The 137,059-nt window shown below is 38.9% G+C and overlaps 2 protein-coding genes across 7 annotated transcripts in view; both read right to left on the bottom strand.

Moving 5' to 3' along the window:
- The window catches only part of LOC123498083 (galactose-3-O-sulfotransferase 4-like), a 36,339-nt gene extending 28,444 nt beyond the window's left edge, over window positions 1–7,895 (bottom strand). For both annotated transcript variants that reach the window (XM_045245187.1, XM_045245188.1), the window contains exon 1: window positions 7,735–7,895. In XM_045245187.1, the coding sequence (XP_045101122.1) occupies window positions 7,735–7,821 (87 nt within the window). In that variant the 5' untranslated portion in view covers window positions 7,822–7,895. The remainder of the gene's footprint in view (window positions 1–7,734) is intronic.
- A 15,095-nt stretch (window positions 7,896–22,990) lies between these two features.
- LOC123498081 (1-phosphatidylinositol 4,5-bisphosphate phosphodiesterase gamma plc-3-like) lies at window positions 22,991–132,448 on the bottom strand. Of its 5 annotated transcripts, none has more exons than XM_045245180.1 (12): window positions 132,335–132,448; window positions 131,472–131,590; window positions 101,639–101,724; window positions 101,191–101,299; window positions 100,121–100,318; window positions 99,685–99,799; window positions 69,184–69,329; window positions 68,696–68,813; window positions 33,887–34,026; window positions 33,337–33,441; window positions 25,426–25,597; window positions 22,991–23,290 (listed from the first exon to the last, which is right to left on the bottom strand). In XM_045245180.1, the coding sequence occupies exons 2-11, from the start codon at window positions 131,529–131,531 to the stop codon at window positions 25,475–25,477; spliced, it is 1,200 nt and encodes a 399-aa protein (XP_045101115.1). In that variant the 5' UTR covers window positions 131,532–131,590; window positions 132,335–132,448; the 3' UTR covers window positions 22,991–23,290; window positions 25,426–25,474. The 5 variants fall into 5 exon arrangements, with proteins under 5 accessions (XP_045101115.1, XP_045101117.1, XP_045101116.1 ...); XM_045245182.1 differs by lacking the exons at window positions 131,472–131,590; window positions 132,335–132,448 and adding exons at window positions 102,892–103,062; window positions 103,479–105,856 and having other exon boundaries at window positions 101,639–101,772; XM_045245181.1 differs by lacking the exons at window positions 131,472–131,590; window positions 132,335–132,448 and adding an exon at window positions 102,892–103,415 and having other exon boundaries at window positions 101,639–101,772.
- Window positions 132,449–137,059: the final 4,611 nt, after the last annotated feature.

Raw genomic sequence — 137,059 nt, 5'->3', positions numbered from 1 at the left:
ATGGGAAGCGCTGTTCAGCTTTCGCCCATTAGTGGCGCAAGCAATTTTATTTATAGTGGTACCCATATTAGGGCCCATATCACCGCCCAAGCTCATCTTGAGTGTAACCACCTAGAACCTGGGTATCATGGTGATATGTAGGTAACTTTAAACCACTCGACAAATGGCAAAGTGTTTTAAGGCTGTACGTGGTGGGATTCGAACCTACGCGTGGACGTCTGCCCGATCCCACGCTCACCACCTTATCCACTATGTCTCTGGCACGCTATTACCGCCATCGTCGTCACTAAAATCTAAAAAGAAAAAAATAGTAAATAAAAAAATTAGTAAATACCCAGTACCTCTTAGAAAGAAAGTATGTAAAAATATTAGGTAATAGCAGTGTTGTGTTTAGTACACTAAATTAAAAATGCGCGGTGTCCACAAAAGTCAGGATTTCCAACAATAGTTAGCACAAGAACGCTCACTTTTCACATTGAACAGTTTGTTTATTCATGAGAAAACATTTTTTCTCTCTCTATTAATTTTGAAATGCCAAATTTAACAGCTTAAGAAGTTGCAAATTTTGGAGGGAAGAAAGAATCTTACTGCGACTTGTGGCGTGAGATGAAAGATTGGTGAAAGAAAAGACTACATTTTCCATTTCCTTCCCAGTTCAAAGATTGGTTGTTATTAGTTTTGTGCTTGTGCAATCTGTACAAGTTTGCCCTACTGCATTAAAGCCAGTACACAGGAGGACCTCCAGCATTACAGTCTTTTCGGCCATGCAACAGAAAAATAAAATACTGGCTGTTCTCTCTTTCTTTTTATGTAAGGCAAAGGCCCAAGGGCAACAAAACAATCAAACAAAAAGACCCACTGAGATGCTAGTCCTCTAATAGGGCCAGGAGAGTTAGCCAAAAGAATGGGATAAATGTCTTAAAACATCTCTCTTAAATGAGTTCAAGTCATAGGTGTATGGAAATACAGAAGAAACTGATGGTTAGTTAACTGACAATGGAAAAATTTCTTTTCTTCATATAAAGCTTACTCATATGACACGTCTAAAATGTAAAAGGAATTCCTTTAATTGAAATAACATATAACGAAGCACTAGTGAGCATAGTAGAGATCTTAAATGATTAATCAACTTCCATCTCGTTTCTGAATCACGTTTTAAACAGACAGACGAACATACATAAATCATATAATCATATTAACAATACGTGGATCGATAGGACTATCTATGCTAAGCAGACGAGAGTGAGTGAGGCAAGAATGGCTCCTGAAGGTCTTGTGGTTCCCTTAAAGCTTAGAGCGAGAGGAAATATGGAGGTGGGCAGCAATTCAGAGCAGCAAGGTGTTTTTGGCGAAATCTTCGTAAGATTCACCGCGGGTATAATGCCACTCCGGGACGTGGATCATGCTCGTCTCCTCAATTAGGATGCGTTCTGCGATGCCTGGAAAATTATTTATTTAGTTTTTTTTTTTTTTTTTTTTTTCTTTTTGGTGTGTGTGTTCTCAAGTCTGAGCCTCAGGAAGTGACTCACAGTATACACGATCATTAAGTCAATAAAGTCTGAAGGAAATGTATTTCGAGAGATTGGGAATACAAAAACCTCAAGATTACACCTCTTATTTACTACCTCTACCACTGTTGTCATCATGATCTTATCCAGCTGCATTTCAGTCATTTCTTATTTATTTCCTTTTATCTATTTATTTGCTTTTTTTCCTTTATTGTTTTACTTGACTGGTTCAAGCTCTTGAAATTCAGTCTTTTTAAAACCAAATCACTATGCTACGGCACTTGCTTTTGATCTAAGTACGTGCCTGTATTTCATTGGCACACACTATACATCTTACGACGATGTTCCTCAGTGATATTACTGTTGTTTTAAAAACTGTTTCTGAACGTTCTCATCTCCCCTATCTCGTTATAATTATGTATTTTCTTGCACTGTTCTTATAACGTTGGTGTGTGTGTGTGTGTGTGTGTGTGTGTGTGTGTGTGTGTGTGTGTGTGTGTGTGTGTGTGTGTGTGTGTGTGTTACTTACTTTTGATTCTGTTCGTCTTGTTACCATACGCAAGGTCACACTGGTAAAGAAGGCCGAAGAACATGGGCACGAGCGGATAGAGGACCACGCTGGCTCTGGCGGTGCGGTAGCCAGCCACCAAGAAGGCTACGGAAGATGCGACCATCGGGAAAATCCAAGTGAGGCGTTCTCTGCTGGACGCCACCTGGATAGCCACCTGCCGCTCAGCCATCTTTCTTACACCTTCACTCTGACGCCAAGCCTTCATAACGAAAACTGGATTACTGGACTGAACTGGACGATATATGTTTGCCTAACAACACACAATATATATATATATATATATATATATATATATATATATATATATATATATATATATATTTTTTTTTTTTTTTTTACGGTAAGGTCTATAGCGCCCGTAGGCACACTTGAAGAGTGTATGGGAAGCGCTGTTCAGCTTCCACCTATTAGTGGCACAGGCAATTTTATTTATAGTGGTACCCATATTAGGGCCCATATCACCGCCCAAGCTCATCTTGAGTGTAACCACCTAGAACCTGGGTATCATGGTGATATGTAGGTAACTTAAATCCACTCGACAAATGGCAAGTGCTCTAAGGCGGTACGTGATGGGATTCGAACCTACGCGTGGACTTCTGCCCGATCCCACGCTCACCACCTTATCCACTATGCCACCGCCTCCTCTCTCTCTCTCTCTCTCTCTCTCTCTCTCTCTCTCTCTCTCTCTCTCTCTCTATATATATATATATATATATATATATATATATATATATATATATATATATATATATATATATATATATATATATATATATATATATATATATATATATATATATATATATATATATATATATATATATATATATATATATATATATATATATATATATATATATATATATATATATATATATATATATATATATATATATATATATATATATATATATATATATAGTAGGTACAGGATGTAAATCGAGGAGTTGTGACCTTGTTGTCCCGGTGTGTGGTGTGTGCCTGGTCTCAAGCCTATCCGAAGATCGGAAATAATGAGCTCTGAGCTCGTTCCGTAGGGTAACGTCTGGCTGTCTCGTCAGAGACTGCAGCAGATCAAACAGTGAAACACACACACACACACACACACACCACTACACTACGCGGTGTGTAGTGGTTAGCACGCTCGACTCACAATCGAGAGGCCCGGGTTCGAGTCCCGGTAAGCGGCGAGGCAAATGGGCAAGCCTCTTAATGTGTGGCCCCTGTTCACCTAGTAGTAAATAGGTACGGGATGTAACTCGAGGGGTTGTGGTCTCGCTTTTCCGGTGTGTGTTGTGTGTTGATGTGGTCTCAGTCCTACCCGAAGATCGGTCTATGAGCTCTGAGCTCGCTCCGTAATGGGGAAGACTGGCTGGGTGACCAGCAGGCGACTGAGGTGAATTGCACACACACATATGCACACACACACACACGCACACTCGTGTGTGTGTGTGTATGTGTGTGTGTGTAATTCACCTCAGTCGTCTGCTGGTCACCCAGCTAGTCTTCCTCATTACGGAGCGAGCTCAGAGCTCATAGACCGATCTTCGGGTAGGACTGAGACCACATCAACACACAACACACCGGGAAAGCAAGGCCACAACCCCTCGAGTTACATCCCGTACATATTTACTACTAAGTGATCAGGGCCCACACATTAAGAGGCTTGCCCATTTGCCTCGTCGCTTACCGGGACTCGAACCCGGCCCTCTCGATTATGAGTTGAGCGTGCTAACCACTACACTACGCGGTGTGTATATGTGTTTCACTGTTTGATCTGCTGCAGTCTCTGACGAGACAGCCAGACGTTACCCTACGGAACGAGCTCAGAGCTCATTATTTCCGATCTTCGGATAGGCCTGAGATCAGGCACACACCACACACCGGGACAACAAGGTCACAACTCCTCGATTTACATCCCGTACCTACTCATTGCTAGGTGAACAGGGGCTACACGTGAAAGGAGACACACCCAAATATCTCCACCCGGCCGGGGAATCGAACCCCGGTCCTCTGGCTTGTGAAGCCAGCGCTCTAACCACTGAGCTACCGGGCGTGTGTGTGTGTTTGTGTGTTAATGTAGGAAATCCAAGGGCAAAAAAATAAAAATAAAATAAATAAAATAAATAAATAAACAAATAAAAAAAATGCCCACTTGAGTGCTGGTTCTCTACAAAGAAGAAAAGCGTTAGCCAAAATTAACAAGGAAATGCCTCGATACCTCCCTCTTAAAAGAAGACAAGTCTTAGGATGATGGAGATACAGAAGCAGGCAGGGAGTTCCAGACTTTACCAGTTAAAAGTATGAATAACTGAGAGTACTGGTTAACTCTTGCGTTAGAGAGTTGAACAGAATAGGGATGAAAGGAAGAAGGAAGCCTTGTCCAGTAAGGCTGCAGGAGGAAGAGAGGCATGCAGCTAGCAAGATCAATAGAGCAGTTAGCATGAAAATAGTGATAAAAGATAGAAAGAGATGCAATATTTTGTCGGTGAGAAAGAGGCTGAAGACAGTTAGTCAGAGGAGGGGAGTTGATGAGACGAAAAGCTTATGATTCCATCTTGTCTAGTGAAACTGCCTGACTGGGACCCCCCAAACATGAGAAGAGTACTGCATACAGGGATGGATAAGGCCCTTGTACAAAGTTAGCAGTTTGAGGAGCAAGAAAAACTGGCGGAGACGCCTGAGAACATCTAACTTCATGGAAGCTGTTTTAGCATGAGACGAGATGTGAAGTTTCCAGTTAAGATTATGAGTAAAGGACAGACCAAGGTTATTCAGTGTGGAAGAGGGAGACAGTTGAGTGTCATTGAAGAAGAGGGGATAGTTGTCTGGAAGGTTGTGTCGAGTTGATAGATGAAGGAAGTCAAGGAAGTGAGTTTTTTGAGGCATTGAAATCTACTAGATTTTCTCTGCCCCAATCGGAAATCTTAGAAAAATCAGAAGTCAGGCGTTTTGTGGCGTCCCTGCGTGATCTGTTGACTTCCTGAAGGGTTGATCATCTCTGAAAGAACGTGGAAAGATGTAGTATGGTATCATCAGCGTGGGAGTGGAAAGTACAAGAAGTTTGTTTAAGAAGGTCATTAATGAATAATAGAAAGAGAATGGGTGACAGGACAGAATCCTGAGGAACACCACTGTTTTTCTTTTTTTTATTTTTTTATTTAGACCATGTGGGCTTTTCACGGGAATTTATGGGCAAAAGGGGATACTTTTGGGCCGTCTACCACAGCAGCAATAGCAACAGTCGGAAAGGAAACTTGAGATAAAGTTGCATAGAGAAGGATAGAAGCCGCAGGAGAATAGTTTTGAGATCAAAGCTTTATGCTAGACTCTAACAAAAGCTTTTGATATGTCTAATACGCTACAGCAAAAGTTTCACCGAAATCTCTAAAAGAGGATAACCAAAACTTAGAAAGGAAACCCAGAAGATCACCAGGAACCTTGATGGAAGCCATACTGGTGATCAGATAGAAGACTGTGAAGTGACAGATGTTTAAGAATCTTCCTATTAACGACAGATTAAAAAACTTTAGACAAGCAAGAGATTAAAGCTATAGGATGGTAGTATGAGAGATTAGAACGGTCACCCTTTTTAGGAACAGGCTAAATGTAGGCAAGCTTCCAGCAAAAAGGAAAGGTAGAAGTCGATAGACAAAGATGGAAGAGTTTGGCCAGGCAAGGTGCAAGTACGGAAGTACAGCTTTTGAGAACAATAGGAGGGACCCCATCAGAACCATAAGTCTTCCGAGGGTTTAGGCCAGTGATGGCATGGAAAACATCATTACAATGAATCTTAATTGTAGACATGAAATAGTCAGAGGGAAAAGGAGAGGGAGGGACATCCCAAAATCGTCCAAGGTGGAGCTGTGAGCAAAGGTTTGAGAGAAAAGTTCAGCTTTAGAGATAGAAGAGATGGCAGTGTTACCATCAGGATGAAATAAAGGAGGGAAAAATAAAAAAAAGTGAAGTTATTGGAGATGTTTTTGGCTAGATATCAGAAGTCTTGAGGGGAGTTTGAGTTTGAAAGAGTGTGACATTTTCTATTTATGACGGAGTATTTGGCAAGTTGAAGAACAGACTTGGCATGATTTCGGGCAGAAATATAAAGTGCGTGAGATTCATGAGATGGAAAGCTTAAGTACCTATAGTGGGCAACCTCTCTATCATGTATAGCACGAGAACAGGCTGTGTTAAACCAAGGTTTAGAAGGTTTAGGTTGAGAAAAAGAATGAGGAATGTACGCCTCCATGCCAGACACTATCACCTCTGCTATGCATTCAGAACAAAGAACACGGAAGCAGTAATCATTCCAGGGAAAATCAGCATAATACCTTCTCAGGTCCCCCAAACTGGCAGAGGCAAAACGCCAGAGGCACCTCCGCTTTGGGGGATCCTGAGGGGGGATTGGAGAAATAGGACAAGATACAGAAATGAGATTGTGATCGGAGGAGCCCAACGGAGATGAAAGGGTGACAGCATAAGCAGAAGGATTAGAGGTGAGGAACAGATCAAGAATGTTGGGCGTGTCTCCAATTAAGACATCAGAAATACGAGTAGGGTGTTGCACTAATTGCTCTAGGTTATGGAGGATAGCAAAGTTGAAGGATAGTTCATCAGGATCGTCAATGAAGGGAGAGGAAAGCCAACGCTGGTGGTGAACATTGAAATCTTCAATGAATGGAAACCTCTGCGAAAGGATAGAGGGACAGAATGTTCTCTACTTTGGAAGTTAAATAGTCGAAGAATTTACTATAGTTAGAAGAGTTAGGGGAGAGATAGGTAGCACAGATTAATTTAGTTAAAGAGTGAATGTTGGGTCGAAGCCAGATGTTCGGAAAATTCAAAAGCATGGGCACGAGAGCAAGTTAAGTCGTTGCGTACATAGACGCAACATTCAGTGTGTGTGTGTGTGTGTGTGTGTGCGCTATCGTTAGCTTGTTAAAAATTGTTAAAGATTAGATACCTGTCCTATGCTGTATTTCTTATCTTCATTATCACTCATTATGTTTTGGTGGTCTCCCTGCTACTTGCCTTTGGATAGAAAATTGTTTCTTTTATCAAGCTTTAGTAGATTTTTTTCTGATTCCAACGGCAATTATTAATGCAGTAATCAGGATTCAGGATTGAGTATGATGAATAATGTGAGAAAAAGAAAACCTGACTAATCTCTTTGTCCTTTGGAAATAGTCCTAATGAGCCCAAAGGTGTTTCTTAATACAGGACCAGTATTAACAAACCCCTCTCGTGTTATAACACGATGCAAGAATGTTTACACAACGGTAGTATTATAACAGTATAGAAACTAAAAAGGTAAGTCATCACTCATGATAATTTATTCACTCAATAACGCTATATCCTCATCACAAACAGCTCATATGTCTAGCATGAGATTATTTCACTGCGCTTTTCATTTCGTCAACAGTAACTAGTGAAACTTTACTTTTGCTGTCTCATATCTCTTATCAGGCTCTAATGGAAAACTTTTAAAGATTTTTAAGGATATGTCTTCCGATTTTAGTGTTAAAGTGGCAATAATTCTGCAGAGAGAGAGAGAGAGAGAGAGAGAGAGAGAGAGAGAGAGAGAAGAGTTTCAGAGGGACAACATACCCATCCAAAAATGCATGTCATTACTGTAATATTTACCACACAACTTACCAACTCGTCCTTTACAGATTGAAGGATCTGCTGACTGCTCCTAGCATCTCTCCTTCCTAAAGCTGCCACTGCCGCCTCTGAGAACATCTCCGCACTTGAGCCTTGTTCTCACCACACTAGCTGTGTCTGTCAGTTTTTCGCCATTCGGCGACTGACAGCCTGATAAGAAAAGGCCTTTACGTAAGTATTGCATCAGATCGCTGAGGGGGATGTAATCATCACCGGATTGATTATGTCACTACCATATGAATACCGCCATCCGAAAGGCGGTGTCGGTTGGGTTGTCAGGATAGGCAAACCCTTTACAATATGGCACGAATCTGTTGTATCTTATTCGGTCAAAACTTGTAGATAACAAGATCGAGAAAGCCATGACAATACTATGTTGCACTACATACAAATTACATCTAGTGGACAGTGGTCTCCGATTGAACATCATTATTTGGTAGAGCATGGGGGGAGGAGGCCCCTCTTAAAGGGGTGCTCTGAATCTCCCTCAAATACCTAGCTCCAAACAATATGACTGCTGTCGTGCTTACCACTATATTTAACCCTAAGATCCTTTACATGCCAAATATTATATACATAGTAATATTCAACACAAATTAATTCCAAATATTCACAATACAAAGTATCTTCACCACACATATATTGCGGGTCCTGTAAGTGATAAGTGAACTCGAACGCTCATGTGGCGCGCGCGTGTTACTTATGTACTTGTTACTTGGGCTGGGTTTGAGACGGCGCACCGGCATGTGCGTGTGTTTGTTCAAGGCTCCGCTCCACTGCGAGGCAGGGCTCAGCAGAGCCTCCCTCAGAAGCAACTAGCATCTATAATTGTCTTTAATTTCCATGCCGTTAAAATCATAAACTTGCTTGAACAAATATGTCTTCAATTTCTTTTTGAAGATATGGATCCTGGCACAACCTTTGATATCACTCGGCAGTTTATTGTGAATCCTTGGTGCGCATCTTTCAAATGCTCGACATCCCATGTCAAGGTTATATCTTGACTCATGTACGTACAGTAGTCTGTATGGGCCTGCATCGTGTCTCAGCTCCATCGTAGTGTCATGGTGGAATGTTTCCAGTAAGTTCCTCAAGTACTCAGGTTTTCCAGACTGTAATGCCTGATGAGTCATAACACTAATCTTGTACTCAATTCGTGCTTTAATTGGCAACCAATGAAGATCTATCAATACAGGTGTTATCCTCTCACGAGAAGAGACGCCTGTAATCAGTCTGGCAGCTCTATTCATGACAAGCTGTAAGTCTTTTAAGAGATACTTAGGCAGTCCATAATACAGAGAATTGCAGTAATCCGGTTTGCTTATCACATGATTATGAACCAGCATCTTCGTAGTTTTCTCATCTAAGTATTTTCTGACAAAACTTATATTTTTCAGATGGTATCTTGCCGTCTTAACCACCTGCCGTATTTGATCTTTCATAGATAAATGACAGTCCAATAATACTCCCAGATCCTTCACTGTATTACGAAAACCCAAACTGTTACCATCAATATATAATGTGGACATATCAATTCTCTTTAAGTCCTTATTCTTACCCACTATCAAGCATTCAGTCTTGTTTTGATTAAATTTCAACTGCTTGGATTCCATCCATCTACCAACATCATCCATAATAAGTTGTAGCTTTCCTTCAACATTATCTACATTGTTCAGTCATGTAAAACTGCGTGTCATCAGCAAACAGTTTTAAGTCAATGTTATGTTTTATTAGTATGTGTGATAGTTCAATAGTATATATATACAGAACAGAATAGGACCTAAAACACTGCCTTGGGGTACTCCTCTTTCTAAAATCTTCTTGTCTGAGAAAGATTTACCAACTTGAACACAGTATTGCCTGTTTGCAAGATAACTTTCTAAATATGTCAGTGCATCTCCATCAATACCGACAGACCTGCTATCTAAAAGAAGCAATCTGTGAACAACTGTGTCAAATGCTGCACTTAAGTCCAGTAAAATTAGCAAATCACATTTTCCTTCATCCATCAGGATTATCAGATCATTGATAACTGAGCATAAAGCTGTCTCAGTCGAATAAAGTTTTCTATAAGCCGGTTGATTATCCGGTAAAGCCTTCACTACTTTCAAATGGTCGAGTAATTGGTTTAATACAGCACTTTCAATAATCGATAAAAAGGTCAAATTAGATACAGGTCTAAAGGAACTCAAGCACTGCGTATCCATTTTACCCTTTACAATGGACTTTATCAATGACATTTTTTCAGAGACAGGAAATAGTCTGGTGGCAGAATGAGGATTTTTTGCCTGGGTGTGTTTTGGCGTACATACAATGTTTTATTGGTGATTCTGGTAAAACAAACCATACAGAACCCAAATCCGCGTGATGCCACTCTGTCATCCTTGAGCAATTTTTTTTACTGCCAAAATTCAAAATGGCCGCCGCCGAGATCACCGAAATTCGATTTTCGCCTATACCTTCGCCAAAAATGGACATAGAAATCTGATTTTGGTGTCTAAACATATGTTTTAAGGGTCTGGTAATCCATTAGAACACACAAATAAACTCTATCTCCCTCTGATGATTTGTTTTACCGCACAATACAGTCATTGGCATAGAACGCATAGTAGTTCTTATGGGCATGGTCTCTGTTGCTTTCAAAATATTTCCTACACAATGCACCTCTGACCGCTGGCGTATATTAATCATGCTAATATTGCTTCTACTATTGCAGAAACCTAATAACATAACTCTTTAAACTCGCTTTCTATCATATATTCCTTTGGTGATGGTGTATCCTCATTTTCAGGCTGTCAAACAAGATGGATTCTTCATCACAGCCCAACACCGCTTGCCTTTTGGAAAGTTGCATGACCTGTAGTGATGGTGAAGCACCTCTAACAGTTGCGGGACCCGACAGACTCAATTCCATTGTAGCTGCTAGTAAACGTAGGGGTGATGGGCTGCATGCTTCATTGACATCCACATTACAAGATACATCTAGATCATTGTTCGTGCATAGAAACTGTGCTTCAACATACACATCAAAGACTCACATAAAACGCTTCTTACAAAAACAGAGGAAATTGTCAGAAGAACCAGATGTGAAACGATCTCGGCGTTCGACTATCACACCCTTCAAATTCAAAGAGCATTGTTTAATATGTGGTGAACAGTGTTCTTCAGAACCAGATTCGAAAACCCTGAACGATGGCGCCGTGTCGTTCAATGCCGAACTGCTGATCGCGGACATAACCAAGACACCTTGAAGGATGTTATCCTGAAAGCATGTGATGCGCGAAATGATGAGTGGGCACAACAAGTACGCATCAGGGTGGAAGGTGCTGTCAGCGACTTACATGCTGCTGATGCTCAGTACCACAAAGACTGTATGTCAACTTTTCGTGGTCCTCGCAACATCCATTTTGCTTCTCATAAGCCTGTACAAGTTGAAGATGAAGCTTTCAACGGAGTCATACATGATCTAAATGAAGACCGTACACGCATCTGGAACTCCATAGAACTGCATGAACAATACATTGCTCACGGAGGAGAGTCCCTGACGCGCCGCAATCTGATGTCGAAACTATCACAACATTTTGGACATGATATTCTGGTCCTGTCCGGTGCGGGTGTAGCGAGTATTCTCTCGTTCAGGAGTAAATCGTCTAGCATTCTGAAGCTCGTGGCAAATGATGAAGACGATGACGATGCAGCAGTATCGAAGGTGGCAAAGCTCATTGTCGCTGAAACTAAGACACTCAAACATGACAAGTCCAAATACCAAACTAAAGTCAGCTTAGAAAACTCACTGGATGATGCAAGCCAAACCCTGCTGCACCTGCTGTCCCTGCTCTCCACTAAATTAGACTCCACATTACCCGCAGCTATGATAGGAAACATCGTAACTAGTATCGTTACAAACAGACACACAACTTTGCAGGTCTCGCTTGGCGTTACAGTCAGAGAGAAGTCCCTCATTGAATGTCTACATAACTTCCGAGTCACGGCGTCGTATGATGAAATACTGCGATTCAAGGCCTCTGTAGCCCATGCTGCTGCCCAGAGCCAAGAACTCACAGGTCTGAAAGAATGCAGCTCTGGGCTAGTTCAGACAATAGCTGATAACTTTGACGCTAACATTTCGTCACAGAACGGATGTCACGGTGCAGAAAACTGCGGCAACGATCAAACTAAATCATCTGTCCTGGCAAATGAGGATTCGGATGAAGACTAATGATGACATTTTGGGATTGTCACAAGATTTGTGTGGTTATGTTGGCAAATTAGCATATAATTTCCGTCTTGCATACAACGGATCTCTGCTTGGTTCATTTGACTGTTTCCGTTCTTGACTGCTGTTTGTTTCTTTCATCCCTATGACTTGTTAATCACGTTAACTGTAGCGTGTGAATATATATGTTTTCAGCTTAACTGTGGGATATAAGTGTGAATAAAACATTTTGCTAAACCCATATTTGTCTAAACCCTATGCAGCCATCACTGGCATCACACTTTGAGCACTTTTATCGTCGAAATGTGAAAATCCATATTCACAGAAGGCAAATCGAGCTTATTTGTGTGTTCTAATGGATTCCCAGACCCTTAAAACATATGTTTTGACATCAAAACCAGATCTCTATGTCCATTTTTGGCGAAGGTATAGGCGAAAATCGAATTTCGGTGATCTCGACGGCGGCCATTTTGAATTTTGGCAGTAAAAAAAATTGCTCAAGGATGACAGAGTGGCATCACGCGGATTTGGGTTCTGTATGGTTTGTTTTACCAGAATCACCAATAAAACATTGTATGTACGCCAAAACACACCTACACCCCTCTGCCACCAGACTAAAAGGTATTGTTCATGAAGCTACTGTTTATAATCAGTTTAAAAATTTCCAGAATTTCACAGAACTTCTCACTCTGAATAATATCACTTATAGGTAATGGGTCATTATCGCAGTAGGTTATATTAACTTTATGTACAATCTCCTTTACTTCATCCACACTTACTTGCTTAAAGGAGAGTAGCTTAGCACGAGGCGTTGGCATACTCACGGGTATTTCAAGCTCCTCATTTCTAAAACTCTCCACAGTCGACTTTATCTTTTGATCAAAGAAGTCAAGGAACATATTTGCCAGCAGAGTGTCATTAAATCCCACAGGCAACTTATTTATTCTCCTGTTACCTGTCAAATTATCTTACGAGTATATAATCCACTAATGTTAGACCGTGACTCTAATGACTTCTGTCTATCCGTCCAACTGCTGAAACTCATGCCCTATATATTTCTGCCCGTAATCATGCCAAATCTATTCTCCAACTTACTAAAAACTCTTTCATCAATAGAAAATGTCAAAGTCTTTCCAATTCTAACTCCTCTCGAGATTTCTGGCATCTAGCCAATAATATCTCTAACAACTTTACTTCTTCGTCTTTCCCTCCTTTACTTCATCCAGATGGCTCTACAGCTGTCTCTTCTTTTCTAAAGCTGAACTCTTCGCTCAAACCTTTGCTACCAACTCAACTTTGGATGATTCTGGGCATATTCCTCCTACTCCTCCACCCTCTGACTACTTCATCCCTAAAATTAAAATTCTTTATAAAGACGTTTTCCTGGCCCTCTCTGGCCTTGATTCTCGGAAGGCTTACGGTCCGGATGGAGTCCCTCCTGTTGTTCTCAAAACTGTGCTTCCGAACTCGCTCACTGCCTGGTCAAACTCTTTCATCTGTGTCTCTACTTCTATTTATCCTTCTTGCTGGAAGTTTGCTCACATTCAACCTGTCCCTAAAAAGGTGACCACTCCAATCCTTCTAACTACCGCCCTATAGCTTTGATTTCCTGCCTTTCTAAAGCCTTTGAGTCTATCCTTAATAGGAAGATAATGAGGCATCTATCAGCTCACAACCTTCTCTCTGATTGCCAGTATGGTTTCCGTAAAGGCAGATCTACTGGTGATCTTCTTACTTTCCTAACTGAATCTTGGTCATCCTCTTTAGGGACTTCGGTGAAACCTTTGCTGTCGGCCTTGACATATCGAAAGCCTTCGATAGAGTCTGGCACAAATCTTTAATTTCTAAACTACCCTCCTACGGATTCTATCCTTCTCTCTGTACCTTCATCTCCAGTTTCCTTTCCGATCGTTCTATTGCTGCTGTAGTAGACGGTCACTGTTCTTCCCTAAAACTATCAACAGTGGTGTTCCACAGGGTTCTGTCCTATCACCCACTCTCTTTCTATTATTCATCAATGATCTCCTAAATCTGACTCAATGCCCTATCCACTCCTATGCTGATGATACCACCTTGCATTATTCAACAGCGTTCAACAGACGCCCAACCCAACAACAATTAAATGACTCAAGGCGAGATGCTATAGGACGCCTAACTTCTGATCTTTCACTTGTTTCTGATTGGGGCAGAGAAAACCTGGTTTTGTTCAATGCCTCAAAACTCAATTTCTACAACTATCTACTCGACATAACCTTCCAGACAACTATCCTCTCTTCTTCAATAACACTCAACTTCCCTCTCCTCTACATTAAACACACTCGGTCTATCCTTCACTAAAAATCTAAACTGGAAATTTCACATCTCTACTCTTGCTAAATCAGCTTCCAAGAAGTTAGGTGTCCTGTGGCGTCTTCGTCCATTTTTCTCTCCCTCCCAGCTGCTTGCTATGTACAGGGGCCTCATCCGCCCGTGTATGGAGTATGGCTCTCATGTCTGGGGATCCACACACAGCTTTACTAAACAAGGTGGAATCTAAAGCTTTTCGTCTTATCAACTCTTCTCCTCTAACTGACTGTCTTGATTCTTTAAGTCACCGCCGCAATGTTGCATCTTTATCTGTCTTCTACCGCTGTTTTCATGCTGTCTGCTCTTCTGAACTTGCTAACTGCTTGCCTTCCCCCCTCCTGCGGCCTCGCTGCACAAGACTCTCTACTTCTTCTCATCCCTATTCTGTCCATCTTCCTAATGCAAGAGTTAACCAGTATCTTCACTCCTTCATTCCCTACACTGGTAAACTCTGGAACTCTCTACCTGTGTCTGTATTTCCACCTGCCTATGACTTAAACTCTTTCAAAAGAGGAGTGTCAAGACACCTCTTACGTTAACTGGACCCTCCTTTTAGATTTTTTTGTTTTTTCTCTTTCTCCTACTTTCCTCTCAACAGGGCCTGGCAACCAGCGGGATTTTTTTTTTCCAACACTTTGTTTTCCCTTGGCCAGTGCCCTTGTAATGTAAAAAAAAAAAAAAAAAAAAAAAAAAAAAAAACTGACACTTTCTTTCTCCTCTGTACAAGTTTGTTTAGCCTGTTTCTCATGTCCATATATTCCCTTCTTGCCTCTTCTGTTCGTAGTCAACGCCACCTTTTTTCTTTCTTAGCTATGGAAATTTCAGTATTAAACCAAGATGCATGATCTCTTATCTTAATATCCTTTTCATGAAGTGGACACATTTCATTGTATTCTTTTTTCATGTTGCCATTATATAATTCAGACAAACAATATTCACATTTCTCAACTGCTTCTCTTCCATGAGTACACACATCATCCTTTCTTAAATGAATGGCCTGTGACACTTCAGCTATCAGCCGCTCAGGGTCAAAACTATTTTTCCTACGAAACACTAATCGCTTAGTGTACGTAGTTTCTTTTTTACAAGATATCTGAAAAGTAACCATCCTGTGCACCAGTGAAATCCTGCAGATTTCATCAACATTTACTTCTCGAACAAGATTATGATCTGAGTCACAGAAGACCAAGTCAATTACATGTCCACCAGATGTTGCTTTTTCTACTTTATTGTCTAAATTAAAGGATTTCATCACATCTTGAAACTCCCTCACTATATAGTTTTCTTGTTCATCCAATCTTATATTAAAATCTCCACAAATAAAATATTAACGCTCACCATATCCAGCAGTTCCAAGTATTTCCTGAAGTCGTCAATAAACGACCGGGCACTTAGGATTGGAGGTCTATAGACCACTATAAACATAGATTTTCTACCACCAAGCTCACAGCTAACTTGCATATGTTCAAAGCTCTCCCATTTTTCTGACTTATCCACCTTAATTTTATTGTATGTTCTAGAAAGTAAAAGACCAACACCACCACCTCTTCCTTCTTTCCTTGGTGTGTACAAATGTATGAGTGTCAGGGTCATTTCTTTAATTTTCGCAGTGTATTCACTCAGCTATGTTTCAGTCAAAGCAAGAATATCCAGACTTTCATCATTAATTAAAGTTCTGATTTCTATTGTCTTGTTTCCAACTGACTGAACATTTAATAAACCACATTTCAACATAGAGCTCACAGCATTAGTAGCCATGATCTGTAATATTTCTGATCCTGTCAATCTCACTTTCCAACACAATACAGCAACTATTATTCGCCGAGTGGTCAGTATTCTGTTTCTTAAACCTCACACAGTTTATGCATTTCTTCTCTGTAGATGTGCAATCCTTGGACTTGTGGTTGCCTGCACATTTAAAGCAAACGGGATGTTCACCATTTTTCTTGGCATTGCAGTTCGTCTTTGTATGACCATACCTTTGACAATGGTAACAGATAAGTGCATGATACCTGTCGCGAACCTGGTAAACTCCCCACTCAAGCTTAATCCTGTCCTGATGCTGATGTAACAGCTGTCTTATCATTGGATCACATTTCATGATGAACTGTGCCCCCTGCTGCTGGTTTGCAAAAAATATTCTCAATCTTTGACTTGATATCAAGAAATGTTTGAAGGTATTCATTTCTCGCAATTATTGTATCAATGATACTCTCCTTAGTCTCTTCCTTATGGACATTACATAGCATTATCTTGGGGTTTATTTTCTGAACTGATTTAGTTGTCAACTTTTCAACATTCTCCAGTTTCTGGGCTGCCTCATTTCTCAGACTCTCATTGGCAAAATTCATCACTTTATTTTTGCCATCATAAGCAAACTTTGTATCATTAATTTGCATTCCATCCAAAGCATGAGAAACTTCATTCTTCAGATTTGCTTCAGAATCCTGAGTTACCCCTACAGCAAGCAGGTTCTTTTTCATCCTCTTCTTCCTCTTCACATCCTGCCAAGGTGTGGAATGTTCCGAGTCAGCAGAATTCAGCGACTCAGCAATTCCCGCCATTGCCTCATCGACCTTGATACTTCTCTCCTCCATTCTTGCCATCTTATTATCAACTATTTCCATCATCTTGTCAGCTTTAGCAGTAATGCTCTTCAAATCAGACTTAAAATCCTCAACATCATTGATGAATTTCTTCAGACATCATCTCAATGAAGCGAACATCGCACAGATACCTCACGTTGCGGATATTTTCAGATTTAATCCCTGCCAAATTCACACATTTCGTGTACCTAACTGCTTTGCAGGACGTCTGTGGATGACGATGTTACTAGTTACTCCTATCATACACTGTTCTCTTCTGTCCCTCTCCTCTTTTCTGAGGGTGTCAGGATGCCCGAGTGCCGCGGACGCGTAGTAGACAGGATAACCTGCTGACCCGTCGTATAGGGGACACAAAGCTCAGCGATTTTCACTGTAAACATCCTCGCATCTTTACTTTGCCCTACCATAAATCAGTTAGTCTCTACCCTTATTTGTTATTTCACTTTACTCTAGAGGCGTATTAACTGCATTTTTGGCTCTTAGCAAAAGTCAAGTATAGGACCTTTCTAATCATTAAAACTAACATGCAAGATGATAAAGTACTACCATACATGTCTGTGATGTTTTTAATGTGGGGACGGGTTTTGTAAGGCTAATAAAGTAATTGAATGAATATTCCGGTGCCTGCAGAATCTTAAGTCCACAATGATTTGGTTGGTTGTTCCAGTGTCGTACAATAAACTCCAGATTTGTTCTTACTATTTACAAAATTTTCGGTTAGTACACTACCTGCTGCAAATGAATAATAACTCCGTAATAGGTCTGGGAATGTGCGGTGTTCGGCGAGTTTTTTCCAAGTCCAGCAAGCTGCGGCGAGCCACTCTCCAGCCAGTGATTTCTAATTTGGCGGCAGACAGGTGTTAGGTTAGGTTAGAAAATTTTCCTAATTTTTCGTTAAAAAACGGCTGTTTTTGTCCTTAGATTTTATTTTCGGATCGCCATATTTCGCCTCATTTGGCTCCCCCTCTTAAAACCACCGATTCCCCACATACCCCTAAGCTTGCTAGAGCAGGTGGGGGGGGGGATGGAGGAAAAGGAGGAAGTCCTATTCTTAAACATTTAATTAACATATGTTTTACTTATGGTAGTTTTCGTGTTTCTTATCTTCACGCTGACCCTTTTGCATGTGGCGAAAATAGTATTGTCAATTAAGAGTTTGATGGCGTGATATGTTTGAATTTCACATTTTTGTGTACAAAGTGTGAGCCTTTGACGACGGAATGCAAGATGGTAATGTGAAATATAACCAAATAATGGAAGGGATACCAGAGCTGGGCACTTCCGTACCTTGATCCGCACCTCTGCTCCTCCGTACCTGCGGACCACCAAACAAGGTGCGGAGGTCTGAAGTGCGGAAAAATTTTCAAAAGTGTGGAAGTAACAGCTACGGAAAGGCGAAATTTTAAGTCCGTACCTCCACACCTGAGACAGGTGCAGAAAAGCGAAATTTTGAATCCGTAATTCCGCACCTGAAATTTTCAAGGAAAAAATATATAAAAACGAGTCCGCACTCCGTAGCATTACTTTGAACCGTTTTTGGCGGTCTGTGCTATCAGGTATATTTTCCCACCATTATTATTATTATTATAATCATCATCATCATCATCATCAGAGAGAGAGAGAGAGAGAGAGAGAGAGAGAGAGAGAGAGAGAGAGAGAGAGAGAGAGAGAGAGAGAGAGAGAGAGAGAGAGAGAGAGAAGCATGCTTAGACCTTAATGAGTGACGTTACTCAAATGGCGGGAAAATATGCCTGGTAGCACAGACTGCCAAAAACAGTCGAAATTAGTAATGCTACTGAGTGCAGATTGTCTTTATTTATTTTTTTTTTTCCTTGAAAATTTCAGGTGCGGAAGTATGGATTCAAAATTTTGCTTTTCTGCACATGTCTCAGGTGCGGAGGTACAGACTTAAAATTTCGTCTTTACCCACATGGCTCAGGTGCGGAGGTATGGACATAAAATGTCGCTTTTCCATAGCTGTTACTTCCACACTTTTGAAAGTTTTTCCGCACTTCGGACATCTGTACCTCGTTTGGTGGTCTGCAGGTACGGAGGAGCGAAGGTGCGGACCGAGGTACGGAAGTGCCCAGCTCTGGTTACTAGCATAATAAAATTATTCCACGACAGCTCTCACAATTCATACCCGGGAAGGGACAAAATATACAAACAAGCACTACTCAAGTATTTTTGGTCTTGTATGAGAAAGACAATCTACGCACATGTAGATAATTGTTTAACATGTGCCGGAACTAAAGGAAGCATGCATGCACAAGCACCAATGCTGACTTACCCAGTACCTCAGAAACCTTGGGAAAGAGTTCACATAGATACTCTTGAGTTACCCATGTTACAAAATGGATATAAGTATCTCTTTGTAGCTATAAATTATCATTCCAGATTTTGTATCTTGCAATCTATGACAAATAAGAAGGCAGAAACAGTTGCTTCTGTAATCTTTGATCAAATAATCTGTAACTTCACACCACCACAAACCATAATTTCTGATAATGGTCTTGAGTTCAATAACCAGATTCTAGATGAATTGTGTAAATTATTCAGTATCAAAAAGGTCATTGTACAGGCTTACAGACCACAGAGTAATGGTGTTGTTGAAAGACCTAACAGAAAAGTCATTACCTGTTTGAGAAGTTTAATAGATCCCTACTACATCACTTGGGACACTTGGATCATGCATGTTAAATGTGCTCTGAATACACAAATTAAGCCACTGGAGAGACACCACATTTCATAATTTTTGGAGAAAATAAAATGCTACCATATGTGCTCCTAGACTCGCAGCCCACACCAGTTTACAATCATGATGATATCATGACCACCAGAGTGAATAAATTCCAAAGTATTCACCAGAGAATGAGGGAACACATGAAACAATACTTGACAGAGTTACAACAGCAACAGCACAAAACAGTACGAGATGTAGATCTAATTACAGGGGATATAGTTACGGCAAAACTTCATATTCCAATTGCAAGCAGCAATAAACTTTCTCCTAAATACACAGGTCCTTATAAGGTCATTGAAAATGCAGGAAGAAATAAATAAAAAATTCAATTCTTAGAAACAGGAGAATTAACTATTAGACATGCAGACGATCTTAAGAAAACAAACATATCTTGTGAGGAAGAATTAGGTGACATAGAAAATGAGGAAACAACACCAGGCACAATAGAAATACATTCAGACATAGTTGATGATACAGATAAGACACATGAATACAGGAAGAAATTGAGAAGCCATTATAAAGACTTGAACAAGAATTCACAGAGTATATAGTATTTCAGAAAAGGTCCTATTGCTTTGTAACATAACTGAATTCCTTTTGCAAAATTAATTTGATAAACATGTCAAAGATTTGCAAAGTGAACTGGGAGTTGACTGACTCTTTCTACAGATAAATATGAGATTGGTGACATGTATGCTGATAGCTACACTAGCACATGTGTGGGACCCTGTGAAGCCTGGTGCCTTAGTATAAAGAGCTGGAGACATGATCATAGTCAGTCAGTCAGTTAGAATATTGCTGAACCTTGAAAACGTGACACAGATCCGAGACACTCTAGCTACTATAAAGGAAGAAGTAAAGAATGTGAAAAATAGACTTCAAGATGCAGAAGAACCCAACATAAGACTTAGGAAGAGAACCATCGAGATCATAACAAGATTAACCAAGTTAAAACAAAATTTTCTAGGAAAATCAAATAGAACAAAAAGAGTAGCAATAGCAGCAGTCATAGGTGGTCTAGCAGGTTTAGGAATCACAAACTTAAGATTATATGCTGATTTAAGAAATACTGTAAACATACTTCAACAGTCTCTACCAAGACTAGATGATTGCTGAAATTAATGATAAAATAGAATACCTAAGTGAAAGACATTGCAACTTAAAAGAATCATTGGACATATTCCTGCTGCTGGATGAAATGAATATGAAACTATTGGAGCTAGATTACAGAACAGAAACCATAGTACAAGACCTAGTTCTATCGAATTCTGGACATGTTACTTCCATATTGTTGAAAATACCACAACTCATCAATATAATACACACAGCTAAACTTGACTGGAATTTTAAGCCATTCTTGAACAATAATAATGTTGCATTATATTACCCTCATAACTTCATATCTAAACATGACATTCATAGTGATTGACATCCTGTTTACTTGAACTGCAATATAACATTTACAAAATTATACCATCCCCAATGAAGATGAATAATACAGTCTTGTAAACTGACACTCAAATTATTGATCCAATGAATTATGTACTCTCAAGAGATGGTTTAAAGGAAAGCCTAATATCGAATGATGATCTTCAACAGTAACAAAACCCAAATGAATTTTCATCTTTGTTCAGCTAAATTTTTCACACCTCATCAAGCTCTCACAGACTCTTGTTCAGCATCCTTAAAAAGAATGTCTTCAAATTCCAAGATAGTCAATTCATGAACATTATCAATCCTACATCCAGACATAAAACTGTCCATGATTCCCATTACCTCTATTTTCCAAACAGAACATTGTATCCATTGTATGCCCAAATCTTAGATGGTTTACACAGTGTCCCTGACCAATGTCATATGCATTCAGATCATTTTGCAACTATTGCATACAGGAGAAAGGCAATGGAAATAAAACAACACAGAAGAAAGAAGAAAGAAGAGAGAAAACGTCACCTATGAGGATCACTAAATCGCGTACTTTCAACAATTAGTCCGCTTTATAAGAGAATAACCCCACATGTACTTAATTTTAGTTTTATCCATTGTCACATCACTTACAATAGGATTACCAGGATTGTTATTACTGTATAAACATGTAAAGATGAACAAGTCTCCCCATGCTCCAACCATGCCTCAAGATAATCAGCTGATGGAGCCACTGAGTCCTGACACTTACACATATGTATTTTGCATGTGCTGCAGCCCCTGTAATAGATATGTAGTATTTCCCACCATAGCAAAATAAGGAATCAATTGAGACTGTATGTATATATATTTCACCTTACATTTTATTCTAAATTGTGTCCATCAAATGAATATAACATTGCTTTGTATAATTATAACATAATATGCATTTGTATAGTATTATGGTTTCTGATTGGGGCACAGAAAATTTGGTAGTTTACAATACCTCAAAGATTCAATTCCTCCATCTATCAGTTTGACATAACCTTCCAGATAACTATCCCCTCTTCTTCAGTGACACTGAACTGTCTCCCTCTTTCACATTAAATATCCAAGTCTGTCCTTTACTCATAATTTTAACTGAAAACCTCACATCTCATCTTTTGCTAAAACAGCTTCTATGAGGTTAGGCGTTCTGTGTTGTCTCCGCCAGTTTTTCTTGCCTCTCCAACTGTTAACTCTGTAGAAGGGACTTATCTGTCTTTGTATGGAGTACTCTTCACATGTTTGGGGGGTTCCACTTATACAGCTTTATTACATAGGGTGGAATCAAAAGCTTTTTGTCTTATCAACTCACCTCCTCTTACTGACTGTCTTTAGCCTCTTTCTTACTGCTGATATGTTGCATCTCTTTCTATCTTTTATCACCATTTCCATGCTAACTGTTTTACTGATCTTGCTAACTGCATACCTCCCCTCCTTCTGCAGCCTCACTGCATGTCTTTCTTCTTCCTCTCATCCCTATTCTGTCCAAACCCCTAATACAAGAGTTAACCAGTTTTCTCAGTCATTCATACCTTTCACTGGTAAACCCTGGAACTCCATACCTGCTTCTATATTTCCATCTTCCTAAGGCTTAACTTCTTTTAAGAGAGAGGTGTCAAGACATTTGTCCCAGGCTTTTGACTGATTCTTTCAATCTTTTCTGGAGACTGCAATTCCAGTGGGCCTTTTTTTTCTAATTAATTTATTTTGCTTTTAGCAGTTCTCCCTATTACATAAAAGAAAATCTGTCTGAAAAGCACTCTCTCATACCTTATGTTAACTTAAGGCAAGAAATAGGTTTCCAAAGCTACCAGAACTAAATGTAGGGAATCAAGAGGGTCTGGAAGAGTACTAAATATCTCTTGTACCTCTGGGCCTGCAACATGAAGCAAAAGAGCTCTCTTCTGGGCTGCATTTGTTATACCTGTGACTTCCAGGTAAAATGTGAAGATCTGATCCATTTCTTCCACTTGCTGGCTACTGAGGATGGCTCCTGGGTCTGCGAGAAGGGTGGAGGTTGTATTCTGTCCAATGGCATCCTTCCTAGGGGCATTGTCCTTCATCTGAGGTGCTTGGTGCTAGGTAGGGGTGCTGTGGGTCGTCACTACTACCGTCATCAGTTTTTGTTGTGTTTGTGCCAGCTTGTTATGGTGTATGTCATTCCACTGTTATCTCAGACTAATGTACCTGTAATATTTTATACATATGAAGCGTCAATATCCCATCCACGTTGCCAGTTTTAGTTGTGTTCGTGCCAGCTTGTTATGGTGTATGTCATTGCACAGTTATCTCAGACTAACGTATCTGTAATAATATATACATATGTAGCTTCAATATCCCAGCCTTGTCGGAACAAAATCTTGAAGATGTATGGAATCATCTTGATCTCTTGTTTATTATATAGAGACTTGACAGACTGACTTCTATCTTGTACGGTAATCCTTTTGTGTCTAGACTAGAAAAAATACTATATATAAAAGCTATGACTATAAACATAGGAACAAAATAGTATTGAATATGTACAATTATTAGGCTCTGAACCTCTTCTTACAATATTAGAATCTCCTTATAGTATAGTGAGGAAAACAGGTTATGTGATATGTTATAGAAAACTCAAGTTATAAGGGTAACTTACATGTATTGTGATATAGATATACCACAGACTACGACTTTTCCTTCTTGCAGGAAGTTTGCCAACATTCAGCCCGTTCCTAAAAAGGCTGAATGTTCTAATCCCTCAAACTACCGTCCTATAACATTAATCTCTCGTTTGTCTAAAGTTTTTTTTAATCTATTCTCAATAGGAAGATTCTCAAACATCTGTCACTTCACAATCTTTTATCTGATGGTCAGTGTGTGGTGTAACTCTTGCATAGAAGTGTCCCCCCTTTGTGACTGTCCACCCTGTGCCATGGGTGACACCAATAAACGATGTAATCCGCAAAGGCATCTCCAGTGTGTCTGTTCCCTCCTCCCTTATGCATTACCCCAGCTGTGGTTGCAAGAGGAGGCCAACCAAGGTTTGCTATATCATGCTCTTGCCATTCCTGCGGGTTGCTCCTGATGCCTTCTTACCTGCTGCAGGCATGAGGCTACGCTGGTGTGAGAGGTTGCAGGGGGGAGCATATATATATATATATATATATATATATATATATATATATATATATATATATATATATATATATATATATATATATAATAGGGAGGTGGTGGTGTAGTGCATAAGGTGGTAAGCATGGGATCAGGCAGATGTTCACATATAGGTTCGAATCCCATCACATACTGCTTTGAAGTTATGCCATTTGTTGAGTGGTTTAAAGTTACTTACATGTCACCTGATACCCAGGTTTTAGATGGTTGCACCAAAGATATGCTTGGGTGGTGATATGGGCCTTAATATGGGTACCACTATAAAATAAAATTGCCTGCTCCGCTAATGGGTGGAAGCCGAGGATTCTAGAAGGATATATGGGTTCAATGGGCAGGCTGGAGGAATTGATTATGGAGTGGAGCTAGCAACAGATGGCACATGGGTCACAGGTAGTAAAGGGGGAGAGGGATGGGGGTGTCCATCAGCGGGGAAGGATGAGCGCTGTTACAAGATTCAAACAATCAGTCAGTCAAGGGAAGGGATGCAAGCCACAGCAACCATCACCCGCCTCCGCCTGGGCCACACCATACTCAGTGCTCACTTTCACTGCCTCCTGACCCCTTCTGCTTATGGTATAGGATGACCCCTGAGACCATCGAACATTTCCTGCTTCAATGTCCACATTTTCACTCCCACCACACTGCTCTACGCTCCTGGTTCTCCGTCCTGACCACCACAATACTTGACCTCCTGGTGGCCTCAGGCATCCACCCCTCCCAGCAACCTGCTGTCCTTCACCTTACTTGTGCCTTCTTGAGGAAGACCGCCCATCTACCATGCCTGTGATACCCACACAGGACTACCCCAAGGCTCATAAGGATCCAACAGTTAAGACCACGAAGATCTATGGATCCAGGGCTATTTTTGTAAATCCACTGTACCAAGTCTGTATGTACACTATGACTTATACCCTCAGATATGTGGCCGTCACTCTCTTATTGGTAAGTGATCAGGTACTCAAACTTCTGCAGAGTTATTGCAGTACATGGGACTGGATGGATCAGGTGGACTGGTCACCAGATTGAGGTGAGTGGGGGGCTAATGGTATGCCATGGACTGGAGGATACTAACCCAAAACTCTGGAGAAAAGACATACATTATCAGATATACATATATCAGTAAATGTTCTTGGAAGATAATGATCAACCTCCTCCTTTGGTCTACTGACCTAACTGGTGATGAAGTAGGGGTCAAGAGTACTGCTGCTGCCTCATGCCTCATTTTCTCCTTTCATAATCGCTTCGCAGATGCATGACACGCTCCTTATCGTTATTTTTCTCGGCTTCCTCAATCATCTTCAGAAGTTCATATTTGAGTTTATCCTTTATCACCGTTTCATTCTGTGATATATTTCATGTTAAAGATCCAGAGAAACCAGAGCCAAGAGTATAATGCATCTTAAAAAGCTAAATAAATATATCAAGCACAAAAAAAATTATTCCATTATACTTAAGAACACACACACACAGCCGTGCCACCGCTGAGTGAGGGAGTCCTGAAAACAGCTCGTCTTCAACTGAGGGCAAGGGAAAAGGAGCAATTGCCTATAGTGTTTGCAGGGCCCGGGTATCTCTATAGGGTGTAATTAGTGTCCTGTCAGTGTCCTACTCTGAAAAAGTGCAGTAAATAGGCCATTTTCAAATGAAAATGGAAAATAGACCCTAACTGGAGAGTGTTGGCAATGTTTTGTTTTGGCTGAAACAGCTGGCGGTAACATGACGTCCACCCCTAGAAGCGCGAGAGATTTCGAGGGATTTGTGACCAATCCAAGTGGATTAAACAAATTGGACATGGATTCAAGAATTCAGGCCTTAGAGAGTAAGTTTCTAAATATTAGATCTATAGAAGAGAAGTTAGATAGAGTTATAGCGGAGAATGATATCTTCAAAAAAGAAATCTACATGCTAACGAGGGAGAACAAGGAATTACTGAAAAAGAAAGTGGAAATGGAAAAAGAAAATCAGCATCTAAGGAAAAAAATGTGACAAAATGAAGGCTAAACTACTTGAAATGGAAAAGAAAATATCCGAATGTGACTTAGGGAAAGAGGAGTGTCTCAACCTAATTGATGCTAAAATGAAGGAAGTGAAACATAAAAACGAAGAAGCACAGAAGTCCTTCAAAGAGATAATGAAAAAGCAAGAAAAAGAAAATAAAGTGATTACATAGAATGAAATGGTTAAGGCTTTGATGGAAAATGAGTATGTGGTGAGAGATACTGCTGAAAAGAAAAAATGCGTGATCATAACAGGTTTGAGAGAGGAAACTAACAGGAATTGGCAAGATAGGAAGGATAAGGAAAATGACATGATAAAGTTTTTACTGAATAAGATCTCCGAGGAGGACGAATGCCTATATGCTGAGGTAGAGGAAAGTGTGAGACTAGGAGCTTATGAAGAAGGCAAGAGTAGACCATTAAAATTGAAATTAAAGTCTCAGGTGGCAGCCGAGGCCTTGCTGAGGAGGGCCTGGAAACTTAAAGACTATGAGGAAACCAAAACAATTTACATAAGAAGAAATATGACACAGGAGGAAAGAATGAAAATGAGAGAGCTTGTAACTGAAGTGAGAGAGAAGAATGAGGAAAGAACCGAGGAGGAAAAGACCAAGTTTTTTTTGAGGATGAGAAATGGAAGGCTGAAGAAGTGGTGGATAAAACAGACGGAATAGACAGTACACAGACTGAAACATGGAAGAAAGAGATTAGGAATGGAATTCAAGTGACATACACAAATATAGATGGATTTCTGTTTAAAAGGCTAGAATGTATGGATTACCTAAGAAACAGTGAACCGTACATAATGTGTGTGGTGGAAACAAAGTTAAGGCCCGAAATAAAGCTAAATTGATTTGATGTAAAACACTACAAAGTATGGAGAAATGATAGAAAGAATAAAGGAGGTGGTGGTATAATGGTTTTTACTAAAAAGATTTGATAGTGAAGGAGGTGAACTTTAGTAAGGGAAATGAGGAAGTGATAAGTATGCTTATAACAGATGGTAAGAGGGACATTAATATTATAACAGTATACATATCACCCAGAACCAGTGCTTGGAATTATGAATAGTATCAAGAGGTGATGAGAAATACTCTAGACAGAATAAAACAGGAACTCACCAGAAAGGATAGAATGATGATAGTCGGGGACTTTAACTGTAAGGAAATAGTGTGGGAAGACTATGAAGTGGTGAATGGTGGTGAGTGGGCAGAGGAATTGTTAAACGTAGCAACAAATAACTTGATGACACAGTGGGTGAGATCACCAACAAGGTGCAGGGGACAGGATGCTGCAGCGAGGTTGGATTTGGTATTCACCAGGGGCATCTCCCTAAAACAGGAAATTGAACATGAATGTCCCTTGGGGAAAAGCGACCATGATATCCTAAGATTTGAGCTGGATACGGAATTAAGCATGGAAAAGAGTGTGGAGAACAAGGAAAAATTAAATTGTCAGGGCAAATTACAACCATATAAGAGAGTTCTTTAATGAAATTGATTGGTCTGTGGTGTACCAGGAAGTGGATATTCAATTGACATTAGAGATGTACCGATACCAAAATTTTGGCCGATTCCGATACCACCTAATTGGGCTGATACCGATACTACTACTTATAGTGATTACTGCACTGGACACCAGGATGAGTTGGTGGACAGTGAGCGTTATCAGTTGGGAGGCTTTGTTTTGGGGGATGCTGTAAGTCCTTCTGAGAACGTTTGTGAAATAGGAGCAATTCTAGAAGTTTTTTGAAGCCATTTGCAAAGGTAAATTACTCAGTAAGTGGAATGAATATCTTCTCAGTCTTCTGATTCTTGTCAGTTATTTTAAATTCTTACTTCTTACTCCTTTAGCGACCATTTGGTCTTGAGCATTTTCATTATTAATTTTATTGACAATATTTTGGCGATCAAAAATATTTTCAAAATTATTAAAATTGTAAAACAGACACAAAATATTAGCAAAAGAAACTCATTTTGTTGTGTATGTTTCTCTTTAATTAAATCTGATATCCTTTGATATTAATTCATTAGACATTAGTAGACCAATTCAGAAAAATGAGCTTTCACCTAATCTTTTCAATTAAATAGAAAAAGTTTTGTTTATTCTAAATTTCTAGTGTATTGCTATGATCTTAAATAATCAATATGCAACAAATTATACACAATGCACATGCTAGCCTTTTCCAAGAGAGAAAGGCTAGCACTAGCACTGTTAATTATAAATCAAATAAGAATATGCTGTTATTTACAATAATGCAAACAGTTGCGGATTTACATTGAGGGTAATGAGGCTGCAGCCTCAGGCCCCGGGTACTGAGGGGGCCCCTGATGAGGTGATGATTAGAAAATAAATCAATAAAATTGGCAATAGTACATTCACGAGACTGTGTATGCGTTCACGTCAGCTGGGCGCAGCCTTGAGGTGTGCTGTATATAGTATGATGCATGGTGTAAGATGTTAGTCGTAAGTAGAGTTGTGGTGTACCATGTGTACATGGTAGCCTACACCACAACAGGCGTAGGAGGCGGGTTTGGGTGGCTGCTGAAATTCAGGTAAATGCCAAATGGATTGTCATGGCCGCATCCATGACTGTGCACAGGGCCCCACATCAAGGGGGCCCCCACCAAAAAAGTTCGGGTGTTTGGAAAGAGTAAATTTAATACAAAAAATGAATAAAAATAAAAATAGAAAAACAAATAAAATAAAATAAAAAAGAATAAATAATCCTATCCATATATGGCAACACTCTTGACGCTTCACGCTGTGTTGCTAATAGACATGGTAGGCCGGCCAGCCTTCTGCTTTTGTTTACATGAGTGCAGCTGTGTTTTCCCACAAATAAGGTGAGGTTGGGATATTCTTCTTCAGTTTTCTGTAGTAATTACACAATATCTAGACTTATTTTATGACGGATTAATGATTGAAGTGTTGTTGATAGACCATAGACATTTATGTGTAGTATGGATAGATGTTTGTTTTTGCCTCTAAATGGTAAGGGAGGTTCTGTGAGGATTTTGTTTTGTTCTGCAGCCCTGCAAATGCAATGTTCATTATTCAAGAAAGTGTGGTGGTCATGTTCTCTCTCACTCTCTCTCTCTCTGTTATTGTTAAGTATTTTTCTTAATTAAAGTAAGTGATTGCAAACAATGTCATCTGCAGGAACTTTATGATCTGTTCCAAGTTTTCTATCGTGTTTTTAAGTTTCTAAGAATTATTGATCAGTGCTTCAGCTTATGAGGATATCAGCTCAAAATTTGGTTTCTTGTCTAAAGTGATGACAATGGACAGGAATTCACTTAAACATCACTGTGATTTGTTAGTTAATCATTATCCTTCTGACATTGAGACCAGCTTCAGTGATGAAATGATTCACTTTGCATCCTATGCTGCAGCAAATATCAATGATTTCCGTAACAGAAATGAAAACCAAGAGTGTAGCACTGAATTAATTATATATCGAATACTCTTGCAACACGAGTTGAAAGAAGTCTTTCTGAATGTTGAAATAGCATATCACCTGTATTTGTGTCTCATGATGTCAAATTGTACTGGAGAGCGGAGCTTTTCAAAGCTTAAGCTGATAAAGAATGAAACACGAGCAAAAATGGAGGAACAGCGTCTAAACATGCTGTCACTTATGTGCATAGAGACAAGTATTTTGCGAAAGTTAAACTTTCAAGATGTAGTGAGACTTCACAAACCAAAAACCTAGAGAAAGTGAAGTTCCTTAAGTAGGCATTAACTTGCATATGGAAAATTTATTTTTATTTCTTTAGACTGTTCACAATTTTATTTGTTCGTATTAAAGGAAAATTCAATACCTACAATTTAATTATAACATTTTTTCATGTTGAATTTATGGAAATATATACAATGCATATTAGTATCTTCATGGAAACATGAGACCAAGACCAGAGTTCATAAAATGTTACAATAAATGTATCTGATGTGATTCATTTTCTGTAACTATTTACCTACAACATCTGATTAGGTAATACTTGTCTCATATGTGAATTATACACTCAAATATATGAATTGTTCAATTTAATATTTTCAGTGTTTTTCTGTTGCTAGTTTGCAATGGAGTTTTCTTTTTTTTAATACAGCATAATAGATCAATTGTTTCAATATAAATCAAATGGAGAACCTATTGATAGTACACTAAGTCACTAACTGCTATTGTTCACATTGAAACATGTACTAAAATGTAACTAAAACAAAATATGATAAATGTGTACATGTCTGTTAAAAGGGCCCCTAATCTGAAGTAGCCTCAGGCCCCAAGTACTCTTAATCTGCCCCTGAATGCAAAATGCCTAACTATATATATATATATATATATATATATATATATATATATATATATATATATATATATATATATATATATATATATATATATATATATATATACACCAAATCATTTTGTTGGATTCTCAATATCTGAAGTTTGACATTCTTAGATTTTAGTTCAAAAACATAAGCTTTTCACCTGTGTGAACTTTGTGTGGGTGGAGGAGCAGCGTCTGACTGACTGAGAGACAGTGAGAATGCGTGGTGACTCATGACTGACCGTGTGACAGGATGCCGGAGTTCAGCCTATATGTGTTTCATACACGTCCAATTTAGAGGTTGTGTCTTATTACCACAGAAAACAGTATTCTATGACATACGGTAATCACCACAGAAACTTAATAAGCCGTATTATATTAATTTGGTATCATCAGTATATTATATCGAATGAATATATCACTAAGTAGTAAATTCCTTTTAGGCATCGGAAGTATCAGCTTAAAATAAGCCGATACCGATATCAATACCCAAAAAATGGGCCGATACCAATACCGATGCATCGGTACATCTTTAATTGAAATATGATAAATTTATGGATTTATATAACTGTGCTGTGAAGAAGTTTGTGCCATATCACAGAATGAGGACTTTAAATAATAAGCAGTGGTTTAATGGAAATTGTGAAGAAGCAAAAAAAAAAAAACAAAGAAAAGGCATGGAAGAAACTTAAGAAAAACAGTGAAGTATTATCAAGAGAAGTTTACAAAACAGCAAGGAATAGATATGTTGAAGTAAGGAGAACAGCACAAAAGGAATATGAACAGAGAGTGGTAGAAAACTGTGATAGTGACCCTAAAATGTTTTACAAATTCATAAATGGAAAATTTAATAAAAAGGAGGCAATAGAAGAAGTAAATATTGGGGAAGAAGTATATGAGGATGCTAGAGATATAGCTGAAATATTGAACAACAACTTTTGCAGTGTTTACAAAGGAGGAGCATTTTACAGGAGAAAGGCCTACGGAAATAAAGCAAATGCACGACATCATGGTTACTAAAGAAGATATAAGGAAAATTATAAGTAACTTGGATATCAATAAATCAATGGGGCCTGATGGCATATCTGGGAGGTTGCTGAAAGAATGTAAAGATCAATTGTTGAACCCCATATTTGATTTTGTGGAAACCTCCATACGAACAGGAATAGTCCCGAAAGAATGGAAAAGACCTGACATTGTGCCTATATATAAGAATGGAAGTAGAATGGAACCATTAAATTACAGACTAGTATCATTGACTAGTATATTGTGCAAGGTATGTGAAGAAGTAATTAAAGCAAAGTGGAGTGAGTATCTAGAAAGTGAAAACATCCTGAGTGAAAGGCAGTTTGGTTTCAGAAAAGGAAGATCGGGCATATCCAATTTATTATGTTTTTATTCAAGAGTGACTGACATACTACAACATAGAGGGGGATGGGTGGATGCTATTTACCTGGACTTGAGAAAGGCCTTTGATAAAGTGCCACACAATAGACTGATGTGGAAACTAAAGATGATTGGAGGAGTAAGTGATAAACTAGCAAAATGGATGGAAAATTATTTAGTGGGAAGAGAAATGCGAACAGTGGTGAAGGAAGGAAGTCCGAGTGGAAGAAGGTAACCAGTGGAGTTCCACAAGGGTCAGTGCTTGGTCCCATCATGTTTTTGATTTATGTTAATGATATACCAGTAGGAATAGACAGTTACATGAATGTGTTCACGGACGATACTAAAATTATGAGGAGAGTAAAGAATGTGGAAGATTGTAACAAGTTACAGGAAGATCTTGATAAAATATATGAGTGGAGTAAAGAGTGGCAGATGGAATTCAATATAAACGAGAGCCATGTTATGAAAATGGGAAGAAGTAGATACAGACCAAACAAGGATTACAGGCTGGGAGATGAGAAAATTGAAGAGACCAATGAGGAGAAAGACAGGAGTAGCCGTGCAAAACACTCTGTCACCAGAGAAACACTTAAACAAGATGTTTTGGAAAACATATAATATGCTTCAAAATATTGGTCTTGCCTTCTACTACCTAGATGAAGGAATGATGAAGAAGATACTATGCACTTTAATAAGACCCCAGTTAGAATATGCAGCTTGCGTCTGGACACCACACATGAAGAAAAATGTGAAAAAGGTGGAAAGGGTACAGAGGCTGGCAACAAGGATGGTACCAGGATTCAAGGAGTTAGACTATGAGGAAAGACTGAGGGAGCTGGGGCTGACCACATTTGATGAGAGAAGAACAAGGGTGACATGATAACTATGTATAAATTGGTGAACAAGATTGACATATTGTTACAATCTTCCACATTCTTTACTCTCCTCATAAAGGTGACCGCAAGTAATCATCTCCGAGGACATGGAAAAAAACTAATAAAAGACATCTGTTTAAATGACGTGAGAAAGTACAGTTTCCAGCATCGTAGCATTGATAAGTGGAATAAACTGAGCAGTGATGTTGATGCGGTGTGCGTCAATCAGATGAAAGAGAGATATGACAGGAGTAGACAAGGAGACAGGACAAAGAGAGCTTAGCTCGGGCCCTTTAATACACAAATAGGTAAAGAGGTAAATACTCACAAAAAAATAAATAAATAAATAAATTAAAAAAAAAATAATAATAATAAAATAAACAAAATAAAAAATAAATAAAAAAAAAAAAAAATTTTTTTTTTTTAAATAGATAAATTTCTCTTCCTTTTTATAAATCAAATGACAAGTTTGCAGAAACACTTACAATTTTTTCAATTTTTAGGTGGATGAGTAATGATGCCAATTCAATTTCTTCAGAATAATGATTTTTGAGAGGCACACTACGGAAGCCTTCCCGCAGACACAACACCTGTCAGGGCCAAAATGTCTGTTAGTCGTCAATACTATAAAACATTCATCTTAATGGTTAATTTATGATACTGAACATGTGAGGTTCTCAATGGTAGAATGGAAAGCATGTCATGCAAACAAAATGTGGTCATCTTAGATGGTGCTATTTCTCACTGGGTCCTAATCTATGTGACAATAATTTGCAGGTGATCAATAAAACAATGTTATGATGCTAATTAATACAGAGAAAATGTGCCAAGTAAAACTGAGAAACAAACTGAAAAGGTTAGGAACTATTGTTTATACTGGTTGAGTTCTTTGAAAATTGTATCTAATAATAAAAATTTTGAAAATATTTCTGTTCAGTAAACATTAAACATATTTTCAATTACACAATTCTTTTACAATTACAAATTAATATAAAGCTAATATCAGATAACAGGAAGAGGAGGTGGGGATCTCACTGGATAGGTGGCATGCCCTATCTGACTGGGCTCTCTGAGGCTGTCATCATCACCAACCACAAAACGAATCAGAGCACATTCAGGATTTGACACTTTGAAGCCCATTAGGTGACACCACGTTGGGTTGAGGCCATTGTCACCTGAGTATAAACATGGGTAGAGTAAGGATAAATGTATGGGTGAACAACTTTTACATACATGAAACAATGTAAACAGTTAATCTACACTTTATGTGGTTGAGCAGTCTGTAAAGCAATTTTAAACTACGAAAACACCTTGTAATCAGCTATTAATCAAATCAATGTCTGATATCCTCAGTAAAACATTTCATATAAGAAAAGGCTGAGTTGTGAAACAAATTGTGAATTTCAGTGGCTTCCCACTACTACCTATAATTTCTACTAGTGTGAGAGTCAAGTCTGAGTTTTACAACTAGCAGTTTGCAATATCTTTAGGATTCCTTCCCCAAGCTACCTAGGACCTAGGACCATACTTTGAGTACAAAGAATTTTCTGAAATGCTCACAAAGGAGAGAACAGCTTGTGTATTTAATTTATGTAAGAGGGGAAGACTGGTCAAGGGATACAGAAAAAAAAAGAAAAAAAAAAAAAAAAAAAAAAAAAAAAAGGGCCAATTTAGAATGCCAGTGATTAATTACTTGTATAACAGCATCTTTTGTCTTTTCTTGTACATATTTGTTCCCTTACTACCTCTGAAAATTTAACTTTTTCTTCTTCCCATTCCTGTTTCCAGGCATTTCAGAATTCTTTCAACTTACTTACACAAATTCTATTCTCTACTTGATCCTCCCCATCCTGTATTTTTTTTCTGTAGGCTCCTTAAGGATTCTTCATAGTCGCAACATGTAGCCTTTAGTATATAATTTTGTTTGTTTATCTCATGCATCTCCTTTCATCTATTGATTAATTTCTCTTACCTTCTTGCATTCCTCTAATCTCACTTTTAGTTTAGTTTTTCCATCATACTTGACATCATCTTCATGTATCTTATCTCCCTTTCCACATTTATCAGCCGCCTCATATTCAATCTTTCCTCTCTAAATCCAGAAAAATCCTTGTCCGTATTATCATCACTAAGTCTCTTTAAGCCAATTGATGTTTCTATAAACCTTTGGTTTTCAAAACACAGCATTTGTTTTGGTCATTTCCGTGCCCCCTAGCTCCGCCTCTCCCTCTACATTCAGCTCTATACGGTTTCCAAATCTTATTTATTATGGAGAATCCTATGCCCCCTCTTCTTCCTCCACATTTGTCTAGCTCAGGCTCCAACGCCTACTGAAGCGGTTCCCCTGAGAGCTGTTTTCACACTTCTTGTCGATACAGCAGCACTCTAGTGTGTGTGTTTACATAGTTGTATTGTACAGGGTTCAAGCGGGGCTCATAGTATCCTGTTTCCATGTCTCCATTTATCTAATTTTTCCTTAAAATTATGCACATTATGCACTGTAACATCTTCATTATCCAATACATTCCACTTTTCCACCGTTTTGTGTGGAAAACTGTATTTTCCAATATCCTTCACACAATGCCTCATCCTGATCTTTTCATGTCTTCTAGTCCTTCCATCTTCTTCTGACAACAGCACCAGGTCTTTTTTGTCTATTTTTCAATGCCAATCTTGTACATTGTTATTAGGTCCCCACGTTCTTTTCTATCCTGTAAGGTTGGCAGTCCCATTTCCTTCAGTCATTCTTTGTATGTGAGATCCTTTAATTCTGGCACCATCTTTGTAGCAATCTTCTGTATCCTTTCCAATTTTCTTCTATCCTTTTTAGAGCTCAGAGACCACACCACAGCTGCATATTCCAGCCTAGGATGTATCATACTTGTGATGATTTTTTATCATCATATCTTTGTCCATGTAATGAAATGCCAATCTTATATTAGTCAACATTTTATATGATAATCCAAATATCTTGCTTATGTGTTTTTTGGGGCTCAGATTTTCCTGTATAATTACTCTCAGATCTTTTTTCTATTTAGTCTTCATTATTTATTTCTCTCCCATCAAATAGTTCCATACCAGTCTTCTTTTACTTACCTAGTTCCATTATGTGACATTTCTTGGCATTAAACTCCAATTTCCACATCTTCCTCCACCAATAGATTTTGTTTATATCTTCTTGCAGCAGCAAGCAGTCCTCTCAAGTTTTGATTACTCTTAGCAGCTTTGCATCATCAGCAAACAAATTAATATAACTTTATCTCATTGTGAATGTCGTTTACATATATCTGGAACATAATGACAGCTAACACTGACTCTTGTGGCACTCCACTTGTTACTTTACCCCAAGATGAGTATGTATCTCTGATTATATCTCCCTGTCCTTCAAATAATCCCTTATCCAGTCTAACAAAGTTCTTCCCAGTCCTCCTATGCTCTCTAGTTTCCAAGTCTGCCATGAGGGACTTTATCAAAAGCCTTTTTTTTTATGTCTGGGTATACTGTGTCCACCCATCCATCTCTGCTTTCCAGTCCTATTACTATTGAGTAGAAACTTAATAAATTTAACTCACATGCCCATTCTGTCCTGAACCCAAACTGTCTGTTCGATATTACTTGTTCTTCTTCCATATGTTTAACCCATTTTCTTTGATAATTATTTCACATAACTTCCCCACCCCACAACACATGTAAGTGACACTGGTCTATAATTTAATGGCTTCATTGCCTTCCCTCCTTTAAATAATGGCATTATGTTAGATCTCTTCCGTTCTATTTTTTTCTTTTATGCAAGAGGGAGAACTGCCAAGGGCAAAAAAAAATATCAGAAAAAAAAGGCCCACTGGAACTGCAGTTTCCCTAAAAGATTTGAAAGAATTAATCAAAAGCCTAGGACATATGTCTTAACACCTCTCTCTTAAAAGAAGTCAAGATGTAGGAAGATGGAAATACAGAAGCAGGTAGGGAGTTCCGGAGTTTACCTATGAAAGGTATGAATGACTGAGAATACTGGTTAACTCTTGTATTTGAGGTTGGACAGAATAGGGGTAAGAGGAAGAAGAAAGCCTTGTGCAGTGAGGCCACAGGAGGACAGGAGGCATGTAGTAAGCTAGATCAACAGAACAGTTAGCATGAAAATAGCAATAACAGATAGAAAGGGATCTGGGTCAGCAGGTGTGACAGGGACAGCATGTCTGACTGGCTTGAAGAACGAGTAAATGGAGAACTGTTTGGTTTTCCTTCTTTTTTTCGTCATAGATTTCTTGATAAATCTTGACACTTTTCTCTACGTCATGAGCCACTTTGCTACTCCTGGCAGGATTTGGCATTCAGTTCAAGGTGGCCAGATGGAAGATGCACAACTTCATGTCCACAATCATGGTTTACTTTGTCCACCACGTACTGAGGCTCTGGCCTGTTCTGCTTGTAGAGGAGCAACAGCTTTGGTCGTGTGGCGCCAGGTGGGATAGGTATCCTGTGTGGCTCCAGCCAGCTGATGAAGTCTGCTTTTCTGGTCGCTATGGTGGGGCACTGACTCTCCTCTGTCAGCAGGCTGTGGTATGGTGCATAATCCAGCACCAGTACTGATGGCTCGGGCAATGATGGGACGAGCTGCGTTGTCAGCCAGCGGAGGAACAGCTCGCTGTTCATCTTGCCTTGGTAGTCGCCACTGGTGTTCTTGGCCGGGTAGCAAAAGAAGGAGTCCTCAACAAAGCCATTGGTCCTACCAGCTGCAACCGGCACGAAACGCTCCCCTTCTCCCAGTGGCACTTGACGACTGTACGTGATGCTGGTGACATCTTGTGTCGTGTCCACCCACTCTCTGCTGTGATGCATTCTGATGGTGAATCAAGTTTCATTTACGTACGCCACCTGTCTCCCTTCCACTTGGTGGTGTCAAAGAATCCACAGAGCAGCAATTCAGTGGCACATGACATCAAGGGATTCCTGCTATACATACATTTTCCACTGTGATGTCTTGTAGTGGAATCCTATGGGAGTTATGAGGTGCCAAACCGACATCTCTGATGTTTCCTCTGGAATGATGTTGGCCATCACCAACTCCTTCGTTATGCCACCGACAGTGATATGGCAGTAATTGGCAGCAAACCTGCCATGAATGAGGCAGCGTATGGCTTCGACAGAAGTGTCCTGTGTAGAAGGGCATGACATGCTGGAGCTGCTCACTGTCTTCCTCACTGCCCTTGTTGTTATGCCCATGATGTGTGCAACACGAGCATAAAGGTCTGTGTGAAAAAGGGTCCAATATTCATTTGCCATGTGTTGTAATTTGCATGAAAATATATACCACAAAAGTATACATTCCACTTCATAGTTCTGACCTTGCCAATTGAGTCAAAGCACCCTGCCACACAAACAACTATTTGGCTAAAAATGTGTGTGACGGGTGCAAATGAACTATGGGATTTTGACTGATATTTTAAAACTCCTTAACCCGTCGAACATGTTTGGATCACGATGTTGGTAAGTCTTGCCGTGTCGTGAGCCATGGTGGTAAGGCTTAGAGGCTGTCATCGTCACTGTGAGGGAAAGCCTATCCTGAGGCATGCTATAGGGCAATAGTATTTTGTTCTGGGCTGGAAAGCATAGAAGCATAATTACACCATGGATGCCATGGATGGCAAGTAATGTGGTAGTGATTCATGATCATTATCCTTTGTTATTGTAAAGAATAGGCCTTACAATCCACTTACCTATTCAAATTGACAAACAGTCGACCACAGGTCCTCTCCTTTGTATAAAGTTTAACAATCCTCAGCATTTTTTTTTTTTTTTCCCGGTAAGGCCTATAGCGCCTGTAGGCACACTTGAAGAGTGTATGGGAAGCGCTGTTCAGCTTCCGCCCATTAGTAGCGCAGGCAATTTTATTTATAGTGGTACCCATATTAGGGCCCATATCACTGCCCAAGCTCATCTTGAGTGTAACCACCTAGAACCTGGGTATCATGGTGATATGTAGGTAACTTTAAACCACTCGACAAATGGCAGAGTGTTTTAAGGCTGTACGTGGTGGGATTCGAACCTACGCGTGGACGTCTGCCCAAACCCACGCTCACCACCTTATCCACTATGCCACCGCCTCCCATAAATGCAGTCCTGTAATCATTTCGACAATAGTGCATGTTTGCCATTCCTCTCGCTGCTGAAGTCTTGGTGACAAGTTAATAGTTCACATGTCTGTGGTCATATCGTCATCTCCCAAGGAGCTGCTTAGTTTTCTATTCGAGTCAGTGTGATTCATACTATGCTTTATGAAACATGCGTATATTTTGGCTTTTTCTGCACCTATATAAAAGCATTATGTTCATGTCTTTATTTTACATGTTTATTGCATGCAGAGAGAGAGAGAGAGAGAGAGAGAGAGAGAGAGAGAGAGAGAGAGAGAGAGAGAGAGAGAGAGAGAGAGAGAGAGAGAGACAGAATGGTGGAGGTGGACGGAGGGGGAGGAATTTGGTTTGGTTGGTGGGATACACGTCACAGCTATGTTGTGCTTCCCTCGTCCCGATGTGTAGTAGCCTCTGCCAGGCTTTGCCTTTATTACTAAGAGTAAATGCTTAGATTTTTAACATTTAGCAATGCTCTATGTTGTCAGAAATTAGGTTGGGGTGTGAAACAAACTGTGCCAAGATGCCATACTAGTCCAACACTTTCTTTAGGAGAAATCTGCAAAAAACAGTGTTACCCGGGCCTTGAAACGCATAGTAATTGTACTTACCTAGTTGTAGCTTAACAGGGCCTGGGCTTTATGCTCCATATCTACACTTATCCAATATTTCCTTAAAGCTATGCACACTCTTTGCTGACACCACTTCCTCACTCAAACTGTTCCAAGTCTCAACACATCTTTGCAGGAAGCTATATTTTTTAACATCTCTCAGACATCTTCCCTTCCTCAGTTTTTTACTATGTGATCTTGTGCTTCGAATGTCATATTCTTCTCTCAGTATCAGTTTCTCATTATCCACTTAATCCATTCCGTTAATCAATTTATAAACTTGTATCAGATCCCCTCTCTCCCTTTTTTGTTCCAGGGTTGGTGGATCCAAATCCTCTAGTCTCTCCTCATATGTCATCCCTTCAAATTCTGGAACCATTCTTGTAGCCATTTTTTGTAGTCCCTCCAACTTCTTTATGTGTTTCTTTTTATGGGGTGTCCATACAACTCCTGCATATTCCAATCTGGGTCTTATTATAGTTCTTATCAATTTTTTCATCATTTCTTTGTCCATGTAATGTGTGTATTTACCTAGTTGTTGTTTATGGGAGGAGGAGTTGAAACTTGTGCTGTCCCGTCTCTTTATCTACTCTTATCTACCTTTTCCTTAAATCCATGAATTGTTTTTGCTTCAACCACTTCTTTCTCCAGCCCATTCCAGATCCCCACAATTCTTTGTGGAAAACTGTATTTCTTTATGTCCTTTGTACACACACTCATCTTCACTTTTCTCCCATGCTTCCTTCCACTTCTCATATCCCTCACCACCAGATCATCACGGTCCAACTTCTCATTGCCAGACAGAATCCTATACATAATGATAAGGTCTCCACTCTCCCTTCTTCTTTCCAGTGTCGGCAGACTCAATTTTTCCAGTCTCTGTTCATAAGACAGATTCACCAAGGTTTGGGGCAGCTTCGTCGCAGACTCTGCACGTGTTCCAGCTTCCTCTTATCCCTTTTCATTCTTGGAGGCTAAAGTACCGCTGCATACTCCAACCTGGGTCTAATCATTGTAACAATCAACTTCTTGATCATTTCTTCATCCATGTAGCAGAATGCAGTTCTTATGTTCCTTACTAAATTGTACGCTTCACCAGATTTCCTCTTTACATGAACCTCTGACGAGCCCCCCTCCGTCACAGTTATTCCCAGATCTCTCTCTTCAGTATTTATTTCCAATTCCTCATCCCCCATCTTATATCTGTACACTGGTCTCATACTGCTCTTACCAAAATTCATCACTCCACACTTCTTGATATTAAATTCCATTTGCCACTCTCTGCTCCACTCCCAGATCTTGTCTAAGTCCCTCTGAAATGCCTCACAGTCTTCTTTCTTAGTTATTTTCCTCATTAATTTGGCAACATCTGCAAACAAACTCATATAGCTATTCACTCCTTTCGTCATATAATTTATGTAAACAACAAACAGTAACGGTACCAAAACTGACCCTGACCCCTAAAGTACTCCACTAGTCATTTCCCTCCAAGCTGATTTCCTATCTCTTATTACTGTTCTCGTCTCTCTTCCAGTCAGGAAATCACTGATCCATTCCAAAAGCCTACCCCTTAGCCCACCATGTTCTCTCACTTTCCAGATCAATCTCCTATGAGGGACTTTATCAAATGCTTTCTTCAAGTCTAGATAAATTCCATCCAACCATCCCACCCTTTCTTGTACCACACCTATGACCCAAGAGTAGAAGAACAATAAATTTGTTGCACATGATCTGCCTTTCCAAAATCCAAACTGCACATTAGTCAATATTGTCTTCCTTTCTAGATAAACATTCCATCTTTTCTTTATTACTGACTCACACAGTTTAACCACAACACTTGTTAATGACACCAGCCTGTAGTTTGACAGGATTTTCCTTGTTTCCACTCTTAAATATGGGTACTTTATCTGATTTTTTCCAGTCCTTTGGCACCTGCCCCTGCTACAGAGATTTGGATATGAGGCCACAAATCTTTTTTGCCAGTTGATCCTTACATTCCCTTAAAACCCATTTTGATACTCTATCAGGCGCCTGTGCTTTCCATGTGTATTTACCTAATTGTATTTACCTAATTGTAACATACGGGAAAAGAGCTATGCTCGTGCTGTCCCGTCTCCATATCTACTAATGTCCAGCTTTTTCTTAAAATCATGAATATTCCTTGCGTTGACCACTTCCACGTCTAAACTATTCCATGCTTCCACCCTTCTATGAGGGAAGCTATATTTTTTCACATCTCTCCTATAAGTGGCCATTTTAGTTTTTCCCATGCCCTCTCGACATTCTTTCATTCCACATACACAGATCTTCCCTATCCATTTTTTCCATGCCAATCATCACTCTGTATATTGCTATCAGGTCTCCCTTTCTCTCTGTTTTCCAGGGTCGGAAGTTGCATTCTTTTCAGTCTGTCTTCATAAGTCAAATCTCTTAAGTCAGGCACCATTTTTGTTGCAGCCCTCTGTACTTTCTCTAGTTTCCTTATGTGTTTCTTTAAGTTCGAGCCCACTGTATTGTTGCATATTCAAGCCTCGGTCTTATCATTGCAGTAATTATTTTCTTCATCATTTCTTCATCTAAATATACGAACGCCACTCTTATGTTCCTCAATAAGTTCAATACTTCTCCAATTATTTTGTTTATATGTCTCTCTGGCGATAGGTCATTGGTAATTGTCACCCCAAGGTCTTTTTCTTCATGACTGGTTTTATGTCTTCATTTCCTATCTTGTACATACTCCTGATTCTTCTTTCACTCTTGCCAAACTCTATTTTCTTGCATTTTGTCGTGTTGAACTCCATTTGCCATGTACAGCTCCATTTCCATATTCTGTCCAAGTCTTCCTGGAGTAGTTCGCAATCTTTGTCACATCTCACTTTTCTTAACAATTTTGCATCGTCTGCAAATAGGCTCACATAACTGGACACCCCATCCACCATGTCATTTATGTAGACCGCGAACATTACTGGTGCCAACACTGATCCCTGTGGAACTCCACTCTCCACCAATCCCCATTCTGATGGTCTGTCCTTAATTATTGTTCTCATTTCTCTTCCTACCAAAAGTCTTCCATCCATTTTAGTAAACTGCCATGCACTCCTCCTACCATTTCAAGTTTCCAGATCAGTCTCCGGTGTGGTACCTTATCAAAGGCCTTTTTTAAATCCAGATATATTCCATCAGCCCAACCATCTCTTTCCTGTATTACATCTATCACCCTCGAATAGTAACATATCAGGTTTGTCGTGCATGAACGCCCTTTTCTAAAACCAAATTGACACTCACAAAGTATGTCATTTTTCTCCAAGAAGTCTGTCCATCTATTCTTCACCACCCTCTCACACATCTTAGCTACCACACTTGTAAGTGACACTGGTCTATAGTTCAATGGGTCTCTCTTGTTACCTGATTTATAGATTGGGACAATGTTAGCTCTTTTCCAGTCTTGGGGCACTACACCTTCCCTTAATGAGGCATCAATTACTTCACAAACTTTTTCTGCCAGTTGCTCCTGCATTCTCTTAAAATCCATCCTGATACCCCATCAGGTCCCACAGCTTTTCTCACTTCTAAACTCCCCATCATATTCTTGATCTCCTCCACAGTTACTTGAAACTCCTTCATAATCCCTTTCTGTTCCATTACCAGTGGTTTGTCAAAAGCAGTCTCCTTTGTGAATACCTTCCGAAAGCATCCATTCATAGCCTCTGCCATTTCCTGGGATCCTCACTGCATACTCCATTTACTTCTAAACTTTCAATACTTTCTCTATTTTTGATGTTGTTGTTCACATGTCTGTAAAAAGCCTTGGTTGGTCTTTACATTTATCAATTATATCCTTTTCTTGTTTCTTTCTTTCTTCTCTTCTAATCAACACATATTCATTTCTTGCTCTTTTGTAACTTTCCCACTGCTTAATCCGTCTTTTCCTTCTCCACCTCTTCCATGCATCCTCTTTTCTTGTTCTAGCCTTTTCACATCTATCGTTAAACCAGTCCTGCTTTCCAACTTCTCTATGTTGTCTTATTGGTACAAATTTTTCTCACCTTCTTTGTATATTTTTATAAATTCCTTCCACTTTTCATTTGCTCCTTAGCACTCTTGAATTTCATCCAATTTGTCTCTTGAAAGAATTTCTTTAGGTTTCCAAAATCTGTCTTGGCATAATTCCATCTTCCCACTTTATATTCTTCATTTCTTCTAGATTTCTCTTCATCTATCACCTTGAACTCCAAAACTGCATGATCACTCTTTGCTAAAGGGCACTCCACCCTCATCTCCTCAATGACCATTGGCTCTGTACTAAAGACCAAGTCCAGTCTTGACGATGCTCCCTCTCCTCCAAACCTAGTATCTTCTTTGACCCACTGAGTTAACACATTTTCCATTGCCAGTGTCAATAGTGTATTTCCCCATGTTGTCTCTGATCCCTCCATTGACCAGTCCTCCCAACACACCTCGTATGTGTGTGTGTGTGTGTGTGTGTAATTCACCTTGGTTGTCTGCTGGTCACCCAGCCAGTCTTCCCCATTACGGAGCGAGCTCAGAGCTCATAGACCGATCTTCGGGTAGGATGGAGACCACAACACACACTACACACACCAGGAAAGCGAGGCCACAACCCCTCGAGTTACATCCTGTACCTATTTACTGCTAGGTGAACAGGGGCCACACATTAAGAGGCTTGCCCATTTGCCTCGCTGCTCCGGGACTCGAACACGGCCCTCTCATTGTCTGCTAACCACTACACTACACATGTGTGTGTGTGCCTGTGTGTGTAATTCACCTCGGTTGCCTGCTGGTCACCCAGCCAGTCTTCCCCATTACGGAGCGAGCTCAGAGGTCATAGACTGATTTTCGGATAGGACTAAGATCACAACACACTCCACACAACGGGAAAGCGAGGCCACAACCCCTCAAGTTACATCTCGTACCTATTTACTGCTAGGTGAACACCACACATTGAAGCTTGCCCATTTGCCTCTGTGTGGACTGAACCCGGCTCTCATTGTGTCGAGCATGCTAACCACTACACTGTGTGTGTGTGTGTGTATTTACCTAGTTGTAGTTTTACAGGGCCTGGGCTTTATGCTCATGTGGCCCTGTCTCCATATCTACACTTATCCAATTTTTCTTTAAAACTATGTACACTCTTTGTTGACACCATTTCCTCACTCAAACTGTTCCAAGTCTCAACACATCTTTGCGGGAAACTAAATTTTTTTAACATCTCTCTGACATCTTCCCTTTCTCAGTTTCTTACTATGCGATCTTGTGCTTCTAATGTCATATTCTTCTCTCAGGATTAGTTTATCATTATCCACTTGATCCATTCCGTTAATTGATTTATAAACTTGTATCAGATCCCCTCTCTCTCTTCTCTGTTCCAGGGTTGGTAGATCCATAGCTTTTAGTCTCTCCTCATATGTCATCCCTTTAAATTCTGGAACCATTCTTGTAGCCATTTTTTGTAGTCTCCAATTTCCTTATGTGTTTCTTTTTATGGGGGGTCCACACAACTCCTGCATATTCCAATCTAGGTCTTATTTTAGTACTTACCAATTTCTTCATAATTTCTTTGTCCATATAGTGAAATGCTAATCCAATATTCCTTAGCAAATTATACATCTCTCTGAAAATTCTATCAATATGGCTTACCGGTTAATTGTTTTCTTCCATTGTCACTCCCAAGTCCTTTTCCTTTTTACTTTTTCTAGTTCAACTCCATCTCCCATCTTATAGATTCCCACTGGTTGTCTTTCACTTTTTCCCATTTCCATAACATGGCTTTTGTCCACATTGAATTCCATCTCCAATTTTTTACTCCATTTCCAGATCTTGTTTAATTCTTCCTGTAGTATTTCACAATCCTCTTTTTGTTTAATGACTCTGCACAGTTTCGCATCATCCGCAAACAGATTTAAGTAGCTGTTCACTCCGTCTGGCATGTCGTTTATATATACGAGAAAAGTATTGGCCCAATACTGACCCCTGTGGCACTCCGCTGTCTACTGTTCTCCACTTGGACTTCATATCTTTAACTATCGTCCTTATTTCTCTCCCCGTCAAGTAATTTTTCATCCATCTCAATGTGCTTCCTTTTAAGCCACCCTTCTTCTTTAACTTCCATAGTAATCTTTCATGTGGCACTTTATCAAACGTCCTTTTTAAATCTAAATAAATACAGTCAATCCATCCCTCTCTCTCTTGTACTTTACCAACTATTCTAGAGTAGAAACTCAAAAAATTTGTTATACATGTCCGACCTTTTCTAAAACCAAATTGGCTATTTGATAATAATTTGTTGTCTTCAAGAAACTCAATCCATTGCTTCTTTATTACTTTCACACATCTTGCATATTACTATTTAGTGATACTGGTCTGTAATTTAAAGGTTCTTCCTTCCTTCCGCTCTTATATATGGGAACCACCTCAGCTCTTTTCCACTCCACTGGTACTGTTCCATTTTCTATTGAACATTTTATGATGTTGTATATAGGACTTGCTAGTACTTCCCTACATTCTTTCAGTATTCTGCCTGAGACTTCATCCGGTCCCATTGCCTTTTCCTCATAAAGTTCCATCATCAACTTTTTTATTTCAAGCTTGGTTACTTTAATCTCTTTCATATGGACAGTCTCTATTACCCTGTGGTCTTTCAAATCTGGATTCCTTAGTAAAGACCTCATGAAATTTACTATTTAACAGTTCTGCCATACTTTTTGGGTCTTCCACCATTCCGTTCTCTCCTTTTAACCTTTCTATTGTTTCTTTTTGTCTTATTTTTCCATTTATGAATCTGTAGAACAATTATGGTTGTTCCTTACATTTTTCGACAATGTCCTTTTCATAGTTCCTTTCTTCTTCCTTTCTCACCTTAGCATATTTATTTCTTGCTGTTTTGAAGTTTTCCTTATTTTCTGAATTTCTGTTTCTTCTCCACCTTTTCCATGCTCCATCTCATTTCTCCTTTGCCCTAGCACAACTTGCATTAAACCAATCTTTCTTTCCTTCTTCTTTAGGTCTATATTCCGGAGATATTCCCCGACTCCTGTTTTGTATATTTCCAAAAATAAGTCATATTTTTCTTGAACCGCTTATGAGTTTTTCATCTCCCAGTTTATGTTTTTAAAATAGCTCTTAAGGTTCTCAATATCAGCCTTTCTGTAATTTAATCGGTCTCCTTTGTATGATTCATCTCTATCTTCCTTTCCTTCTTCTATATCCATTTCTAATATTATATGGTCACTCTTTCCCAATGGGCACTTATATCTTATATCATCGTTAATTTGTATATCCCTTGTAAAAACTAGGTTCAATCTTGCCGGCTTATCGTTTTCTCTGAATCTTGTGTTTTCCTTTACTCTTTGGACCATCAAATTATCTATCATTAGGTTCAAGAATCTATCTCCCTAGGCTTCTTCCCCCATACCACTTTCATAATTTTCCCAGTCCACCTCCTTACAGTTGAAATCTCCTAGTATATCACTTTTATCCTTTCTTTAATGATTCTTGTAAGACTCTTTATTGTGTCATTTATCATGTCTTTATATTCTTGATTAGTCCATGAATTTGTTTTTGGTGGCACATATGTTCCAATGATTGTTAACTCCTTTTTATTAAGATGTATCTTAATATAGAGTATTTTTGATTTTCCTTCCCCAAACTCTACTTGATTTACCACTCAGTATTTCTGATTTTCCTTCCCCTTGCATTAAACCAATCTTTCTTTCCTTCTTTAGGTCTATATTTCGGAACATATTCCCTGACCCCAGTTATATTTCTCTTGAACCGTTAATGAGTTTTCCATCTCCTCCCAGTTTACGTTTTTAAAATAGTTCTTGAGATTCTCAATATCAGCCTTTCTGTAATTTAATCGGTCTCCTTTGTATGATTCATCTCTATCTTCCTTTCCTTCTTCTATATCCATCTCTAATATTACATGGTCACTCTTTCCCAATGGGCACTTGTATCTTATATCATCGTTAATTGGTATATCCCTTGTAAAAACTAGATCTAATCTTGCCGGCTCATCGTTTCCTCTGAATCTTGTGTTTTCCTTTACTCTTTGGACCATCAAATTATCTATCATTAGGTTCAGGAATCTATCTCCCAGGCATCTTCCCCCATACCACTTTCATAATTTTCCCAGTCTACCTCCTTACAGTTGAAATCTCCTATCAATATCACTTTTCTCCTTTCCTTAATGATTCTTGTAAGACTCCTTATTGTGTCATCTATCATGTCTCTATATTCTTGGTTAGTCCATGAGTTTGTCTTTGGTGGCACATATGTTCCAATGATTGTTAACTCCTTTTTGTTAATATGCATCTTAACATACAGTATTTCTGATTTTCCTTCCCCAAACTCCACTTGATTTGCCACTATATCCTTCCTTAACATCATCATGACTCCTCCTCCTCCTTTACCCACTCTGTCTCTCCTCCATATATTATACTTTTTATCTATGTCTATTTTTATTGCCTCATTTAACTTTGTTTCCACCAGGCATACAATATCTGGTTCTTCTTTCTTTATGTAATCTCTTAATTCTAATTTACTAGATAAAATCCCATCTATGTTTGTATACATAATTTTTAATCTCTTGTTCTTATTATTTTTAGTTAAACTTGCTCCATTTTTTTCTCTTCCTTCTCTTTTATATACCATTTCCTTATCCTGTCTCCTATAATTTTCCAAAAAAATTCCTTCTTCTTTTCCTCTGACCTTTCATTATTTTTTTCTCTTGCTTCTGCCACAAGTTCGTTGTGTCTCTTCCTTTCATCCTCGTTTCTATTTTTCTTTATATATATATATCTTTGCAACCTTCTGTTTCTCAGAGTTTTGTTTTTCTATATAGTACTTCTTCTGCTGCTGCTTGTGATTTTAGTAATATCTTAATTGATCTCACTGTTCCTTCTTGATATGGTCCCATTCTATGGATTTATTCTACTTCCTCTTCCAAGTTCTGTCTATCCTCGTCATTTAGGTGTTTTAGTAGGTCTTTTACTGATTTTATTTCGTCCTTTTCCCTTGGTCTATATTTAAAATTTTTTTCTTTCAGTCCAAAAATAATTACACTTTTTTTTTTCTGCAATTTCTCTTACTAAATTTTCTTTTTTCTTCAGGACTTCTATAATTTTGTTTGTCATATTTTCATCTCTTTCTTTTAACTGTTCTTGAAATACTTCCTGAAATGATTCCTTGTCTTTCTTATCTTGGATTCTCCATGCCTGTACTTCTTTTTTAATCACGTCTTGTACTCTTTCTTCTTATTTGTTAACTAGATCTTTCAGCTTCTCTTTTTCTTTCTCGGCTTTACCGAGTCCTTCTTCCATCAATTTATTGTAGTTAGCTATTTGTACTTTTAATTCTTCATTTTCGGTTCTTTGCCTAGTTTCGTTTTCTTCCACTCTTTTTATCCTTTCTTTCAATTTCTGGAGCTCTTTATCCTCTTCATTCTCTTCCATTCCCATACCCTCCTTTATCAATTTATCTAATTTACGTTCGATAGTCAACACTCTATCAAATAGTGAAGTATGTGCCGTATCAAAGCCTTCGAATGCTCTTTCTCCGTCACCAACATAGTCATCATCAGCTTTCATTCTTTCCCGTGTCTCATACCTGCATTTAGATGGAATCTCTTTCCCACTCATGATTTTGTAACACTGTATTCATGAAAAAAAAAACGAGTCCACACTAATCGCCCAAGCCACTGCAAACCCAAAGGTAGTGAAGATTAGCCGATTCTCGGGAGCGACGGTATTGCGTCCTTCCTCGACCGCGTCTTGTGTGTGTGTGTGTATTTATCTAGTTGTATTTACCTAGCTGTAGTTTTACAGTGCCTGGGCTTTATGCTCGTGTGGCCTCGTCTCCATATCTACAATTACCCAATTTTTCTTTAAAATTATGCACACTCGTTGCTGACACCACTTCTTCACTCAAACTGTTCCACGTCTCAACACATCTTTGTGGGAAACTATATTTTTTAACATCTCTCACACATCTTCCCTTTCTCATCCTTTTTACTATGTGATCTTGTGCTTCAAATGTCAGGATCAGTTTCTCATTATTCACTTGGTCCATTCCGTTGATCAATTTATAAACTTGTATCAGATCCTCTCTCTTCCTTCTCTGTTCCAGGGTTGGTAGATCCACAGCCTTTAGTCTCTTCTCATATGTCATCCCTTCAAATTCTGGAACCATTCTTGTAGCCATTTTTTGTAGTCTCTCCAACTTCCTTATGTGTTTCTTTTTATGAGGGGTCCACACTACTCCTGCATATTCTTCATCATTTCTTTGTCCATGAAGTGAAATGCTACACCGATATTCCTTAGCAAATTATATGTATCTCTAAAAATTCTATCAATATGGCTTACCAGTTGATTGTTTTCTTCTATCGTCACTCCTAAGTCCTTTTCCTTTTTGACTTTCTCCAGTTCTACTCCATCTCCCATCTTATAGATTCCTACGGGTCGTCTTTCACTCTTTCCCATTTCCATGACATGGCTTTTGTCCACATTGAATTCCATTTCCCACTTTTTACTCTATTCCCAGATCTTATTAAGCTCTTCCTACAGTATTTCACAATCCTCTTTTTGCTTTATAACTCTGCAACGTTTCGTATCATCCACAAACAGATTTATGTAGTTGTTCACTCCTTCTGGCATGCCATTTATATATATTTATGAGAAAAAGTATTGGCGCTAATACTGACCCCTGCAGCACTCCGCTTTCTACTGTTCTCCACTTGGACTTCATATCTTTAACCACTGTCCTTATTTCTCTCCCCCTCAAATAACTTTCCATCCATCTCAATGTGCTTCCTTATAAGCCACCCTTCTCCTCTAACTTCCACAGTAATCTTGCATGTGGCACTTTGTCAAACACCTTTTTTAAATCCAAACATATAGTCAACCCATCCTTCTCTCTCTTGTATTCTATCAACTATTCGAGAGTAGAAACTCAATAAATTAGTTACACACGACCATCTTTTTCTAAAACCAAATTGGCTATTTGATATTAATTTGTTGTCTTCAAGGAACTCGATCCATTGTTTCTTTATTATTCTTTCACACATCTTGCATATTACACTAGTTAGTGATACCGGTCTGTAATTTAAAGGTTCTTCCTTCTTTCCGCTCTTATATGTGGGAACCACCTCAGCTCTTTTCCACTCTACTGGTACTATTCCATGTATTTACCTAGTTGTATTTACCTAGTTGTAGTTTTACAGGGCCTGGGCTTTATGCTCGTGTGGTCCCGTCTCCATATCTACACTTATCCAATTTTTCTTTAAAACTATGTACACTCTTTGCTGATACCACTTCCTCACTCAAACTGTTCCAAGTCTCAACACATCTTTGGAAACTAAATTTTTAACATCTCTCAGACATCGTCTCTTCCTTAGTTTCTTACTATGTGATCTTGTGCTTCTAAAGTCATATTCTTCTCTCAGGATCAGTTTCTCATTATCCACTTCATCCATTCCGTTAATCAATTTATAAACTTGTATCAGATCCTCTCTCTCTTCTCTGCTCCATTGGTAGATCCATTGCCTTTAGTCTCTCCTCATATGCCATCCCTTTAAATTCTGGAACCATTCTTGTAGCCATTTTTGTAGTCTCTCTATTTTTCTTATGTGTTTCTTTTATGAGTCCACACAACTCCTGCATATTCCAATCTAGGTCTTATTTTAGTACTTATCAATTTCTTCATCATTTCCTTGTCCATATAGTGAAATGCTACTCCAATATTCCTTAGCAAATTATCTGTGTGTGTGTGTGTGTGTGTGTGTGTGTGTGTGTGTGTGTGTGTGTGTGTGTGTGTGTGTGTGTGTGTGTGTGTGTGTATTGTATTTACCTAATTGTAACATACGGAAAAGAGCTATGCTCGTGTTGTCCCGTCTCCATATCTATTAATGTCCAGCTTTTCTTAAAATCATGAATATTCCTTGCGTTGACCACTTCCACGTCTAAACTATTCCATGCTTCCACCCTTCTATGAGGAAGCTATATTTTTCACATCTCTCCTATAAGTGGCCATTTTAGTTTTTCCCATGCCCTCTCGACATTCTTTCATTCCACATACACAGATCTTCCCTATCCATTTTTCCATGCCAATCATCACTCTGTATATTGCTATCAGGTCTCCCTTTCTCTTCTGTTTTCCAGGGTCGGAAGTTGCATTCTTTTCAGTCTGTCTTCATAAGTCAAATCTCTTAAGTCAGGCACCATTTTCGTTGCAGCCCTCTGTACTTTCTCTAGTTTCCTTATGTGTTTCTTTAAGTTCGGAGCCCACTGTATTGTTGCATATTCAAGCCTCGGTCTTATCATTGCAGTAATTATTTTCTTCATCATTTCTTCATCTAAATATCTGAACGCCACTCTTATGTTCCTCAATAAGTTCAATACTTCTCCAATTATTTTGTTTATATGTCTCTCTGGCGATAGGTCATTGGTAATTGTCACCCCAAGGTCTTTTTCTTCATGACTGGTTTTATGTCTTCATTTCCTATCTTGTACATACTCCTGATTCTTCTTTCACTCTTGCCAAACTCTATTTTCTTGCATTTTGTCGTGTTGAACTCCATTTGCCATGTACAGCTCCATTTCCATATTCTGTCCAAGTCTTCCTGGAGTAGTTCGCAATCTTTGTCACATCTCACTTTTCTTAACAATTTTGCATCGTCTGCAAATAGGCTCACATAACTGGACACCCCATCCACCATGTCATTTATGTAGACCGCGAACATTACTGGTGCCAACACTGATCCCTGTGGAACTCCACTCTCCACCAATCCCCATTCTGATGGTCTGTCCTTAATTATTGTTCTCATTTCTCTTCCTACCAAAAGTCTTCCATCCATTTTAGTAAACTGCCATGCACTCCTCCTACCATTTCAAGTTTCCAGATCAGTCTCCGGTGTGTACCTTATCAAAGGCCTTTTTTAAATCCAGATATATTCCATCAGCCCAACCATCTCTTTCCTGTATTACATCTATCACCCTCGAATAGTAACATATCAGGTTTGTCGTGCATGAACGCCCTTTTCTAAAACCAAATTGACACTCACAAAGTATGTCATTTTTCTCCAAGAAGTCTGTCCATCTATTCTTCACCACCCTCTCACACATCTTAGCTACCACACTTGTAAGTGACACTGGTCTATAGTTCAATGGGTCTCTCTTATTACCTGATTTATAGATTGGGACAATGTTAGCTCTTTTCCAGTCTTGGGGCACTACACCTTCCCTTAATGAGGCATCAATTACTTCACAAACTTTTTCTGCCAGTTGCTCCTGCATTCTCTTAAAATCCATCCTGATACCCCATCAGGTCCCACAGCTTTTCTCACTTCTAAACTCCCCATCATGTTCTTGATCTCCTCCACAGTTACTTGAAACTCCTTCATAATCCCTTTCTGTTCCATTACCAGTGGTTTGTCAAAAGCAGTCTCCTTTGTGAATACCTTCCGAAAGCATCCATTCATAGCCTCTGCCATTTCCCTGGGATCTTCACTGCATACTCCATTTACTTCTAAACTTTCAATACTTTCTCTATTTTTGATGTTGTTGTTCACATGTCTGTAAAAAAGCCTTGGTTGGTCTTTACATTTATCAATTATATCCTTTTCTTGTTTCTTTCTTTCTTCTCTTCTAATCAACACATATTCATTTCTTGCTCTTGTGTGTGTGTGTGTGTGTGTGTGTGTATTTACCTAGTTGTGGTTTTACAGGGCCTGGGCTTTATGCTTGTGTGGACCCGTCTCCATATCTACACTTATCCAATTTCTCTTTAAAACTATGCACACTCTTTGCTGATACCACTTCCTCACTGACTCTGTTCCAAGTCTCAACACATCTTTGCGGGAAACCATAATTTTTAACATCTCTCAGACATCTTCTCTTCCTCAGTGTCTTTATATGCGATCTTGTGCTTCTAATGTCATATTCTTCTCTCAGGATTAGTTTCTCATTATCCACTTGATCCATTCCGTTAATCAATTTATAAATTTGTATCAGATCCCCTCTCTCTCTTTTCTGTTCCAGGGTTGGTAGATCCATAGCTTTTAGTCTCTCCTCATATGTCATCCCTTTAAATTCTGGAACCATTCTTGTAGCCATTTTTTGTAGTCTCTCCAATTTCCTTAATTTCCTTATGTGTTTCTTTTTTTCTTTTTTCCACACACTCCTGCATATTCTAATCTAGGTCTTATCTTAGTACTTATCAATTTCTTTGTCCATACACTTAACCATTGGCTATCGCGCCCAACTGGGGCTGAAATAGCTGCATCACTCTGGCAAGTGGGCGTTTGTGTGCTCCTTTTAGGCTGTTGTTTTTATAGTTAGCGAGTGGTGTTTGTGCTTGGTGTGTGTGTGGTGCTTTTGAGTGTTAGTGAAGTGAAAGTGTGTACTGCAAGTGTTAGACTAGAGTGAAATAGTGGTTAGAATCAGTGTTTGTGAGTTAAAAGTATTTTGGTAGAGCGAGGAGACTAGGCTTGTAACCGTCAAGTTGACCTTGAAAGAGGATTAGTTGACCTCACTTAGGCCCCCCACCACCGCTTTCCCCACCCGCCGTCACCAAGTATTTTTATTTGTTTGTGAGTTAACAGATTGTAAATTAGTATGGCGGTAGCTACTGAGGTATATCAGAGTGTGATTGAGTGCATGAAAGAGTGTGTTGAGATTGGATTGGGAGAGTTTGTTGTGTGTGAGATGTGTGGGCATGACAGGAAGGTCGTTGACTTTTCTGAGTGTATGGTGTGTAGGCTCAAGAGCGAGAATTTAGTTCTTTCTCTTGAGCACCAAGAATTGCGAGAGGAAATGAGAAAACTAAGTGAGGGGAAAAGTGCGAACGAAGTTCTCATCTTTGAGTTGAAAGAGAAGGTTAAGAGGCTTGGGGAGGCAGTGGAAAAAATTAGGCAGGAGATCAGTGTTAGGCCGAAGGTTGGACCTTCTGAGGGCATGGCTTGGCCCTCTGTCGGGAAGAGCAGAGTGGGGAAGAGGGAGCAGGCGAGCCAGACTGGGAAAGGATGGGCAGAGATGGCAGGTTGCGAGGGGAAGGAAAGCGGAGGCAGTTAGGAGGATAGGACTAAACCTGTTGAGTGTGAAAATAGGTTCGGTTTGTTGGAGGGGAGGGAGAGAGAGTGAGAGTGGAGTGAATGAAGTGGTTGTGGTGAGTGAAAGGAGAAAGAAGGGGTAGAGGAGAGAGGAGGAGGTTGTGCCTAGCACACCTCAGGTGTGTGTGGTGGGTGACTCTCAGGTTAGGTACTGTATTTAGATAGCACTTTCTGTGGGAAAGACAGGGATACGAATGTGTATGCCTGGTGCAGGTGTGAAGCAGTGAGTAAGGAGGTGCAGAAGAGGGTTGGGGGATGGAGAGGAGGGTGTAGTAGTTTTGCACGTAGGTGGGAACGATGTCAGAGCAGGTGGGTCGGAGGAGTTAGTGGCAAGATTTCGGGAAATGTTAGGCAAGATAAGGGAGAGTGGTAGGAGGTGTGTAGTGTCAGGAATCTTGCCTCATGTGTATGTTAGCAGGGAATGGTTGTCTAGGCCCATTGGTGTGAATGACTGGGTAAAAGGGATGTGTAAGGATGTGGGTGTCAGCTTTGTGGATGTATGGGATAGGTTCTATGGGCGAAGGATTTGTATGCTAGGGATGGTGTGCATCTGAGTAGGAAGGGTGTGGATGTGCTGAGTGGATGTCTGGAGGGGGGAGTTGGGATGGAGTGTAGGGGGTGAGGTAACAAATGCATTCCAGAAGAAAGATGTTAGACATAAATTAGATAGGATAAACAGAGATAGTGAAAAGATTAGGAAAGATTTCCAGGTGCAAATAGGAGAGAATAAGATTAGGATTCCAAATAAGGAGACAGCATCTAGGAAGGTAGCAGGACTTAAATGTTTTTATGTAAATGCCAGGAGTCTTAGGAACAAGAAAGACAAGTTATCTAGTTATATAGTTGAGGAGGACTTATGTATGTGTCACAGAGGCATGGGTAAATGAAGAAAAGTTTAAGGAAAATAGGAAAGAATATGAAGTAGATGGATACATTATGTATTTACACCAGAGAATTGGTAGGATAGGTGGAGTAGTAGTTATTTATGTAAAAAAATCCTTCATTTCCAGTCAGGTTAATGGTATTAAGGTAGATAACAGAGTAGAGTCCTTATGGCTGGATGTTAGAGTAAACAAAAGTAAGGTTATTAGAGTAGAGCTTTTATAGACCACCTAATCAGTCAGCAGATGTAGACAACCTTATGGTAGATGAGATAAATAGGGGGTGTACTAGTCAGACAATTATCTTAGGGGATTTTAATCTTAAGTCAGTAAACTGGGAGAGGATGGTAGGAGATGCTAGTGAAAATAAGTTTATGGAAAGTTTTCAGGATAACTATTTAGTGCAGATGGTAGATAAACCTACTAGGGGGAGGAAGGTTTTAGACATAGTACTAACAAATATTGAGCATTGTTTAAAGGAACTTGAGGTAGGAGAGACTTTAGCAAACAGTGACCATCATATAATTAGATTTATCATTAATTCCAGTAGGATAATACAGTGAATAAGACTAGAGTCCCAAACTATCGGAAAGGCAATTATGGTAGGTTACCTAAGTTATTAGGAGAGGTAAACTGGGAAGATAGTTTTGGAAATAAAACTGCACAGATGTGGGATATCTTTAAGGTTGTAGTAAAGGTATAGTGATGCAGTGTATCCCTTACAAAGATATACGGCAGAGAAACAGGAAGCCATTATGGTGGACTCACGAGATAGGTAGACAGATCAGAGAGAAGAAGAGGGCACATAAAGAGTTGCAGAAAAGTGGGGAAGATGTAGATTTGATTAGGTACAGACAGGTCAGGGATGATTTGAGTAAGGTTATAAAAAAAAGTAAAAGGCAGGCAGAGATAAAACTAGCTAGAGCTGGGAGTAAAGATCTCAAAAAATTATATAGTTATTACAAGGTCAGTGATAAAAGAAATAAGGATAGGATTGGACCACTCAGAAAAGATGGTGTAGTAGTGGATCAAAATGAAGACATAGTAGAATTACTGAATGAACAATTTTCTTCAGTATTTACTAAGGAAAGAATAGGAAATCCTGTTACAAACAGTGCAACGAGTAGTTTAAGAGCTTTAGAAAATATTGATATAAAACCGAGAATTATTAGGAAATTTATTCTTGAACTAGACGATAGGAAAGCTAGTGGTCCTGATGAGCTACATGCCAGAGTACTTAGGGAGATTTTAGCAAGGCGTTTGATAAGGTACTGCATAGGAGGCTAGTGTACAAATTGAGACTACATGGGATAGGGGATAGGTTAGTTGATTGGATTAGTGAATGGCTTTCTGATAGGAAACAGAGAGTAGTATTAAATGGGGCAATGTCTGAGTGGAAGGAAGTGGTTAGTGGGGTACCCCAAGGATCAGTGCTAGGACCTCTTCTTTTCTTGGTGTATATTAACGATTTAGATATAGGAATTAGTAGCAAAGTTTGCAGATGATACTAAGATAGCATGTGCAGTACAGGTTGAAAAGGACAATTACAGAATACAACGAGACCTGGACAGGCTAATAGCATGGGCAGACAGGTGGCAGATGGAGTTTAATTCTAAAAAGTGTCAGGTTATGCATTTAGGTAAAGACAACACAAACTTTAGCTACGAGATGCAGGGATGTTGGCTAAAGGCAGTAGAGGAGGGAAAGGATTTAGGATTAGTGATAGACAGGACTGAAATTTTCAAAGCAATGTTTAGAAGCAAGAAATAGGGCAAATAGGATCCTGGGTTTTATAAATAGAAATGTTAGTTATAAAAGTAAGGAAGTGGTGCATAGCTTATATAATTCCTATGTTAGGGCCCATTTAGAGTATTGCATACAGGCCTGGTCACCCCATTATAGGCAGCATATCAACATGTTAGAAGCAGTTCAGAGAAGAGCAACTAGGATGATACCAGCATTAAAGCGCCTGGAGTATAGAGATAGATTAAAGGAATTAAACATGTTTTCATTTGAGAGTAGATGTATAAAGAGGGTATATGATAGAGTTATTTAAAATGTTCTCAGATACAAACTACATAGATGTGAGATCTTTCTTTACCTTAGAGGAGGGAAGTAGGACTTGAAATCATGGCAGGAAGATTAGAAAGCAAGGCTGCAGGTTAGATAAAAGAAAATATTTCTTTAGTCATAGGGTGGTAGACTTCTGGAATGCATTGCCAGAGAGGGTTGTAAATAGCACTAGTTTGACAATGTTTAAAAACAGAATAGATAAGCACTTAAATTTATTAGATTTATAATTATGTATAGCGCTGCATGATTGTTTTTATAAGAAATTTTCTATAGTTAAACAAGACATGATCCCTACGTATGGGGATCACAGATTGTAGAGGAATTCGCTGCAGGACTTAGCCCTGTTAATGGGCCAAATATTTAGATTTAGTATATAATGTATTGTGTACTTGTAAGTGTATCTTTAAGTACTGATGACGAGGTCGCTGTGCGACTGATACAGGATAACCTAGATGGGCCCTGGTGGCCCTTTGTTATCCTATTTATGTTATGTTATGTTATGTTATGCCATAGCCAGAAACGCGATAGCCGAATTGAACAACTAATGGTGAAAATTGTTATTGGTGACGCACCACAAATTTTACTTCTAATATCCCTTATTTTTACCTTTTCTTAAATTACTGTATAATCCATTGGTACCAATTAAAACATGTCAAGGTTATAACATAAAAAAAATTACATCAGCTCATTGTATTTACTGTACAGAGACTGTGTTTCATCTTGGCGCGATAGCAGGCATTTGAGGTCACGATAATGAAATTTTAGCAGCTTTTCATGGGTGCGTAATAGCAATAAAATGCGATAGCTGAGGTTCCAATAGCCGAGGGTTGACTGCATAGTGAAATGCTAATCCAATATTCCTTAGCAAATTATATGCCTCTCTGAAAATTCCATCAATATATATGGCTTACCGGTTGATTGTTTTCTTCCATCATCACTTCCAAGTCCTTTTCTTTTTTCACTTTTGTCTAGTTCTACTCCATCTCCATCTTATAGATTCCCACTGGTCGCCTTTCACTCTTTCCCATTTCCATGACATGGCTTTTGTCCACATTAAATTCCATCTCCCATTTTTTACTCCATATCCAGATATTGTTAAAGTCTTCCTGCAGTGTGTGTGTGTGTGTGTATTTACCTATTTGTGCATTACAGGGCCCAAGCTAAGCTCTCTGTGTCCTGTCTCCTTGTCTACTCCTGTCATATCTCTCTTTCATCTGATTGACGCACACCGCGTCAACGATATCACTACTCAGTTTATTCCCCTTATCAATACTATGATGCGGCAAACTGTACTTTCTCACGTCATTTAACCCTTAAACTGCTAATTCATAATTGCTGAATGCTTTGGTGCACCTAAAATATAAACATTCCCAAGTCAGAGAAAATATATTTCGAATTGTATGCCATGAATGGCAAACATCAAAAACACAGTAATACCGAAGTATTGAATCTGTATATAAATAAATAAAGCAAGAAATAGGCCTACAAAACTTCGCGGGCTTTGCAAAACGCGGGGAACTAATGACACGTCAGGTGCACTGTATGGTCCAGGTTAGGAGCTGAGCGGTACCAAGTTGGGCCGTTTTCTACGCTCTCGCTCTCTCTATATGTGTGTGCATGTTTCTACGTGTGTGTGTCATGAATCCTCTGAACAGATGTTTTGTACGTATTAGGTATGTTTGATTGAGCTTGTGTGTGTGTGTGTGTGTGTGTGTGTATTTACCTATTTGTGTATTACAGGGCCCGAGCTAAGCTCTCTGTGTCCCGTCTCCTTGTCCATTCCTGTCATATCTCTCTTTCATCTGATTGACACACACCGCATCAACGACATGACTGCTCAGTTTATTCCACTTATCAATGCTACGATGCAGGAAACTGTATTTTCTCACGTCATTTAGACAGATGTCCTTTATTAGCTTTTTTCCATGTCCTCGGAGATAATTACTTGTGGTCACCTTTATCAACTCTCTATCCAGTATGTCAATCTTGTTCACCAATTTATACATAGTTATCATGTCTCCTCTTGTTCTTCTCTCTTCTAATGTGGTCAGCCCCAGCTTCCTCAGTCTTTCCTCATAGTCTAACTCCCTGAGTCCTGGTACCATCCTTGTTGCCAGCCTTTGTACCCTTTCTACCTTCTTCACATTTTTCTTCATATGCGGTGACCAGACACATGCTGCATATTCTAGCTGGGGTCTTATTAAGGTACATAATATCTTCTTCATCATTCCTTCCTTCATCTAGGTAGTGGAATGCGAGGCCAATATTTTGAAGCATGTTGTATGTTTTCCAAAAAATCTTGTTAATGTGTTTCTCCGGTGACAAAGTGTTTTGCAAGGTTACTCCTAAGTCTATCTCCTCATTGGTCTCTTTAATTTTCTCATCACCCAGTCTGTAATCCCAGTTTAGTCTTCTTCCCATTTTCATAACATGGGTCTTGTCAATATTAAATTCCATCTGCCACTCTTTACTCCACTCATATATTTTATCAAGATCTTCCTGTAACTTTTTACAATCTTCCACATTCTTTACTCTCCTCATAATTTTAGTATCGTCCGCAAACATGTTCATATAACTGTCAATTCCTACTGGCATATCATTAACATAAATCAAAAACATGATGGGACCCAGCACTGACCCTTGTGGAACTCCACTGGTTACCTTCTTCCACTCGGACTTCTTTCCTCTCACCACTGTTCTCATTTCTCTTCCCACTAAGTAATTTTCCATCCATTTTGCTAGTTTATCATTTACTCCTCCAGTCATCTTTAGTTTCCACATCAGTCTATTGTGTGGTACTTTATCAAAGGCCTTTCTCAAGTCCAGGTAGATAGCATCCACCCATCCCTCTCTATGTTGTAGTATGTCAGTCACTCTTGAATAAAAACATAATAAATTGGATACACACGATCTTCCTTTTCTGAAACCAAACTGCCTTTCACTCAGAATGTTTTCACTTTCTAGATACTCACTCCACTTAGCTTTAATTACTTCTTCACATACCTTGCACAATATACTAGTCAACGATACTGGTCTATAATTTAGCGGTTCCATTCTACTACCATTCTTATATATAGGCACAATGTCAGCTCTTTTCCACTCTTTCGGGACTAATCCTGTTCGTATGGAGGTTTCCACAATATCAAATACGGGTTCAACAATTGATCCTTACATTCATTTAGCAACCTCCCAGATATGCCATCAGGCCCCATTGATTTATTAATATCCAGATTGCTTATAATTTTCCTTACATCTTCCTTAGTAACCATGATGTCCTGCATTTGCTTTATTTCCGTAGGCCTTCCTCCATAAAATGCTCCTCCTTTGTAAACACTTTGCAAAAGTTGTCGTTCAAAATTTCAGCTATATCTCCAGCATCTTCATATACTTCTTCCCGTTTTTACCTTTTCTATTGCCTCCCTTTTATTTAGTTTTCCATTTATGAATTTGTAAAACATTTTGGGTCACTATCACAGTTTTCCACCACCCTCTGTTCATATTCCTTCTGTGCTGTTCTCCTTACTTCAACATATCTATTCCTTGCTGTTTTGTAAACTTCTCTTGATAATACATCACTGTTTTTCTTAAGTTTCTCCCATGCCTTTTCTTTGTTCTTTTTTGCTTCTACACAATTTCTATTAAACCACTGTTTATTATTTAAAGTCCTCTTTCTGTGATATGGCACAAACATTTTCACAGCAGAGTTATATAAATCCATAAATGTATCATATTTCAATTGCATATCCCTTTCCTGGTATACCACGGACCCGTCAATTTCATTAAAGAACTCCCCTATATGGTTATAATTTCCCCAAATATAATTTAATTTTTCCTCCCTGCGTTCCACAATCTTATTAGTGCTTAATTCTGTATCCAGCTCAAAGCTTAGGACATCATGGTCGCTTTTCCCCAAGGGACATTCATGTTCAATTTCCTCTTTCAGAGAGATGCCCCTGGTAAATACCAAATCCAACCTTGCTGCAACATCTTGTCCCCTGCACCTTGTTGGTGAACTCACCCACTGTGTCATCAAGTTATTTGTTGCTACCTTTAACAATTTCTCTGCCCACTCACCACCATTCACCACTTCGTAGTCCTCCCACACTATTTCTTTACAATTAAAGTTCCCGACTATCATCACTCTATCCTTTCTGGTGAGTTCTTGCTTCATTCTGTCTAGAGTATTTCTCATCACCATTTGATACTGTTCATTTTCCCAAACACTGGTTCTGGGTGGTATGTATACTGTTATAATATTAATGTCCCTCTTACCATCTGTTATAAGCATACTTATCACTTCCTCATTTCTCTTTCTATAGTTCACCTCCTTCACTATCAGATCTTCCTTAGTAAGAACCATTGCACCACCACCTCCTTTATTTTTTCTATCATTTCTCCATACTTTGTAGTGTTTTACAACAAACCAATCTAGCTTTATTTCGGGCTTAGCTTTGTTTCCACCACACACATTATGTCCGGTTCATTATTTCTTAGGTAATCCATACATTCTAGCCTCTTAGACAGAAATCCATCTATATTCATGTAAGTCACTTGTATTCCATTCCTAGTCTCTTTCTTCCATGTAATGTTTATTCCGTCTGTTTCATCCACCACTTCTTTAGCCTCCCATTTCTCATCCTCCAAAAAAACTTGGTCTTTTCCTCCTCTGTTCTTTCGTCATTCCTCTCTCTCACTTCAGTTACAAGCTCTTTCATTTTCATTCATTCATCCTGTGACATATTTCTTCTTATGTAAATTGTTTTGGTTTCCTCAGTGTCCTTAAGTTTCCAAGCCCTCCTCAGCAAGGCCTCGGCTGCCACCTGAGACTTTGATTTCAATTTTAATGGTCTATTCTTGCCTTCCTCAAAAGCTCCTAGTCTCACACACTTTCTTCTACCTCAGCATAAAGGCACTCTTCCTCTACCGAGATCTTATTCATTAAAGACTTAATCCTGTCATTTTCCTTATCCCTCCTATCCTGCCAGTTCCTGTTAGTTTCCTCCCTCAATCCTGTTATGATCACGCATTTTTTCTTTTCAGCAATATCTCTCACCAAATACTCATTTTCCTTTAGTGCCTTTACCATTTCACTCTGCGTAATCACTTTATTTTCCTCTTCCTGCTTTTTTACTATCTCCCTAAAGAACCTTTGTACCTCCTGATGTTCATGGTTCACTTCTTTCATCCTGGCATCAATTAGGTTAAGATATTCCTCCTTCCTCAAGTCCCCTTCAGATATTTTCTTCTCCATTTCTAGAGTTTAGCCTTCGTCTCTTCATATTGTTTCCTTAGTTATTGGATTTCTTTCTCCATTTTCACTTTTTCCCTCAATAGCTCTTTGTTCTCTATCGTTAACAAATAGATCTCTTTTTTTAACTAATCATTCCCGGCTATAACTCTATCCAGTTTTTCTTCTATGGACAAAATGTTTAAGAACTTACTTTCTAGTGCCTGAATTCTTGCATCCATGTCTAATTTCTCCAGTCCTCTTGGAGTGGTCACGAACCCTTCAAAGTCCCAGGCTTGTCAAGGCGTGGACGCCATGATTGTTATCGTCAGCTGATTACGACCAAAACAATCACCGCCCACACTCTCCACTCGAGCTACATTTGAGACGGCGAACCGGCATGTGCCGGGATACTGAGACTCCCGGATTGTCTTTTCAAATGCTTTTGGGAGCTTCCTCTGTAAAGTAAACAAACCCGCTTCGTTGCTATGGTAACGCGTCCCTGGCGGCCAAAGCATCAGGAGCTATGATGGATCTCCAGCAAATATTTCATCCATAACTGCAAAATATTGCCATTGCTTCAAAGCACCTCTCCCACTCAGGTACTTGTATTTACCTATTTGTGTATTACATGGCCCGAGCTAAGCTCTCTGTGTCCTGTCTCCTTGTCCATCCCTGTTATATCTCTCTTTCATCTGATTGACACACACCGCGTCAACGACATCACTGCTCAGTTTATTCCACTTATCAATGCTATGATGCGGAAACTGTATTTTCTCACGTCATTTAGACAGATGTCTTTTATTAGCTTTTTTCCATGTCCTCGGAGATGATTACTTGTGGTCACCTTTGTCAACTCTGTCCAGTATGTCAATCTTGTTCACCAATTTATACATAGTTATCATGTCTCCTCTTCTTCTCTCTTCTAATGTGGTCAGCCCCAGCTTCCTCAGTCTTTCCTCATAGTCTAACTCCCGAGTCCTGGATCCATCCTTGTTGCCAGCCTCTGTACCCTTTCTACCTCCTTCACATTTTTCTTCATATGCGGTGACCAGACACAAGCTGCATATTCTAATTGGGGTCTTATTAAGGTACATAATATCTTCTTCGTCATTCCTTCATCTAGGTAGTGGAACGCAAGGTCAAAATTTTGAAGCATGTTATATGTTTTCCAAAAAATCTTGTTAATGTGTTTCTCCGGTGACAAAGTGTTTTGCACGGTTACTCCTAAGTCTTTCTCCTCATTGGTCTCTTTAATTTTCTCATCACCCAGCCTGTAATCCCAGTTTGGTCTGTATCTACTTCTTCCCATTTTCATAACATGGGTCTTGTCTATATTAAATTCCATCTGCCACTCCTTACTCCACTCATATATTTTATCAAGATCTTCCTGTAACTTGTTACAATCTTCCACTTTCCTTACTCTCATCATAATTTTAGTATCGTCCGTAAACATGTTCATGTAACTGTCAATTCCTACTGGCATATCATTAACATAAATCAAAAACATGATGGAACCAAGCACTGACCCTTGTGGAACTCCACTGGTTACCTTCTTCCACTCGGATTTCCTTCCTCTCACTACTGTTCTCATTTCTCTTCCCACTAAGTAATTTTTCATCCATTTTGCTAGTTTATCATTTACTCATCCAATCTTCTTTAGTTTCCACATCAGTCTATTGTGTGGTACTTTATCAAAGGCCTTTCTCAAGTCCAGGTAGATAGCATCCACCCATCCCTCTCTATGTTGTAGTATGTCAGTCACTCTTGAATAAAAACATAATAAATTGGATACGAACGATCTTCCTTTTCTGAAACCAAACTGTCTTTCACTCAGAATGTTTTCACTTTCTAGATACTCACTCCACTTAGCTTTAATTACTTCTTCACATACCTTGCACAATATACTAGTCAACGATACTGGTCTATAATTTAGCGGTTCCATTCTACTACCATTCTTATATATAGGCACAATGTCAGCTCTTTTCCACTCTTTCGGGACTAAACCTGTTCGTATGGAGGTTTCCACAATATCAAATACGGGGTTCAACAATTGATCCTTACATTCATTTAGCAACCTCCCAGATATGCCATCAGGCACCATTGATTTGTTAATATCCAGATTGCTTATAATTTTCCTTATATCTTCCTTAGTAACCATGATGTCCTGCATTTGCTTTATTTCCGTAGGTCTTCCTCCCATAAAATGCTCCTCCTTTGTAAACACTTTGCAAAAGTTGTCGTTCAAAATTTCAGCTATATCTCCAGCATCCTCATATACTTCCACGTTTTTTACCTTTACTATTGCCTCCCTTATATTTAGTTTTCCATTTATGAATTTGTAAAACATTTTTGGGTCACTATCACAGTTTTCCACCACCCTCTGTTCATATTCCTTTTGTGCTGTTCTCCTTACTTCAACATATCTATTCCTTGCTGTTTTGTAAACTTCTCTTAATAATACATCACTGTTTTTCTTAAGTTTCTTTCATGCCTTTTCTTTGTTCTTTTTTGCTTCTTCACAATTTCTATTAAACCACTGTTTATTATTTAAAGTCCTCTTTCTGTAATATGGCACAAACTTTTTCACAGCAGAGTTATACAAATCCATAAATTTATCGTATTTCAATTGCATATCCCTTTCCTGGTATACCACGGACCAGTCAATTTCATTATTGAACTCCCTTATATGGTTATAATTTGCCCTAATATAATTTTATTTTTCCTCCCTGCGTTCCACAATCTTATTCGTGCTTAATTCCGTATCCAGCTCAAAGCTTAGGACATCATGATCGCTTCTCCCCAAGGGACATTTATGTTCAATTTCCTCTTTAGAGATGCCCTGGTAAATACCAAATCCAACCTTGCTGCAACATCTTGTCCCCTGCACCTTGTTGGTGATCTCACCCACTGTCTCATCAAGTTATTTGTTGCTACCTTTATTAATTCCTTTGCCCACTCACCACCGTTCACCACTTCGTAGTCTTCCCACACTATTTCTTTACAATTAAAGTCTCCGACTATCATCACTCTATCCTTTCTGTTGAGTTCTTGCTTAATTCTGTCTAGAGTATTTCTCATCACCATTTGGTACTGTTCATATTCCCAAGCATTGGTTCTGGGTGGTATGTATACTATTACAATATTAATGTCCCTCTTGCCATCTGTTATAAGTATACTTATCACTTCCTCATTTCTCTTACTATACTATAGTTCACCTCCTTCACTATCATATCTTCCTTAGTAAGAACCATTATACCGCCACCTCCTTTATTTTTTCTATCATTTCTCCATACTTTGTAGTGTTTTACAACAAACCATTCTAGCCTTAGCTTTGTTTCCACTATACACATTATGTCCGGTTTGTTATTTCTTAGGTAATCCATACATTCTAGCCTCTTAGACAGAAATCCATTTATATTCGTGTAAGTCACTTGTATTCCATTCCTAGTCTCCTTCTTCCATGTAATGTCTATTCCGTCTGTTTTATCCACCACTTCTTTAGCCTCCCATTTCTCATCCTCCAAAAAAACTTGATCTTTTCTTCCTATGTTCTTTCGTCATTCCTCTCTTTCACTTCAGTTACAAGCTCTTTCATTTTCATTCGCTCATCCTGTGACATATTTCTTATGTAAATTGTTTTGGTTTCCTCAGAGTCCTTAAGTTTCAAAGCCCTCCTCAACAAGGCCTCAGCTGCCACCTGAGACTTTAATTTAAATTTTAATGGTCTATTCTTGCCTTCCTCAAAAGCTCCTAATCTCACACTTTCTTCTACCTCAGCATATAGGTCCTCTTCTTCCACAGAGATCTTGTTTAGTAAAGACTTAACCCTGTCATTTTCCTTATCACACCTGTCCTGCCAGTTCCTGTTAGTTTCTTCCCTCAATCCTATTATGATCACACATTTTTTCTTTTCAGCAATATCTCTCACCAAATACTCATTTTCTTTTAGTGCCTTTACCATTTCACTCTGTGTAATCCCTTTATTTTCCTCTTCCTGCTTTTTCCCTATCTCTCTAAACGACCTTTTTACCTCCTGATGTTCATGGTTCACTTCTTTCATCCTGGTATCAATTAGATTAAGGCATTCCTCCTTCCTCAAGTCCCCTTCGGATATTTTCATCTCCATTTCCAGGAGTTTAGCCTTCATCTCTTCACATTGATTCCTTAGTTGTTGGTTTTCTTTCTCCATCTCTACATTTTCCTTCAATAGCTCTTTATTCGCTATCGTTAACAAATAGATCTCTTTTTTGAACGAATCATTCTCGGCTATAACTCTATCCAGTTTTTCTTCTATGGGCAAAATGTTTAGGAACTTACTTTCCAGTGCCTGAACTCTTGCATCCATATCTAATTTCTCCAGTCCTCTTGGCGTAGTTATAAAACCTTCAAAGTCCCGGGCTTGTCTAGACGCCATATTTGTTATCGTCAGCTGATTACGGCCAAAACAATCATCGCCCACACTCTCCTCTCAGGGACCACTCTCCATATCCCTCACTTTCAACACTATGCGACAGTAGGACATTAACAGGACACTAACTTAGAGGTACCCGGGCCCTGTAACACCACAGGTATTTTCCTTCTTCCCGTCCGCAGCCGGAGACGAGCCATCCTCTCTCAGCGACGGCGAGTGTGTGTGTGTGTGTGTGTGTGTGTGTGTGTGTGTGTGTGTGTATTTACCTATTTGTGTATTACAGGGCCCGAGCTAAGCTCTCTGTGTCCTGTCTCCTTGTCCATTCCTGTCATATCTCTCTTTCATCTGATTGACACACACTGTGTCAACGACATGACTGCTCAGTTTATTCCACTTATCAATGCTACGATGCGGGAAACTGTATTTTCTCACGTCATTTAGACAGATGTCCTTTATTAGCTTTTTTCCATGTCCTCGGAGATAATTACTTGTGGTCACCTTTATCAACTCTCTATCCAGTATGTCAATCTTGTTCACCAATTTATACATAGTTATCATGTCTCCTTTTGTTCTTCTCTCTTCTAATGTGGTCAGCCCCAGCTTCCTCAGTCTTTCCTCATAGTCTAACTCCCTGAGTCCTGGTACCATCCTTGTTGCCAGCCTTTGTACCCTTTCTACCTTCTTCACATTTTTCTTCATATGCAGTGACCAGACACATGCTGCATATTCTAGCTGGGGTCTTATTAAGGTACATAATATCTTCTTCATCATTCCTTCATCTAGGTAGTGGAATGCAAGGCCAATATTTTGAAGCATGTTGTATGTTTTCCAAAAAATCTTGTTTATGTGTTTCTCCGGTGACAAAGTGTTTTGCAGGGTTACTCCTAAGTCTTTCTCCTCATTGGTCTCTTTAATTTCCCATCACCCAGCCTGTAATCCCAGTTTGGTCTGTATCTACTTCTTCCCATGGGTCTTGTCTATATTAAATTCCATCTGTCACTCTTTACTCCACTCATATATTTTATCAAGATCTTCCTGTAACTTGTTACAATCTTCCACATTCTTTACTCTCCTCATAATTTTAGTATCGTCCGCAAACATGTTCATATAACTGTCAATTCCTACTGGCATATCATTAACATAAATCAAAACCATGATGAGACCCAGCACTGACCCTTGTGGAACTCCACTGGTTACCTTCTTCCACTCGGACTTCTTTCCTCTCACCACTGTTCTGTGTGTGTGTGTGTGTGTGTGTGTCCTGTCTTAACTATCCCATTCTGTGTGGTGATATGTTTGTTGAGAAACAAGATAAATAAACTAAGATTACATCCTTCAGTCTCATCATTCAAAGATTCAGCACAAAAATGTTTCATGCTGGCTAAAACTTACGGACTGTTTTGGTGGTGCGCTTCCCATTGGAGTCTTCTCCAAAGCCAATAATCTCCACCTCCACCAATGGGGAAATGCAGCCTCGTCCAGGTTTGCTGAGGTGCCGTGCACCAAAGATCTAGCAATACAAGGGAATCAGAGGCTACAAGTGAGAGTGGGGTATGATAAGATTACCACCTTTTCTTACACATTATTATAATGTAGAGAGCTATAAAGAAGTAACAGACAAACATATTCTTCAAACTAGAAAAACTAATGGAAGTATTCAGATGTTCACAAATTTTTGCTCATGATAAATCTACCCTCTAAAGCAGCATATGCTGGAAGAGATGAAAAATGAAATGATACTACAATAAAAATTCAAAATAAAGTGCTATGGATCTTACTTTCAATTACCATCCACTAAGTAAGAGTAAAATATTCTAAGTGAGTTAAGGTATGAGCTTTACTACTCAAACTGCTAAATGCTCTTATCTATGGAGACTTACTGTTAGTTCCAGAACAAGGGAGATATCACTAAAGTGGTTAGGCCGAGATGGATCATATTCGGGGTCCATGTGATATTTGGGTTTCAGCACATAGCCACACTTCCCATTTTGCAAGAACATTCCTTCATTCACTTGCATATGTTTATCTGCAAGAAACAAGCACCAGTTAAAATTATATATATATATATATATATATATATATATATATATATATATATATATATATATATATATATATATATATAAGTGGTGCAGGCATTGGTTCGGATAATGTGTAGTGCCGGGGATAATAATATTAAGATTTTAGTTATCAAGGTCTTCACTATAAATGTAACGATGCACACGTGGATACCAGACATACAGACATACAAATGTATAGACGGTCTTGAAATGTATCCAAAAGAGAGAGAGAGATGGTAGCCAGCTCATGAATTAAAAACATTAAATTTACTCACTATGCAATCAGAAGTTTTAACAAATTTTTCACCTCCGTCAGTAGAGGGAGAACTGAGCTGTTTGGAAAAGTATCTTTCAGTAATGTAATCTCATTAGTTAATGTTAATCAAATTCACTGTAATTACTCTGCACCAGTCTTATTATGAACAGGTCAGTAACATCCTCGCTCCCGTACACTTGATGTAACTTTTATATGAAATAGTGCTTATACACATGCAGTATATTATTTAATTACTTGTACAGTACCACCTCTTCTTCATCTGCGCAGATAGAGATGGCTATCCTCTCTCCCAGTGTGGTTCACATGTATTTACCTAGTTGTAGTTTTACAGAGGCTGGGCTTTATGCTTGTGTGGCCCTGTCTCCATATCTACACTAATCCAATTTTTATTTTAAAACTATGTACACTCTTTCCTGACACCACTTCCTCACTCAAACTGTTCCAAGTCTCAACACATCTTTGTGGGAAACTAAATTTTTTAACATCTCTCAGACATCTTCCCTTCCATATGTGTGTGTGTGTGTGTGTATTTACCTATTTGTGTATTACAGGGCCCGAGCTAAGCTCTCTGTGTCCTGTCTCCTTGTCCATTCCTGTCATATCTCTCTTTCATCTGATTGACACACACTGTGTCAACGACATGACTGCTCAGTTTATTCCACTCATCAATGCTACGATGCGTGAAACTGTATTTTCTCACGTCATTTAGACAGATGTTCTTTATTAGCTTTTTTCCATGTCCTCGGAGATAATTACTTGTGGTCATCTTTATCAACTCTCTATCCAGTATGTCAATCTTGTTCACCAATTTATACATAGTTATCATGTCTCCTCTTGTTCTTCTCTCTTCTAATGTGGTCAGCCCCAGCTTCCTCAGTCTTTCCTCATAGTCTAACTCCCTGGTACCATCCTTGTTGCCAGCCTTTGTACCCTTTCTACCTTCTTCACATTTTTCTTCATATGCGGTGACCAGACACATGCTGCATATTCTAGCTGGGGTCTTATTAAGGTACATAATATCTTCTTCATCATTCCTTCATCTAGGTAGTGGAATGCAAGGCCAATATTTTGAAGCATGTTGTATGTTTTCGCAAAAATCTTGTTAATGTGTTTCTCCGGTGACAAAGTGTTTTGCAGTTACTCCTAAGTCTTTCTCCTCATTGGTCTCTTTAATTTTCTCATCACCCAGTCTGTAATCCCAGTTTGGTCTGTATCTACTTCTTCCCATTTTCATAACATGGGTCTTGTTTATATTAAATTCCATCTGCCACTCTTTACTCCACTCATATATTTTATCAAGATCTTCCTGTAACTTGTTACAATCTTCCACATTCTTTACTCTCCTCATAATTTTAGTATCGTCTGCAAACATGTTCATATAACTGTCAATTCCTACTGGCATATCATTAACATAAATAAAAAAAACATGATGGGACCCAGCACTGACCCTTGTGGAACTCCACTGGTTACCTTCTTCCACTCGGACTTCTTTCCTCTCACCACTGTTCTCATTTCTCTTCCCATTAAGTAATTTTCCATCCATTTTGCTAGTTTATCATTTACTCCTCCAATCATCTTTAGTTTCCACATCAGTCTATTGTGTGGTACTTTATCAAAGGCCTTTCTCAAGTCCAGGTAGATAGCATCCACCCATCCCTCTCTATGTTGCAGTATGTCAGTCACTCTTGAATAAAAACATAATAAATTGGATACACGATCTTCCTTTTCTGAAACCAAACTGCCTTTCACTCAGAATGTTTTCACTTTCTAGATACTCACTCCACTTAGCTTTAATTACTTCTTCACATACCTTGCACAATATACTAGTCAACGATACTGGTCTATAATTTAGCGGTTCCATTCTACTACCATTCTTATATATAGGCACAATGTCAGCTCTTTTCCACTCTTTCGGGACTAATCCTGTTCGTATGGAGGTTTCCACAATATCAAATATGGGGTTCAACAATTGATCCTTACATTCTTTTAGCAACCTCCCAGATATGCCATCAGGCCCCATTGATTTATTAATATCCAGATTGCTTATAATTTTCCTTACATCTTCCTTAGTAACCATGATGTCCTGCATTTGCTTTATTTCCGTAGGCCTTCCTCCCATAAAATGCTCCTCCTTTGTAAACACTTTGCAAAAGTTGTCGTTCAAAATTTCAGCTATCTCTCCAGCATTTTCATATACTTCTTCCCCGTTTTTTACCTTTTCTATTGCCTCCCTTTTATTTAGTTTTCCATTTATGAATTTGTAAAACATTTTGGGTCACTATCACAGTTTTCCACCACCCTCTGTTCATATTCCTTCTGTGCTGTTCTCCTTACTTCAACATATCTATTCCTTGCTGTTTTGTAGCCTTCCTTGATAATACATCACTGTTTTCTTAAGTTTCTTCCATGCCTTTTCTTTGTTCTTTTTGCTTCTTCACAATTTCTATTAAACCACTGTTTATTATTTAAAGTCCCTTCCTGTAATATGGCACAAACTTTTCACAGCAGAGTTATACAAATCCATAAATTTATTGTACTTCAATTGCATATCTCTTTCCTGGTATACCACGGACCAGTCAATTTCATTAAAGAACTCCCTTATATGGTTATAATTTGCCCTAGTATAATTTAATTTTCCTCCTGCGTTCCACAATCTTATTCGTGCTTAATTCTGTATCCAGCTCAAAGCTTAGGACATCATGATCGCTTCTCCCCAAGGGACTTTCATGTTCAATTTCCTCTTTAGAGATTCCCTGGTAAATACCAAATCCAACCTTGCTGCAACATCTTGTCCCCTGCACCTTGTTGGTGATCTCACCCACTGTGCCATCAAGTTATTTGTTGCTACCTTTAACAATTCTTCTGCCCACTCACCACCATTCACCACTTCGTAGTCTTCCCACACTATTTCTTTGCAATTAAAGTCTCCAACTATCATCACTCTATCATTTTTGTTGAGTTCTTGCTTCATTCTGTCTAGAGTATTTATCATCACCATTTGGTACTGTTCATATTCCCAAGCACTGGTTCTGGGTGGTATGTATACTGTTATAATATTAATGTCCCTCTTACCATCTGTTATAAGCATACTTATCACTTCCTCATTTCTCTTACTATAGTTCACCTCCTTCACTATCAGATCTTCCTTAGTAAGAACCATTATACCACCACCACCTTAATTTTTTCTATCATTTCTCCATACTTTGTAGTGTTTTACAACAAACCAGTCTAGCTTTATTTCGGGCCTTAGCATTGTTTCCACTACACACATTATGTCCGGTTCGTTATTTCTAAGGTAATCCATACATTCAAGCCTCTTAGACAGAAATCCATATATGTTTGTGTAAGTCACTTTCATTCCATTTCTAGTCTCGTTCTTCCATGTAATGCCTATTCCGTCTGTTTTATCCACCACTTCTTTAGCCTCCCATTTCTCATCCTCCAAAAAAACTTGATCTTTTCCTCCTCTGTTCTTTCGTCATTCCTCTCCTTCACTTCAGATACTAGCTCTTTCATCTTCATTCTCTCATCTTGTGATATATTTCTTCTTATGTAAATTGTTTTGGTTTCCTCAGAGTCCTTAAGTTTCCAAGCCCTCCTCAACAAGGCCTCCGCTGCCATCTGAGACTTTAATTTCAATTTTAATGGTCTATTCTTGCCTTCCTCAAAAGCTCCCAATCTCACACTTTCTTCTACCTCAGCATATAGGTCCTCTTCTTCCACAGAGATCTTGTTCAGTAAAGACTTAATCTTGTCATTTTCCTTATCCCTCCTGTCCTGCCAATTCCTGTTAGTTTCCTCCCGCAATCCTATTATGATCACACATTTTTTCTTTTCAGCGATATCTCTCACCACATACTCATTTTCCTTTAGTGCCTTTACCATTTTCCTCTGCATAATCCCTTTATTTTCCTCTTCCTGCTTTTTCACTATCTCCCTAAACGACCTTTGTACCTCCAGATGTTCATGGTTCACTTCTTTCATCCTGGTGTCAATTAGATTAAGACATTCCTATTTCTTCAAGTACCCTTCGGATATTTTTATCTAGATTTCCATGAGTTTAGCCTTCATTTCTTCACATTGTTTCCTTAGTTGTTGGTTTTCTTTCTCCATCTCTACTTTTTCCTTCAACAGCTCTTTATTTGCTAGCGTTAACAAGTAGATATCTTTTTTGAATGAATCATTCTTGGCTAGAACTCTATCCAGTTTTTCTTCTATTGACAAAATGTTTAGGAACTTACTCTCCAGCGCCTGGATTCTTGCATCCATGTCAAGTTTCTGCAGTCCTTTTGGCGTAGTAATAAAACCTTCGAAGTCTCTAGTTTGCCTGGACGCCATTTTTGTTGTTGTCAGCTGATTACGGCCAGAACGATCACTGTCCACACTCCCCTCTCAGGGATCACTCTCCATATTGCTCACTTTCAACACTAAGAGACAGTAGGACATTTACGGACACAAAACTTAGAGTTACCCTGTAATACCATAGGTATTTTCTTTCTTCCTGTATGCAGCTGGAGACGAGCCGTCCTCTCTCAACGACGGCGACGGTGTGTGTGTGTGTGTGTATTTACCTATTTGTGTATTACAGGGCCCGAGCTAAGCTCCCTGTGTCCTGTCTCCTTGTCCATTCCTGTCATATCTCTCTTTCATCTGATTGACACACACCGCATCAACGACATCACTGCTCAGTTTATTCCACTTATCAATGCTTCGATGCGGGAAACTGTATTTTCTCACGTCATTTAGACACTCCCCTCTCAGGGATCACTCTCCATATTGCTCACTTTCAACTTTTATTAGCTTTTTTCCATGTCCTCGGAGCTGATTACTTGTGGTCACCTTTATCGACTCTCTGTCCAGTATGTCAATCTTGTTCACCAATTTATACATAGTTATCATGTCTCCTCTTGTTCTTCTCTCTTCTAATGTGGTCAGCCCCAGCTTCCTCAGTCTTTCCTCATAGTCTAACTCCCTGGATCCTAGTACCATCCTTGTTGCCATTCTCTGTACCCTTTCTACCTTCTTCACATTTTTCTTCATATACGGTGACCAGACACAAGCAGCATATTCTAACTGGGGTCTTATTAAGGTACATAATATCTTCATCATTCCTACATCTAGGTAGTGGAACGCAAGGCCAATATTTTGAAGCATGTTATATGTTTTCCAAAAAATCTTGTTAATGTGTTGCTCCGGTGACAAAGTGTTTTGCACGGTTACTCCTAAGTCTTTCTCCTCATTGGTCTCTTTAATTTTCTCATCACCCAGCCTGTAATCCCAGTTTGGTCTGTATCTACTTCTTCCCATTTTCATAACATGGGTCTTGTCTATATTAAATTCCATCTGCCACTCCTTACTCCACTCATATATTTTATCTAGATCTTCCTGTAACTTGTTACAATCTTCCACATTCCTTACTCTCCTTATAATTTTAGTATCGTCTGCAAACATGTTCATGTAACTGTCAATTCCTACTGGCATATCATTAACATAAATCAAAAACATGATGGGACCAAGCACTGACCCTTGTGGAACTCCACTGGTTACCTTCTTCCAATCGGACTTCCTTCCTCTCACCAATGTTCTCATTTCTCTTCCCATTAAATAATTTTCCATTCATTTTGCTAGTTTATCATTTACTCCCCCAATCTTCTTCAGTTTCCACATCAGTCTATTGTGTGGTACTTTATCAAAGGCCTTTCTCAAGTCCAGGTAGATAGGATCCACCCATCCCTCTCTATGTTGTAGCATGTCAGTCACTCTTGAATAAAAGCATAATAAATTGGATACGCACGATCTTCCTTTTCTGAAACCAAACTGTCTTTCACTCAGAATGTTTTCACTTTCTAGATACTCACTCCACTTAGCTTTAATTACTTCTTCACATACAGGCAACCCCCGTTTAACGAAGGTTCACACAACGAAATTTCACTACAACGAAGGTTTCGTTTTACTATCATCTGCTCGTTTAACGAACACCAAACTCGCTTTAACGAAGTTTTATCCAGGTATTTTTTTTCCAAATTTGAAAGCCCCACCGTATCATGCAAGCTGACAGGCTTTTGAATACACCAGGAGCTGCTGGTACTAAGGCCTGCCTCAGGAGAAATCCTGAGACACATTTAGAATAAAGATCAAGATCAAGCCTCTCATGGACAACACAGGTGCTACCGATACAAAGGCCTGACTCAGAAGAAATTCTGCGTCACCTGTAGCATCAAGATCAAGATTAAGATCATACCCACCACTCACTCTCCAGTCAAAACATAACAGCGTCACCAGCAGCTCATCTTCCCTAGTTCAACTTACCACCAAAACGCCCTGCAATGTGGCCTAACGTTCCTAAGAAGACCAGGAAGTGTCTTACTCTCGAAGTGAAGCTGGGTATTATTCACAGACAAGAAAGAGGCCAGAAAACTAATAACATTGCTTGCCACTATCTTGACTCCATCAGCAAGTCAGCAGACTCTATTAAGAAGGCTGGTGAGACCACATCTTCCTTGAAAGCTAAAAGAACCACCTGAACTCATGACTCTACAATGGATAAAATGGAAAGGCTTGTGGAAATGTGGTACATAAGTTTTGTATGTGGTACCATGATGATTTGTTTACATTTCACAGGTTGCTGGTTAGTGTATTTCCCGTTTCACTCTCCCTCCCTTCATAAAGTTAAGATCATCAACATGATAAAGTTACGTACATACATACATTAGTGTACATTATAATGACTTAAATTAAGCTACCTAAATGTTTAACTTCATAATTTTTACTTTCATTAAACCTTTTACTGTACTATGATGCACTCGCTTTGCTTACTCTCAATGGAAGTTCAAATCATTTAACTTGTTATAATCGGTTCGCATAACAAGTTTCGCTTAACAGTGTTTTTAGAACGTAACCCTTCCCTTAGCGGGGTTGCCTGTACCTTGCACAATATACTAGTCAACGATACTGGTCTATAATTTAGCGGTTCCATTCTACTACCATTATTATATACAGTCAACCCTCGGCTATCGCGACTTTGGCTATCCCGTTTTATTGATATCGCGCACCCATGAAAAGCTCCTAAAATTTCATTATCGCGATCTCAGATGCCTGCTATCGCGCGCCCCCCCATGACGTCATGGAATATCTGAGCGCTCATTGGCCAAAACCGCCTTCCCGCGAAGATCATTTCGGCTTTGGCGCGGCTATTTCGGCCCCTATTGGGCACAATAGCCGAGGGTTAAGTGTATAGGCACAATGTCAGCTCTTTTCCACTCTTTAGGGACTAATTCTGTTCGTATGGAGGTTTCCACAATATCAAATACAGGGTTCAACAATTGATCCTTACATTCATTTAGCAACCTCCCAGATATGCCATCAGGCCCCATTGATTTATTAATATCCAGATTGCTTATAATTTTCATTACATCTTCCTTAGTAACCATGATGTCCTGCATTTGCTTTATTTCCGTAGGCCTTCCTCCCATAAAATGCTCCTCCTTTGTAAACACTTTGCAAAAGTTGTCGTTCAAAATTTCAGCTATCTCTCCAGCATCTTCATATACTTCTTCCCGTTTTTACCTTTTCTATTGCCTCCCTTTTATTTAGTTTTCCATTTATGAATTTGTAAAACATTTTGGGTCACTATCACAGTTTTCCACCACCCTCTGTTCATATTCCTTCTGTGCTGTTCTCCTTACTTCAACATATCTATTCCTTGCTGTTTTGTAAACTTCTCTTGATAATACATCACTGTTTTTCTTAAGTTTCTTCCATGCCTTTTCTTTGTTCTTTTTTGCTTCTTCACAATTTCTATTAAACCACTGTTTATTATTTAAAGTCCTCTTTCTGTAATATGGCACAAACTTTTTCACAGCAGAGTTATACAAATCCATAAATTTATCGTATTTCAATTGCATATCCCTTTCCTGGTATACCACGGACCAGTCAATTTCATTAAAGAACTCCCTTATATGGTTATAATTTGCCCTAATATAATTTAATTTTTCCTCCTGCGTTCCACAATCTTATTCGTGCTTAATTCCATATCCAGCTCAAAGCTTAGGACATCATGATCGCTTTTCCCCAAGGGACATTCATGTTCAATTTCCTCTTTTAGAGAGATGCCCCTGGTAAATACCAAATCCAACCTTGCTGCAACATCTTGTCCCCTGCACCTTGTTGGTGATCTCACCCACTGTGTCATCAAGTTATTTGTTGCTACCTTTAACAATTCCTCTGCCCACTCACCACCGTTCACCACTTCGTAGTCTTCCCACACTATTTCTTTACAATTAAAGTCTCCAACTATCATCACTCTATCCTTTCTGATGAGTTCTTGCTTCATTCTGTCTAGAGTATTTCTCATCACCATTTGGTACTGTTCATATTCCCAAGCATTGGTTCTGGGTGGTATGTATACTGTTATAATATTAATGTCCCTCTTGCCATCTGTTATAAGCATACTTATCACTTCCTCATTTCTCTTACTATAGTTCACCTCCTTCACTATCAGATCTTCCTTAGTAAGAACCATTATACCACCACCTCCTTTATTTTTCTATCATTTCTCCATACTTTGTAGTGTTTTACAACAAACCAGTCTAGCTTTATTTCGGGCCTTAGCTTTGTTTCCACTACACACATTATGTCCGGTTCGTTATTTCTTAGGTAATCCATACATTCTAGCCTCTTAGACAGAAATCCATCTATATTCATGTAAGTCACTTGTATTCCATTCCTAGTCTATTTCTTCCATGTAATGTCTATTCCGCCTGTTTTATCCACCACTTCTTTAGCCTCCTATTTCTCATCCTCCAAAAAAACTTGGTCTTTTCCTCCTCTGTTCTTTCGTCATTCCTCTCTTTCACTTCAGTTACAAGCTCTTTCATTTTCAATCGCTCATCCTGTGACATATTTCTTCTTATATAAATTGTTTTGGTTTCCTCAGTGTCCTTAAGTTTCCAAGCCCTCCTCAACAAGGCCTCAGCTGCCACCTGAGACTTTAATTTCAATTTTACTTCAGCAACCCACCGCCATTGCAGCTGCGGTTTGCCATTTTGGTATTGGTTATCCGTTATCTGTTTTTCAGAGTGGGTTGGCACTTATTTAATACCTTACTTTATTACCCTTTGATCCCGTTGGAGCGGGAAGAGTGCCTTTCCTGTTATCCATTTGGAGCGGGAGGACACGGTGTTGACCATGGTGAGGTTATGCACCCTTGTTACCTGTTATCCAAACTTGGAGCAGGTTGTCATTTATTCATTGACTATTGTTATTTACTTGTGGTCTTGTGGGTGTTGTATTGTGCCTGTGTTTTTTCCCGTTATCTCTCAGGAGCGGGACATGTGACAGAAGTGTGCCGTTGTGAAGGAGTTTGGTACATCAGTATGTCTTCCTCGGGTGGTTCTACACCTCCAAGAAGCAGTTCCTCACATTCTCGTGGAAGCCGACTCTATTCGTCCACTAGGCATAAGACGAGGAAGAATATTCAACGGTCTGGGGCCTCTGCTGGTGAGGATGCCGTTGCAAGTGATCGTGTGTTTAAGATGGACGCCCGACCACCAGTTAGCCAGTCTGGAGAAGTTAGCAATACTTCTTTATCTAAGATTTTGGAGGCTTTGGCTGTACTTCAAGAAGATGTGAATAAACTTAAGAGTGACAGAGGTGACAGTGCAAGTGTTGGTAATGGGCCAGCACAGGACTTAGGTGGTACTCATGAATTTTCTGCCTCCCATCCCCCTTCTACCTCTGGTGAATTTTCTGGGTTTAGGCCAAAAGAAGTCAACGGTCTGGGGCCTCTGCTGGTGAGGATGCCGTTGCAAGTGATCGTGTGTCTAAGATGGACGCCCGACCACCAGTTAGCCAGTCTGGAGAAGTTAGCAATACTTCTTTATCTAAGATTTTGGAGGCTTTGGCTGTACTTCAAGAGGATGTGAATAAACTTAAGAGTGACAGAGGTGACAGTGCAAGTGTTGGTAATGGGCCAGCACAGGAATTAGGTGGTACTCATGAATTTTCTGCCTCCCATCCCCCTTCTACCTCTGGTGAATTTTCTGGGTTTAGGTCAAAAGAAGTGAGTGCTGAAGAAGGTGAGATTGAAGATGAGGTTCCTTCTGGCAGTATTCTGTTACAAGCAGCTAAGGCCTATGTGCCCGTTGATGACTGTTCTGAAGCTATTGAAGAACCGAGTGCTGCAATGGTGAATCACTGGTTTTCTCATGGTTTGAAAGATGAAGACCATAAGGAGATTTTGGCAGATGAGGTTTCTAAACGTCCTAGAAACTGTAAGGCACTTATTCCAGTCGAGTGCAACTCACAAGTGCTGGATGCCCTACCCACTGAGGCAAAGAAAGCTGATTTCAGACTAAAGGAAGTCGGCAAGGATATAACTAAGGCTGCCACTATCATTGTTAAATCACTTACTGTTCTGGACAAGTTTACTAATGAGGAGCACAATCAGGTTATTGGTCATGAGGTGGCTATGCTTAATGGGGCCTTGGGGTTGTTAGGGCATGCTAACTTTAAACTGAATATGAATAGACGGTATTTCCTCAAACGTGAGATAAACCAAAAGTATGCCCACTTATGCACTGATAAGACTCCTGTGACTGGCTTACTGTTTGGGGATGATCTTACTCAAGCTACCAAACAGATTGAGGAGGCTGAGAGGCTGAAAACAAGTTTACCAACAAGAAGACTTCCCATTTTGGAGCTCAGGTCTTGGGAAGATTAGTGGTGGCAAGCAACGTGGTTTCTTTGGGAAGCCAGCTTTCCGGGTATGTTAACCCAGTTTAAACCGTCGGTTTACACAAACCTGCCACCAGAGGGACAGCCGCCCTTCTTATCTCAGAGGAACTCCTCTTCAAAAACTCAAGGGGCCGGGGACACTACAATCCCGGCAGTAATTCAGGTAAGGCATGAATTTGAAGCGGTCAGCTTCACAAGTTTATTGATGAGTGGTGCAAACTTACTAATGATCCTTTCATTTTGGACATTGTTAAACATTGCCATCTTGAGATTGATGAACAGAACATTACTCATTTAATTTCTGAGGAAGTGGAATACAGATTTAGTGATGAGGAGAAAGTTATTATGACTAATGAAATAAATAAATTGTTGAGCTTGAAGGTTATCAAGGAGACTCACAGACAGGTGTGCCAGATTATTTCGCCAGTTTTCTTGAGAGAGAAAAAAGAGGGTGGCTATAGGAAGAGATACCATAATAATTAATGGTCCTGCATTGCCAAGTGAACAAGACCATGAAAACTCAACTGACCTTGTTGTGAATGCCATTAAAGATAATCTGCACATCAATTTAAATCATGCTGACATCAATGTTGCTCACAGGTTAGGTTCAAAAAATCAAAACAAAGTGAGACCAGTAATTGTAAAGCTGCTGAATAGATCAAAGAAATCAGAAATAATGGATGCCTGTGTAAAGGTCAAACCTAGCCTCTATGTTAATGAAAGTCTAACTCCAAAACGACGCAACATCTTCAATACAGTTTGGGGTATCAGGAAAAAAAACAGGGAGCTTTTCCAACAGTGCTACACGAGGGATGGAAAGATCTTTGTTAAATTAAAAACATCTACCCAAAAACACATGATAACCACCGAACAGTCCTTGAACATTTTCCTAGATAAATATCCTGTTCTGACCCAGTCTTAATTTGTGCTTTCAACATGTTGCAATATTCTTACCAAACATCCTAGAAATCTTTATATAAATTTATTTGTTTTCCTTCCATATGTGAATATATTTTAAATGTCTCAGATCCCATTCATGTCTTCAACTTATTATTATTATTTATATTAGCTTGTTCTAGATCTCATCTTATGAAACTTTATTTATTATCTATTACTTTGCCAATATCCTGAGTATATATATACATGTGTGTGTGTGTGTGTGTTTATATTGTATGTATGTGTATATGTGTATGTATGTGTGTATATGTATATATATGTGTATATATATGTGTATATGTATATATGTGTATGTGTGTATATATGTATATATGTATATATGTATATATGTATATATGTGTATATGTGTATATATATGTATATATATATATATATATATATATATATATATATATATATATATATATATATATATATATATATATATATATATATATATATATATATATGTGTATATATATGTATGTATATATATATATATATATATATATATATATATATATATATATATATATATATATATATATATATATATATATATATATATATATATATATATATATATATATATATATATATATATATATATATGTGTATATATGTATATATATGTATATATATGTATATGTGTGTATATGTATGTATATGTGTATATATGTGTATATGTGTATATATGTATGTATATGTATGTGTATATATATAGTTATATCAACTAGATCCTTTTGATCACCATATCCTGTAAATATTTTGCAATCTTACTTTACACCCTTCCTATGACATACCTGGTAAGCCTTTAAATTTATTTTTATTTAATTTTAATTTTTTATTATGTATTTCCTTATTTTTTAATTACTTTTTTTTTTATCTCAATTTCTCTACCTTTCATATCCTTCCTTGCCTCTCCCTTACACTCCCTTCTCCCTCTCTGCTATTCCTACTTGTTCACTTTCCTGCTAGCCTTCCTTTAATTCCCCTTTCTATATTATGAACTTTACTAGTGAGAATCTCCTCAATACACTTTTCAATGACTTAGAAAACAATCATGAATCTGATAGCATTGGCATAGAAATAATAAATTCCATGTACTTATCTCTTGAGTTAGATGATATCTGTAATTATCATGACCTTACCTCATACAAGAATGTTATACCAAGAAATAGCACTGATTATATCAATGTTCTCCATATAAATGCCCGCTCACTAAACAAAAATTATGACCATGTAATCTCCTTTATCAAATCTCTTCCCAAACTCCCTGATGTCCTATGTATAAGTGAAACCTGGCTCAATGCAAATAATGTTCACCTTCATGAAATTGATGGCTATAAGTCATATCATGTTCACAGGCCTATTAACTCTTCAGGTGGGGGTGTTGCAATCTATGTAAATATTGACCTACAAAGTGAAATTATTAAGGATTTTTGCATGTGTGACGAAAATGCTGAGTTATGTAGTGTGAGAATTACTCTACCTTCTACCTCCTATTCTGTTTCTTGTATTTACAGACCAAATAGTAAACATGCTAAAGTAAATGAATTTAATGCATATATTGATACTCTTCTTTCTAATAACTTTTTCACAAACAATAGGAATATACTCACAGGTGACTTCAATATAAACCTTCTTGAACATGTGTCACACCCTCCTACTAACGCTTTTATTACAACTATGCAATCTAACAATTACTTCCCACATATATCTCGACCAACGAGATTTCCAGACATTAATGCAACTGCAGTCTCGTCTTTACTGGATCACATCTGGACAAACTTCAATGAACCAGTCTCTTCTGGAATTCTCCACTTTCCTATCAGTGACCACCTTCCAGTGTTTATTAATATTCCAGTCCCTGATAAAGTGTGCAATATTCACCACAAAGTTGATTTTAGGCTACAAAATAGAGCGAACCGGTTGAAATTCACACAGACCCTATCGAATACAGACTGGAATCTCTACCTCACCAGCAGTGACACAAACACAAACTGTGACATATTCCTGGATAAGTTATATAGAATATACTACTCCTGCTTCCCCAAAATAACCAAAACTATCACATCCAAAAGACTAAGTAAGCCTTGGTTAACACAGGGGTTAATAAATTCAACAAAACATAAATATCAGCTGTACAAACTATACAAACTAGGTTCAATTACACTGGAGCACTATAAACACTATAGAAATTATTTAAATAACTTAATAAAACAAAAAATTGGAATATTACCTACAAAAGTTTGCAAATTTTAGACTTAACACTAAAAAAGTTTGGGAACTAATTATCGAAATAGAAAACTCTAAAAATAACAAGAAGACAGTCTCCCACACACTACACTATAATGACACAGTCCTAAGCACTCCTCATGAAATTTCAAATGCATTCAACACTTATTTTTCCCAAATTGCACCTGAACTTAGCTCCCAGCTTCCTAGAGCTCATAATTCACACATCTCGTATCTCAGAGGTAATTTCCAAAATTCTATGAATATTCCCATAGTGACAGGAAATGACATAGTAAAAGCTATTTCAGCTTTAAAAAATAAGAAATGCACTGCTGATGAAATACCTGTGAAAATAATCAAAGAGAACAAAATTTTCTAGCAGAACCAGTCTCAAAATTATTCAATGATTCAATCAAAGATGGAGTTTTCCCTAATAGATTCAAGCTGGCAAAAATTATCCCTATCCATAAATCAGGAAGTAAAACTAATATCTCAAATTACCGACCAATTTCTATTTTACCAGTGTTCTCTAAAATCTTTGAAATCATTATGAAAAACTTTCTCATGAACTACCTCAATAAACAAAGAATCTTGAATAATAGGCAATTTGGTTTTCGCCCTGGACTAAATACTTTTGATGCTATAAATGTGTTTACCTCAGACCTATACGATGCTTTAAATAACCATAAGTCTATAATATCCATTTTCATTGATTTCAGCAAAGCTTTCGACACAGTTGACCCAAACATTCTAATAGACAAATTACGTCACTATGGTATTCGCGGTTGTGTGGAAAATTGGTTCATATCATACTTAACTGGCCGATCTCATTTTACATTCTACAATAACTCGAAATCTACCATCAAACCTATACATCTTGGTGTGCCACAAGGTAGCATCTTAGGCCCTATTCTTTTTCTATTATATATCAACGATATCAGCAATGCCTCTACTGCTTTAAACACAATACAGTTTGCCGATGACTCCACCTTGTACTTGATTGGTGATAATCCCACTGACCTAATCTACAGAGCCAACCTAGAATTATCTGCCTTTTCTGAATGGTGTCTTGCAAATCGCCTAACAATTAACACAGCTAAAACTTTCTATATGTTATTTACAAATACCACCACCAAATACCAACCCTTACCCAGACTTACCATATTAGACAAAGATATCACTCAAGTTTCTAAGACAAAATTTCTCGGTGTCACATTTGACAATAATCTTACTTTTAAATATCACATATCAAACCTTTGCCTAAAATTATCTCGATCAATAGCTCTATTACTGAAAATAAAAAAAATTTGTACCAGTGGAAATTATGAAAATCATGTATTATGCCCATATATTCCCACACTTAACCTACTGTAATCCAATTTGGTCCACTACCTACCCATGTCATCTGCATAATCTAAACATCCTCCATAAAAAAAATAATTAGAATCATGACAAATAGTGACTTCCTCCAACACACACCTCCACTCTTTAAATCCCTGAAAATCCTTCAACTCTCTGATTTATCGAACTTCTTTATCACAGCGTACATGTTCAAACTGATAAATTCCAACAGTAACAGTACTCTGACCCAAACTCATAACCACTCCACACGCTACAGACATTCACTACAGATTCCTCATCATAACTTAACTCTCTACCAACACTCTCTAATGTTCAAAGGTCCCAAAATATGGAATAGCACTCCAACACACGTAAAAAAAACAATAAGCGTAAACATCTTTAAGAGAAAACTAAAAAAATATTTATTGTCTCAATACTGACACATCTTGTAATTCAATTCCTTTAAATTTCTGCCTTTCAGTCTTTTGTTAAGTAGACCATATTTATTTTGTTTCCTGGTATTGTAACCAAATAGCTTATTTGTTTTTTTATGATAAGATTCCATTTCAATTTTCTCTTTATTTCTCATGTAAAATTATGATTTTTTTTTTCCCCTTCCTTCCTGTTCTTGCAAAGTTAGTTATCCCTAAATCTTTTGTTATTGCAATACAATTTTTTTTTCATTATCTTCAGTTAGATTTTTAGTTTAGTTTATTTTAGATTTATATTACAGTATTAGTAGATATTAAGTGTGCCCAAAAGCTTGTGCTTAATAAGGGGCTGTTTGTCTTTAAAATAATTGTACCATAAGCTTATAAATGTATTACAGACAAGCATAATAAAGTGTTTAAAGTGTTTAAAGTGTTTAGTAACTCTATCTGCATTGATATCTGAATTGGTGTATTTCCAATGACATCTGGATTACTTGTGCACACATACCAGGAAAGAAGAATGTGTTGGCGGATACAGCCTCTCGTAATTTTAATGACAGACATGAATGGAAACTTAATCCAAAGATTTTAAGGAGTTGTGTTTTTTGGAACTCCCTCCATTGACTTATTTGCTTCTCGCTTAAACAAGCAAATAGATTGTTTTTGCTCGTGGACACCTGATCCAGAAGCAGAGCATGTGGATGTGTTCACATTAAATTGGGCCAGTTTCGATCTGATTTACCATTTCCCACCATTTTCTCTTATTACTAGGTGTCTACAGAAAATGAGGGAGGAGAGAGCAAAGGGTTGGATTGTTGTTCCAATGTGGACTTCCCAACCTTGGATGGGCCCTCTTCTGCAAATGTTGGTCAAGGCCCCTAGGCTCATCATTCAGAAAACGAATGTACTATGACATCCCTCATCAGCGGAAGAACATCCGATTATGATCCACACCCAATTGATGGCACGTCTTTTGTCAGGCAACAACTTAGAAGGAGAGGTGTATCGTCAGAAGGTACAGAGATTATCATGGCATCGTGGAGACCAGGTACGATGCGACAATATAGACCACACATTAACAGATGGTCATCATTTTGTGATAGATGGAATATCAATCCCTCTACTCCCTCTGTAACTAATGTTTTGAATTTTCTTTCAGACATTTCATAGAGGGTGGGGTATGAGTCCGTTAACATGGCAAGAGGTGCTCTCTCTGCTTTAGGAATTATGTTGGAAGGATGTAGATTGGGAATCATCCACTTATCAATAGGTTTATGCGTGGTGTGTTTAACTTGAGACCCTCTTGCCCTAGGTATGCTGAAACTTGGGATGTGCCCAGTATTGCAGAAGCTGAGGTCCATGGGCCCATTACTAGACCTGTCCTTGAAGTCTTTAACTTTGAAATTGGTGATGCTTATGGCATTGACTCAGGCTCAGAGTACAGACCTTATATTTATTATTGTATTCCAATGCTATTGATGACAACAATTCTGTATTTCTTTTGTTAGGGGGCAACATTAAGCATTCTTTTTAATGTTAGAATGCTTAAGTTTCATGCTTATTTACCTGATTCTAGAATTTGTGTTGTGAATACCTTGAAGGAATATCTTAACAGAACGGAGAATCTGAGAAAGGAATTTGGGAAGGATAATGAAACTCCTCATCAGTTCTGAAGCCACATAAAAGTGTTTCCAAAGATACAGTGTCAAGGTGGATTAAGACTGTCCTTGCCGACTGTGGTATCAATACTAAGAAATTCACGGCTGGAAGTCCGACCAGCCTCTGCTTCCAAGGCCAAAGCCATGGACGTCCCAGTTCCATTATCTTATCTAAGGCGGGTTGGACTCAGGAGACAACCTTTGCTAAACACTATAATAAGGAGATCACTCATGTTTCAGATTCTTTTCAAGAGGCCATGTGTGTATTTACCTATTTGTATTTACCTATTTGTGTATTACAGGGCCCGAGCTAAGCTCTCTGTGACCTGTCTCCTTGTCCATTCCTGTCATATCTCTCTTTCATCTGATTGACACACACCGCATCAACGACATCACTGCTCAGTTTATTCCACTTATCAATGCTACGATGCGGAAACTGTATTTTCTCACGTCATTTAGACAGATGTCCTTTATTAGCTTTTTCCATGTCCTCGGAGATGATTACTTGTGGTCACCTTTATCAACTCTCTGTCCAGTATGTCAATCTTGTTCACCAATTTATACATAGTTATCATGTCTCCTCTTGTTCTTCTCTCTTCTAATGTGGTCAGCCCCAGCTTCCTCAGTCTTTCCTCATAGTCTAACTCCTGAGTCCTGGTACCATCCTTGTTGCCAGCCTCTGTACCCTTTCCACCTTCTTCACATTTTTCTTCATATGCGGTGACCAGACACATGCTGCATATTCTAACTGGGGTCTTATTAAGGTACATAATATCTTCTTCATCATTCCTTCATCTAGGTAGTGGAATGCAAGGCCAATATTTTGAAGCATGTTGTATGTTTTCCAAAAATCTTGTTAATGTGTTTCTCCGGTGACAAAGTGTTTTGCACGTTACTCCTAAGTCTTTCTCCTCATTGGTCTCTTTAATTTTCTCATCACCCAGCCTGTAATCCCTGTTTGGTCTGTATCTACTTCTTCCCATTTTCATAACATGGGTCTTGTCTATATTAAATTCCATCTGCCACTCCTTACTCCACTCATATATTTTATCAAGATCTTCCTGTAACTTGTTACAATCTTCCACATTCTTTACTCTCCTCATAATTTTAGTATCGTCCGCAAACATGTTCATGTAACTGTCAATTCCTACTGGCATATCATTAACATAAATCAAAAACATGATGGGACCCAGCACTGACCCTTGTGGAACTCCACTGGTTACCTTCTTCCACTCGGACTTCCTTCCTCTCACCACTGTTCTCATTTCTCTTCCCATTAAGTAATTTTCCATCCATTTTGCTAGTTTATCATTTACTCCTCCAATCATCTTTAGTTTCCACATCAGTCTATTGTGTGGTACTTTATCAAAGGCCTTTCTCAAGTCCAGGTAGATAGCATCCACCCATCCCTCTCTATGTTGTAGTATGTCAGTCACTCTTGAATAAAAACATAATAAATTGGATACACACGATCTTCCTTTTCTGAAACCAAACTGCCTTTCACTCAGAATGTTTTCACTTTCTAGATACTCACTCCACTTAGCTTTAATTACTTCTTCACATACCTTGCACAATATACTAGTCAACGATACTGGTCTATAATTTAGCGGTTCCATTCTACTACCATTCTTATATATAGGCACAATGTCAGCTCTTTTCCACTCTTTCGGGACTAATCCTGTTCGTATGGAGGTTTCCACAATATCAAATACGGGGTTCAACAATTGATCCTTACATTCATTTAGCAACCTCCCAGATATGCCATCAGGCCCCATTGATTTATTAATATCCAGATTGCTTATAATTTTCCTTACATCTTCCTTAGTAACCATGATGTCCTGCATTTGCTTTATTTCCGTAGGCCTTCCTCCCATAAAATGCTCCTCCTTTGTAAACACTTTGCAAAAGTTGTCGTTCAAAATTTCAGCTATATCTCCAGCATCTTCATATACTTCTTCCCGTTTTTACCTTTTCTATTGCCTCCCTTTTATTTAGTTTTCCATTTATGAATTTGTAAAACATTTTGGGTCACTATCACAGTTTTCCACCACCCTCTGTTCATATTCCTTCTGTGCTGTTCTCCTTACTTCAACATATCTATTCCTTGCTGTTTTGTAGACTTCTCTTGATAATACATCACTGTTTTTCTTAAGTTTCTTCCATGCCTTTTCTTTGTTCTTTTTTGCTTCTTCACAATTTCTATTAAACCACTGTTTATTATTTAAAGTCCTCTTTCTGTGATATGGCACAAACTTTTTCACAGCAGAGTTATACAAATCCATAAATTTATCGTATTTCAATTGCATATCCCTTTCCTGGTATACCACGGACCAGTCAATTTCATTAAAGAACTCCCTTATATGGTTATAATTTGCCCTAGTATAATTTAATTTTTCCTCCCTGCGTTCCACAATCTTATTCGTGCTTAATTCCGTATCCAGCTCAAAGCTTAGGACATCATGATCGCTTTTCCCCAAGGGACATTCATGTTCAATTTCCTCTTTTAGAGATTCCCTGGTAAATACCAAATCCAACCTTGCTGCAACATCTTGTCCCCTGCACCTTGTTGGTGATCTCACCCACTGTGTCATCAAGTTATTTGTTGCTACCTTTAACAATTCTTCTGCCCACTCACCACCGTTCACCACTTCGTAGTCTTCCCACACTATTTCTTTGCAATTAAAGTCTCCAACTATCATCACTCTATCCTTTCTGATGAGTTCTTGCTTCATTCTGTCTAGAGTATTTCTCATCACCATTTGGTACTGTTCATATTCCCAAGCACTGGTTCTGGGTGGTATGTATACTGTTATAATATTAATGTCCCTCTTGCCATCTGTTATAAGCATACTTATCACTTCCTCATTTCTCTTACTATAGTTCACCTCCTTCACTATCAGATCTTCCTTAGTAAGAACCATTATACCACCACCTCCTTTATTTTTTCTATCATTTCTCCATACTTTGTAGTGTTTTACAACAAACCAGTCTAGCTTTATTTCGGGCCTTAGCTTTGTTTCCACTACACACATTATGTCCGGTTCGTTATTTCTTAGGTAATCCATACATTCTAGCCTCTTAGACAGAAATCCATCTATGTTCGTGTAAGTCACTTTTATTCCATTCCTAGTCTCATTCTTCCATGTAATGCCTATTCCGTCTGTTTTATCCACCACTTCTTTAGCCTCCCATTTCTCATCCTCCAAAAAAACTTGGTCTTTTCCTCCTCTGTTCTTTCGTCATTCCTCTCCTTCACTTCAGTTACAAGCTCCTTCATTTTCATTCGCTCATCTTGTGACATATTTCTTCTTATGTAAATTGTTTTGGTTTCCTCAGAGTCCTTAAGTTTCCAAGCCCTCCTCAACAAGGCCTCCGCTGCCACCTGAGACTTTAATTTCAATTTTAATGGTCTATTCTTGCCTTCCTCAAAAGCTCCCAATCTCACACTTTCTTCTACCTCAGCATATAGGTCCTCTTCTTCCACAGAGATCTTGTTCAGTAAAGACTTAATCCTGTCATTTTCCTTATCCCTCCTGTCCTGCCAGTTCCTGTTAGTTTCCTCCTCAATCCTATTATGATCACACATTTTTCTTTTCAGCAATATCTCTCACCACATACTCATTTTCCTTTAGTGCCTTTACCATTTCCTCTGCGTAATCCCTTTATTTTCCTCTTCCTGCTTTTTACTATCTCCTAAACGACCTTTGTACCTCCTGATGTTCATGGTTCACTTCTTTCATCCTGGTATCAATTAGATTAAGGCATTCCTCCTTCCTCAAGTCCCCTTCGGATATTTTATCTCCATTTCCATGAGTTTAGCCTTCATCTCTTCACATTGTTTCCTTAGTTGTTGGTTTTCTTTCTCCATCTCTACTTTTTCCTTCAATAGCTCTTTATTCGCTAACGTTAACAAATAGATCTCTTTTTTGAACGAATCATTCTCGGCTAGAACTCTATCCAGTTTTTCTTCTATGGACAAAATGTTTAGGAACTTACTTTCCAGTGCCTGGATTCTTGCATCCATATCTAGTTTCTCCAGTCCTTTTGGCGTAGTAATAAAACCTTCAAAGTCTCTAGTTTGTCTAGACGCCATTTTGTTATCGTCAGCTGATTACGGCCAAAACAATCACCGCCCACACTCTCCTCTCAGGGATCACTCTCCATATCCTCACTTTCAACACTAAGCGACAGTAGGACATTAACAGGACACTAACTTAGAGTTACCCGGGCCCTGTAACACCATAGGTATTTTCCTTCTTCCGTCCGCAGCGGAGACGAGCCGTCCTCTCTCAGCGACGGCGTGTGTGTGTGTGTGTGATATAGCTATAATACTAATCCCTTTTATTGTGTACTTTACATGCCATTTTGTGCCAGAAAATGCATTCAAGGTTAATTTTGGGAAATCATTCAAAATTTTTAGCAAAACTTATATACTGAGGTAATAGATAATAATCAAAAGATTATTTCCGTTTGAATACGTTTGTTTCTATCAGCAATTACCGAGTTATTGATTTCCAAATATTGTGCAACTTTGGGTGCGTTTTCTGGTGTTTTTCCTTGGTGTCCCTTATGACTATCTGGAACGGAGAGGCTCATATGAAAGCTCCCTGCTGGCAGAGGTGATTTGCATAATTAAATCCGAAGCACATTTCAACTGACCTGCGGTAAGTCTCATGTACAGGCAACCCCCGTTTAAGGAAGGTTCACATAACAAAATTTCGCTACAACGAAGGTTTCACTTTACTACCATCTGCTCATTTAACGAACACCAAACTCGCTTTAACGAAGTTTTATCCAGGTAATTTTTTCCAAATTTGAAAGCCCCACCGTATCATGCAAGCTGATAGGCTTTTGAATACATCAGGAGCTGCTGGTACTAAGGCCTGCCTCAGGAGAAATCCTGAGATACCTGTAGAATAAAGATCAAGATCAAGCCTCTCGTGGACAACACAGGCACTGCCGATACAAAGGCCTGACTCAGAAGAAATTCTGCATCACCTGTAGCATCAAGATCAAGATCAAGATCACGCACACCACTCCCTCCCCAGTCAAAATATAACAGCGTCACCAGCAGCTCATCTTCCCTAGTTCAACTTACCACCAAAACACCCTGCAATGTGGCCTAACATTCCCAAGAAGACCAGAAAGTCTCTTACTCTCGAAGTGAAGCTGGGTATTATTCACAGACACGAGAGAGGCCAGAAAACTAATAACATTGCTGGCCACCATCTTGAATCCATCTACTGTCTACTATTTTCAAGTCAGCAGACTCTATTAAGAAGGTTGGTGAGATCGCATCTTCCTTAAAAGCTAAAAAAAACACCTGAACTCGTGACTCTACAATGGATAAAATGGAAAGCCTTGTGGAAATGTGGTACATAAGTTTTATATGCGGTACTATGATGCGCCCTTTGTTTACATTCCACAGGCTGCCGGTTAGTGTCTTTCCTGTTTCACTCTCTCTACCTTCATGAATCTAAGATCATCAACATTATAAAGTTACGTACATACATACATTAGTTTACATTGTACTGACTTAAATTAAACTGCCTAAATGTTTAACTTCATAATTTTTAATTTCATTAAACCTTTTACTGTACTATGATGCACTCTCGCTTTGCTTACTCTCAATGGAAGTTCAAATCAGGGGTTAAACTTGTTATAATCGGTTCGCTTAACGAAGTGTTTTTTAGGAACGTAACCCCTTCGTTAAACAGGGGTTGCCTGTACTTCAACAATTTTATGTCTGCAAATCACTCCTCTGCCATCGCTCACTTTCTTATGAGATTTTGAAGCCATGTGGGTGGAGTACAGAAACGTAAGGAAACGAAGATGTGCAATGGGGAAAGAAAACATACGAGAAACAAAATAACATGTAGTGATGAAGTTACATAATCAGTACATATGTATGTAGCCATATCATAGACAGACTACTTTGTTAACGCATAGTAATGTAATGTTCTGTATATAGTGTACTGGGGCTGTGTATTGTTCCGCTACCCCACGGGACGCCACGCTTAGTCTGGTCCAAACACAGCTTCTGGACGGACTCACTCTCTGTTTGGCAATCCGCTTTCCTTCCTTCTTAGACTGGTCCTCCTGTCCTGCACAGCCAGTCTAGTTCTACAGTCTACTGTCTACAGTCACACTCCAGTGTGTAGACTAATTATACATCATCACGCTTGCTACAAGCTCCATCTAGCCGCTACTGACTACAAGTCTCTCTCTCGTCGCCGGCTACTTCTCAAGCCTTTCCACGGCCGCTCGCTACCAAGCTACCAAGCATCCAGTACATTTTGTATCTTACAATAAACACAGGGAAGTTTCCCTGGTGTTTCCCTTCAACCACACCAGAACATATTGCTGGTGCCAGTGGTACCAGGACAGCCAACCAAAATTTAACTGTGCAACCAAAGGGGGTACACACTAACCCAGTACCCCATTTTCGAAAGTGTCAATGTCCCCAAGAACCTCTTTGTCATAATGCCTGGCAAAAGTGGCTTCCCTTGACCACCCAGCCTTTGCCAAGATATGTGCAATTGGCACCGCCATGGCCTTTGCCCTCGATGCTGCAGCCTGCCTAACACTGCCAGCTGAATACATCCTGGTGTCCACATCTGACCTGTGCAGCATAATCCTAACCCATCTAGCAATAGTGTCTCTAGTGACGGGTTTATGGGATTTCACAATAGTAAGGAATAAAGGACTGTCCATCTGATCCACACCAGTCCAAAACTGGGCAGTCCTCTCAATATACACTTTCAATGTCTCACAAACACATAGCCTCCTATCAGTAGCGTATGTTGTAAAGTCCACAAATTTTACATTGAATTTTGGGCGACACTGCTTGATGTTGTCTCCTAATGATACACAAATAGAGGTTTCCCCAATGCGAATATTTTTCAACACTAACAAATGCAATGTTTGCACTCTGGCAGCTTGTGTGAGTGCCATCAGCATTACTAATTTCAATGTGAGTTCTTTTAGCATAAGGGTGTATAACGGTTCCAGAGTATGCAGCTGTTCCAGCACCAGCTTGACATCCCAGGTCTGTGTGTAACGGGGCATAGGAGGCCTCAGAAACCTGTTAACAAGAGGGTGATTCCCAGCTCTACATCCATCCACCACGATGCCAAGTGAAGAGAGGGCTCCCCTCGCTGTGTTGACACAGTCATAATCACCACCCCTGTGGAAAGTGTCAGATAGAAAATGTATGACATCTGTTAAACTGGGAGTAAGGGGATTGATGTGCCCTCTGTCACAAAACTGTATCCATCTGGTGACATGTGTCTAATACTGTCTCTGTGTTGCTGGTCTCCAGGAGGCCATGAGGATGTCCGTACCCGCTGTCGAAATGCCTCTTGCTCGCAGGTGTCACTGGACAAGAGACATGCCATCAACTGGGTGTGCTTCATGACTGGGTGTTACTCCTCTGAAGACGGATGCCGCAGAATGTCCTTCCTCCACATGATTAGCCAGGGTTCTCTGATGAGCATCTTCAGGATGGTTCCTATCCAAGGTTGTGAATGCCATAAGGGCACAATGAGCCACCCTCTCGCCATCTCTGCACGCATCTTTTGAAGGCATCTGGCAATCAGAGCAAAGGGGGGAAAAATGTAGACCAGAGAAAACTGTGACCAAGTTATGGAAAAGGCATCAAAGTGTTCTGCCTCTGGGTCAGGATGCCAAGAACAAAAACGAGGAACCTCGTTATTTAACCTAGAAGCAAACAGATCAATGCTGGGGATACCAAAGATGTTGCAAAGCTCTCTAAAAATACTCCCACATTTAATTTCCATTCATGTCTATCATTAAACTGTCGTGAAGCTGCACCTGTCATAGAATTACCACTTCCTGGGATGTGAGAACACATAATCCAAACATTGTTTTCTGCACACCAACCCCAGAGGTCCTGACAGATGTCATTACAGGATGGTGATTTCGTGCCTCCCATTTGATTGACATAAGCTACTGCTCTTGCGTTGGCGCAAAACACCTTAACATGCTTTCCTCTGATCAGATGGGCAAAGGACTTCACAGCAAATAGGATGGCTTTTAGTTCCTTCGAGTTTATATGCAACTCCACTTCAGTCGCGGACCATTTCCCATTAATACATTGGTCATAAAGGCATTCCCCCCCAACCCAAGTTAGAGGCATCAGTGTACAGGTCTAACTCTGTGCCAGGTCTAAAAATTTTCCTGTCCTGCACTGCAATATTAGTGATCCACCAAAGGAGATCTTTCTTCATGTCAGCCGTGAAGTCCATCCACTTGTCAAAGTTACCACCTGTCCGCTGCAATGCTGAGATTTTCGCCATCTCCAGCTTCCTATGATGCAGTTTCCCCATTTCTATTGTGGGAACTGCACAAATCAAGTATCCAATCACTTTGGCCACATTACTGATTGTGTCACAACTCTCATGAAAAAGGTGAGTCCAGCTTTGAACTATTTTCTCTCTCCTATCAGATAAAGTAACTGTCACTGATACAGAGTCTATGATGTTCCCCAAATACTCCAAACGCTGCGTGGGCACAAAGACAGATTTCTTCACGTTAATACAGAAACCCACCAGCTGAAGTAGCTCAAGCGTTGAATTGATACTTTCATAGCATCCTTCAACCGAACTGTGGGTAATAAGAGTGTCATCTATGTAACTTGTGATGGTGTAGCCTCTCTGTCTCAAAGTACCAAAAACAGGTTTCATTAGCTTAGTGAATAGGCGAGGCCCTTCAGAAACCCCATTTGGAAGGCAGGTGAATTGATAGATCTTGCCTTGCCACCGAAAACCAAGAAATTTAGTCTATTGCTCCTCAGCTATCCTGACAAAGTAGTAAGCATGTCTTAGGTCCACAGAGGCCATCTAATCACCCCTGTTAACAAGGCAAACTGCCTACTCAAAGTTTTCCATTTTAAAATGTTTGTAATCAATGTGCCTGTTTAGTTTTTCCAAGTTTAGTATCATCCTAAAGCCACCATCCTTATTCTGACGTAGAAAAACAGGGGATAAAATCTGTCCCTCCTGTCTTTGTGTCAGCTTTATAACCCCAAGGTCTAAAAGCTTGTTAACCTCCTGAGTAACAATGCACCTTTCTTCTTCACTAAAAACATAAGTAACATCCTCAGAAAATAAGTGACTGATATCATCTACATTGTAGCACATTGTCATCCAAATGACAATGTGCTACAATTTCAAGAATATGAGGATCACTTGTCAATTTTCGCCACTCATGCACAAAATGTTGAAGCCTGCCTGCTTCAAAGTCAAATTTTACCTCAGTTATTGCCAGGGGTTGTTGGGACCGCGGCCCCTGGAGATTTTTGCCTCCGAAGCCTGCCACGGGAAGGCCTGTCTGTGGTCTAGCTTTTGGCCATAAGCGCGGTGGCTATAGGGTTGGTACCTAGATGAAACACCCCGTGAGAGCCCTCTCCCAAAAAAGCCTCTGCCTGGTCCAGCACTGAACCTCCAAGTAGGTAACTGTTTCTTGAACATGAACTTAGACTTTAGTCTCTCAGACTCCTTGATGGTTCTGGCAGACTGAGAAACATCATCCCCAAAGAGGAATCTAGTCATTGAAGCCTTATCAGAGCACAAATGAGCATATTTCTGATTGATCTCCCGCTTAATGATGAATCTCCGTGTCAAGTTGTTCCTGTGGTTAGCATGGCCAAGTAAAGCCAGAGCACCATTAAGCATATGTATCTTGTTAGCCACCTTTGGGCGACCCTCCTGGGCAACCTTATCCAAAAACTGTGAGTGACTTGGTGATGATCGTGGCAGCCTTAACTATGTCCTTACTGACCTCTTTCATACAAAAGTCAGCCTTCCTTGCGTCTGTTTTCAGTGCATCCAACACCTGAGTGTTACACTCAACAGGTGCCAAAGCCGGACAGTTGCTCGGCCTATTCACAACATCAGCCTCCATAATCTCTTTGTACTTGTCCTCACGCATGCCACAGTCGAACACATGATCGACAATGTCAGCAACATGCTTGTCAATCCCGTCTGAGATTTCATCCACTGGGCCGTAAGACTTAGCACACTGCCTGAAGACACTATCCATGGGTAAATTGTCCTGAGAATCGCCGTCCAAGTCAACCTGCTGTACAGAGGGAAACCCAGAGAAACTTGGGCTGGCACCGCCTCCAACTCTCACCAAGGGAGGTGTGTTGACAACATGGCTGGCGACTCCACCGCCACCTGGCGCCTTGTTTCTCTTTTTCAGTTCTTCCAAATCCCCACATAAATCAGCCAAAACCTCCATAACCATATTCCAGGGTGGAGCACAGGCCTCTTCCCGAGAAGTAGAAGGCCTAGAAAGAGTAGGGGAAGGCAGGTAGACATCTCCTCCCTCCAAGCCGCTGGTAACGCCATGTGGAAGTTCCCGACCTGAACTTTCCCGGCAGGTAGAGCTCTTTCCTGTCTTGGAGGAGTCCTTTCTTGAGGTCCTTTGCCTTTATGCTGCCCGTAAGTGGGTGCAGCCCTCAAGCTCGGTGACGGCACGTCGGACAAACCCTCCTGGACAACAAACATGTTGGCGTGCGGGAGGCAAGAGCAGAACTGTTTGTTTATCAAGGAGAATGAGTCGTAAACTCTCTTCTCAGTGCACCAAAACAGGCAATCCCCTGCTCATGTATGGATAACAGGGTGACGTTGCAGCCAGCTCCTAAGCGGATAACAAGCCGAGGCAAAGCCTTTCCGCTCCAAACGAGGATAACGGGAAGAAGGCTGCCTGTACTTGAAGTCCAGGTCTGACCGTGACGACAACAACACAAGTACTGACGTGGCGAGGCAGCATGGTGTATCTCATAGGAAAGTGAGCGGTGGCAGAGGAGTGAATTGCAGACATAAAATCAGATTGTTAGTGCTAAGACAGCATAGAGCTTTAATAGATTTGATAAATATTTGGATGAGGAAAAGTGGTGAAAAGTTTCATGTAAGGGCTGCCACATGTAAGTCTGATGGCTCCTTGCAGTTTCCTTAATTTTCTTTAGTTCTTATAAAATAAAGACTATCCCTTCTCGAATAAGTACATGACATAATACTCCTTGTCTACTTGCAGTTTCACTTTTCTTATGTTCTTGTGAAATAAAGACCACCCTTTCCCTAATGCAGTCAGTGGTTCTTAAAGTCTCTTCAATTTATGGTGATCCATTTTAGATCAGTGATCTGAGCATGCAACTCGTGTTCCATTTACGATAGAAATCCAGATCCTGGTGATCTGATTGACCTTGATCACGATCTGCCTGATCTGGTGTTCAGAGGTGGGTTGTAGCAGACGATGCTCACTCGAGACCTCGTTAGCATGCCCAAGTTTGGGAAGATATTCATCTTCAAGAGGATGGCTTAAAACTTAAAGGAAGTGACTAGATGATAAGTAAAAGCTGCAGAAATGCTACTGCAGCCATAAAATAAGTAAGAATAGTAATAATGGACACCAGAAACAAGAGGAATATAATGAAGTACACCAAGCATGTTTTGATATTCTTTCATATTTGTTATTGGACAGCTTTCTTCTCCCAATGCTAGTTTTATGCAGTTCTGGAAATGTCCCTCTCTATATGTTGCTCTTTTTTTGTCACTTACTTCAGTGTGCCTCATTTCACCTGTCCTTTTTCCCTTCACAGGTTCTGACAGCAACCTCGAGTCCTTGAACTGCCAAAACCCAGACTTTTATGCCATGCCTGCCTCTAGCATTCCTGGGCCCCCCCCCCAGCAAGAATCCTCATGAAGAGGCAGTGCAACCGAAATGCCATCAGATACCACACCTGAGCATAGAGCAGTAGCATTCAACAGCATCTAAGGAATTCAACACACCTGACTTCTCCCTCCCACAATGTTCAGATGAGGGCTTTGCTCACATGTAATACAGATGCACTTGGAAAGCATACGAAGGTCCTACAAGATCTTGTAAGCTATGTTAGGACAGGAAAATGGAGCAGTAAAGGGAGAAAAGCCTGCAAATTCGGGAGTGTTTGGGCAAGAAATGGCCAGATTTAATGATAACCATGAAAAACATAAATCTTCAGAGGAGTAGAAACAGCAGTAGCAGCAGTGAGTGAGGCTTCCACCTCCCCATGTTACTCAAATTCCACTTTTAGAAAGCCTAGTGGTACTGAAGCCTCGTAGTGGGAGGAGATCCAAAACTTAACAAGGGCCTGCCTGGGGGGTATAACGAAACTGGCTGGGCGTATAGAAGCGTAGGTAGGAAGGGAGGAAGAGCCGGCACGGCATATCTCCCTTACAGTGATATACTTGTCATCGTTCTTAGCTACTAGAGATCTTGAATGCATGGTTAAATGCTAGAGAGAGTGCACTACATAAGTCCCACTTTCATCCTATTTCTGTACTTGACAGCAATGAGTGTGAAAAATGCAGCTTCACAAAGATATATGGATCTGAACATAGTTAAAATCCGAAGAGCCTCTCATTAAGAGAATGACAAATGTAATTAGAGAAATTTGTTTTTTTCAACTCATGCCCTCCTTGGAAATTACTGATGCCCCCTTGAAAGGATATGACTCCTAGGTTAAGAACCACTACCATACTATTTACATGACAATCATAATACTCCTTGTCTTCCTGTAGCTTCCTTACCTTCTTATGTTTTTGTGGAATAAAGACCATCCCTTCCCTAATGAATACATGACAATACTCATAACACTTTTGCCATAAGAGATGGATGTAAAAGGAATAAAATAACTCACCTCCAGTCTGGTAGTTAAGAGACACCATTTGACAACCATGGTTCCACATAGGCACTGGATTGTAATTTGAAGAATCCACACGTGTTGCCTTTGGATACACACGACTGAACCCAATCTGAGAGAATGAATATCTTAACGTGAAATCGGAATTTATGAATAAGCACTTCAATCACTTAACAATACACAATAAGTCTCTCCCTATACAAACAACACTGACAACTAAACTAAAATGTGATGATGCTAATGTTGAAGGTGCTGGTGAAGACACATTCAGACACTTAACTTATTTCTGTCATATAAATACAAAGTGATAAAAAATGCTTTTAATTTAATGTAGAGCACTTTAAGTCTCAAAGGCTTCTGGTAGATTACAAGCACTCTATAAAACACTTAAGGTACCTTTTATTATAACTGTCTATTAATTCCTATCACTAACCCTGTGAAAATCAATAAGGGCCTTTGGGATGGTCTGTATGTGGCGCTCCATCTTGCTTTCCGGAAAAGAGGATATTTCATAGGGGGAAGGCCGCTCCACTTTAAAATTCACACATTGGAAATACACCACCAGGTTACTCAGCTCCTGACTGATACGCTGCTCAGTCTCCTGTTGGCGAGTCTGAACGGTGGCACTTGCCTGGGGGATCATATGACAGTTAGAAATGATCAAGAGTGGTAGAAACTTTTTTGAGATTTGGTGATAGTGAAACTAATAGGAAAAATGAGGTCATCAAGGAAAAGTAAGGTTGTTGATGATGGTTGGTTGGTAGATCATACAATACTTAGAAGTGATGAAAGATAGGAAAGTTTTCCTCATTCAGTGACAATGAAAAGAATAGGACAAATGACACCATGAAGAATAATGAAGATCAGATCAATTAACATGAAATAAGTATCACATTAAAGGTGTGGGCAAACTATGGTCTGCTGGCTGCATGTGGCCTGCCAAAAGAATTCATGCAGCACTCTAAATGTTAGTAAATTTGAGAGAGAAAGTTAACAAGCAATGTCAAATAATCGTGAGCATTGTTTTTATTACCACAGGAGTATGTATGAGTGAATGTTAATTTTCTTTAAAGCATTTTTATTTTATGTCTTAGATATTTTGGGTTAATATACCATGCAGCCCTATAAAGTTGTAGATTTCTCAATGTGAATCTTGCATTGAAAAGTTTGCCCACTCCTTAATCAGGGCAAATGGAAACAAACTCTGAAACATTTATGTGCAGATGCAGTGTAATACCGTGAAAGAATACTTGATGTGATCATTTACTTGTTTATCACATGCAGTCAGAAGATACCTATGATAAGAAAATATAAAAGGAGGCTACCTGTAAAAATGTTCAAGATACACCAATGATTACCTAGTCTTTGCAGAGTAAAAGAGTGCCTGTCTGAAGCCACAGGTAGGTTACATCTTGAGGAGTTGATAAAGCAGGCAATGTGCAAGCTATGGCAAGCGACAATATATAAAACTATACACACCATGACATAAAAGATGAAACCTACCAAATCTCCTTTTGCAGCAACACGGTTTATCTTGTCCTTCCAATCTTTGGCCTGTTGCTCCGAAACACAGCCAATCTTCAGCTCTTGGTAATCACTAGCTAACATTAGTCTGCAAAACAAAAACTATTCACATTTTTCATGCATTTTGGATTTAGGAATAGAAGGGCAGTGATAGATACCTTACATTCTCCTATCATGCATGATTATTTTCACTAAAATACTGAGAGAGAGAGAGAGAGAGAGAGAGAGAGAGAGAGAGAGAGAGAGAGAGAGAGAGAGAGAGAGAGAGAGAGAGAGAGAGAGAGAGAGAGAGAGAGAGAGAGAGAGAGAGAGAGAGAGAGAGAGAGAGAGAGAGAGAGAGAGAGAACAGGGTAGATGAGAAAGAAAGAACAGGGAAGATGATGATTAAGTCTCCCTTGAAAAAGGTATGACAACTCCAAGCACTTGCCTTATGATAAATCTGATGCCCCACGGGTTGTCCTCTTCATAGGGCTCCACTGCTGCCTCAGCTCCTCGCAGGTCCAGGTTGCCTTTCTGTAAGTCACCAAACATAAAGCTGTCCTCTCCCTGTAGTGACCATGTCTAATACAAAACATAACATCATGCATTACTCTACAAAAGCACTATCATACTTAATGTTACTGTAACAGTTTGAATGCATCACATTATTATTCTTCTATAATCAGAAGAAAAATGCTTAGGTGTTTCTTTTGTGCATGAAAACACATGTAATGTAATTAAGTATCAGTACCTAATGCTATATAAAGCCTCATGTTAATGCATGTTTGTCTAGCAGATGCAGTTCAATATACAACTACTGTACTACCTCTGGGTATCACTCACTACTTACACACCACCACATTCAGACTAGCAGGGAGGTGACTGAGGTAAATATCTTACTTTTGTAGTATAAACCAAATGTCATAATATCAAGTTGATTGCATGTGTTGTTTATAACCAATGTGATATTCTGAAAGTGTTTCATGCTAGTGAATAATGTTACTTATAACAAATTGAGACTGAGAAACTGTCTGCAGTTCTTATGGTCAAGCCCACTCATCAATAAATAGTAGAAAAAGAACTGCTTTTCCTTGATCCTATGAAGATAGCTATGATCAGTAGAAAGGAATCACCAGTGAGTCATCAGAGACCTGCTGGTGTGGCTACACCTAACAATCTGGTAAGTAATGCAGTGACAATTGTGGACATAGTGGTTGCATCTAGGTAGAGGTTTGCAAATAAAAGAGAATTCTTAGTAGTATAATAGTAATAAACAATGCAGGAAAGGGATCAATGAAAATGTTTTGAAATTCAACACAGATGGTGAGAAAAAACTGATGGAAATTGCAAGGAAGCAGATAAAAAAATGTTTGAAACACTAAGCAAAGCAGCATCAAGAGACAGAGTATAGGAATAGCTGTAATGCACAAAATATTCTTAGAAACATAAAACAAAGTTAAATATATAGATTGAATATCCTAAATGCAACACAGGAAGAGATGAAAGATAAATGAGCCAAGCAGAATTGTAAGCTCAGTGGGCTGAAACATAAAAGATGAAATAAGAATGATTGTTGAAAGATACCGAGGAGTGAGAGTACAAGTAGACTGCTTAATAAATCAAACTAGGCCTCTTATTCAATACATAAAAATGAAATCAAGTGAAGCGGGTAACCAACACAAAGAAGACAAACAAATTAACCTGGATCTCCTCCACGTGGTTGGCTGGGAACCAGTGCTGCTGCAATCCCTCATAGTCCCCCTTCCACCACTCTGTCTCCACCTTGTTCACATTCTGAATAATGGCATGTCTTGGGAAAGTGAGCTCATCTGCATTCTGAGCAGTGTACCTGTACTTTGCTTTCACCTGAATCTGCAAGATGAGAAAACTAGCTGTTTCACCATCATCCTAATTAACTAATAACATCTAGGCAGCTCCCTGTCTAGAAATGCTGCATGAATGGATCTTCTTTTCTTGCAATTTGAAAGATCACAGACGCAATTAGCTTGAAAGCAGCAATAAATAACAACAATTCTGCTAAGGAAAGAAAGAGGCCAAAGACAGTCAGTTAGAGGAACTGTTGATTCCATCCTATTTGAAAAAGCAATATGAGTGGAATGCCTTATATATCTAAAATGTGAGAATTTCCACATACATAACTTAAAAGATTAGATAAAAAAATGTACTACTCAGACTAACATGTTAAGGTCTTTATATAAGGTCAAAATAAGAAATGCTATAATTACTACAGACATCAGTAAACATACAATAATGCTGCTGGTACTTACATTTATGAGGCAAGAGATGTAACCTTCTAGCTATCCAAACACCAAGCTGCTCCTAAATATAAATAAATTACAGAGAATGAAACACTATACTTAACTTTCCTTGACACTTTTTACTATTTCTTCTAAAGGTGCAACCACATTTGCACTTTTCTGTAAATTTTTTAACTTTGGGAAAAATGTCAAACGTTTGAGTGTCTTGTGTCACACATACATACTCAACTTTTCTGGCATATATTTGTCCCTTCTTCATGTAAGACTTGTCTCTGTGGTCCCAAGACAACAATGAATACCGATTACATTTATTGGAATATCCTCTGAAAGGCAAGTTTATTGGGGAACACTGGGAGGCTACTGTTCTTCCATTGTTAAGGCAAGGTAAGGAATGGCAAGGCAAGGCAAGGCAAAGCAAAGCATTTGTATAATTGTAAACAAATGGCAAGCAAACAACATAGAGTTGACAAAACATAAATGAAAAATTAATTAATACACACAAAAAAGATTCACTTGAGTGCCAATCCCAAAAGTGAGGTTAAGTTGACTCACTGAAAACGGAAGAATAAGTGTCTTGAAATCTTCTTAAGAGCTGAATCATGAGAAGAGAGGGGATTCCAAAGTTTACAAAAAAAGTGAATGGTTGAGAATACTGGGTGGACAAGATAAAGGAGAGAAAGTAGAGTTTTATACAGAGTTATCACAGAAGAGAGGGAGGCAAGTATTTAGAAAGACTAAAAGACCAGTTAGTGTGAAAATAGTGGATAGTGGTAAAAGACAGCAAAAGTTGTAACAGTGTGGCAATGACAGAGAGGCTAAAGACAGACAATTACAGAAGAGGAGAGTACAATTTTTTAATATAAAATGGTTTTTTTTTTCAGAGAATTAACAGACTAAAGGAGGTTTTTTGGATACCTCTTATCTGGAAACCCACCCGTTTGGGATCCATCACCGTGAGTGGAAGGCCCTTCACTCTTAAACCATGGCCAGAATTTGAAACCACGCACTTGGGACGTCTCGGCTCCCACAGCACATGTGGTTCTACTGCAGTAGATACCAAACTTCTCTGGCAAATAATGAAGTTTCCTAAAACTTATTTTGGTTTGAAAATTAAAGTTGTCCATCCATTCTGTCTTACTGATTTCAGATGGACCGAGTCAATGGCGAGAAGAAATCTTCAATATCAAGAGAAAAAAAATCAAGTAAAGTGGACCCTCGGACTTTGAACAAAAATTTCAACATTTTACCCTCAGAAGTCGAACCAAATTTGGACTTTGAAAAATCCAAATTCGGCCAAATGTAACTGAACCCGGGTCATATGTACCAGCAATGCTGGTGGAAGGCAAACACCAGTTTCCTGTTTGTTTTGGTTCCACATTCTTGACTTGCTTTTATTCCCAGCTGGGGTCAGGACATTTGACCAGTTTTTCATTTGACCAGGGTCACTTAACTAGGTAGAATAATTGAGTAAATTTTCATATAAGTACACTGATCTTGTAACTAACAAAAATACAAAAACTGTCGTGACAAAATTTCACATATATAAAACAAAACAAAGTTCTCATTGAGGCTGTATTGAGGTGTAGCCTCAAAGGCAAAGATTAGTATGTACATAATGCCAAGCCTCCCTAGTTCTCCCACACCATCATCTACGTGTGCTAAGAAGCTCACCATCAAAGGGCAAATAATACTGATTTTACATAGTTCAATTCTTATTTACTTAGATAAAAATCTAGGGTCTTGAGCAGACTAAAATGATTAGAATTGTTTCCTGTAGGGGAAAACAGTCTCAGATCTCAAAAAATTCAGACATCGAACAACCTTCTGGAACGAATTATATTCAAAGTCCGAGGATGACCACCAGTAGTTTTAATGAGGGGGTCAGTCAATGGCCCCAAAGTTCTCTGGAAATACACATTCCAAAACTATCTCTTGTGACACATCTTGATGTACTATATTTAAATGCTATAAAACATTGATTCCAAATTTTTATGCTAACAGCATCCACCAGTCTGGTGATGCACACTTTATAAAACAGTTACTATAAGCTAAATGCTCATAATTGTTCTCTGTTTTCATATTTACTTCTAATTCTAGTCATATTTATTTTGAAACATTTTCCACTGGTTTCTATAAGGATTAATGTTTCATCTGGTAAATTGCCAAAAGAATCAAATAAGTATTATTTGTGCTGACAGAATACTGTGATAGCCAAAATCATGGTGAGATGAAAGGGCTGTCTAATATCAGACACACTGACTTCTAAACACCCAACAAACTTTAAAGTAAAACTGGTGTGAATATGTTGTGGTTGAGTCCACTAACATATCAGAAATAAAGAACCAAGATGTAAGAGAAAAGGTTGTACAGGCAACCCCCGCTTAACGAAGGGGTTATGTTCCTAAAAAACACTTCATTAAGCGAAACTTCGTTAAGCAAACCGATTATAACAAGTTTGACCCCTGACTTGAACCTCCATTGAGAGTAAGCAAAGCGAGAGTGCATCATAGTACAGTGAAAGGTTTAATGAAAGTAAAAATTATGAAGCTAAACATTTAGGCAGTTTAATTTAAGTCATTACAATGTAAACTAATGTATGTATGTACGTAACTTTATAATGTTGTTGATCTAAATTCATGAAGGGAGGGAGAGTGAAACGGGAAAGACACTAACCGGCAGCCTGTGGAATGTAAACAAAGGGCGCATCATAGTGCCGCATACAAAACTTATGTACCACATTTCCACAAGGCTTTCCATTTTATCCATTGTAGAGTCACGAATTCAGGTGGTTGTTTTAGCTTGCAAAGAAGATACAATCTCACCAGCCTTCTTAATAGAGTCTGCTGACTTGAAAATAGTAGAGACAGTAGATGGAGTCAAGATGGTGGCGAGCAATACTATAGTTTTCTTGCCTCTCTCGTGTCTGTGAATAATATCCAGCATCACTTCAAGAGTAAGCGACTTTCTGGTCTTCTTAGGAACGCTAGGCCACATTGCAGGGCGTTTTGGTGGTAAGTTGAATGAGAAAAGACGACGCTGTTATGTTTTGAAGAGGGGAGTGAGTGGTGCGTTTGTTGTCCACGGGAGGCTTGATCTCGATCTTGATTCTACAGGTGTCCCAGGATTTCTCCTGAGGCAGGCCTTAGTATCGGCAGCTCCTGGTGTATTCAAAAGCCTGTCGGCTTGCGTGATATGGCGGGGGCTTTCAAACTTGGAAAAAATTACCTGGATAAAACTTCGTTAAAGCGAGTTTGGGGTTTGTTAAATGAGCAGATGGTAGTAAAATGAAACCTTTTTTGTGTGAACCTTCGTTAAACGGGGGTTGCCTGTATTTTCAAAAGGAGAGTACAACAACATAAGGAAGAAACTGGGAGACATGATTTAAAGACAAACAGCAACTCAAAAAGATGTTAGAAGGACACTGTGTCAACAATCTTCATCTCCTGCTATGATTTGGCATCAAAACATGGTTATTTCTTTCATGTATTTACCTACTTGTAATTTTACAGGGCCTGGGCTTTATGCTCGTGTGCCCCCGTCTCCATATCTACACTTATCCAATCTTTCCTTAAAACTGTGTACATTCGTTGCAAACACTACTTCTTTTGTTCAAACTGTTCCACGTCTCAACACATCTTTGCGGGAAACTATACTTTTTAATATATCTTAGCACAGATAACAGTAGATCTGGATTTGACACGAAAATCCCTGCGCTGCGGTAACGTACCCAAAGCCGGAGAACGGACCTTAAATTTCAAACTTCGAAATCTCAGCTCCTAGCCAACATGAATCTATGAAAATCACTGTGAAGCAAGCTGTGTTTAATTCAATGCCTGAAAGCGATATCTAAATCCATACAACCGTGTCATTGTACCGCTCAGTTATACGAGTCAAACACGAGAATTTATATAGTACCAGGTGGATGTTTAAATACAACTTTAAGCTTACAGCTGTATTTCAAACACAAAATGTAAATTTTGTATCACTTATAAATTACTTTACATGATTTTGGCTGTCCACTTGCTCATCTCTTCTTCACACCTGTGAGTTTACGCCTCTTGTCATCACTCTGTGACCGTGTTCTACCTTCTGTGGCGACACCAGGTTTGCGCTTGGCGTGGACATCACTGTTGGTGTCTTCCTATCCCTCCCCTTATATGTGTCAGAGATGTTGCACTAGCGTACTCTATATAATTTCATAAATAAAAATGCAACTTTTCGTTTTCTTTTTTTAAGAAGACTATTTACAAAGCGCGTAGGCGGGCTTTATTTTTTTTACATCATTAACGCGAAGAAATATATCGCAGTAGTCACTGTCTAGGCATTGTTTCCTACCATTCTAGTCACTATTAATTAGAAAATTTTTATTTTTTAATTTTTTTTTTTATTTATACCATGTGGGCTTTTCACGGGAATTTATGGGCTAAAGGGGATACTTTTGGGTACCCTCTATCTCAAAGGCCAGCCGCTAGGAAACCGTTGTCCCAAGAGAGGAAGCCCAATCCACATTTGGACCGTGGACAGGATTCGAACCCGTGCGCTTGGAGACCACTCGGATCCCAAACAAAGCATGGTTCCACTGTACCGATACCAAAATTTTGGCCGATTCCGATACTGATACCACCTAATTGGGCCGATACCGATACTACTACTTATAGTGATTACTGCACTGGACACCAGGATGAGTTGGTGGACGGTGAGCATTATCAGATGGGAGGCTTTGTTTTGGGAGATGCTGTAAGTCCTTCTGAGAACGTCTGTGAAATAGGAGCAATTCTAGAAGCTTTTTAAAGCCATTTGCAAAGGTAAATTACTCTGTAATTGGAATGAATATCTTCTCAGTGTTCTGATTCTTGTAAGTTATTTTAAATTCTTACTTCTTACTCCTTTAGCGACCATTTGGTCTTGTGCATCTTCATGATTAATTTTATTGATGATATTTTGGCGATCAAAAATATTTTAAAAATTATTAAAATTGTAAAACAGACACAAAATATTAGCAAAAGAAACTCATTTTGTTGTGTATGTTTCTCTTGAATTAAATCTGACATCCTTTGATATTAATTCATTAGATATTAGTAGACCAATTCAGAAAAATGAGCTTTCACCTAATCTTTTCAATTAAATAGAAAAAAGTTTAGTTTATTTTAAATTTCTAGTGTATTGCTATGATCTTAAATAATTAATATGGTGATCAAAAATATTTTAAAAATTATTAAAATTGTAAAACACACACAAAATATTAGCAAAAGAAACTCATTTTGTTGTGTATGTTTCTCTTTAATTAAATCTGACATCCTTTGATATTAATTCATTAGATATTAGTAGACAAATTCAGAAAAATGAGCTTTCACCTAATCTTTTCAATTAAATAGAAAAAAGTTTAGTTTATTCTAAATTTCTAGTGTATTGCTATGATATTAAATAATTAATATGCAACAAATTATACACAATGCACATGATTACAAAACAGAATCGTTACTTTCTTAGTTATGAAATTTTTACATCCTTAGGTTAACACAAGTAACTCAAAAATTAAACTTGCATTAAAATTAATATACATATATAATTCGAGCTTCCACCTATTCCAGTATGATATCTTGGAAAAGGCTAGCACTAGCACTAGCACTGTTAATTATAACTCAAATAAGAATATGCTGTTATTTACAATAATGCAAAATGCCTAACTATATATATATATATATATATATATATATATATATATATATATATATATATATATATATATATATATATATATATATATATATATATATATATATATACCAAATCATTTTGCTGAGTTCTCAATATCTGAAGTTTGACATTCTTTGATTATAGTTAAAAAACAAGCTTTTCACCTGTGTGAACTTTGTGTGAGTAGAGAAGCAGCATCTGACTGAGAGACAGTGAGAATGCTTGGTGACTCATGACAGACCGTGTGACAGGATGCCGGAGTTCAGCCTATACACGTTTCATACACGTCCAATTTAGAGGTTGTGGCTTATTACCACAGAAATCAGTATTCTATGACATACGGTAATCACCACAGAAACTTAATACCCCGTATTATATTAATTTGGTATCATCAATATCTTATATTGAATATATCACTAAGTAGTAAATTCCTTTTAGGTATCAGAAGTATCGGCATAAAATAAGCCGATACCGATACCCATAAAATGGGCCGATACCACCAATTCCGATACCAATACCGATGAATCGGTACATCTCTACTATTAATCATTCATCGGTTTGTTGCAGTCACGTTAGTATTCAGGTGAGTTTAACACTTAACAGCACTCCACAGTACACTTCCACATCACAGTGATGTCAATAACATGTCACTGTTCTTCACTAGTGTCACTATCTTTTCCCAAACTGACTATCTATATGGCATCAGATGTCATAACTCCAGTCATTGCCACCAGTTGCACACGTCTCGGATTACGTCCCAGTTACACCCTCTCACTCTGCCATTTTGTGTGACCTCTCATTATATTTCACTGTAGTGTTTCACATTGTACGCCTCAAGTCACCACTAGCAGTTCTTCTCCACTGTATCACTGACTTAACTCCGCATACAACACTCAGCGTCACCCTACACACATCACAGTTGGATACACCACTCACAATGTTAAATCTGTGTGCATTACACCACTCACAATGTTCACTCCTTATTCACCTCACTATACTTCTTTACTGCATCACACACATGCATAATAACATTTTCATGTGAGCCTCGACACAAGCTCTTCACACTTTCATTGTAAATCCATTGTTGGACAAAACTCTTTCAACAGCATTCACATTTCACTGTTTCATTGTCTCCACAGATATGTCAAAATGCCTGAACATGCACGTAACAATTATAACCCCTCACTCTTGGCTGCAGCGGTATCCCTAGAACGACTGACTTGAACCGAGTGACTTGAGTGACTGTCCGTTGGCTAAACCGTTGGCCGTCTCGCTGCTCGCCTGAGATTTTAAAATGACTCATTCGCAGTAGACATAGGTGTATACAACTTGCCACAAATATGTACATAATAATAATAATAATAATGTTTCCTCCAGGTAGAGGCCAGCTGAGCCTTAATCTGGTGCACCTCACAGCCTCCACAAATGCACACGCCTTCCCACTGCTGTGGTATTTAGTAATGATTAGTATTTCCTTAAAAAATGCACTTTATACTGTAAAAAACTTTACAAAATTATAACTTTAACAGTCAGCTGCCGCATACTACCAGTCGACCGCTTTGGGTGCGTTACTGCAATGGCTCCGCACTCCCATGTCAAATCCAGATCTACTGTTATCTGTGCTCTTAGACATCTTCCCTTCCTCAGTTTCTTACTATGCGATCTAGTGCTTCAACTGGCATATTCTTCTCTCAGGATCAGATACTCATTGTCCACTTGGTCCATCCCGTTGATCAATTTATAAACTTGTATGAGATCCCCTCTCTCCCTTCTCTGTTCCAGTGTTGGAAGATCCATAGCCTTTAGACTCTCATATGTCATCTCTTCAAGTTCTGGGACCATTCTTGTAGCCATTTTTTGTAGTCTCTCCAGCTTCCTTATATGTTTCTCTTTGTGAGGGATCCACACTACTCCTGCATATTCCAATCTGGGTCTTATTATAGTACTTACCAGTTTCTTCATCATTTCTTTGTCCGTGTACAGTAAAACCTCGCTTGACGAACGTCTCTAAGGACGAACAATTCGGGAGACGACCAAAAAATTTGTCAATATATCAACTCAGGGGACGAACGATATTTCGGGGGACGAACACGGTTAAACGGCTCGCGGCAGGCGAACCGTTTGTGTGATACCCAATCCGGCTATCACACAACAACCAAACAAAACATAAGCACAAAAGAAAATAGAAACAGGAACATACAAAAAATATTACATAACATAATCTCTGTGCCACCACGATTTTCTCCTGTTGTTCCTGGGCATGGTGATGTTACCGGCGCGCTCTACTGTAGCTTCCTCAGCGTTATCCTCGCTGCTCTGGTGGCTCTCAGCGTTGCTGTCATCATCATCCTGGCCATGTCCAGATACTGCAGATTGTGGCACATCCATCGCAGCTGTTTTCTCGCTCGCCTGGCAAGGAACACTGCTCTACTGCCCGCTCCTCTCACACTGAGCATCACCTCCGAGGATCAAAGGAACTTCCTGGCCACGTACCTTTAACTTCCCTTCTTGGAAGTCCAAACTTGCTCCCACAGGCGTTAGGAGGTCAATCCCCAGCAGACAAGGGTCTTCCAAGGCAGAGACGAAGACTGGCAATCTTTCCATGTTTCCCATGCCAATGTTCACTATAACAGGGCCCCACATTAGCGGCACTGACTTGTGACACTACACAGCTGTTGTGTAGCTCTGGCATGCTGCGCACATCCAAAGTCCTCTCTCATGACTGTCTTCTCAGATCTTGTCTGTCTTCCTCCCCATCCTCCTCTCCTCCATTCCATCATGCCATCAACGTCCAGTCTCTCCAGTAAATAACCTTTTCTTTTTTATTCATTTTATTATCATTTTGATAGCATTTAGGTAAGTAAAACAATTTAGGCTTTCTATAATTATTTCGTTCATGTCATGCATACATTAAAGGTCTATTTTGAATGGGTTTTATGGACAAAAGTATGATTTTTTGAGGGGTCTGGAACGGATTTATGGTATTTCAATACATTCTTATGGGAAAAATTGATTCAGGGGACGAACAAATCGGGTGACGAACAGGATTTAGGAACGAATTATGGTCGTAAGCTGAGGTTTTACTGTACTGAAATGCTATTCCAATATTCCTTAGCAAATTATATGTCTCTCTGAAAATTCTATCAATATGGCTTGCCGGTTGATTATTTTTTTTCCATTGTCACTCCCAAATCCTTTTCATTTTTTACTTTCTCCACTTCTACTACATCTCCCATCTTTTAGATTCCCACGGGTCATCTTTCACGCTTTCCCATTTCCATGACATAGCTTTTGTCCACATTGAATTCCATCTCCCACTTTTTACTCCATTCCCAGATCTTATTTAGGTCTTCTTGCAGTATTTCACAATCCTCTTTTTGCTTTATAACTCTGCACAGTTTCCCATCGTCCGCAAACAGATTTATGTACCTGTTCACTCGTGCCAGTATCTAGGTACAAGTATGTTAACTGTACTACATCTTAACTCCTAAGAGATGAGGATATTCCTTGCAGATGTTTTCTCTAGTTAGATTAACTTTGTGACAATTCAGCAAAAATATAATTTTTAATACCAATTTCTCAAATCTGCCTTGACCAATTGCTTTAAATGTTATAGTATCAACCTTACTAATCCTTCCTCTTCAATCAATAGCAAACTTAATATATTTATATGATGTAGTGTCTATGTGGTAAAGTGATGAAATTATTAAAGATTTCAAGAGAGAGGCTACCTTTATCAGCCCTGTTCAGGAACTGGCATTTCAGTGGGTCATTTTGTTTAATTGTCTTTGTTCCCTTTGGCCAGTTTTTCCCAGTTAGAAAAAAGAGAAAAAATGAAGTTCCTCTGTGTTTGAAAGTCGTATTGGAAATATGATTGACATATTACCTAATTGTATAATTTGATCACTTTTGATTTACAATAAGTAAAGTGGTGTGTGTGTATTTACCTAGTTGTTGTATTTACCTAGTTGTAGTTTTACAGGGCCTGGGCTTTACACTTGTATGGCCCGGCCTCCATATCTACACTTATCTAATTTTTCTTTAAAACTATGCACACTCATTGCTGACACAACTTCTTCACTCAAACTATTCTGCGTCTCAATATATCTTTGCGGGAAACTATGTTTTTTAACATCTCTCAGACATCTTGCCTTCCTCAGATTTTACCATGCGATCTTACATTTCGAATGTCATATTCTTCTCTCAGGATCAGTTTCTCATTACCCACTTGATCCATTCCGTTAATTAATTTATAAACTTGTATCAGATACATCTTGCCTTCCTCAGATTTTACTATGCGATCTTACACTTCGAATGTCATATTCTTCTCTCAGGATCAGTTTCTCATTATCCACTTGATCCATTCCGTTAATCAATTTATAAACTTGTATCAGATACCCTCTCTCTCTTCTCTGTTCCAGGGTTGGTAGATCCATAGCCATTAGTCTCTCCTCAAATGCCATGCCTTCAAATTCTGGAACCATTCTTGTAGCCATTTTTTGTAGTCTCTCCAGCTTCCTTATGTGTTTCTTTTTATGAGGGATCCACACTACTCCTCCATATACCAATCTGGGTCTTATTATAGCACTTATCAATTTCTTCATCATTTCTTTGTCCATGTAGTGAAATGCTATTCTAATATTCCTAAGCAAATTATGTGTCTCTGAAAATTTTATCAATATGGCTTACCGGTTGATTATTTTTTTTCCATTCTCACTCCCAAATCCTTTTCCTTTTTTACTTTCTCCAGTTCTACTCCATCTCCCATTTTATAGATTCCAACTGGTCGTCTTTCACTCTTTCCCATTTCCATGACATGGCTTTTGTCCACATTGAATTCCATCTCCCATTTTTTTCTCCATTCCCATATCTTATCATCTTATTTAAGTCTTCCTGCAGTATTTCACAATCCTCTTTTTGCTACATAACTCTGCACAGCTTTGCATCATCTATAAACAGATTTATGTAGCTGTTCACTCCCTCTGGCATGTCATTTATATACATGAGAAAAAGTATTGGTACCAATACTGATCCCTGTGGCGCTTTCTACTGCTCTCCACTCGGACTTCATATCTTTAACTACCGTCCTTATTTCTCTCCCCCTCAAATAATTTTCCATCCATCTCAATGTGCTTCCTTTTAAGCCACCATTCTCCTCTAACTTCCACAGTAACCTTGCATGTGGCACTTTATCAAATGCCTTTTTTAAATCCAAATAAATACAAACAAGCCATCCCTCTCTCTTTTGTACGCTATCAACTATTTTATAGTAGAAACTCAGTTAATTTGTTACACATGACGGACCTTTTCTAAAACCAAATTGGCTATTTGATAATAATTTGTTGTCTTCAAGGAACTCGATCCATTGTTTCTTTATTACACTTTCACATATCTTACATATTACACTAGTTAGTGATACCGGTCTGTAATTTAAAGGTCCTTCCTTCCTTCCGCTCTTATATATGGGAACCACCTCAGTTCTTTTCCATTCTACTGGTACTGTGCCATTTTCTATTGAGCATTTTATGATGTTGTATATAGGACTTGCTAATTCTTCCCCACATTCTTTCAGTATTCTGCCTGAGACTTCATCTGGTCCCATTGCCTTCTCTTCATCCAATTTCTTCATTAACTCTTTTATTTTAAGCTTGGTTACTTTAATCTCTTTCATAAAGATGGGCCTTCTATTACACTGTGGCCTTTCAAATTTGGATTCCTTAGTAAAGACCTCCTGAAACTTACTATTTAACAGTTCTGCCATACTTTTTGGGTCTTTCACCATCCCATTCTCTCCTTTTAACCTTTCTATTGTTTCTTTTGCCTTATTTTTCCATTTATGAATCTGTAGGACAATCTTGGTTGCTCCTTACATTTTCATAGTTCCTCTCCTCTTCCTTACTCACTTTAACATATTCATTTCTTGCTACCTTGAAGTTTCCCTTATTTACTGGATTTGTATTTCTCCTCCACCTTTCCCATGCTCCATCTCCTTTCCCCGTTCCCTTGGCACACCTTGCGTCAAACCAATCTTTCTTTTCTTTCTCTGACGTCTGTTCTGTATATTTCCAAAAATAATTTATATTTCTTTTGCACCCTCACAGTGTTCCATCTCCTACCAGTTAACGTATTTGAAATAGTTCTTGAGATTCTCAATATCAGTCTTTCTGAAATTTACTCAATCTTCGTTGTGTGATTCATCTCTATCTTCTTTTCCCTCTTCTATATCCATTTCTAAAACTACATGGTCACTCTTTCCCAATGGGCACTTATATCTTATATCATCGTTCATTTGTATACTCCTTGTAAAAATTAGGTCCAACCTCGCCGGCTCATCGTTTCCTATGAATCTTGTGCTTTCCTTTACTCTGTGTGTGTGTGTGTGTGTGTGTGTGTGTGTGTGTGTATTTACCTAATTGTATTTACCTAATTGTAACATACAGGAAAAGAGCTATGCTCGTGTTGTCCCGTCTCCATATCTATTAATGTCCAGCTTTTTCTTAAAATCATGAATATTCCTTGCGTTGACCACTTCCACGTCTAAACTATTCCATGCTTCCACCCTTCTATGAGGGAAGCTATATTTTTTCACATCTCTCCTATAAGTGGCCATTTTTAGTTTTTTCCCATGCCCTCTCGACATTCTTTCATTCCACATACACAGATCTTCCCTATCCATTTTTCCATGCCAATCATCACTCTGTATATTGCTATCAGGTCTCCCCTTTCTCTTCTGTTTTCCAGGGTCGGAAGTTGCATTCTTTTCAGTCTGTCTTCATAAGTCAAATCTCTTAAGTCAGGCACCATTTTTGTTGCAGCCCTCTGTACTTTCTCTAGTTTCCTTATGTGTTTCTTTAAGTTCGAGCCCACTGTATTGTTGCATATTCAAGCCTCGGTCTTATCATTGCAGTAATTATTTTCTTCATCATTTCTTCATCTAAATATACGAACGCCACTCTTATGTTCCTCAATAAGTTCAATACTTCTCCAATTATTTTGTTTATATGTCTCTCTGGCGATAGGTCATTGGTAATTGTCACCCCAAGGTCTTTTTCTTCATGACTGGTTTTATGTCTTCATTTCCTATCTTGTACATACTCCTGATTCTTCTTTCACTCTTGCCAAACTCTATTTTCTTGCATTTTGTCGTGTTGAACTCCATTTGCCATGTACAGCTCCATTTCCATATTCTGTCCAAGTCTTCCTGGAGTAGTTCGCAATCTTTGTCACATCTCACTTTTCTTAACAATTTTGCATCGTCTGCAAATAGGCTCACATAACTGGACACCCCATCCACCATGTCATTTATGTAGACCGCGAACATTACTGGTGCCAACACTGATCCCTGTGGAACTCCACTCTCCACCAAGCCCCATTCTGATGGTCTGTCCTTAATTATTGTTCTCATTTCTCTTCCTACCAAAAGTCTTCCATCCATTTTAGTAAACTGCCATGCACTCCTCCTACCATTTCAAGTTTCCAGATCAGTCTCCGGTGTGGTACCTTATCAAAGGCCTTTTAAATCCAGATATATTCCATCAGCCCAACCATCTCTTTCCTGTATTACATCTATCACCCTCGAATAGTAACATATCAGGTTTGTCGTGCATGAACGCCCTTTTCTAAAACCAAATTGACACTCACAAAGTATGTCATTTTTCTCCAAGAAGTCTGTCCATCTATTCTTCACCACCCTCTCACACATCTTAGCTACCACACTTGTAAGTGACACTGGTCTATAGTTCAATGGGTCTCTCTTGTTACCTGATTTATAGATTGGGACAATGTTAGCTCTTTTCCAGTCTTGGGGCACTACACCTTCCCTTAATGAGGCATCAATTACTTCACAAACTTTTTCTGCCAGTTGCTCCTGCATTCTCTTAAAATCCATCCTGATACCCCATCAGGTCCCACAGCTTTTCTCACTTCTAAACTCCCCATCATATTCTTGATCTCCTCCACAGTTACTTGAAACTCCTTCATAATCCCTTTCTGTTCCATTACCAGTGGTTTGTCAAAAGCAGTCTCCTTTGTGAATACCTTCCGAAAGCATCCATTCATAGCCTCTGCCATTTCCTGGGATCTTCACTGCATACTCCATTTACTTCTAAACTTTCAATACTTTCTCTATTTTTGATGTTGTTGTTCACATGTCTGTAAAAAGCCTTGGTTGGTCTTTACATTTATCAATTATATCCTTTTCTTGTTTCTTTCTTTCTTCTCTTCTAATCAACACATATTCATTTCTTGCTCTTTTGTAACTTTCCCACTGCTTAATCCGTCTTTTCCTTCTCCACCTCTTCCATGCATCCTCTTTTCTTGTTCTAGCCTTTTCACATCTATCGTTAAACCAGTCCTGCTTTCCAACTTCTCTATGTTGTCTTATTGGTACAAATTTTTCTCACCTTCTTTGTATATTTTTATAAATTCCTTCCACTTTTCATTTGCTCCTTAGCACTCTTGAATTTCATCCAATTTGTCTCTTGAAAGAATTTCTTTAGGTTTCCAAAATCTGTCTTGGCATAATTCCATCTTCCCACTTTATATTCTTCATTTCTTCTAGATTTCTCTTCATCTATCACCTTGAACTCCAAAACTGCATGATCACTCTTTGCTAAAGGGCACTCCACCCTCATCTCCTCAATGACCATTGGCTCTGTACTAAAGACCAAGTCCAGTCTTGACGATGCTCCTCTCCTCCAAACCTAGTATCTTCTTTGACCCACTGAGTTAACACATTTTCCATTGCCAGTGTCAATAGTGTATTTCCCATGTTGTCTCTGATCCTTCCATTGACCAGTCCTCCCAACACACCTCTTTACAATTAAAATCTCCCATCATTATAGTTCGTTCACAGCCACCCAACATTTCTTCCAGACATGTTCCTGTATCACTTATCATTTCTTCATATTCCTGTACTGACCATGCATTTGTCTTAGGTGGTACGTACACCACTATGTAGTGCCTCTTTTTCCTTCATTAGTTTCTGCTCTGATCTTTAGCACTTCTGCCTTTCCCATACCTTCTTTCACTTGATCCACCTTTATATCTTTTTAACCAGCAACATCACTCCTCCTCCCATCTTACCTACTCTATTTCTTTTCCAAACATTATATTTCCTTCTCCAACCATCATCAGGTCTTCTCCTCTCTCAGTTTTGTTTCAGTAAGACCCACAATATCTGGGTTCTTGTCCCTCAAGTAATCGTTGAGTTCTAAAATCCCGATATCACTCCATTTATGTTGGAATACATTACATTCCGCTCATACGTAAGTTTCTTTAGTCCTTTCTTGCTGTACTTTTCTGGGTTATGAACCACTTCCTCAGTCTCATATCCAAGATTCTCCAGAAAACTCTTTCTTCTCCTCTTCTGTCCTCTCTTCATTTTTTTCAAAGCCTCCTTTCTCAACTCATTTAACATTTCTCTTTCCTTTTCACCGAGATCTCTTCTCAACCAAATCTTCCTTGTTGTTTCCTGCTGGGCTAGCCTCCATGACTTCTCCACCAATTCATCTACATCCTTTTGTGACTTAAGTTTGATTCTTATTGGCCTCATACCTTCTCTTGTGAACTTTCCAATTCTATGGAAGTCCTCTATTTCTTGTACTAGGTCTTTTCCTCCTCCTGCACCACATTAATGATATTATTTATCACCTTTTTATGTTTTTCTCTCTCCATTTTACTCGGTGTCTTATCCTCCTCCACACCAAATATCACCACACATCTCTTTTTGTCTACAGTTTCCCTCACCAATGTCTCATTTGATTTAATAACCTTCACCACTTTCTCAGCAATCTTCTCTTCTATGATCTGTTGATCTATAATTTCAGCAAGGCCCAAAGTTTTCTCCCAGACTCTTTGATTTCCTTTTCCACACTTTTTCATTACATTGTCATAACTCGTTACCTATTTTCAAACAGTGTATTACAGGGCCCAGAGCTAAGCTCTCTGTGTCCATGTCTCCTTGTCCATTCCTGTCATATCTCTCTTTCATCTGATTGACACACCCAGCATCAACGACATGACTGCTCAGTTTATTCCACTTATCAATGCTACGATGCGGTCTCTGTATTTTCTCACATCATTTAGACAGATGTCAGTTTATTCCACTTTATTACGCTTTTTTCCATGTCCTCGGAGATGTCCTTTATTACTTGTGGTCACCTTTATCAACTCTCACCTTTATCCAGTATGTCAATCTTGTTCACCAATTTATACATAGTTATCATGTCTCCTCTTGTTCTTCTCTCTTCTAATGTGGTCAGCCCCAGCTTCCTCAGTCTTTCCTCATAGTCTAACTCCTGAGTCCTGGTACCATCCTTGTTGCCAGCCTTTGTACCCTTTCTACCTTCTTCACATTTTTCTTCATATGCGGTGACCAGACACATGCTGCATATTCTAGCTGGGGTCTTATTAAGGTACATAATATCTTCTTCATCATTCCTTCATCTAGGTAGTGGAATGCAAGGCCAATATTTTGAAGCATGTTGTATGTTTTCCCAAAAATCTTGTTAATGTGTTTCTCCGGTGACAAAGTGTTTTGCACGGTTACTCCTAAGTCTTTCTCCTCATTGGTCTCTTTAATTTTCTCATCACCCAGTCTGTAATCCCAGTTTGGTCTGTATCTACTTCTTCCCATTTTCATAACATGGGTCTTGTCTATATTAAATTCCATCTGCCACTCTTTACTCCACTCATATATTTATCAAGATCTTCCTGTAACTTGTTACAATCTTCCACATTCTTTACTCTCCTCATAATTTTAGTATCGTCCGCAAACATGTTCATATAACTGTCAATTCCTACTGGCATATCATTAACATAAATCAAAAACATGATGGGACCCAGCACTGACCCTTGTGGAACTCCACTGGTTACCTTCTTCCACTCGGACTTCTTTCCTCTCACCACTGTTCTCATTTCTCTTCCCATTAAGTAATTTTCCATCCATTTTGCTAGTTTATCATTTACTCCTCCAGTCATCTTTAGTTTCCACATCAGTCTATTGTGTGGTACTTTATCAAAGGCCTTTCTCAAGTCCAGGTAGATAGCATCCACCCATCCCTCTCTATGTTGTAGTATGTCAGTCACTCTTGAATAAAAACATAATAAATTGGATACACACGATCTTCCTTTTCTGAAACCAAACTGCCTTTCACTCAGAATGTTTTCACTTTCTAGATACTCACTCCACTTAGCTTTAATTACTTCTTCACATACCTTGCACAATATACTAGTCAACGATACTGGTCTATAATTTAGCGGTTCCATTCTACTACCATTCTTATATATAGGCACAATGTCAGCTCTTTTCCACTCTTTCGGGACTAATCCTGTTCGTATGGAGGTTTCCACAATATCAAATATGGGGTTCAACAATTGATCCTTACATTCTTTTAGCAACCTCCCAGATATGCCATCAGGCCCCATTGATTTATTAATATCCAGATTGCTTATAATTTTCCTTACATCTTCCTTAGTAACCATGATGTCCTGCATTTGCTTTATTTCCGTAGGCCTTCCTCCCATAAAATGCTCCTCCTTTGTAAACACTTTGCAAAAGTTGTCGTTCAAAATTTCAGCTATCTCTCCAGCATCTTCATATACTTCTTCCCGTTTTTACCTTTTCTATTGCCTCCCTTTTATTTAGTTTTCCATTTATGAATTTGTAAAACATTTTGGGTCACTATCACAGTTTTCCACCACCCTCTGTTCATATTCCTTCTGTGCTGTTCTCCTTACTTCAACATATCTATTCCTTGCTGTTTTGTAGCCTTCCCTTGATAATACATCACTGTTTTCTTAAGTTTCTTCCATGCCTTTTCTTTGTTCTTTTTTGCTTCTTCACAATTTCTATTAAACCACTGTTTATTATTTAAAGTCCTCTTCCTGTAATATGGCACAAACTTTTCACAGCAGAGTTATACAAATCCATAAATTTATCATACTTCAATTGCATATCTCTTTCCTGGTATACCACGGACCAGTCAATTTCATTAAAGAACTCCCTTATATGGTTATAATTTGCCCTAGTATAATTTAATTTTTCCTCCCTGCGTTCCACAATCTTATTCGTGCTTAATTCTGTATCCAGCTCAAAGCTTAGGACATCATGATCGCTTTTCCCCAAGGGACTTTCATGTTCAATTTCCTCTTTTAGAGATTCCCTGGTAAATACCAAATCCAACCTTGCTGCAACATCTTGTCCCCTGCACCTTGTTGGTGATCTCACCCACTGTGCCATCAAGTTATTTGTTGCTACCTTTAACAATTCTTCTGCCCACTCACCACCATTCACCACTTCGTAGTCTTCCCACACTATTTCTTTGCAATTAAAGTCTCCAACTATCATCACTCTATCCTTTCTGTTGAGTTCTTGCTTCATTCTGTCTAGAGTATTTCTCATCACCATTTGGTACTGTTCATATTCCCAAGCACTGGTTCTGGGTGGTATGTATACTGTTATAATATTAATGTCCCTCTTGCCATCTGTTATAAGCATACTTATCACTTCCTCATTTCTCTTACTATAGTTCACCTCCTTCACTATCAGATCTTCCTTAGTAAGAACCATTATACCACCACCACCTTTATTTTTCTATCATTTCTCCATACTTTGTAGTGTTTTACAACAAACCAGTCTAGCTTTATTTCGGCCTTAGCTTTGTTTCCACTACACACATTATGTCCGGTTCGTTATTTCTTAGGTAATCCATACATTCTAGCCTCTTAGACAGAAATCCATCTATGTTCGTGTAAGTCACTTTTATTCCATTCCTAGTCTCGTTCTTCCATGTAATGCCTATTCCGTCTGTTTTATCCACCACTTCTTTAGCCTCCCATTTCTCATCCTCCAAAAAAACTTGATCTTTTCCTCCTCTGTTCTTTCGTCATTCCTCTCCTTCACTTCAGATACTAGCTCCTTCATCTTCATTCTCTCATCTTGTGACATATTTCTTCTTATGTAAATTGTTTTGGTTTCCTCAGAGTCCTTAAGTTTCCAAGCCCTCCTCAACAAGGCCTCCGCTGCCACCTGAGACTTTAATTTCAATTTTAATGGTCTATTCTTGCCTTCCTCAAAAGCTCCCAATCTCACACTTTCTTCTACCTCAGCATATAGGTCCTCTTCTTCCACAGAGATCTTGTTCAGTAAAGACTTAATCTTGTCATTTTCTTTATCCCTCCTGTCCTGCCAGTTCCTGTTAGTTTCCTCCCACAATCCTATTATGATCACACATTTTTTCTTTTCAGCGATATCTCTCACCACATACTCATTTTCCTTTAGTGCCTTTACCATTTCCCTCTGCATAATCCCTTTATTTTCCTCTTCCTGCTTTTTTACTATCTCCCTAAACAACCTTTGTACCTCCAGATGTTCATGATTCACTTCTTTCATCCTAGTGTCAATTAGATTAAGACATTCCTCTTTCTTCAAGTCCCCTTCGGATATTTTTATCTCCATTTCCATGAGTTTAGCCTTCATTTCTTCCCATTGTTTCCTTAGTTGTTGGTTTTCTTTCTCCATCTCTACTTTTTCCTTCAACAGCTCTTTATTCTCTAGCATTAACAAGTAGATCTCTTTTTTAAATGAATCATTCTCGGCTAGAACTCTATCCAGTTTTTCTTCTATTGACAAAATGTTTAGGAACTTACTCTCCAGCGCCTGGATTCTTGCATCCATGTCAAGTTTCTGCAGTCCTTTTGGCGTAATAATAAAACCTTCAAGTCTCTAGTTTGCCTGGACGCCATTTTGTTGTTGTCAGCTGATTACGGCCAGAGCGATCACCGTCCACACTCCTCTCAGGGATCACTCTCCATATCACTCACTTTCAACACTAAGAGACAGTAGGACATTATTTCGGACACAAACTTAGAGTTACCCGGGCCCTGTAATACCATAGGTATTTTCTTTCTTCCTGTACTGCACTACCATACTCTAGACACACCAAATATCTCCATCTCTCTCTGTGTGTGTGTGTGTGTGTGTGTGTGTGTGTGTGTAATTGTATTTACCTAATTGTAACATACGGAAAAGAGCTATGCTCGTGTTGTCCCGTCTCCATATCTATTAATGTCCAGCTTTTCTTAAAATCATGAATATTCCTTGCGTTGACCACTTCCACGTCTAAACTATTCCATGCTTCCACCCTTCTATGAGGGAAGCTATATTTTTCACATCTCTCCTATAAGTGGCCATTTTAGTTTTTCCCATGCCCTCTCGACATTCTTCCATTCCACATACACAGATCTTCCCTATCCATTTTTCCATGCCAATCATCACTCTGTATATTGCTATCAGGTCTCCCCTTTCTCTTCTGTTTTCCAGGGTTGGAAGTTGCATTCTTTTCAGTCTGTCTTCATAAGTCAAATCTCTTAAGTCAGGCACCATTTTGTTGCAGCCCTCTGTACTTTCTCTAGTTTCCTTATGTGTTTCTTTAAGTTCGAGCCCACTGTATTGTTGCATATTCAAGCCTCGGTCTTATCATTGCAGTAATTATTTTCTTCATCATTTCTTCATCTAAATATACGAACGCCACTCTTATGTTCCTCAATAAGTTCAATACTTCTCCAATTATTTTGTTTATATGTCTCTCTGGCGATAGGTCATTGGTAATTGTCACCCCAAGGTCTTTTTCTTCATGACTGGTTTTATGTCTTCATTTCCTATCTTGTACATACTCCTGATTCTTCTTTCACTCTTGCCAAACTCTATTTTCTTGCATTTTGTCGTGTTGAACTCCATTTGCCATGTACAGCTCCATTTCCATATTCTGTCCAAGTCTTCCTGGAGTAGTTCGCAATCTTTGTCACATCTCACTTTTCTTAACAATTTTGCATCGTCTGCAAATAGGCTCACATAACTGGACACCCCATCCACCATGTCATTTATGTAGACCGCGAACATTACTGGTGCCAACACTGATCCCTGTGGAACTCCACTCTCCACCAATCCCCATTCTGATGGTCTGTCCTTAATTATTGTTCTCATTTCTCTTCCTACCAAAAGTCTTCCATCCATTTTAGTAAACTGCCATGCACTCCTCCTACCATTTCAAGTTTCCAGATCAGTCTCTGGTGTGGTACCTTATCAAAGGCCTTTTTAAATCCAGATATATTCCATCAGCCCAACCATCTCTTTCCTGTATTACATCTATCACCCTCGAATAGTAACATATCAGGTTTGTCGTGCATGAACGCCCTTTTCTAAAACCAAATTGACACTCACAAAGTATGTCATTTTTCTCCAAGAAGTCTGTCCATCTATTCTTCACCACCCTCTCACACATCTTAGCTACCACACTTGTAAGTGACACTGGTCTATAGTTCAATGGGTCTCTCTTGTTACCTGATTTATAGATTGGGACAATGTTAGCTCTTTTCCAGTCTTGGGGCACTACACCTTCCCTTAATGAGGCATCAATTACTTCACAAACTTTTTCTGCCAATTGCTCCTGCATTCTCTTAAAATCCATCCTGATACCCCATCAGGTCCCACAGCTTTTCTCACTTCTAAACTCCCCATCATGTTCTTGATCTCCTCCACAGTTACTTGAAACTCCTTCATAATCCCTTTCTGTTCCATTACCAGTGGTTTGTCAAAAGCAGTCTCCTTTGTGAATACCTTCCGAAAGCATCCATTCATAGCCTCTGCCATTTCCTGGGATCTTCACTGCATACTCCATTTACTTCTAAACTTTCAATACTTTCTCTATTTTTGATGTTGTTGTTCACATGTCTGTAAAAAGCCTTGGTTGGTCTTTACATTTATCAATTATATCCTTTTCTTGTTTCTTTCTTTCTTCTCTTCTAATCAACACATATTCATTTCTTGCTCTTTTGTAACTTTCCCACTGCTTAATCCGTCTTTTCCTTCTCCACCTCTTCCATGCATCCTCTTTTCTTGTTCTAGCCTTTTCACATCTATCGTTAAACCAGTCCTGCTTTCCAACTTCTCTATGTTGTCTTATTGGTACAAATTTTTCTCACCTTCTTTGTATATTTTATAAATTCCTTCCACTTTTCATTTGCTCCTTAGCACTCTTGAATTTCATCCAATTTGTCTCTTGAAAGAATTTCTTTAGGTTTCCAAAATCTGTCTTGGCATAATTCCATCTTCCCACTTTATATTCTTCATTTCTTCTAGATTTCTCTTCGTCTATCACCTTGAACTCCAAAACTGCATGATCACTCTTTGCTAAAGGGCACTCCACCCTCATCTCCTCAATGACCATTGGCTCTGTACTAAAGACCAAGTCCAGTCTTGACGATGCTCCCTCTCCTCCAAACCTAGTATCTTCTTTGACCCACTGAGTTAACACATTTTCCATTGCCAGTGTCAATAGTGTATTTCCCATGTTGTCTCTGATCCTTCCATTGACCAGTCCTCCCAACACACCTCTTTACAATTAAAATCTCCCATCATTATAGTTCGTTCACAGCCACCCAACATTTCTTCCAGACATGTTCCTGTATCACTTATCATTTCTTCATATTCCTGTACTGACCATGCATTTGTCTTAGGTGGTACGTACACCACTATGTAGTGCCTCTTTTTCCTTCATTAGTTTCTGCTCTGATCTTTAGCACTTCTGCCTTTCCCATACCTTTTTCACTTGATCCACCTTTATATCTTTTTTAACCAGCAACATCACTCCTCCTCCCATCTTACCTACTCTATTTCTTTTCCAAACATTATATTTCCCTTCTCCAACCATCATCAGGTCTTCTCCTCTCTCAGTTTTGTTTCAGTAAGACCCACAATATCTGGGTTCTTGTCCCTCAAGTAATCGTTGAGTTCTAAAATCCCCGATATCACTCCATTTATGTTGGAATACATTACATTTCGCTCATATGTAAGTTTCTTTAGTCCTTTCTTGCTGTACTTTTCTGGGTTATGAACCACTTCCTCAGTCTCATATCCAAGATTCTCCAGAAAAACTCTTTCTTCTCCTCTTCTGTCCTCTCTTCATTTTTTTCAAAGCCTCCTTTCTCAACTCATTTAACATTTCTCTTTCCTTTTCACCGAGATCTCTTCTCAACCAAATCTTCCTTGTTGTTTCCTGCTGGGCTAGCCTCCATGACTTCTCCACCAATTCATCTACATCCTTTTGTGACTTAAGTTTGATTCTTATTGGCCTCATACCTTCTCTTGTGAACTTTCCAATTCTATGGAAGTCCTCTATTTCTTGTACTAGGTCTTTTCCTCCTCCTGCACCACATTAATGATATTATTTATCACCTTTTTATGTTTTCTCTCTCTCCATTTTACTCGGTGTCTTATCCTCCTCCACACCAAATATCACCACACATCTCTTTTTGTCTACAGTTTCCCTCACCAATGTCTCATTTGACTTAATAACCTTCACCACTTTCTCAGCTATCTTCTCTTCTATGATCTGTTGATCTATAATTTCAGCAAGGCCCAAAGTTTTCTCCCCAGACTCTTTGATTTCCTTTTCCAGACTTGCAACTTTGTAATTTACCTCCTTTCTTTCCACTTCCTGACTTTTTTTCCATTCAGCCTGCTTCTCCATCACTTTTCCTAGAGATTCTCCACATTTTCGCAATTCACTTTAATTAGCTTAACTTCCTCTTTCAGTGCTTCATTTTCCTTCTTCATATCGGCACAGTCTTTCTTTACATTGTCATAACTCGTTTCCAGGCCCCATACTTTTCAAACAGTTTTTCAATTTTACCTTCTAACTCCAGAATTTTCTTCACATAAGCGCTCTTCTCCATTATTCCTTGAAACCCTGTGAAGTCTGATTCATCTTTCGAGTTCACGGCCGCCATGTTGCGCAGATGTAAACAAACCAGCTGATGGCTCAAACGCAGGCTACAGTTTATATTTACCTTCACTGGACATTATTTTGCTAATCAACAGTTAACATGACTATATGGAGACGGGACAAACATTACCAGCTCCTTTCCCACCTTGGTTACTCTTAGGCAATGGTAACTGTAGAATTAGAGATGATTGCTCTGGAGCTCAGCGACCACCTCCGCCATCGACGATGTCCCGTGTGTGTGTGTGTGTGTGTGTGTGTGTGTGTGTGTGTATTTACCTAATTGTATTTACCTAATTGTAACATACGGGAAAAGAGCTATGCTCGTGTTGTCCCGTCTCCATATCTATTAATGTCCAGCTTTTTCTTAAAATCATGAATATTCCTTGCGTTGACCACTTCCACGTCTAAACTATTCCATGCTTCCACCCTTCTATGAGGGAAGCTATATTTTTTCACATCTCTCCTATAAGTGGCCATTTTAGTTTTTCCCATGCCCTCTCGACATTCTTCCATTCCACATACACAGATCTTCCCTATCCATTTTTCCATGCCAATCATCACTCTGTATATTGCTATCAGGTCTCCCTTTCTCTTCTGTTTTCCAGGGTTGGAAGTTGCATTCTTTTCAGTCTGTCTTCATAAGTCAAATCTCTTAAGTCAGGCACCATTTTCGTTGCAGCCCTCTGTACTTTCTCTAGTTTCCTTATGTGTTTCTTTAAGTTCGGAGCCCACTGTATTGTTGCATATTCAAGCCTCGGTCTTATCATTGCAGTAATTATTTTCTTCATCATTTCTTCATCTAGATATACGAACGCCACTCTTATGTTCCTCAATAAGTTCAATACTTCTCCAATTATTTTGTTTATATGTCTCTCTGGCGATAGGTCATTGGTAATTGTCACCCCAAGGTCTTTTCTTCATGACTGGTTTTATGTCTTCATTTCCTATCTTGTACATACTCCTGATTCTTCTTTCACTCTTGCCAAACTCTATTTTCTTGCATTTTGTCGTGTTGAACTCCATTTGCCATGTACAGCTCCATTTCCATATTCTGTCCAAGTCTTCCTGGAGTAGTTCGCAATCTTTGTCACATCTCACTTTTCTTAACAATTTTGCATCGTCTGCAAATAGGCTCACATAACTGGACACCCCATCCACCATGTCATTTATGTAGACTGCGAACATTACTGGTGCCAACACTGATCCCTGTGGAACTCCACTCTCCACCAATCCCCATTCTGATGGTCTGTCCTTAATTATTGTTCTCATTTCTCTTCCTACCAAAAGTCTTCCATCCATTTTAGTAAACTGCCATGCACTCCTCCTACCATTTCAAGTTTCCAGATCAGTCTCTGGTGTGGTACCTTATCAAAGGCCTTTTTTAAATCCAGATATATTCCATCAGCCCAACCATCTCTTTCCTGTATTACATCTATCACCCTCGAATAGTAACATATCAGGTTTGTCGTGCATGAACGCCCTTTCCTAAAACCAAATTGACACTCACAAAGTATGTCATTTTTCTCCAAGAAGTCTGTCCATCTAGTCTTCACCACCCTCTCACACATCTTAGCTACCACACTTGTAAGTGACACTGGTCTATAGTTCAATGGGTCTCTCTTGTTACCTGATTTATAGATTGGGACAATGTTAGCTCTTTTCCAGTCTTGGGGCACTACACCTTCCCTTAATGAGGCATCAATTACTTCACAAACTTTTTCTGCCAATTGCTCCTGCATTCTCTTAAAATCCATCCTGATACCCCATCAGGTCCCACAGCTTTTCTCACTTCTAAACTCCCCATCATGTTCTTGATCTCCTCCACCGTTACTTGAAACTCCTTCATAATCCCTTTCTGTTCCATTACCAGTGGTTTGTCAAAAGCAGTCTCCTTTGTGAATACCTTCCGAAAGCATCCATTCATAGCCTCTGCCATTTCCTGGGATCTTCACTGCATACTCCATTTACTTCTAAACTTTCAATACTTTCTCTATTTTTGATGTTGTTGTTCACATGTCTGTAAAAAGCCTTGGTTGGTCTTTACATTTATCAATTATATCCTTTTCTTGTTTCTTTCTTTCTTCTCTTCTAATCAACACATATTCATTTCTTGCTCTTTTGTAACTTTCCCACTGCTTAATCCGTCTTTTCCTTCTCCACCTCTTCCATGCATCCTCTTTTCTTGTTCTAGCCTTTTCACATCTATCGTTAAACCAGTCCTGCTTTCCAACTTCTCTATGTTGTCTTATTGGTACAAATTTTTCTCACCTTCTTTGTATATTTTTATAAATTCCTTCCACTTTTCATTTGCTCCTTAGCACTCTTGAATTTCATCCAATTTGTCTCTTGAAAGAATTTCTTTAGGTTTCCAAAATCTGTCTTGGCATAATTCCATCTTCCCACTTTATATTCTTCATTTCTTCTAGATTTCTCTTCGTCTATCACCTTGAACTCCAAAACTGCATGATCACTCTTTGCTAAAGGGCACTCCACCCTCATCTCCTCAATGACCATTGGCTCTGTACTAAAGACCAAGTCCAGTCTTGACGATGCTCCCTCTCCTCCAAACCTAGTATCTTCTTTGACCCACTGAGTTAACACATTTTCCATTGCCAGTGTCAATAGTGTATTTCCCATGTTGTCTCTGATCCTTCCATTGACCAGTCCTCCCAACACACCTCTTTACAATTAAAATCTCCCATCATTATAGTTCGTTCACAGCCACCCAACATTTCTTCCAGACATGTTCCTGTATCACTTATCATTTCTTCATATTCCTGTACTGACCATGCATTTGTCTTAGGTGGTACGTACACCACTATGTAGTGCCTCTTTTTCCTTCATTAGTTTCTGCTCTGATCTTTAGCACTTCTGCCTTTCCCATACCTTTTTCACTTGATCCACCTTTATATCTTTTTAACCAGCAACATCACTCCTCCTCCCATCTTACCTACTCTATTTCTTTTCCAAACATTATATTTCCTTCTCCAACCTTCATCAGGTCTTCTCCTCTCTCAGTTTTGTTTCAGTAAGACCCACAATATCTGGGTTCTTGTCCCTCAAGTAATCGTTGAGTTCTAAAATCCCGATATCACTCCATTTATGTTGGAATACATTACATTTCGCTCATATGTAAGTTTCTTTAGTCCTTTCTTGCTGTACTTTTCTGGGTTATGAACCACTTCCTCAGTCTCATATCCAAGATTCTCCAGAAAAACTCTTTCTTCTCCTCTTCTGTCCTCTCTTCATTTTTTTCAAAGCCTCCTTTCTCAACTCATTTAACATTTCTCTTTCCTTTTCACCGAGATCTCTTCTCAACCAAATCTTCCTTGTTGTTTCCTGCTGGGCTAGCCTCCATGACTTCTCCACCAATTCATCTACATCCTTTTGTGACTTAAGTTTGATTCTTATTGGCCTCATACCTTCTCTTGTGAACTTTCCAATTCTATGGAAGTCCTCTATTTCTTGTACTAGGTCTTTTCCTCCTCCTGCACCACATTAATGATATTATTTATCACCTTTTTATGTTTTTCTCTCTCTCATTTTACTCGGTGTCTTATCCTCCTCCACACCAAATATCACCACACATCTCTTTTTGTCTACAGTTTCCCTCACCAATGTCTCATTTGACTTAATAACCTTCACCACTTTCTCAGCTATCTTCTCTTCTATGATCTGTTGATCTATAATTTCAGCAAGGCCCAAAGTTTTCTCCCTGACTCTTTGATTTCCTTTTCCAGACTTGCAACTTTGTAATTTACCTCCTTTCTTTCCACTTCCTGACTTTTTTCCATTCAGCCTGCTTCTCCATCACTTTTCCTAGAGATTCTCCACATTTTTCGCAATTCACTTTAATTAGCTTAACTTCCTCTTTCAGTGCTGCATTTTCCTTCTTCATATCGGCACAGTCTCTTTTACATTGTCATAACTCGTTTCCAGGCCCTCATACTTTTCAAACAGTTTTTCAATTTTACCTTCTAACTCCAGAATTTTCTTCACATAAGCGCTCTTCTCCATTATTCCTTGAAACCCTGTGAAGTCTGATTCCTCTTTCGAGTTCACGGCCGCCATGTTGCGCAGACGTAAACAAACCAGCTGATGGCTCAAACGCAGGCTACAGTTTATATTTACCTTCACTGGACATTATTTTGCTAATCAACAGTTAACATGACTATATGGAGACGGGACAAACATTACCAGCTCCTTTCCCACCTTGGTTACTCTTAGGTAACTGTAGAATTATAGATGATTGCTCTGGAGCTCAGCGACCACCTCCGCCATCGACGATGTCCCGTGTGTGTGTGTGTGTGTGTGTGTGTCTTTTATCATGATCACTATTCCAATCCCAGTTGTCTATGAACTTACAATTTCATAATTACAACAAAGAACAGTCCATTGTTTTGTTCGTAAGATTGCAGAGAATGGTCAAGAAGAGACATGAGAGAAAAAATAACAAATTAATGAATACGTAAGTGAATAAATGAAATAAAATATGATAAAACAACTCAGACTACCTCACCTGAAGGAAATTGTAATATTTCCACAGTTGTTGCTGGGCCGAACGAGGAAGGCACCACATTTCTGAATGCGGTTCAAGTAGTCTTCAGCCTCTTCTTTGGACATGTTTGGATGGTACCACTTCATAAAAAAAAAGATGAGAGAGAGAGAGAGAGAGAGAGAGAGAGAGAGAGAGAGAGAGAGAGAGAGAGAGAGAGAGAGAGAGAGAGAGAGAGAGAGAGAGAGAGAGAGAGAGAGAGTTCTCAAAATCATTTATATATTCTTAGGATCTCATGTTTTGCCACTATCAAAAAAGGCTGATTCAGTGGTATTTAAACATTACTACACTAAAAGATGAATAGCCAAGAAAATACAAAAGGAATCAACATTTGTAAGCAACAAATGACTACTGTCCTCTATCACCTACTTAACCCTTTCACTGTGATATGAAACATACTTCCTAACCTCTCTGAGACAACTTTTCTTGTTCCTTAACCACTTCCAAAGACTGTAATGAATAAAAATAACAAAATCTATAATTTTTTATCCTTTTGTTTCCAGTAGACATTTATTAACAAGATTCCAAACATTGCTTTTATTGGTTTGAATGGTTGCATATCACAGTGAAAGTATTAATAGATGAATCATATCAAAGGAAAGAATCAAATCAGTTCTTGAATCCCATTCTTCATAACATTTTTTTTCTTTTTCATGGAAGAGGGACACTGGACAAGAGCAATGAATGAGTAAAAAGACATACACCAGGTGACAGCCCCACTAAAAGAAAGACCAAAAGTGTCTTGTTTTTCAAAGAATTGCTTGAAACATGCATGTTGAGGAACGATTAATTTGAGGACAATAGACAATATCGACATTTATCAGCACCTCGGGATAAGTGGAGAAAATGCGGTCCTCACTGTCTTCCTTGAACAGGTTTCCACAGGGCACTGGATTCTTCAAAACCACATTGATTTCATTTTGGAAGTGTTTGATATTATTCTATTAGAGAAAAGAAAAGAAATATATATATATATATATATATATATATATATATATATATATATATATATATATATATATATATATATATATAGTTCTAAGTTAATGTTTTGTCTCATCTCTTTCTTACTCCATGAAAATGTTGATTCAATGACAGCTTACTACAATGGATCAAACAGGTTATAGGACCCATTCTTTACTGTACACCGCTATATTCATTAAGCCATCAACTAAAATGTACACACTCCCCAACTTACAAATATTACAAATATTCAAATTATGAACACCAGGATTTATAAATTTTTTAAACTAATTTTCAAGAGAAAAATTGTTTCTTTAATACCAGAAATTACAGTAATTTAATCTAATTTATTTTGCTTCATTATGATGTATACATTATCTTTATAATTGTATACTGCAGAATGTAGTTTTAACTCAATATTATATCACTTAGATATACACACCTAAAATATTCTACAAAGCAATAACTTTAAAACATGACTAACTACGTACTAACAAATGGCCATATGGAATCCAAGTCATTCTAAGTCAGGGAGTATCTGTATATGTACAAAAGAGAAGTTGATTTCTGGCTTGTGGCTATCATCAAATTTATCACTAATCACCTTAATACAGATAGGAAAGTTTCTATAGTTTTCAATGAGAGCTTTGAGGCTGGGGAAGCTGTCCCCTTCCTTCAGGCTGTAGGTGGTCATGTCACCTTCCTGCTGAGTACTGATGAGGCAATGTCTTGACATCCCCTCATTCCTGGTGAAATGAAAGCCAAAATAATGATGGTCAATAACACAGTCATCTTTTAAGAAATATGGTAGAAGTTACATTTGTGTCCATATAAAATATATAAATACAAAAAATAAAAACAAAAGTAAATATACAGTAAATTGTGGTTAAGCTGGGCCTGAGTAAGCCAGACATCAATAAGGCAGACACTTGCGGGAATTTATTCAGTTATTTACTTATTTTCTTATTATTTTTCTGATCTTATTTATTTATCTAATTTTATCATGTTCTATCCTGAATGCACAAGTAGGTATTTTCTGCTCTTTGAATGAGTAATGTTAAGTCTCTATGCTGATCTATTAGTAAAAATACTGCTAAGAGCCCTTACTTCATCTGTACCATTTGAGTTGTCTGAGCTGTTAGAGACATGAAATGAGCTTGTGAGGGAGGCATTCCACTACCAACACCACACCTGACAGCAATCACAAGTCAGTGTCTATCTCAACTTTTGTTTGCATATGAGATTTATTTTCAATGCATGTATGCATGCAAGCACATGTGTGTATTTACCTAGTCATAAGATGAAGGACAAGAGCTACACTAGGTTCATGCTGTCCTGTCTCCATATCTACTTTTATCCAAATTTTCTTTAAATTTGTGGATTGTCCTAGCACACACAGTCTTGTCAGTAAACTCATTCCACGCTGCTATACCTCTATGAGAAAATATGTGCTTCTTGATGTCTCTTCTGGACACACTGCTCTTCAATTTATTCTTATGTCCTCTCGTGCCACTATTTTCAGGCACAATGAGGTCATCCCTGTCCACCTTTTCCAAACCCTCTAATATTCTATATAATGCTATCAGATCACATCTTTCCCTCTTTTTATCTAGTGATATCTGGCCCAATTTCTTCAACCTCTCTTCATAACTATATCCTTTTAGACTTGAAGGAAATTTTCTAGCAGCTCTTTCAATCTGTCCCAGTTTTCTAATATCTTTCTGTAGACTTGGTGACCACACTATTGATGCATATTCCAATCTTGGGCGTCTCATAAACGCTCAGTTTTTATTTTATCATCTCTTCATCTATGTAGTTGAAGGCCATTTTGATGTTTCTCCATTGATCTTGTTTATGTGCTTGCTAAATGTTGGATTGTTTGAGATAGTTACTTCCATATATTTTTTCCTGTTTTTATATTAAACTTCTGTGTATTTACCTAGTTGTATTACACAGGGTTCAAACAGGGCTCATTGTGTCCTGTCTCCATATCTCCACTTATCTCATTTTTCTTTAAAGCTATGCACATTATGTGCTGCAACAACTTCATCATTTAATGCATTCCACTTTTCCACTGTTCTGTGCGGAAAACTGTTCTTTCCAATATCCTTCACACACTGCCTCTTCTTAATCTTCTTTACATGTCCTGCTTCTTCTGTCACCAGCATGAAGCCTTGCTTGTCTATCTTTTCAATGCCATTAACTATTTTATACAATGTTATTAGGTTTTCTCTTTCTCTTCTATCTTGTAAGGTTGGCAATGCCATTTTCTTCTGCCTTTCTTCATATGTTAGGTTCTATAGTTCCAGCACCATCTTTGTAGCTGTCCTCTGAATTCATTCTCATTTTCTTATATCCTTTTTGAAGCTCAGCAACCACACCACTGCTGCATATTCCAACTATGAACATATCATACTCATTATGATTTTTTTCATCATATCCTTATCCATGTATTGAAATGCCACCCTAATATTAGTCAACATTTTGTGCGTTGTTCCAAATATTTTACTTATGTGCTTTTCAGGGCTCAAAGTTTCTTGCACAACCCCTCCCAGATCTTTTTCCTCTTTAGTCTTCATTATTTGTTCCTCCCCTATCATATAGTTCCATACTGGTTTTCTCTTACTCTTTCCTAATTCCATTACATGGCATTTCTTGGCACTGAATTCTAACTTCCACTTCTTACTCCACTCAGAAATTTTGTCTGTATCTTCCTGCAGCAGCAAATAGTCTTCTCAAATCTTCCAAATATCTAACCCATTTCTCTTTCATAACAATTTCACATATCCTACCCAAACACTTGTAAATAACACCAGTCTGTAATTTATTGGCTCAGTTGACTTTCCTACCTTGAATATTGGGATTATGTTGGCACTCTTCCATTCCAGTGGTACTCTCCCTTCCTTTAATGAGCTGGTAAACATTTCTCAGATTGGTTCTAACAACTGATCTTTACATTTCTTTATTGCCCAGACTGTCACACCATCTGGTCCCATCACTTTTCTGACATCCAAATTTTCTAGTAGTCTTCCAATTTTTTGTTTGTGCACTACAATTTCCAACAAGCCTGTACAATGCAATGTCCTATTTGGTTCTGAAAAATTCTCTTCTTCAGTGAACAGTCTTGAAGCTCTCATTCATTATTTCACTCATTTCCTCAGCTGTTTTTTTTTTTTTTTTATTATTTATACCATGTGGGCTTTTCACGGGAATTTCTGGGATAAAGGGGATACCTTATGGGGTACCTCCTATCTCAAAGCCCAACCGCTAAGAAACCGCTACCCCGAGTGAAGAATCCCAACCTACACTCGGACCGTGGACAGGATTTGAACCCGTGCGCTTGGAGATCCCTCGGACTCCAAAGCACGCTTGGTTCCACTGTACCACGGCAGCCCCAAATATTTTGGTATGTCATTCCTCCTTTAACTATTTTTTTTATTGTTTCCTTATTCATCTTACCATTGATATACTTGTAGAAAAGCTTGGGTTCATCTTCACTTTTCTTCATCACATCTTTCTCAAAGTTTGTTCCTCTCTTCTTACTCTAACATATTCATTTCTAGCATCCTTATACTGTTGTCCTGCTTTCATTTCTCAGCTTTTTAAATTTCTTGCAAGTTTTATCTTTTTTCCTCTTAGCTTCTATACATCTGCCATTGTACCAGGCTCATTTACTCATTTTTACTCTATAGATTGGTAGATATTTCCTCAATCCCTTGTTATACTTCTGTAGGAATGATTCATATTTCCCATGTACTGTCTTTCCATTCATAATGTTCCTCCATTCTATGCCACCAAAACTCAAAATTTTTCAAATTTTCCTCTTGCATAATTAAATCTCTTCATTTTTGTAGTCGTCCCTGTATCATACTACTTTCCATTCCTGCATTTCTAATTCTGATGTTACATGGTCACTTCTTCCCATTGGACTCTGATATTGAATGATAGGAGGGTGCTCCAGCTTTGTGAATACTAGATCAAGTAATGATGGTTCTTCTTCACCTCTGTACCATGCTGATTCTTTCACCCACTGGATGTGTAACATCTCCTTGCTCCATGATCCAGCATTACCCAATACTTCCATCTCTCATCAGTTAGTCTTTTCCAATTGAAGCCTCCTAGTAATAGTATTTTTTCAGCTCTTCCTATCATATTATCCAACCCCTTAATCACCTTTCCTTGCATTTCCGTAAGTTCTTTTGTTCTCCATGTATTGCTCTTTGGTGTTACATATGTGACTATGATTCTTCTTTTTTTAATTTCTTCGGTCTTGATTGTTACCCCCATTACTTCTATCATGCCATCTTAGGCGGCTCGCACACCAACGCAACTGGTTGCTTGAAACCAGTTGCATGCAACGTGAAACTTAAGTTGCATGCAACCATTCAATGCAAATACATAGAAACGTGCACATTGAGTTGCATGACACTATAGTTGCATGGAACTACGCAACTGCAGTCTCATGCATCTTGCCAAAATGGTTGCATGCGATCCAGTTGCGTGTGATCTTTGGTAGAAGACGGTCTGTGTCACTCGCTGTGCTATGTCACTTGTTGTGTCATTTGTCTGTCCATTTCAGATACCTTTAT

This window comes from Portunus trituberculatus, chromosome 47, assembly GCF_017591435.1.
Source record: "Portunus trituberculatus isolate SZX2019 chromosome 47, ASM1759143v1, whole genome shotgun sequence".
Lineage (NCBI taxonomy): Eukaryota > Metazoa > Arthropoda > Malacostraca > Decapoda > Portunidae > Portunus > Portunus trituberculatus.
The sequence above is the reverse complement of the archived record's forward strand: the minus strand, read 5'-3'. Positions and strand labels throughout refer to the sequence as shown.

Excerpts from the sequence above, each read along its gene's own strand:
- LOC123498081 (XM_045245180.1), bottom strand. The coding sequence starts at position 131,531 with ATGTGGTGCCTTCCTCGTTCGGCCCAGCAACAACTGTGGAAATATTAC. Across the intron at positions 34,027-68,695 it reads GCGCACCACCAAAACAGTCC|GTGACAATGGCCTCAACCCA; the intron begins GTAAGTTTTAGC and ends GTTTATACTCAG. Across the intron at positions 25,598-33,336 it reads ACCTAAAAATTGAAAAAATT|AATGAAACGGTGATAAAGGA; the intron begins GTAAGTGTTTCT and ends AATATATCACAG.